At 39.0% G+C, this 128,076-nt stretch overlaps 5 protein-coding genes across 15 annotated transcripts; 4 read left to right on the forward strand and 1 right to left on the reverse strand.

Annotated features, from left to right (window-relative positions):
- The first annotated feature begins 4,920 nt into the window (after positions 1-4,920).
- Positions 4,921-24,268, forward strand: DPH5 (diphthamide biosynthesis 5). Its single transcript, XM_058808282.1, is given in 9 exon segments — positions 4,921-5,209; positions 5,212-5,253; positions 5,256-5,434; positions 8,537-8,661; positions 11,582-11,690; positions 20,952-21,072; positions 21,964-22,003; positions 23,061-23,164; positions 24,033-24,268. Coding segments are annotated over 9 exon segments (1,233 nt in total). The 3' UTR covers positions 24,257-24,268.
- A 740-nt stretch (positions 24,269-25,008) lies between these two features.
- Positions 25,009-49,920, reverse strand: SLC30A7 (solute carrier family 30 member 7). Of its 2 annotated transcripts, XM_058808589.1 has the most exons (11): positions 49,841-49,920; positions 49,568-49,669; positions 45,459-45,572; positions 43,938-44,025; positions 42,993-43,119; positions 41,857-42,006; positions 40,252-40,302; positions 38,300-38,435; positions 31,909-31,999; positions 30,822-30,971; positions 25,009-30,017 (listed from the first exon to the last, which is right to left on the reverse strand). In XM_058808589.1, the coding sequence occupies exons 1-11, from the start codon at positions 49,918-49,920 to the stop codon at positions 29,970-29,972; spliced, it is 1,137 nt and encodes a 378-aa protein (XP_058664572.1). In that variant the 3' UTR covers positions 25,009-29,969. The 2 variants fall into 2 exon arrangements, with proteins under 2 accessions (XP_058664572.1, XP_058664573.1); XM_058808590.1 differs by lacking the exons at positions 49,568-49,669; positions 49,841-49,920 and adding an exon at positions 47,176-47,532.
- Positions 49,921-50,228: 308 nt separating this feature from the next.
- EXTL2 (exostosin like glycosyltransferase 2) lies at positions 50,229-59,031 on the forward strand. Of its 8 annotated transcripts, none has more exons than XR_009274930.1 (6): positions 50,229-50,537; positions 52,110-52,177; positions 54,106-54,533; positions 55,073-55,173; positions 55,845-55,915; positions 56,506-56,664. XR_009274930.1 is itself a non-coding variant. In XM_058808386.1 (6 exons), the coding sequence occupies exons 4-6, from the start codon at positions 54,140-54,142 to the stop codon at positions 56,995-56,997; spliced, it is 957 nt and encodes a 318-aa protein (XP_058664369.1). In that variant the 5' UTR covers positions 50,229-50,537; positions 51,930-52,177; positions 53,712-53,793; positions 54,106-54,139; the 3' UTR covers positions 56,998-59,031. The 8 variants fall into 8 exon arrangements, 7 of the variants coding, with proteins under 7 accessions (XP_058664369.1, XP_058664370.1, XP_058664366.1 ...); XM_058808386.1 differs by lacking the exon at positions 55,073-55,173 and adding an exon at positions 53,712-53,793 and having other exon boundaries at positions 51,930-52,177; positions 56,506-59,031; XM_058808387.1 differs by lacking the exon at positions 55,073-55,173 and adding an exon at positions 53,712-53,793 and having other exon boundaries at positions 56,506-59,031.
- Positions 59,032-61,821: 2,790 nt separating this feature from the next.
- CDC14A (cell division cycle 14A) lies at positions 61,822-110,756 on the forward strand. Of its 3 annotated transcripts, XM_058808398.1 has the most exons (16): positions 61,822-62,102; positions 62,544-62,634; positions 71,532-71,607; positions 78,154-78,246; positions 80,180-80,259; positions 86,373-86,439; positions 88,573-88,635; positions 91,232-91,319; positions 92,923-93,153; positions 95,255-95,393; positions 96,703-96,865; positions 97,444-97,556; positions 98,138-98,185; positions 99,206-99,322; positions 100,264-100,582; positions 108,932-110,752. In XM_058808398.1, the coding sequence occupies exons 1-16, from the start codon at positions 61,997-61,999 to the stop codon at positions 108,959-108,961; spliced, it is 1,824 nt and encodes a 607-aa protein (XP_058664381.1). In that variant the 5' UTR covers positions 61,822-61,996; the 3' UTR covers positions 108,962-110,752. The 3 variants fall into 3 exon arrangements, with proteins under 3 accessions (XP_058664381.1, XP_058664384.1, XP_058664382.1); XM_058808401.1 differs by lacking the exon at positions 100,264-100,582 and having other exon boundaries at positions 108,932-110,756; XM_058808399.1 differs by lacking the exon at positions 99,206-99,322 and having other exon boundaries at positions 108,932-110,755.
- A 3,064-nt stretch (positions 110,757-113,820) lies between these two features.
- On the forward strand, positions 113,821-114,891 carry GPR88 (G protein-coupled receptor 88). The gene has a single exon (XM_058808078.1). The coding sequence runs from the start codon at positions 113,821-113,823 to the stop codon at positions 114,889-114,891; it is 1,071 nt and encodes a 356-aa protein (XP_058664061.1).
- Positions 114,892-128,076: the final 13,185 nt, after the last annotated feature.

Here is a 128,076-nt window from a genome sequence, read left to right on the forward strand (position 1 = left end):
AAGCTGGCCCAGCATTTTGCCCCAGATGCATTTATTAGTACCCCTTAAAAACAAGTATAGTATTCAGTCCTTTTTAAGGAGCAAAATAGCACCAGGCTGGAAGGAGGTGAAGCTGGAAGAAAGCAAGGAGGGCAGGAGCTCACGAGGCTCAGTCAGGCTGGGCAAGGACTCTGCTCTGCTCCACGGCCTACAAGCACCCAGCTGCCTGGGACGTGGCCACAGCCCACACAGGAGAGAACTGAAATATCTGCAGGCCCTCAAAGATCAAGTACAACTTCTCAAGGTCAGATCCACTGAAACAGTGGATGAATTGAGACAGAAAGATTTATAGAGGTGGCATTTTGTTCATCACAAGAGGCTATTAAGGCAACTTGGTAACCATGGGTGAGAAGCAGAGCCTCAGGAGAATAAAAAAAATGGTTGAGACATAAAAAAAAAGGGAAGAAATAAACAGCCAATTTTTATTACAGGATAAGATTAATAGCAGGGAGTGCCATAGGTCTTGGTATCAGGACCACTGTTCCATAAATTTCCTTCAGAACTAAAGCCATGAAGAAACAAAAAAAAGGCAGTAACAGTAGAAAATGAAAAAAGTGAAGGCTTGACTCTACTGACATTGAATTGAAAAGCAAAATCTCATTTTATTCCTGTCCAGCAGGACTGGGTCTTTTTTGACCACAGCTAAGCTCAAGAATGAGAATAAACAACTCTAGGATAACAATTAAGTAGGTAACTGGTTTACTAATACATAATGGAATGTTAAAATACTTCCATTCAGCATTAGGATTTAAATTTATGTAGCATTTTGATGAAAAAATCCCAACACAACCTGATGCAAGGAAAGTGGAGCAATCTCATTCTGTGCTTTTTGCCAGGAGGTCTATTTGTTGTGAAAAGAACTGGGAACAACACAAGAAGTCCTGAGGGTTGCAATGCAAATGATGCAATGTCTTAATGCAATCAGCAAAAATCAGTCAAAACTTACTTTTACAATTTATTTACTTAGACGAGGGTACAGCAGAGTATCAGGAACATTATCTATGAAAGACCATGAAATGAGGACAGAGATATTTTAATGGTTTCCCTTGAGTCTGGAAGGATTGTGTGTGTATTAATTTCCTGCAGGCTTTGGCTGTTTGAGCAGAAGCTGCTCAGAGCAGTACCTGACTGCTTTCCCAGCTACAGCACCTACAACAATGATGCTGGGCAGTCTTCAATGACCTTCTTTAAAGAACATTATTACTACTGATAAAATAGTGCTTCTGTATGACCTCAGGCAAAATGAGTATAAGGACTTGATTATTTTGTTTAGTAATCGTGTGTCCTGATGTCCCTTCCCAAACAAATATGCAATTAATTTTATTATTTAATAAGAGGTATCATTAGAGACTTTTTTATCTCATCAAGTTGTTGTTAATTCTAGCTGCCCCAAGGATTACATAGGAAACAACAAAAAGATTCCATGTACTTTTGGTATCACCAGCCCATTTTTTCAAGAAATCACTGGCTACTTGACCAAGCCACCAGAATTTAATTATTATCATCCCTAAAAAAAACCCAAACAAAACAACAAACACAAATTAACAAAGAAAAACACAGAAACCTCTGTGTATGGGAATGTAACTACCATATAAAGGGGATCAACAGAGTTTCAATAGAAAGTACCAAAACAATCCTGAAGAGATGTCAACCATTTTCACAGGACCTTGACAAAGGTCCTAATATTTCAGATACAGGAAGAAAAGCCCTTGTGCTACTGAACTATAATCAAATGCTACAGAGAGTGGCAGTTCACTCCTCAGACTTAAAAAAAGGGAAGTGACAACTGTCTAAGTGAAAATTTCCTACTGAGCAGAAGTAAGCATGAACAGTTCAAATTATGCATTTTCCTTCCAAAACCTGATAAGGATGATACTGAGTATGCCATTTTGACAAGTAGTAATTTTTTTAGGAAAGCACAAAATATTCTGTAGTTAAGAAACTATAAGAATATAATTTTCTACCATAGTACAAAGTCTCACCAACAGATTCTCAGACACATGTAGCTCCTATGGAAAAGTGTAACTACATCTGTAACTTCTAAACAGGGTCAGGTTTTGTATCAGTTATTTGCCATGCAATTCTAAAACACTAATCTTATGAGCAAGATAGTGCATGTATCCTTTTCCCAATGCAATCCACAGCCACTGTGAGGTAATGTGCTCTCTGGGGCACAGATTTACCCTTGAGACAAGTATTAGGGCCAAAATGCCAATTCATTTTAGACTTAAGCCTACTCCAGTAGAAAGCAGCCTTTGTAATGAAAATTGACCATAAACATGCTAAACCCTCTGCACGTGAATGTTGGCTAACACAGCAGCTAGCCCCAAACCATCTGAAACACAAAGTCACCAGCAGTTTTCATAATCATACAATAAACAAGGTGCAGATTATTTTAATCTGTTAATTAAAACTTTAGCCATACAACATATTTCTAACATAAAGGAGCTGCCTTAGAATATAATTGCTTGGTGTCTCAGGCAAGTCAGCTTGTTTTACCATTGCTAGTACACTGGTCTTCTTGCCAGATACAAGACATTAAGAATTTGCATCTAAGTAGATAGGAAACTTTGGATGGACACAATTTGGCATGCTATTCCAAGTAACCCTTCAGACTGAACACAAATTTTGCACGCTCTATGGCCTTCTCTAGTGTAAAAATTTGTCTTTCTCACTAGAGATTTTAGCGGAAATGGATCCTTCTCACTAAGAACAGTTTATATAAGAGCACAAAGCCCCAGAAAGTGAATGGTAACCTAATCAAAGACTTCATCTCCTTCCCCACGTGTTCTCTTTTGCATCAAACATTGACCAACTTACTGAACCTCTATACAAATGATAAATAAGCTGTGGCACAGAAACCCATTAAAAAATAAAACCATATCAAAAGACCACCATCACAAATACTTTTTGGTAACTGAAGCCTGAAGAGGAAGAAGAGATAATTTTGACAGAATGCTATTCCAGGGTGTGGTGGCACTCTCTTGACTCACATGTTCTGGACAAGAAACACACTACCCATCTCCTAATTCAGCTCTCAGACACTACAAAAGGGGTTTCATCACCTCAAAGTAACTTGCAAAGCTATCTGACCTGCCTCCCAGGTGGCACAACTGGACAGTTGAAACCATCTTTATGCATATTTATCTTTTATTTATCCCTCTAAAGCTTTTAGAAAGATTATCTAACAACAGATGCAACATCTGTATCTATTAAAGTTGTCCTTGAGGCACCAGACAGCAATCAGGTCTGCATGTTTAGAGGGATAAAAAATGGTAAACAAATCTTAAATCCTGCAGAAAATGCATTTAAGAAAGTTTGCCTCTACTTCAGATCTGAGTAAAATTTTTTGCACTACAATATTAGTTAATGCAGTAAGACTGTAACAAAAAAAAGCAATTAATGTGGAAAAGAGAAGTTAAGTGAGAACAGCTACCATAAAGATCCCATTGTGTTGGGCTGCATATTCTGTTATTTATAGCTTGACCACAAATGCAAGCATGGCAAGTCTTCACCTTTTTTCCCCCTCCCTTCTCTTCTTAAATTCTCAGCATTTTGCATTGTATATCAAGGATTTCTTAAAATGACTTGACTGGTTCCTATCTATTACGCAATCCTCAAAGATCCACAGTCTGTATAAAGCAGTATGTAAAGTGTTACTCTAGCAAGACAAGTAAGTGAAATCTAAGAACCAAATCCTGCTCATGACAACACCACCACTCTAAGTCAAGAGAAGTTCCTTGAAAGTCAAGAGAAGCTCCTGGAAAGCCATACATGGCAGAAGTTACTGGGCCAGAAAATTTCAAACTTGATTTTCTTGTATGCCACTGTCCATTTACTGTGGTATGAGTTAAGGCATAACAATAAACTACTCAGAACTTGCCAGTACAGCAAAAGGACAGGGAACAGCTATTGGGTACAGGGTACAAAGGAATCTTTCTGCATATCTGCTTTCTAGTCAGTTTATTCTACCCATAACCCAAGAAATTTATTACAGCCTCTAATAAAAAGGTGGTTCTGTAGACAAGTCTGAAGCACAGTTCAGCATATACTGAAACAATGGCTATAAGACAATCAAGTCCATTCTCTAAAAAAGACTATTTACATTATTTTTTCCTTAATTTTATAAAATCATCTCCAAGAAAAGTAAATTGGCAGTAAGTGTTACAGGTTAAAATAATCAACAAAAAACAGAAAAAAAAAACCCCACCCAGTAATTTTTGATCAACATAAGCCATTTTGCTCACTATGCAGTGACTGTGTAAGAGACAGCTGCATCAAATATTCATCATTATCATCAACCACCATTCCCTTGTGCCTCACAGACGCTGAGATTCCTGCACAGGATCTCAGCTCAACAGGTGCGGTAAGGTTCATTCTATCATGAGAATCTGCTCTAAACAGAAATCTGCTGCCAAGCTTCCGAAGAAGGCACACCCGAGCCACCCGAACACGGCTCATGGCCGCGGGGCAGCTGGAGGGGAGCGGCGCTGCGAGCACAGCGCTGCCCAGCACGCCGAGCTGCTGGCATGTGGCAGGGCACGAAGCTTCACCCCACTGCACAAGGGCTCTCTCTCGGAGGGGCAGCGGGGCTCTCGGAGGGACACCGGGGCTCTCTCTCGGAGGAGCACAGGGATTCTCGGAGGGGCACCGGGACTCTCGGAAGTCCACCAGGCCCGCCCGGCTCAGCGAGGGCAGCTCGGCAGGAGGCTCCGGTCCGGGCTGCCCTGAGGCGAGTCCGGCTGCGGGCCAAGGGCAGCGCCGAACCTGCCGAGCCGGCCAGGCCGGGCCCCGGGGTGACCCCCGCCCTCTCACAACGCCTCTGGCAGGGAGGCGGGCTCTGGGCGGGCGCGCCGCCACTTACCGAGCCCCAGCACCGGGATGCTGTGGCCGCTAGCGACCGGCACTGTGGGGACACCGCCCGCACCGGGCTTGCCCACCGCTGCCATAGCCCAGCTGCGGCCCGGGACTACAACTCCCGGCGGTCTCTGCGCCACAACGGCGCCGCGGGCAGCCGGGAGCCGGGCGAGAGGAGCCCGGGAGCGGAGAGCTAGGAGCCGGGAAACGAGCGGCCGGGAGCCGGGAAACGAGCGGCCGGGAGCCGGGAAACAAGCAGCCGAGAGCCGGGAAACAAGCAGCCGAGAGCCAGGCTGTCCCCAGGCCTGGCCCCGGTCCCGACGAGCGGTGGGGCGTGCGGCGCCCCGGCTGAGGCCGCTTGGTTTCCCTGGTGAGGCGGGTGTTGGCCGGGCGCTCCCCGAGCATGCTGTACCTGGTCGGGCTGGGCCTGGGCGATGCCGAGGACATCACGGTGAAGGGGCTGGAGGCCGTGCGGCGCTGCCGCCGGGTGTACCTGGAGGCCTACACGTCCGTGCTCACCGTGGGCAAGGAGGCGCTGGTAGGTCCGGTCACAGGGCCCGAGGCCTCTGGTGCCAGCGGGCCTGGGCGTGCTGGGGCTGGTGGGTCCGGAGGAGAAATGAGCGGTGCCCGCTCTCGGGAGATTCATGTACGGGACCTTCACATACCGTGTTCTCTAGGATAAATTAGCAAGAAGACTGCAGCAAAAATAAAATGTTCCTACAACTGTTGGCGCTAGTTTTCATCTCAAAGCCTACCAATATGTGCAAACCCTGCGATACTGGAGGACTTGGTTAGAAAGTGTCTAATCTGTTTAAAAACAGCAACAAAAGAACCCCATCCAAAAGTCATACCAGAAAAGCACATATTTTGAAGCCCTGCACCTCTGTATCAGCCTGAGGTGTTATAGCATGCCTGCTGGGAATAGCAATTTCATTATGTCACATTTCCACGTGGGCCAAGCTGCCTCACCGTGCTGGGATTCCCAGAACAGGCACAGCTCAGTCAGAGATGTTGGACAACGTGGAGATTAAGTTTTTGTTAGTAAACTCACCTCGTGGAAGACAAGAGTAGTAAAAATGTGCAAATTGTAACTCTGAGAAGGTCACAGATGGTCATAGAAAGATGAAGTTGAATGCAGAAATAATACCAAAAAATGGCATAGCTGCCCACAGACCAGAGACCTTGCCTCTGAATAAGCTGATGCTGTGTGGGCTTGGTGCTGTATGGCCATAATGTACCTGTATGCAGAGCTGCAGATACACAGAGCATGTGAGACCTATAGCTTGTAGTCAGCATTACATGGTTGCCATGTACAAGGTAGGCTAGAATATTTGGAGCATCTCTGGTTTATGTGCTGTATGAAGATATGCTCTGTAGCTTGTTTCTTTTCAGTACACTGAAGCAGTCTAAATTGAAGTCATTCCGTTCAAAACAAAATGTTCTTTGTGGTTGTTTGATAGTTGGAAAACTGCTAAATGGAAAGGATTACTTGGAGATTTTTACTTTTCAAAATGAGCATTTGCTATCAGTAGAAAAATTAATGGATTCCTATCCATCTGAAAATCAAGCACTGAATAATAGGAAAATGCTGACAGTTTTTGATGTGATTATTTTGGGTTTTCTTGTCATATATTTCTTACTGTTTTAAGTCTTTTGCAGACCTTGAAATGCCAAAGATGAGATAAAAAGATCAATAAAAACAAAGTGAAAATGTTGTCTTACCTAAAACACCTAAGAGGGAATATAGAAGTTAATAACCAAGTGTTTATACAGCCTGGTTTACATACAAATGACAATGCTGAATAGTCGGTTTACTAATCTGGTGGTCATTCTCTCCTAAGCACATGAAAAGTTAGAGGAAAACTCTCAAGAAGTAAAGAGCAGATCTTTTCCTGCAGAGACTTCCCAGAAATCCTTCTCTGTTGATGATATTAAAATCAGGTCATAAAATTCAAATGACAAGACTTGCTTGTTATTGGGATGGCCTAAAATGAATATTAAAAGTTGTTTGATGTTGACCATCCAAATTGGCCCTGAGTTTGGTGAAAGAACTTTTTGGACCCAGTGACCTCCCAGTGAGTGTACATTTTACTGTTTATTTATTCTCTACTTAGCATGCTTTGTTTAGCATTGTGGAGCAGTCTCAAAGCATGCAAATAGATTCCCTTGGATGAAGGCAGACTGAAAGGTGTGTTCCTGGGGCTGCACCCAATCTGTTCTGCAGCGTGCATTTGCTCACAGTGCTGGGCCCAAGCCAGGCTGGTGCAGTGGCAGCCCATGGAAGGGATCTGTGCTGTTATGGGGTGCTCTGCTTTACAGTCAGCTCCCTTGTCCCAGTGTGCATCTGGGCTGATGGAAACCAGTGGGGTGTCAAACTTTGCTGCAGTTGGTTCAGTGCAGATCTCAGCATTACTCCAGGGTGACTGTCAATGGTTCAGAATCACAGATGCAAGATTTGCTTACACATTTATTTGGTCCCCTCTCTGTTGTATCTGTACAGGTTGCAGTCTTTTTGACATGGAAGATAATAACCTGATTTTATACAGTTAGGAATACTCAAAAATGGGCAGGAACTCATATTCAGGGAAGGGCATGTAGCCTGGTAGCAGAGGTCCCATACCTTTTACTGTCACTATGGGATGGATTTTTTTCGAAAGCATCACTCTCCTTCTGTACAGGTATTACAGTTCTGTTGTCAATTCACTGTTCTGTGTGGGCAAAGAAGTCACAGAAGGCGGAGGAAAACCTTTCTGGGTGATAACTGATTCAATGGTTTTATCCATTTATTATTATTCGTAATACCACACAAATTTTCTGACTACTACTTAGAACAAAACCACCTTTCTTGGTCTTTGCCCTGGAAAAAAAAAATAATCATGTAAAGAGCATGTAAAATGCATGGTGATACAACATAGCAGATGTTTTCAGTATGATCAGAAAACATGTTCTAGAACTAACTGAAGTTTCATTTACATGTGTGAAGTTGATTCTTGAAATAAAGGCATTTAGAATGTACAAAGAGACACAATGATTACTGAGCTGCTGAAGAAAACTTAAGGACAGGATCAAATACGTGTTTACCTGTATGCTTGGTAAAGCACTTCTTAAAGAGAACTCAAGATGAAGGACGAATATGAAGTCATTCCTTAGATGTGGTTAGCTAAAACGTACTAAGGAAAAATCTGAGAGAACAGGTTGTGGTGGAGCTAGTGTGGTGTTTGTGCCTGGTTGGGTGCCAGTATTGTAAGTAGCCCAAGAGCTAGGGAGAGGGGGTGCCTCACAGCAGCAACTTAAATTAACTCTGCCTGGAGTGCACCCAGGTACCCTCAGTGCAGGTGGGTCTGAGCTGCTTCAGGTGCAGCTGCTCAACTGACACAGAAAGCACGGAACGCCAAGTCAGTGTCAGGGTAAAGTTCACATTCACTGATTTTTGTCAGCTCAGGAGCTGCTCTGTGCAAAGCTCAGGTGTTCTTGCAAGCAGAGGTGAGGTTTTCCAAGACATGGGGCAGGCTGCTGGGGAGAATAACAAAGTTACTTATTCCAGTGTGCGTTGGCTGTGTTCCTGAGTGAGCACCCAGAGACATACAAAAATGTTCCTAAGTGTCTTATTTTGATGTTTATTATTAATTTCAATTTCTAGGAAGAGTTTTATGGAAAAGAATTGATTTTGGCTGACCGAGAAATGGTGGAACAAGAAGCAGATAGCCTTTTAAAAGAAGCTGATGTTTGTGATGTCGCATTTCTTGTGGTTGGTGATCCTTTTGGGTAAGACAGTGAAACATTTTAATTATAGCTTCATCACTTTTTTTTTTTTTCAGTAGGAAGAATCCAACTCTGTAACTGTTGTTATTTTTGAGGGAACTGATTTTCAGACCAGAAACACTTTTTATGTCTGTATACTCCTTACTGTATTAAAAATATACATACAGTTGTCTACACTTTGTCTTGCTTTGGAGTTTCCTTGCCCAGGTGTTCATTATAGATTGGAATGTGGATCCTCCAGAATGTATGAATCTTTCCTTCAGCAGATACTTATAATGTCATTCATTATAATTTTATTCTCTGTGCTACCTTTTATAACAAATGCTTTGCCTCATGATTTGTCTGCTAACAGAAGAAATTCTGTGTTGTCAAATAAATAAGAAATGTGCTGTTTTGGGGAAATATTCTTTTAGTTGCTGTTTGCACTTATAAACTGCAACTTTTATATTATTTTAGAATCAATACAGATTAATCTGCTTTAATATATGCTAGTTCTTAAAATCATGTATGTCATTATAAATGTATTCTCCTGTTGGTTTATTAGGCCTTTTGTTTCCACTTCTATTCTTGCTGGAAAGTATAGGCTTTTTCTATGACCAGAAGGATCTCCTTCTGTCTCTTTGGTCAGGCATCATCAATCTGTAATGTCAAGCCATGCAGAAGAGCTTTTCATCTCCAGCTGGTGATGCAAGATTTATACCACAATGTTAAGGGGCACAAGAAAAATGAAATCTGAGAACCTTATTTGTGATGGAAAAAATGGAGTTTATGGAAAAAGGAGCAATGCACACATTTGTCAAAAGCTGATAATTTATGTAAATACAGGTTGAAGGCAATTGGCAAGAGAATATTATATTAAACTAATTGTGGGCAGATGACTCTGTATTTCAGAAATATTGATTACACTTGCAGTCCATGTTTACATTCAAACTTGATTTGTGCAGAGTGTAGACCCATGTTACCTGTACCCTTGTGCTCTGAGCCAGTGATTGGTACAAATACACAAGATAAAAAAACAAGCTACATGGATTGAAATGTAACTGCTACTTGTAAGCAGTATTCTGATTGCCTCAGTTATCATAAGTTTCAATGTCAAAATACTTCAGTTCTGGTTACCATACTATGTTATTGTTAAAAACCACCCTTTTTTTGAATGACTTGCTTCTCTCTAAGTGTTTATGTTCTTAGCTCTTAGTAGTACAATGGAAAGTCCACCACTCCAGGCTGGTGCTAACATCCATATTATTACTACCCATAAAACTTAACCTCTCTGTCAGTGACAGAAAATACTGCTGAAGTTTTGCCTGTAGAGAGATGACTCTATGAAACTTTTCCTGGTATTAGCTGAGTGCCCATAAGGGCACTTCTGCCTTCAACTACAGTCATTATAGACAGATCTGTTGGGAGAAAAAAATACTGTCTGGAGCAAATTTCAGTGAATAAAGCCAGCTGATGCCTTGGTCAGTATTAGCATAACCACAAAATCCTCCAGTGCTCCTTGTCCTTTGTATGTGCAGGGAATAACACAAGGCTGTGAAACCAGTCTCCTCTTCTCTTAGAGTAGACATTCTTAAATTACCTTTGCTTCTGGAAGTGAGGAGCAGTGTTTGTATAGTAACTAAAGTATTGGTTCAGATCACTTTGCTGCCTTCTCCTAGGTCTGGGAGCCTGTTTGTATAAGGGTGTCAGATTTCCCAAATTCACATTCCTCATTTTTTTTCTTCTGCTGAAAATGATTTCTTTTTAAAAATATTGATCTTTACAGCTTTGCCAGCTGCTGCCACATTTGTGTTCTAGTCTGAAGCACCTGATCTGCTGACTGGTGCTGGTCAGACACACAGCACTGAAATTATCAGGCTAGAACCAGGGGAATTCTGTTAGGGTAACTGAACAAGGCCAGGGTGAAAGCAATTTTCCTAGTTTATTGTTTTGATGGCCATATGTTATTTCTTTCATTCCTTCTTTGAAATGGCTACACAGAAGTCTGTGGTCTCATCTTGGGAATGAGATGTCTAAGGTCATTGATCAGGTCTGACAAATTTAGGCAAGGGGTAGGTGCATTTTCAGTTTTCACATCCATATAAGCATACGTACAAGCAAAATACATATGTAAACATTGTTGTAGTTCAAAGATTTGCTTAATCTGTATGTACTGACCATTTTAAAAAGGCTCTAATCTCAACTGCTTAACTGCAAACCCAGTGATTCTTGCAGCAGTCAATCACTGCAATGTGTATATTGAGCCTTAGATCTGGAGCTGAATTTAATTCTGTTTGAAACTAAAATATTCTTAACTCTTTCAGAATAAGCTCTATCACTCAGATTTAGGCATTGTTAATTTGAGTAATCTGGATTAACTGTTAGAAAAATTGATTCAGTCTAAGGATGTTTTTTCTAAGTAAACATGCAGTTCACCTCTGTCTGTTCAGAGTTCTTGTGTGAGCATGGGGCTTTCCTGGCACACGCTGGTGCAGATGGGAGAGGGCCTGGCTGTGCAGCCAGTAATGAAATCCTGGAGTTTTGTGGAAGTTTGTGCCAAACAGAGTTGACCTTTACAGTTCAATGCATGTTTAACAGACACCTGCAGAAGACAAAGGATACATGGACCTTCCCTTTTCAAGTACTTGCCAAGGCTACTTTATAAAGTGACATTGTCACAGTGTTACAGTTCTAACGATGCCAGAAAGCTGCAAAGGGCTGTACCATACTGAGGATGCCAGGCATTTCAGCTGGGGAAGATGACATGGAAGCCTTACTGGAGTTTTTATTTTCCTGTAACCACTGGGATATTGTTGCCATTTTCCCATCTCTGTACTGTCCTTGTTGTGAAGGATTTAATTTTATTCCAAAACAAACTATAGTGATAGTAACACTCGGTAACACCATGTTTTCAATGTTTAATTCCTTCCTTTTCTTACCACAGGGCCACAACACACAGTGATTTAGTGCTACGTGCAGTAAAATTGGGGATTCCTTACAAGGTCATTCACAATGCTTCAATAATGAATGCAGTGGGCTGCTGTGGTTTACAGGTAATATTTTTGTGTACGCATACGTGTTGTTTCACAACTGCTAAGCTGAGAATTGGTGAGCTCTTCTACTGCTGTGGCAGTGCATGTTGCAATCCCAACTTTGAAGATCTGTAACAACTGTACACATAATCTTAGAATTTTTTAGCGCGTCCTTTTAGCATGCCACATGTCAGCAAAAGCCCTTTTTGATGAACTCATATGAAAATGAATAGTAACACATTTATTCTTTTCTGCTTTCTAACTTCCTTCTGCCCCAGGAGCCTTTGGTATTTAAAGTAATTTTACAGATGAAGCTTTGTTCATGTTGGCTTCCTTTTACTACTGATGGTAAAATCAGGTAATACCTGATAAGTTTATTCTTAAATAAGGTTGTTATCCTTTAGGCAACTATGCTGATCTTGTCATATCAGAAATACATGCACAAGCCTGCCTATATGTCCAACTCAGATCATAATTCCAAAGTCTTGAATATCATGCACTCTTTCTCTTAAAAAATTTGATCTGTCTCCACTTTCTGCCAATCTGATGAGGGGGGAGGGATTTGCTTAGCCAAGGACTAGTAAAACAGATTACAGTTGTTGTGCATCTTGAATGGCTAAAGTAGAAAAGGTCTAGTGTTCCCCAAGAAAATACTTCCTTTTACACATATATAGGTCCATTATTACTTTTACTTCATGAAAGATATTTTGGTAGTGTATAAATAATAACTAATCACATATAAATTAGATGAAGCTTCCCTCTCTTGTTTTCATTCATCACTTTAACATAGAACCTGCCCTCTCAAGGTTCAGAATGGTTCCCTGTGTATGGGACCCCAAAACCAAGTTCCCACTTTACAAAAGCCAATAGCAAGCACAGGAGTGTAAGTGTACTACAGACAAGTTGGGGGTTTGAACAATAACTTTCCATTACTGAAGGAGGAATTCCTTCCTAGCAGTACAAAAAAGAACACAATTTATTTTAATTTCAACAAACACTTTGGTACATTCAAATTACTCCAATACTCCAAACTCCATTCAAATAGTAATGCTGGCCAACAGCAGAAAATCTGTGTCAATGAGTTTGGGTATTATCTTTGGTTTTGATTAGAAATCTGAGCACCCTGTCTGACCTGGCTCAAAACCAATGCAGTGACACCTGTCCCATTAGCTAATGCTAAAGGGAATGCTGCATAGCATTCACACTCTTTATAATTCTCTTGTGAGCACCTTCTTAGTGATGCCTGCCTATTGCTGCAAGACTTGGGCAAAATGATCTTTTAGAAAGGAAATGGGCTTCTTGGTGTCTAAAATGTACCCAGCAGACAAATAGCAGCTGTCGCATGACTGCACTTACCAGGGTGGGTAAAACAAGAGTTGCAGCTGGGCTCACCCTTCCCCTTTTGGCTTGATGGTGCTGTAAAGTTTGCTGCTGCTGTCAGGTTGTTGACAAGTAGTTTCTGCTATTTGCTGTCTTTTTTACTGTTCTCTTAAATTCATTAGGAAGGAAGATGCAAGGCCCAAAGAGATTTTTAAGTTTTCTGAAAGTTTGCTTCCCCCACAGTTCAGCCATGCATAGGAAGGAGCAGTATGTAGCTTTTAGGTTAATTGAAAAAAAGGGCCAGAAACCTAATGTGAGTAGACTATAAACAGTCCATAAGATTATTCACATATGCAGAGTTTTGGAGATTAGATTGCTATTCCCTTATCCCTTGCTGAAGGGAGCAGACCATAAAGGATGTGATGTTATTCACTCTGGCATTAGTCCCCTTTTCCATTCTGCCTTCGGAGGGGTTGCCTTCTCCTAAGTCCACACTCCTGTTGTCATATAAGGCATTTTAGGCAATAGTGATTGCATTACCAGGCTGAATATAACCTGTTGTACATTTAAGTCTTGATTGCTCCTTACTGGCATAAACAGCAAGTGAGGTGTATCTTACAAAAAAGCAGCCTTTGATTAACTAGAGTTGTATTGGAAGTTTATAATTTCTTTCAAAAGCCTTCACGTTCCATGGCTGTCTCCTGCCATCAATTTAATTTTGGAGTTATTGTGTCTCCAATTGTAAAGTTCCTGTCAATGGGAGGGATTCCTCTTTTGCTTCACCACAGAAAAGGCTTTGCTTTTTTTCTTGTTTTAATCTGATTGTGATACAAGCCCTCTCTCTTTCTTAGTAGAGAAAAACAGGAAACACCTTTATACGCCGTTCAGAGAGCCATGTGCGTAGCGAGCTGTAACTGCTGATTAGGCTGTCAGTGAAATGCAGCCACAGCACAGTCTGGTCACAAAAGAACATTCTGGTACTGTGCAATTTTCCTGTACAGTGATTTAGTGAAGTTGGTACAGTATCAGTGATGGTTTGTTACCTTCATTCCATAGCTGTAGTTCTTGCCAAATAATAAAGAGGGCTGCATATCTATTTTCAAATACTTTTTTTCTATCTCATCATTTAACAGAATTAGTGAAACTGTTTTGGAATACTGAAAAAAAGGAGTGGGGTTTTAATTTTGAAAATTAAACTTCTTGGAAGCTCTCACAGCCTGATAAACTGTGCTGGGATAATATAACTTAGCAAAGTGGTAGTCTTGACTGTGCATAAGGCACTGTGATTTGCTGTGCCTCTCTCTTTTACACTGTTTTTGCTGTGCTTCACTGTGACAGATTTTTTTCTTTCCAAGGCTGAAGAAGCTGTTTTCCCTTAAAAACAAAAGAATACAGTTATGGGAGAGAAGCCAAGAAACGTGCTCCTATGTCAGTGCCTCTTAGCATGTTCTCTGCAGGTTCACCTCCCTTGTCTGGAGTCTGCCATGTGGGTGTGTTTGTCACTCTGACTCCTGTTGTGGTGGGGAGCAAGCACCAGTGAGGACAGCAGGCACTTTGGTATCTGCAGACACTGCCAGGGAAGCACAGGCTGTACCTGTGCCCACTCTCAGTTTTTCAGAATAGGACTGATTGCTAAGGCTTTTAGCCCTAGAATAAAGAGGCAGGAAAATGAGAATCTCTAATTTGCATATTTCTCCTTAATTTCTAATATGCATGACATCTGGGTTGGTTTGGGAACGTCACTGGCCAGACTGGTGCTCTCAGGACAGAATTCTCTCTGACCCAGTGCTGCTAATGTGTCCTTGAGGTAGAACTGCTGTTGGTCAAACACATCTGGAAGATTCTGCATCACGCTGACCTGTGGTGCATGTGAAGGAATGATGCAACTTGAAATGGCTTGAGATCATGGCACTGACATAAAGAAAGAGGACTGAGAACTGAAGGGCAAAGCTGGAGGCAAGTCACACGTTGAGATAAAAGGCTAAAATGAGACGCTCATTTCTGAATGGTGCTGCTCATTTTGAAAGCATTTGGTTGGGTAGCTAGGAAAAAAACATGTAACAGCAAAGAGCTGCCTTTCTTTTGCGATGTACCCACTTTCCAGCTGAATAGCTTTAGAACAAACATCTGCATGTGCCCTTGTTTCTTTCAGTGACGCATCTTGGGTTTTATGTTTGCAGTCCTCTTAATTCTTGTTAGAAAATTACAGTTATAAAATAGAAAATAGCCTTTTTGCTAGCAGCTAGTCACTTAAATACAAAAGCAATGCTTACTGTGTTATTTTTGAGGTTTTGCTGAACAGGTGAGTACATTTCCAGTGTCAAGTTGAAAAATACTACTTAAAGATGAAGAAGCTGTAGGATGCTATTGTTAATTACTGTGCTCATAGTCAAATAGAAACCCTGTAGTAGCTGCAGGAGTGGTGCCTCTGAGTCCCACCCTCTCTGTGTGCCCTAATCTTCAAAAACACTCTGCTCTAATAGGAGGGACTGTACACAAAATTACTGACTGTTAAACTGTTTTCTATTTCTGTTTTTTCAGTTACTAACAGTTTCTGAGCCTTTAAGAAGTTGGCATTTATTTCTCAAGCCAATTAAAGGTTTAAACAGTGCTAGTCACACTATTTCATTACTCACAATTGCTGTCCAACTTAGTGCTATTTGTCAGCAGCAAACATGACCCAGAAACATCTATTTAATCAGGTTTGGGGTTTTTTTTTCTTTTAGGTATCTTCATTTCATATTAGTAACCCAAGTCACCTTCAGGGCAGGAAGGAAACATTGCTTTTGACAGAAAGAATCTTAGAAGGTTTTTAAAGATAAGGTGGCATTACCTTGAAGGGCAAATCCTCTCCTATGCAAGTTTGCTTTCTCAGTATTTTGATAGCTGAATTTTGTTCTTCTTATGGAGTGGCTATTTCCTAAGCAGATCCAAGAGGCAGCCAAAGCAAAATGTGCTTGTCCCTTCAACAGATTTTATGTGATTTGTCTCAGCTGCCTTCTGAAGACTGCAATTATATGGAGTGGGTTTCCCTCAGCCAAATGTGTTTTCTTCCCAGTTCCTTTCTCTCTGGCATGTACTAAGGGAACTGGAAGTTTTTGGGACAGCTAGGGCAATCTCTCAGCTTGCAGTACAAAAAGGAGTCAAAGCCAGATCTAGGTGAATGGTAAAACTTTTCAGTTTCATGTGAAGGTTCTCATGAGAGGCATTTGAAGTTGCTAAAGGTCTGTGATACTAAATAAGGTAGTGTAAAGGGCTAGATTTAGGCTTGTGGTTGTTTCATATGACCAATTCCAAGAAAAAACAAAGATTGAGTGATTCTGCTAGCTCTTTGTTGACAATCACACAACTTCTTAAACTGCTATCAAGCAACAATATATAATACAAAGAGCAGCAGGAGCCCTTTAATTTGATGTATGTGGTCTGGAGAGTTGTAACAGGTTAGGGGGAATAAAGGGAAAAACCTGACTCAGGTTCCTTATCTTTGAGGATGAACATTGCCTAGCATCATGTCAGAACCCCTATGACAAAGAAAAAGAAAATGTATCTTAGCTTTTCTGGGTATGCTCATTGGGATCTATCAGGAAGTAACCTGGGATAATGCAAGGTGCTCTGCAGTCTCTAAATCCACTATTCCAAGAGGAATAGTCTTAGGAGAAAAAGCCTCTTAGTTCCTACCAGTGGGTTGTGATTAGGCTGAGAAGAGTCTGAATTTCCATCATTCACATAATTCCTGTGCTGTGAGAACTATCTGCAGTGGGACCTGGGATGAACATGGCTCTGTAGCATTTCAGACCTAGGAGGTCTCAGGTATTTGGTTGTGTATGGTGGCAGGTCTGAAGAATGTAATAACTCCTTTTTTTGGGAGGAACCAGACCTGTGACTAGTTCTGAAGCTGTTTGAAATGTTAGGAAAGGAGATAGGTTCATAAGTGAAAAATTGCTGTGTCACCATTGAAGCTGATACAGCAATAATTCTGGGAAAGATGCTGTAAAAATAGATGTCTGTGTTTTGAAATGTTTACTTCTTGGTTTCTCTGCAGCTGTTAGCCAACTGACCTTTACTATTATTTTGCATCTTCTATCCTGCTTGCTTTAGTACTTTCTAGAGGGGATGGTGGATCTTCCTTTTTTAATTTCCCTATTTAGTGTCAGCTTGTTCTGTCTTTTATGCCCTAAATTTTTGTGGTGCTTGACCACACCATGATTTCAAGTGAGGACAATTGATCAGGACAGGTTCAGGTATTTGATATCAGACTGGTCTTTAACAAAGTGGCTGAGCAGTTTCATTGAAATTCCATTTGCATGAAGACTTTCCAAGGTGAGATCATGGTACTTTCTCTCACAGTTCATTCTGGCCTCTCAATTTGCAATCAATTCTGCTTGTATAAACAAGAAGTAAAATAAGAAATAGCATTAATAGAAAGAGTAAAATACTAACAGAAAACAAGCACCAAAAGTTGTCAATCATTCTTTCATATCATGTGTGTAAATAAAATAGGAATTTATATCTTGTTCTGAGGTGATGTAACTGTGAGTTGAAGAAGAGCTTTCTGCAGTGTTTTGTGAGAAAACTCTAGCAGCAGGGCATTGCCTCACAGTGGAGTGCTGGCTTCCTTTGCTGACCTGAGCTACTGCATTGCAAAATTTGATGCACAGAGTTTTGCTTAAGCCAGTCACTACTTGGGGGAGGGTGCAGAGAAAGGGGTATTTCCAAAGACTGAGGTCTTTCAAAAGGACCTTTTGAAACTTTTCTGTGATGTTTTTGAGCATTGAGAAGAAGGTAAGAACTTTGGTTTCCAAGCTGAAAACATGAAATATCTGTCCAACCATTTCACTGTGCCCCTTTGAAATTCTGGCACTTTTGTGCCTGAGCAGAATGTAGGCACATTAACAAATCTGCTCACAGTGCAATTGTGATGCCTGAGATGTTGGGGCAAAGCACACATTGCCCACTCCTAAACCCCTCATGCTTCATGTAAAGTGCAGCACACACAAGTTGGCTGTGAAATTTCATTTGCTGCTGCCTCTCTTTAGAGCTGTGCCAGCCACTGTACAGCCAATCCCTGGTCTCTGCAAATACACACAGCTCGTCATCTTACTGAACTCCTGAACAGTCTCAAAAGCATGGCAGTAATCCTTAGTTGTGTTGTAACACTCCTTGGTTAGCAAACATGTCAGACAGCTCTATTTCAGTGAGAAGCATGATTCCTGGAATTTTGGGACCCTCTGCAGCCTTTTTTGGTTGGTGGAAAGAATGCATTTTAATTTCAGTTGGTTTTGTCTTTAGTGGACCTGCTGTCTTCTGTAACTCCTGAATCCTTAGGATAGTAGTGCCATTTTTGGCATTTACAGCTCTCTCTGCTGGAAGGCTTTTCTTGAAAGTCTGATAATTCATTCCCAAGTTCAAAAGGTGGAAATTAGAGCACAGCAGAGGAAATTAAATTAGGAACAAATTGAATTCTGCATGAGGAGGGAGAGCATTTAAAGTGTAAGTTCTGATACAGTTATGTCCTTCTTAATGCAGGCTTGCCCTGGTGAAGAGCAGTTCGTATGTTTTCTTAAATGTCACACGTCTGTAGAGATCAAATACTGGATGAAAAAAAAAATATTGGTTTGTGTCTGTAGAAGTGTTTGGAAGGTAATTGGTTATAAGTATTCAAGCACAATAGAGGTATCCCACTTACTACTTCAGTTCCTCAGCATTCAGATTGATGGTGTACCAGGGACTTTCCAAAGTAGTATTCCTCCCTTTGTAATTTAAAGTAAGAATCTGTGCACATTAATCCTAGGATATCTGTTCTTCGCAAGTTTAGTTAGTAGAGGGGCATAAACTGCAAAAGCATTTCCAGGAGGTCAATAAAATATGTCTCCTACTCTATCTTATTGGTGTAGAAACTACTTCTGTGCTTTCCAGGTGCTGAGAAAACAGGTGTATTTTTTGAGACTAAGTACAGTTGTCTGTAGTATCAATTCTTCATGAAGGTGTTCTGAAGGTATTTCTACAGAATAGACAGGCAGTTTCTGACAAAAATATTTTACTCTTTTTTGACATCCAGGCTTCAGTATTAATTAATGCAAAACCCTGTAAACAAAGGACAGATTAGTGAATGATTGGCAGGGAAAAGGATAACTTGCTTAACTTCTTGTTGGCAAAGAGGATCTTTGTAGTGAGTAATGGAAAAGAGAATGATAACAATCAGAATTAGCAATGTATGGTATAAAGTTGAAAGTCCAGCTCATTCTTAACATGTGGCAGAGTGGTTTAGGAGTTCTGGTTCCCAACAAAATACCTCACAGATATTAACATTTTTCCCATTTCTGCATATCCTTTCATTTCCTAAAGGGCAGAGGTGGAAGATTTTTTCCTTGGTTTATCAAAATGCCAAAGGGCCAAGGTAAGAAAGATTTAAGGTTAATTGAGGCCCCTTTCTGTCCTGAACAAGGACTGCTGCTTTGGGGAAGTGGCTGCAGTGGTTTCAGGTGCTGATGGGGAGCTCTTAGGTTGGTATCAGACATTGCAGCACTTCTGGAAGTTTGCAGGAATGCTACCAAGGAGATTAAAGGTATCTTGCTCCCAGATGCTCTAACAGTGACATGGAGAAGGAGAAACTTCTTTTCTAATAGTTTTTCTACAGATTTGGTACAAAATGGGAATGAGTTCTAGGCAGCCACATGAAAAATAGGCAAAGCATACTTTGATTTTTCTTTTTATTTTCTAGAACACAGCCTTGAAATAGCTAATATCAGGAAGGTTACATCAGGAGCAACTTATTTGGTTAAACCTGTATTTACTGGAAGAACCTTTAGGTTGTGAAATGTACCCAGTATGTTCTTGTGCTCGTGCTAGAATGAAATACTTAAAAGAGGAAATGTTTTCAGTTATCTTCCAGGAATCTTTGAATAAATTTTATCAGCATGAATGGTTAAAATTTGAGCTTTTGAAAATAAACATGTTTCTGCTGTGATTCAAGTTCTGCTCTACCAGCACAAAGGAGTTAAAGCCACAGGCTAATGCCACAGCAACAGAAGTACATATAGGGGAATCCCCACATGGCACAGGGCTGCCAGAGCTGCTTCTATACAGGGTCCTCTGCCAAAGCACACACAGTGCCTTTGTCTCCTTTCATGGGCTTGGAAAAGCAGCTTTTCCTTCCAGGAGTACAGAGAAAGTGAGAAGGGTAGTTCATGTAGCTGTTGTTTCTCTGGTGGGCTTGAGCAGACAGAATAGTGGCAAGCTGTAAAATCCATCTGGAGTGGCCTGAGTCCAGAGCTAAATAGACCAAAACTGATGCTTGGTATTCCCCTATTTCAGGGCAAAACCTACTTCCAAGCCAGATGCTACCTTAAGTTACATATGACTTTCCCTTTTGCATCACCAGAGATAATTGGCAAGACTGTGGCTTCAAATGTCTCAGCAAGATGAGGGACTTACTTCCAGTAATAAATGTGTTAAGGTTGAGAATAGAACCAGTGAGTATACTTGACATAGGATCTGCCAGCAATATTCTTTCCATATGTGCATAAACAATGTTGTACCTCTCTGCTTCATGCACAGTCTGTCTTCAGATCTTCATATCCACTATCTCCTTCGACTGTAACTTCTTTTGCCTGCTAGAGCTTCCATCTGCAGCAAAATGCCATTTAAATCAATAGAATCAAAACATTACATTATAGCATTATTCCAAGCTGTCTAACCTTAACCAAAGTAAGAAATAAAAAACCCTTAGCCAAAGTAACAAATAATGATTTTGGTGCTAATCTTACAAAGCTTTTGCCTTTAAAAGGACTTCAGAGTTGAGTAACAATAGAAAGTAGAAATAGAAAGTTACTAATTATGCATTGGAAAGGTGAATGGAGCAAAATCTTTGCAGGTAGTTCATTACTTGGCCTTTAACATTATTGAATGCTCTTATTTTTTCTTATTGCTCATGTGTGTTACTGCATTTGCTCTGTTTTACAGTTGTACAATTTTGGAGAAACCGTTTCCATAGTGTTCTGGACAGATACATGGAAACCAGAGAGCTTCTTTGACAAGATTGAGAAGAACAGGCGGAATGGAATGCACACCCTGTGCTTACTTGGTGAGCAGCAGCCACTCTCCTGCCTTTTAGTTTGTGTATTGAGTGTTTACCCAACTGACTAGATCACCAGATAAGCAAATGTGGCATTAAAAAGGTTAGTGCTGATGAACTTCTGAACTGAAAGTGACTTCATGGATGTAGAAGCAATGTGGTAAACTGGGCACTTACAATCTTGGGGTTTTGCATTTTAACCCCTTTCATCTGGGTCACTTTGGTTTAGAAGTTGATTATGTAACAAGGAATACTTATTTGAGTTTAAAAGTGTATCCAGCTTTCTGTAGGCCGGGGGAGAAGGGTGTTTGAGTACAGGTAACATTTGGATTCCTCTTGGAAAGATTATGGTCAATCTGTTTCATAAAACTGGCAGCAGTCTTACCTACCCGACCCCTTCTCTATTTCAGTTTTGCCCAAATCCTTTTATTTTCCCATAAGAGAATCTTGTTCTAAATTTTGATTGGGACAGGAAGGAAGTGCTAATGAAAGTCAGGTTCCTGCATGGCAGTGATGAGCAGTCAGACTGCTTTACATTCTGTGACATAAAGTGCTCATAATTTAAGAGTAGTCCCAATGAACTGGTGTGCTCAAATGTGCTAGTATTTAACTATCTTATGGTAAATATGCCTATTTGTATATTTACCAGGATTTTTATTTGGCTGTGTTGCTCTGAAATCTGTGAAATTTGCCCTGTTGGGTAAAATCACATGCATAAAGTCACAGGCTTTGAGCTTAACTAACAGATGAAACAGTACAATGTGATCCATATTCTAATAGCTAAATATAATAATATTACAATATTAATAATAGCTAAAACATTGTTAAAGCTTCACCTACATAGAAGACTAAGTGGGAAGCTTGTAGAAAAGCTGTGTTTTAATGTGTTTTGTTCTACAGATATTAAAGTGAAGGAGCAGTCTCTGGAGAATCTCATGAAGTGAGTCACCATTTTGAAAATCCATAGAAACATACAGTGCCCCTACAAAGGTTTTTTTTTTTTGTACAAGGAACAAAGGTTCTGTGCCCATAATCTAATACTGAACTTACCTGCCTTCTTCTCTTGTGCTTCTTGGTGGCCACTGTCCTTTGTTTCTTACCAGGAGTGAAACTCTTTTGTTCCTTGCAATAGGGCCTGGCTTTATTTACAGTAAGTGAATGGAGTTGCAGCAGAACATGATCTTTTTTGTAACTGTTCCTGTGAGAAGCACTAAGTCAGACACAGATAGGCTTTCCTCTTGGTGCATGAAGTGTTATTTCTCTACTGTTCTGCCATCTCCTGAAACAGATTAATGTCTGAAACAGTGTTCTAATTTTATTCTTTATACACAGTGCAAAGTGCAGAATACATAACACCCTTCTTAAAGAGTTAAATAAGCAATATACAGAAAATGCTCTTAAGCTCATTTAACTGTGTTCAAAAAGTTTTTGCCACATCTTACTCATCTCTGCAATCTGTATGTTTTCACATAAATGGATCCTCTGTACACATGCTGTAACTGGTCTAAATTAACATTTGTGAAGTCTCACAGTATCATTGAGGTTTGTTTATTCTGGAGTTTCAAAATAAAATCTGTTTGACTGAATCCGCAGTTGGCAAAGAAAGCAGCATTTCATTTAAGAATATATTTCTAGTCTGTAATCATCTGTCTACAGGGCATTTAACAGAAAAACAGTTGTATGCCCTTGCATTTAAGTCTAATGCATCCTTCAAGAGTAGCTGCAAAACCAGCATCTTGCTTCTAGCAGTTGAATTTGCTTTTAGGATCTAAATGATCTGGCAGCTGGAGCCCAGCTGTTTCACAGGGGTGGTGAGAGCACAACAGATTTCTGTATTCTTTAAAAATTCCACTCTTGTCTAAAAGACCCAGCCTGAGAGCCTGGGCCTATTTAAATTCAACCTGCTGGTCTAGAGGTCTCTTGAAATAAGCTGTAAGATTGCTGGGGATAACAAAATGGGTTATATGTAAAATTTCTCTGCTTTTCCTTCCCTGCAGAGGAAGAAAGATTTATGAGCCACCACGTTACATGAGTGTGAATCAAGCTGCAGAACAGCTTCTTGCCATTATTCAAAACAGAAGGCTCCAAGGAGAAAAACCAGGTATGATTGGACTGCTTCTGTCTGCTACCACCCCTCTCCAGTCACACGTCTTGATGAGCCTCTGAACTCCACTCCCCTCCCCTGACTCCCAGAATTCTGCTCTGCAGTGGATTTGGGCTGCCCTAAATCCCAGTCACGAGATGGATTTAGCCCAGCACAGTTCAGTGAGCAGCAATGAAGCCGCACTGGTGGCTCCTGAAGCTACAGTCAAAGCCTCAGTCTGGAAACCCTGCACTGTTTCTATCCATGTGGAACTGTGAGCTCTTTGAGCCATTAGAGTTGCAGGAGGCAAAAGGATTCTGAGCATTTTAGATCAGTCAAGCTTTAAAAAAATCTCAGCTCTGTTTTACTTAGACTGGTCACACTCTGCTCTGTGTGAACACCAGCAGGAATCTAGGTTAACCCAAAGATGCAGAACTGTGATTTTCACCTTGAATTCTTAACACTGGTCAGGAGCAAACTGTGAAATGTTTATTGAGACCAAGGGTAAAAGCACAGCAGCTCATAAAGATGATGCAATTGTGTCACAGAATTTTTTCTAACAAGTTCGTCTAGGTCTACTTCTCATTTAAAAAGTTTATTCCTTCAGTACTGTTAAAATGAAAATCCCTTAATTTTATCCTTTACATAGAATGAATCAGAAGCAGCAGGTTCCTCAAAGTGAACACAGTTCCTGAATGAATTCTTCCTTATCAACATCCTTAAGTTTTATTTTCTTTGAATAGCAAGTTTCTTTCTAGGCCACCCCAATATTTTTATAATTGGAGGTTTAAGAATGCAGTGTTAAGGTTTAAGCATTTTGAGTATTTTTTCCCTTATGATAGGACCATTAGTCAATAAATGAAACATTTCATCTTCTTTCTTACAGAAATTACTGAAAACACAATTTGCGTTGGCCTTGCTCGTGTTGGTGCTCTAGATGAGAAGATTGCTTCAGGCACTCTACAGCAGATGTCCACTGTGGAATTGGGTGCTCCACTACATTCCTTAATTGTTACAGGCACTATGCATCCTCTGGAATTGGAAATGCTTAAACTGTTCTCTGTAGATAGTTCCAGTTTTGAAAATAATGCATGTCAAAGGACTGCTTAAATAAAAACGAGGCATTTACATTTTCATTCCATCTTTAATTGCATAACAGCATAAAGATATTGCTGTCACTATTTAAGACTTGTCTAACTGTAGTTAGACTCAGAGGGCAATGCTGCAGGAACATGGACCTGCTTTTACCTGAGGCTGCAAACTGCACCAGCTGGTATCAGCTTCTACCCTGCAGACACCTCCAGAAACCTTTGCTTCAGATCACCGACATCCACTCCAGTCTTGGGCTGCTGACTGCAATAAGAAGAGTACCAGGTATCTGTGTGGCATCACTTGCTGTAGTGCATACCTTGTTTTAAGTGCATTAGATGTTAAATTTTGCCTTTCAACTTTGCAGAAACTTAGGAGTTCTCTTACCAATAGAAAACATTAGTGTGCAAAACCTGTTAGGTCTGTGTTCATCTTTCCCTTGGGAGAGTGAATACAGGCAGGTGAGAATGCTCTAAACCAAAGAAAACCAAGAACTTTCCCTTTGGACAGCTGGTGAAAGAGGGGGAGAAGCTGCACAGAATTTCATGGTTCAGAAGCTGCAACTAAAAATAGAACTGGATTTCTTCATATGTTAATGCTAGTATTTATGAAGGGCTAGACTCAACTGCAGCAACCACAATTAATTAAGCCAAGTCTCAGCAAACAGACTGCAAGAGTTCTCTTTAAAATCAGCTTGTAGATGATGGTGGTTGCTATTTCAACTATTCTTCACAATATAATGAAAACAAAGCAGACCTGTATGCATACTTTTTTTAAACTGAAGATTTATTGGAAAGAAATTTGATCCCATATCTTTTCAGCAATATAGGATATTTAACATTTTATATAGACTGTATTCAAGTAGAAAAGATTACATTAAAAATTTCTTAATATTGCACTTGGGACAAGCCGTGGCTAAGCTACTAACATTAGCATTCCAGAACAAAATCAGACATTGTCTTCAGAATTTTAGTGAGCTGCCTTGTGTTACCTGCCAGATTTCTTCACAGGTACTTTGACACACTTTGCTATTGAACTGAAGCTCACTGCTAAGAGTAATTCCTGTAATTTAAAGGTAAAGGCAAGCAATATGCTGTATGCTACCAGGAATGATTTTGCAATTGCTTCATTCACATTATTTCACACTTCAGCCAAGATACTGTAGTGATTCACTTAACTCTTGTACAAGATCCCAGCATACATGTGAGAGGCTCCAATGCACATGGGAAGTGAAATACCCAGCTCTTTTTACACATCATTTCAGCCAAATTACCACACAGGCAGGAACCTTTTGTGGCTCACTGAAACAGACAAGTAGGTTGAGCAGTATTTGCACACAGCAAGACTCAGTCTTTGCATGCCAGGCCCAGCACGGCTGGCATCGCTTGACATTATAGCAGTGTCTGGCCAAGGTAGTGCCCACAGGGATGGGCATTGAACAAAGCCTGAATGGGGGACAAATCCAAAAGGGAGCCTCAGCAACCTGCAGATAAGAATTTTCACAGAAGTGTAAAGGAGGAATTAGCTACTGAGTCATATTGAGGATCAGAGAGATTATTAAAAAAAAAAATCATGCTTAAAGGAGTGGGATAATCAAGAATGACAGCAACCTAATGGCTGCTGGAGAAAACAGGATAGGGTTTAATTATTAACTAAAATTCTTGCTCTGAATTGGTATTTAAAGACTTTGTGTCATGAAAAAAGATAAAAGTTTGCATTTTATAAAATAATGAAACTAAAAATCTGCACTCTGCAAGTGCGCTGTGAAAGAAAAGCCATGGATTTTACGCACACTACATGCAAAAGATGGAAAGATGGAAAACGGCAATTCAGCAGCAGATTCTCTCCTCTTGTATCTTGTTTACATTCCCAGAACAGGTTCACTTACAACAGTTGAAAAGAGAAACCATTAATTTTCCTTCACCTTTAAACCCACCTTTACATCTTTAAAAAAAAGTAAAATAAGAATGGTAAGTCACTAAGGTCCATTTTATTTGTAGTAGCAGCTTCAATTTTTGTGTAAAAATAGTGTCAGCAGTTTTTACTAATGATGCAACTGAACTTTTGCTCTAGTAGGAATTATTACACAAAAAACAAAGTTGTTTATTTGCTTTCCATCCTAGCTTAGCAAATCACACGAGTAACTCAGCTCTCTGTAGGAGCCCTCCTGATGAAAGGAGCTAGTCTATCCAGAGCTGTATACTTACCAGATTAGCCTGTAAAGGACCAGTCCTTACTGTGCATATTCAATACGAGGAGTTTTCTTTCACTGTTACTTAGTCCAAAAAACATTGAGGCATTTTAATACAGACACTCTGCAACATTCGTTTTATCTTCTTATTTTGCTGTAGATGTGGTAAAAATCATGCAGTTTGCAGGCTTGGTCTTTGGAACAATAAGGTTTTAAGTTACTGGTTTCAGTCACAGAAAAAAAATAACCCAACAAAGACAGACCAGTAACCCCACATTAAATATCAGCTGCATGAAAACATGAGAAAACCACACTTTGAAAACTTGATTCAGAAGTGGATACCAGGAAGCTGAGTTTTAGCATATAATCTGCAGCCATTCACCCATCTCTGGATATCAGTCATTCACACAAGTCTTTGTTTAAATCCTGCCTTGCATCTCCAATAAACTGTCAATAGCAAAGTGTTACATAAGCAACCAGTGTTAAGTAATTAGCAAAGCACAAATAATGGTGCTTTGGCTCTCAGAGTAAGGAAAGCTGCACTTTTGCTTTTAACGGCATGGTTTGGACTCTTCTAAAACCTGAGCAAGTATCCCCTTAGGTGGAAAAAATATCTGATGTCCCTTGTTTACTGACATACTACATGTGACTGCAGTTACTGACTGAATATGTCATACATTGTGTTTGTAGAATTTTGTGATGCTTATCCTTTTTCAGAAACCGTAAAACAGCTAAAGTTTGTTTTGAATCTGACCTCCCTACACTATCCCCAATTACATTTGACAAACAAATGATATATTTCTTACTATAAACGTTTAAACATAATGAAGTGCTATCTTGCTTGGCTAGAAAACTCATAGACTTGAACATATGCTTCCAACAATCAGCTGAATCATAATAAGCAGAAACAGTTATCAAAAGTTATTAAAATTGTTGTGTAATTGTAACAGGCTCATAGGCTTTTTCACTCCATTTCCCATATTAAAAATTTGGTAGATGTACATTTAAGAGGACACCATCACCACCATCAAACAAACAGCCACTCTCCCAGGTTCTCACTTGGAAACAAATAGTAGCAGTTGTCTTTTCATTATGAAGCTACGATGGTGGCCAAGCTCAGCAACTTGGGCAGCACTGCAGCATTTCAACAAGTCCAGGAACAGTCAGTCCTGAAAATGCTGGTGCAAAGGTGACTTAAAGCAAAACCTGCTCTGGGATCATGACACAGTTGCAATGAATCTGTCTGGTACTTGCCCTTAAAGTGGTATCAGTTGATCTTCTCTAGCCTCAAATAGCAGTAATAGTAACTCTTAAAAAATGAGCAAGTCCTGCTGGCAGCCAGCAAGCAGCAGTCTGTATGCACCCCACTACAAAACAGTACCTCCACCCTATAATCACAGCTGGATTTTCATCACCTTCTCTGTGAACATACGTGCACAGAGGATCTTAAACTGCAGTGCTCCAATCTGCTCAACAGATTCCTGCACCCTACCCTGTGCTGTGTAACTTCCATCTTCCACTCAGGAACTCTGGGCCTGGCACTGCCAGGTGGGACAGGGAGAGAGCCTGACAGAGAGTGCCAGGCAGGAGGCCAGGGAAGAGCTGTGGAATGTGCAGCCTGCTGGGAGGGCACTCTGTGCCTGTGTCCCCAGGGAGAGCAAACAGGATCAGAAATGGCAATGGAGAGATCTGAAGACTGAAAGAGACAGCAAAGATTAAAACCAGTATTATAGGTGTTATAGGTGGCTTTGTACTGCCATTTTTTTACACCCAGTTTCCAGTTCTAAGCACAAGAGTACAGCCCCAAGATCTGGACAAAATCAACATTCATGTTTCCATATCTCAACTGGACAATTCAGGAACTACCATCAAATTTGGCAAGCGTGTTTTCACATAAAAAGAAATCAGGTGCTATATAGGAACAACAGAACGAATGCAAGCAACTCTTCATATCTGTGATGGATTCAACAGGATCACTGGCAAACAAACCATTTCTGCAAATCAATTTTTAGTAATTTCATAGTGCCTAGCACTTACTACACAGACATTGCAAACTTCTCAGGGCCTTGATTTTAGTGTTACCTCTGACAGGTACCAAAATAAACATAAAATCCATACCAATCAGTGGCAGCTATGATTTCTCAGAAAAATGCCTGTATTGCTTTTTACTTCACCATGTTCTGTGTGTAAAATGTCCACTTAAAAAGTCTTCCATTACTAAGTGAACTACTACAGCACAGTGGAACTATCATCTGTAATACCAAACATAGCAGATTGCTTTTGGAAGTGACACTCATATCCGAGTAAAATGATTCAAATGCTAGAAAATATATGACAGAAGAAGAAAGAAAAACCCAATCTTGGAAAGAAAAACCCAATCTAATAACCCTTACTGCACTGAGAATTTTCTCCCCTATGAAAACATACAAGGCTGCAGTAAAATAGTCAAAGATGTAAGATGTGTCAGCCTGGGAAAAGCATAAGCTAAAACAGCATGAAAAGTGGTCCTTATTTCCATTTCGGGTATAACTGCCAGAAACAACTATTTTCAATATTTGGAAAGGCAAAATTTGAACTTCATCACTTTAATAAAATTATAACAACCTATCAAAATCAAGGAGACTTAAGCTTCCACAATTTCATGATTTAGATTTTTTCCACCACATTATTTGGAAAATAAAAAACTTCAAGCATTGCTTCCATCACCAGCATCTTCCTTCAACTGCCCATTGTTTAAGTGACTGAACATGAGCAACATCGTGTAATGTCTCATTACTCTCAACAGTATGAAGAGACTAAGAATTGGAGTTAAATCTAATATTTGGCCTAAAATAATTTTCACAAGACGTGCAACAAAATACCCAGCTTGTTCAGAAGCAAGTCTCTTCACAACAGCTTTGTCTTTTACATTTAGAATTTTTCTGTCTGGTAAGATGCAAATATAATGGAAGTCTAACATCTACAGTTATGTAAGTACACAACCCCCCCGCATACATCACTAGTAAATAATCAGACTGCATACAAGACTATTTGTAAAAGTAGTAAAACCCTTTGATGCTCCATATTTATGCTGGCAAATAGCTCTCCTGATATAAAAGGCACTTTGAAAACCCAATATGGTTTGGTTCATTAAGTTTGCAAAGTACAAACAATTGTACAAACATACAATTATATTGAAGCATGTCAGCCATTGTGACATTGTCTACAAAACAAATTTCCAATTGCCGATAACACTGGTTTGATGGGAATGAGCAGTGGTTTCAGCAGCTTTACTGAAGACATGACAGGGTTTCCAGTACCACAATCTTAAGTAAAAAACCCTCAAAAACTTACAAGTTTAGGGGCCCCAAAAAAAACAAGACCCAAAGTCCATAACATTCATTCAATATTTACTCCTTAGAAGTGAACTTCCTCCGTAGCCCAAGGGCAGAAATCTATTCAGTCAATTCCAGACGTGGTGGAGGCAGGCTCTGTCTCAAGAAGTGTTGCTACACCAGTACAGTATGGAAAGCTTTGGTCCAACAGCACCATTCCAGAAACTGACTACATGGCTGCAACATCAATCTGTATGTAAAGCTGCCTCACTCCTGCCTGTGGAAAAGGGAATGAGAGTTAAAAACGTTGTAAAGCCAAAGCAGTTTCTGGTCCTGAACATCAGCCCACATCAGTAAGTGACCTAGCAAAAAACCTAAACAACTTATTTTTCTGTAATTCATCTCCACATTTAGCACATCACTCAGAGAACACCAGATGAGTAAAGAGTTCTTCCCACAGTCAAGTGCACACACATAATGATGTATTAGCATTAGCTTTGCTGCATTACCTCTTCTGATTCATCCTAAATAACTGCCACATATGAAGCTGCACAAAAGCAATTCTTACTTTCTTTTGTGCCAGTTTAACTTCCTGAAAAGCAAACTGCTTTTTTTTAACCTGTCAGTTAAAATGGAGCTAAGCACAAGAGCATAACGTGGTACTGGTTGTTCAAACCAGTTCTACATTTTGAACCTATCCAGAAAGCCATCACATGTGCAAGCTGCCAATGCAGTGAAAAGCCTGTGAGTAGGTCCAGTCTGTGGTGAGAAACTCTATCCTGAGAGAAGCCTCATCTGTTTTCTTAGTTCCTTATAGGTCAATATAGATCAACCCCATTTGATACACCTGAGACAATTATATCTGTTATTTCCATAAAGTGGCATGAAAAACTAATGCAGAGAGGTACACTAATTCCATCTACACAGCTGAATATTTTGAAATTGTTCTATACAGCTGGAGCAGGAAGGCTGTTCAAAAGAGATACCAAACTCAGAAATATTTAGCCTTTCTTAATAAGAATTACAATGTCACATCAAGCTATTCACACTTGGAGATGTGACTTCCACTGATAAGACATACCTGAGTAAAAATATTGTGAGTCTGGCTTAGAATCCACCTCCCATCAGCATCAGGAGCTACTAGTAACTTCAAAGTCCCTATGTAAACATCAGTACAGAGGGTCCAGAAATGTGGATCATGTAAACTGTAGACTCCTTGCAACTGCTGCACCTAAAACAAGAGGCAAATTTTAGAAAGTGTATTTCAGAAAATATTTCCGGTACTATGGTTTTTTACAGGAAGTATTATAAGCCAATGCATTCATTTACTTCAAGTTCACTGTGCATTTTGTCATGTTTTACCAAAATTTTTTATTACTATCTCAGTTATTGTAAGGAAGTTGAAACATGGATTTGTGTCTGTATCGTGATTTTCTGTACGTGTTGTGATACCCTACTGCATTTGCATTCTACAAATATTTTACTGAAACCATTTCTGAAAATGGAGGTGCTCATGAGAGAAAAGTCAGTAACTGGATTTGAGATGGCATCCAGTTAAAACTGCCCTTTTTGCAAATGTGCAAATTTTGCCATGAAACAATTTGTGAGATTCTAACTCTAACAGAAATACATTCATACATCATTTACAATTTTGTGAGGGTTTAGATGGGTCCTGCCAATCCCTTTGTTTTTCCTCTTTGCAAACCCTCCATGTGATGATTACAGCCTGTAATGTCTGAGAAGAGGCAGCACTCCTTCAAGTGCTTTGTATTAACTTTGCAAAGGCACTTCATGGCATACTAATAGAAAAGTTAAGTAGGAGAACAGGTCAGCTCCAGGGTAATCTTTGTATTCTTATAAATACACTTCCAATGTTATGTATAAGCACAAACTACTTTGGGAGGAATAGCTTCAGGATCTGTTTTTCTGAACTAACATAGGAAATTTTTAAAACTCAAACTGAGGTGAAGCTACATGCAATTTAGGACTCTGGGAAACTATTATTTAAACTGGTACCTCCATTTGTGTATTCTAGGGTACCTTTGACTGGCAAAGCATCATAAAATCATTCCTTTTACTGGAAAAACATCATAAAATGTCCTCATACACACAGCTGAGGCTCAGTCAGCAGCTTGATCAGTCAGAGCAAAACCAGCTTAAGAGCTCACCCTCTGGTAGCACTGAGGCAGGGCATTTTCCAGGGAAGGAGGAGTTCGCTGCATCAAAATCCCAATGGACTCTTTTAAAAGTGGAACAATACTAGAAAGAAGAAAGGAAATTAGCTATTATTACATTTTCAAAAGGTGCAAGGAGAAACCTAAGATTCCTTGATGCTGAGAAATTTTTCTCTAGCTCTTCCATCAGAAGCTGAGGAAGCTGCCATGAAAACCCAGTACAGGAAATAAAAGGATTGACAAAATTGCTATGGTGTCCTATCAAAAGCAAGATTATTTCTCCCCCACGGTCTCCAGAGTCAATTGGTTGTCAGTCACAAAAGATTAATGGTTTAAGCACGGGACTTGAGATGAAATCTTCTAAGTTATACAACAAAGCAGCTGTATAGCTTAAAACCAACTTCAATGGCAAATCATTCACAAGCAACCATAAAAATACTCAACTGAAATTGGGTTTGCTTTTGTGTTTGGTTTAAGGCATATTTTTCTTATGAACTAAGATAATAATGGGGTAATCATAAAACAAAATTAGTGTGGAACAGTCCAGCTACAACAGTGTTATTTTGTCAGGAACCAACAACTTGGCATATTCTTGAAGTGAACTAAGTGTAGGGTCTCATCCAAGCTCGAGGGTTAAACATTTGGAAGCAATTAGAGGTTCCCTCCTGGCCAAATGGTCTTTAATCAGCAAACTAAGAAGACATTTAATACCCTTTTTTATTATTATTACTTTTTGTTTTTTAATAAAACCAGGAGAGCAGTAAGCCTATGCCCTGAAGCTACCACTAATAGCTTATACTCTTACTAAGTATTCAGCATGGTGATTTTTTTTTGTTTAGGAGTAGTGCATCATGTCTGGTTCAGTGAGAATTCTAAAATTTTCAAGTGGATGACAAATATCTATAGCCCAACAGTAAAGTTTAAAGAGCAATTTAATTTCAAGAGCATGCAAGTCACCTAACATTCTGAAAGTGATTATATATTGCAGAAACTGTAAGCTTCATTTCAGAGTTCAGCACTGGCATCACAGCTGCAGTACGTGGAGTTATGGGATTAAAAGCACACCTGAAACATTTGTAAGAGATTAACTGGAGCAGTTGTTAAAGGACACTGCAGAACCTTTGTTTAAAATCTCATGAAGTAACATGGAACGCATGGCACAGGCCAGCTGTGTATTTGCAGATGTGAACAGATGACCTAATCATTTTTTAAGTGTTTCCATTTGAACAAGGGGCCATGCCGGCTGATGGACTGCTCAGCTCCCTCCCTGGCTAAACCTTGGCCAGGGTGGGAGGGAGCATGAGGCTGCGTGACTCTTGTCTAATGAACCCCTGCAAAAACTCCACCCTGAAATGAAATCTTGCAGGCACAGAGGCTGTTCCAGCCAAATTCACTGCCTGGTGCCCTCCAGCACATGGCCTCCCACGTTTGCACTACCACCAAGGCATCGCTTCAGAAATAGGAAGAAGCAATTAGGGGCAAGCAGGAGTTGCCTAAACTAGACCTGTCACCAAGACAAACATTTAGCAATGCAATAACTGTCAATCTGTCTAAAGGAAGCTTAATTGGAATGTCACATTCTACAGTGGATTACAGAAGTTCAGGGGAAAAGGGTTCTCTTATTAATGGACCCATCTCGCTAAATAATGTCCATGTCACAAGCATTACTTCAAAGGGAGCTGGAGCTGCCAACACAATCCACTGAAGAATTGATTTCAGTTTAACTCCCTATTTAAAATGCAGGTTTGTTTCTTAATAAAAACCTTGAAAGACCAATACACAAGTTCAGGATGCAAAGTGAATGCAAGTGAACACTATTCCATTCCCATACATTTAACAAGGCCTGTCTAGCATGTGCATCCAAAGGTTTCAAAAACCACACACATACAGGCTGAATATTTTTTCACAGGGAAACAACTAAAGGAATAGAGAATGTAGTAGTCTACCTTTTAATTGAGACATACCACTTAGTGTGAGAATAGCCATGAAAGAAAGCTAACAAATATGTCTAATATGTACAAATTATTTACACTAATAAAACTGATGTACATTATCTGATGGAAGAGAAATTAATTGTAAAGTAGATCTGAAGAGGCTATGAAACAAGAACATCTTAAAAGTCCAAAGAATAGAGTAAATCAGGATGGCTTGATACTGTTGGTGAAAGTTGAGGCATATCCCAGGTCACACCTTCTTCCTAATATCTTAGAGCCAGTGTTCAGATGCAAAGTTTATCTTTTGCGAAGCTGAAAAGCCAAAAACCAGTTGCAGTGATGTGCCAGGCCCTCACAAATGCTGTTCAGAGCACAGGCAGCCTGTGGATGCCCCTCTGCATCCAAAGGGTGCTAGCTGACACAGTATCTTACTGTAAGCCCAACTAACACAACAAACAACAGAATCAAGTTTTATGATGCCTGATGTTTTCCATTGTTTCATGCATAGTACTGAAGTAAAAACCTTTAATTTAAAAACCAAAACTCCACAGAGTATGTTCTTTTCTCAAACATTAACTAAAACCAGTATTAATCACTAGGAGGCCCTAGAAATATCAGTTCCACTTCATGTGACTGGAGAAAACATAAGGGAAGATGACAAAACCAAGCTGGCTGAAAATACAGTTAGAGATTTTGACCAAGCTTTCTCTTTTCTTTGGCTTAGTTATTACTGAAAAAAAAAAAAAAAGTGGCTGCCTCCACAACAACTATTACAGTGCTGCTTCCCCCCATGTTTGTTTTAATCTACAAGACTACTGAGGAAAACAAGCAATACTGAATTCTCACCAAGTGGAAGGAATTCTCACGCATTAGCAGTCATTAAGCTTTGCTATTAAAGCAGGCATAATTCCATGGCTTTCTGATTACCAAGCCTTAAATGTAAAATATCACACTCTTTTACAAGACACTAAAATTTGAAAGAACTAACCCACAGCAAGATTTGGAATAAAAACATATTCTCTACAAAAGCCAGAAAAGCAAAGGTAGCTATTGTTATAGCACATCACATTTGCACATACCCTGCTACAGAAGTGAAAGGTGTTCAAATAAATCAAAATGAACTCACTATTGACATGAATCTGATAAATACAGCCTGCCACCACTACACATGGGTTGATTAGAAATTAAGAGTGAAAGCATCAGACTCTTATTTAACCTGCATCCCATTCAGATGGCACTCATGCCCATTCTGTGCCATCCTGTTTATGGCACTGTTTCTGTAGGCACAGCCAGCAAGACCCCAGCACTGGCATGACCTTGGACTGCAAAGCTGAAAACAACTCCAGGTAAAGAACCCCTTAGACAGACACTGCACTCAGAGCACAGCAGGAAATCCAGTCAGTGCTCTCAGCACTACAGAAAACAGGGGGTTTGTGTATTTGTGACAGGTTTTGTGGAAGGTACACAAACATTGGTAAGGATAGAGACCAGCTAGGTTCTTCAAGTACTACAGCTTGAAATCTACAGCCACTTTTCCAAATTCTGGGGTTTTTTTCCAGCCACCATCCATATCTGCAGTGTGAAGACTGTTGGCCTGTTTCAGAACTTGAATGAATATTTTTTATTAGGCAATGCCAATTCTAATCAGAGTGCAAGCTTTGCTCAAGACAAGGACCACAGGTTTAACATTTGCTTTACAGATTTTGAATTCTTTGTTCTCATAACAATGTAATTCCTTGATTTTCAAGCAAGGCTGGCAGGTACCATTACCCTGTAAATAAAGGTAGTGCTTGACATTTAGCAATAATGGCTTAAAATAACATCAACAACAAACATGCTAGTTTGGAGGAGTTTTGCTGTAGAAAATCCCTTCTGAATCTTAAGGAATGCAGCACTTCATTTAAAAAAAGTAATTTTTTTTATACTGCTATGCCCCAAACATGAAGGGACTTAAATGCCACTGGCACACCCCCCCCCCCCCAAAGCTCTTTCATATTGTATCATGTTCAAACAGCTCAAGATTTTATGCAAAAAATAATGTAACCCATGGAAACAAGTTCACTAAATGACTGAAGTAAATTGCCTCATTTCTTTGACCACTTAATATGCAGTCTGCATGCTCTGTGCAATCTAGTATCAGATTTAGTCTACTGTGCCTTTCTAGAAACATGTGGGTCTAGTAGTGGTTTAGGACAAACTTGATTTATACCAGAGTTGTGGCTTTTGTGTGGCGACTAGTTTCACATAGCTGACTGAAATTGCTTCAACATTTCAGAATAAGGCTTAGAACACTAATGTTAAAACTAAATGAGTATTTAGTTTGAAATATTAAAAGCAGTTCAGAGACTTGGGAAATTGTTTATTGATTCAAGGCACATATAACTACGTGGACAACACTTTGGAAAAAACTTGAAGTGTGTCAGCCTAAACTACAATGAAATAGTCCAGCTTTTGTTAAAAAAAATGAAAATGCTGGTAGAACAGACTTGCCTATTTTAAGCATGTCCCCATTTATGCTTTACTTGCATGAGATAGTACAGAGTAATCGAAGAAAGAATCATCAGATATTAGTGCTTGCATCCAGGAAAATTCAGATCCCACACAGGATTTTCACTGTGCAGTCAGCATGTTCTGAACTAACTCATGAGGAGTTAGGCAGAGAATGTCACCCTAGAGCACCTTATGGGAAAATCTGAAAACCCTTTTGCACTAATTCTTAAAGGACACTTCAAACACAGCATATTGAAGAATAAGGAAAAATTAACAGTGGCTTTATGTACTGTCAATGAAGATTACTAAAATCAAACATCACAAAAAGAGACTCAGGTTCTCAACAGCCATCTGAAACTGCCAGTAATCTTATTTATGATCCTAAAGTGCATTTCAAGCAAAACCATCAATAGTTCAGTCTGTTGGACTGCTTAGAAAACAAATAAAATACCAACATAAAACCACCCAACCCTGCAATTAGCATTTGCTCGACTGATGTGCCAGGATGTGTCAGATGGCAAGAAATGCAGGCTTGCTTCTATCAGCTATGCTACAGCTCACTGCACTGATAGCAGAATTATTCCACTGATCATTTATAACACTGTAGACCAACAAAATAATGTTACAGGCTGAAGTCTGGCCTAAGATCAAAAGACACATCAAATAATGAACTTTTCCAGCATTTTCAGCATAGAACATGGGTCTCAAACGTTCCTTCTATCTGTGCTAGAAAACCTATAAACAGTATTATTATGACACCTCTATTATGGAATTCAGGATAATTTTAACTACTGTATGAATGGAAGAAAAAAATTGAATTGTCATTCATGTGGTATTTTCTGCTGTACACAAAGCTGGACCCTTAAAAAACAAAGTGTATGGAAACCTTTTATTCAGCTATTACCTCTAACTCAGCAGTAGTTTCTTCCCCCTTGGAAACTTGCACATTTTCTTTCCCATTTTTTTGAGATTTCAGTACTAGAAATAGTTTGTAATAATTTGTCATTTATGAAATTACAGAATGTTGAAGTCAAAATCTCTGAAGTTCAAATTAAAGTGGTGATGTAACAGTGAGTTCTAGCAGAAACATTTCTGTGGGCGTTGTGTCTGAAGCCTGCTGCCCTACTTTGACTAGCAGGGAGATTCACATCAATAATCCTGTGAATGCTGCCATGCACAAGCCATAAACATGCCATACATGGTATGAGCAGAAGTAGCTGCACTTCATCAGATGACACTCGCCACTGCTGAACAGACAAAGATGAGTTATTAGGTTGTAACTGGAGTTGTGGCACACTGCCCTATGGCACCATTGAAAGTGCTGCCAAAAAAGCCTCATAACATCACTCAATGAAATATTTGCTTGACCAGTCTAATCCAAATAGCTTCACAGTCACAGTGAACTTGGTAAGAAACAACTGTGAAATCCGAAGTCCATGAAGCATTTCCATCAGATCTTAAAAGAAATAAGGATATCTCAGAGTGCAAATGCAAAGTAAAAGACAGTTCTTGTTGATATAGGAAAAGAAAACTAAAACCTAACAGCCTTTATTTGCGAAGGAGAAGGGCACATCCTGTGCCAGCAGTCTCAACTCTGCTGCCCTGAAACCATTCTGCTCCATTTACTGGAGTACATTGGTTTATATAAGCATGTACTAAATACAGAGATGAAGCTTTCTACAGTTTGAACCTGAAAGACATTTTTGTAGTATTATGCAAAAAAGGACAAAATATGCAGATTTAAGAGGGAAAGTTTTAGCTGTAGAAAAAGGAAAAGAAAGATAGCTCATGTAAGAGCTCACCAGAATGGCTGTACAGAACAGAGGTAACACACCACTCTTGGAAGAAAAGCAAATGTTGTAAGTCATTAGCATAACAAAACCCCTTTTCCTTCTGAGCTGCAATTTCTGCTGTAACTAGCACCAAAAATCCTACCAAACACCAGTGATAGCAACACTTACCTTACACCTATAAGTAGTGCTATCAGCATTGAACAAATAGGATCTGCTATCATTAGCCCATAGTTCTGCATCAGTATAGCAGAGATGATTACACCAATACTTCCCAGCGTGTCTGCCACAATGTGCAGAAATACACCTGTAAGAGACCAAGTGATACCATTACAACTTGCTGCTCTTAAAGCTAATAGAGCATTTCAGAGATGTTTTACAAGAAGAAGTTTCAAGAACTACATAATATGATCTATACTTTTTAAATTTGTGGTCAGTTTTGGGTCAAACACTCAAAGATTTTAAGGTGTTTGTAGAATATGGGCCATTTGAAGAATTTACATTCTGTTATGCACTTAGCAGTATTGGGCATTTCACAGCAAGGCTATTAACTTGAACAGTGATTAACAGCTGCAGCTAGACTTTCTTCATTCACCCTCATTAAAGTACAGAAACTCCTGTTCCCTGATGCCTACAGTAGTGAGGTCTGTGTAAGATGGACAGACTGTTAACAGAAACAGCTCTGCAAAGCTTTGACATGTGCTAACATTTAATTGACAACACCTTCCAGAAGTTATTTGGCAAAGAAATCCAAGACAAATAGTTTTGAAAATTAAACAATATTGCAGACATGAGAAGCCTTGCTCTTATTCTGAAGAGTAAGACTTCCTTCAAGTACAAACACATACTTTGCAGCCAGTCAAAGTTTAGCCTTTGGAGCTCTCTGCTGGCAGTGACTGGAAGTCATTCAGAAACAGCTTTTTGAATACAGTTCTCCAGACAGGTAATCGCCTCTTCTAAGAGCAACACACCACTACAAACAGCTCTTTGGGGATTTCTCCATTTGTACTGGCTCTGGCTGGGACAGAGCTGATTTCTCCACAGCAGCTGCATCAGGGCCTTCTGTTTCTCATGATCCCACATCAGGAAGTCGGGGTGGGCAGGATGCTGGGGGGCACACAGCCAGGCAGCTGATCCAAAAGGACCAGAGGGACATTTCATACCATCCAACACCGTGCTCCCCAATGACACTACTGTTGTCTTTCTGCTGCTCAGACTTCCCTAGGCACTGATCTGCTGGTGGGATGTGATTGCTTGTGAGTGACTGTGTTGATAGTGACAGTCTTTGCATTACTTGGTGGGGTTTTTCCCTCAGTATTGAATAAAATCAGGTCTTTTTAATGTGCTTCAGTTAAAATGAGTGTTTCACGAAAAGACTGACTTTGAAATATCTTCAACTGAAATACTGAGTATACATAATACAGTGTACTGTAAATTCTGGAAGAACTTGTAAATGCTCCTTCTCAAGGACTACAAACAAACCAGAAGATCATCCAATAAGAGAAAACCCTACAGACATTTGGGTATGCCAAATAATTACTACGTCCTACATCTAACAATTGTCTCCCTTTAACTTCTGAACATTAAAAAAAAAGCTAAGTAAAACCAACAAACAGCCAACCAAAGCTCAAAACCAACATCTAAATTGTCCATAACTAATGCTCAAGAGATCAGGAAGTCCAATACTACTTCAAGAAACTGAGATGCATTACCATCTGCTCTAAACCAATTCTAAGAGTTTGATGAAATGCAAGTTTTAAGCTCAGGTACTCTTTAACAACTACATCAATCTGCATCTTCATGTTACAGAACATATATTACAATTAGGCTCCTTGGGTTTCTGCTTTTAACCACTCTTTCCTAGCTTTTCAGCATCAATAACAGAAGCTGAATCCCAGCTTTTGAGATGTCTCTTTTAAAGGGTGTTGACAGTGCATCACATTTACACTTCTGTCAATGTCTCAACACCTAGTCATGCAGAGGATACAGCAGAGCTGTTTACAGGGGAAATGGAACTTCATTAAATGGCATCTATCCAGAACCCTCTAAAACAGAGGTGTGACAGACCCAGGCAGGCAGAATTTGATAAAACCAATAAAACATCATACTTATTCTCATCATACCTTGTAAAATCTGTTTGCTGGATCCAGCCATTACTTCAAGGGAATGGTCATCTGTGGAGGCAATTATTGACACATTAACCAAGACAAAGGCTCTCTCTAGTGGCCCTTCTGTTACACTCTCCCTTTCAGAAATGCCTTGGACAGACAGGCTGCTCCCAATGACAAGCTTTTATTCAAGCTATTATTTTTTAATGCAGCAATTAAGTTAAAAGTCTTAATATGCATTTTTTAAAATACAATATCCCTTTACACAATGGATTTCTACATAAGTATATACAAAAAATAATTATCTACATTTATTCTTAATTAAAACAAATGGAGAGGTAAGACCTTCCTAGTATATAGCAAAATAAGACCCCTCAAGAACACAAGCCATGAACTGAAGTGAGAAGAGTAGGTTCAGATGAATTTGCTAACCAGAAATACTTCACTTAAGCAAGCATTTATACCTAATGTAAAAAAACAAAGATAAGACTTGGAGAAGGAACAAGTAAGTAAAAAATCTTCTCATCCAAGCAGATTAATGCCTCTGTAGCATTATTCTGAAAGACATTTTAAGAAAAACTTGTTAAAAGATAAGAAAAGACTGCTAGTGAAGACATACAAGAATTTACACAACAGCTGATTTGAATATCAAACTGCACAAGACAGCTACATTCACTGCTCTGCAAGGGCAGGGGCCACGTGGCAGGCAAGGAAGAGGCAGAAGCAGGGAGAAGCAGGGAGCTCCTGCTTTCCAACCAAATTCCAGGAGACCTACTGGAAGACAAATGCCAATTTTCTAGGAATAGCAAGGAAGAGACAAGTAAATATTTTTATACTCTTTGTCACCTCCTGTCTGCCAGTTCCCACACTATTCCTTGCTCTGAATGTGCACATTTTGAGTCATGTCAGATCTAATTTTATTGCTTAGGCAGGAAGGACTGGCAACTCTGCATCACAAGGCTTTCATCTGCATTGTTTCAAACAGGTGCTACCCACACAAGTTCTTCTCCCATAGTGAAGGCTACTGATCATATTTAACATGAATGTCTCTTCTCAGATTGTTTGCCTTCATAGAAAAGATTTCAGCACAGCTAACATAACAAGTATCTTTTCTATAACCATCTTAAAACAGATTACAACTATACAAAATGGGGAAAGTCTTATTTGAGATCACAAACCAAGTACAACTAAAAAAACACAAGTTCACTGGTTCAATTTTTCTAATACCTTGTGCTGTAAAACTATACAAATGGAGAACAGTAGCAAACCAGCTCAACTTTGTCAATTGATTTTAATGAAAAAACTGAAACAGGGCACCTGACAACTAATTTCCCTCTATTGCAATAGCATACAGCTGTTCCATCTTTTGCCAACACACAACATTACAGCACACACTCAAAAACCAGAGGTAAAGCAAAATCTGTAAAAACTAATGTTGAAATTACTGCAAGTGAAACACAAAATGAGTCACAAAACATGATGGTGGCAGAGCATTTAATGAAGACATTTAATGAAGCTACTTCCATGTATGATCACAATAGGCTGACAACACACTCCTTTTATTTTTCAGTAAGTTATTAATTGCAGATTTAGCTTGAGTCAGAATGACTCAGTACTTACCATGACAATAATCCTGACCATGAGAGTGTCCATGGCCATGACCATGAGTGTGTCCATGGGAATGTTTATGTTCATGGCTGTGTCCATGATCTCTGTGACTGTGCCCATGGCTGAGACCACCATTAAACAGAGAATGGCTGTGCTCATGTCCTATAAACAAATATCACCAGCAGAGTGCATTTATGAATACATAAATGATGAGTAAAAGTACTCTTATGTTTGTTTCTTAGGTACTCAAAACCTATTCATCTAAAAGATTAATCTTAAGGTATGGCTTTAAATAACAAGGTGCTTGTCATCAATGGCTCTGCTGTGCAGACATATCATATAGATACATTAAAAAAAAATATATATATAGATACATAAAATATACCAGGTTTGAGAAGTCAAGTGCTTTTATTCTGAGACTGGTTGTGCTAGACTTCTAGTGCAATTTGAAAAATGTACACTTCATTAGATATAAGCACTTTAAAAACAGTTGTTTTAAGAAAGCAGAAATTGGTTGTCATTTGCAGATTAAAAATTCAAGTTTAGATTACTGCTTAAGGACCAAAGACTATGGTCTTTGGTCTTTAAGCAGTCTATGTAAGTTCAAATGTTCAATCAGTCTATGTAAGTTTAAATGTTAAACTCAAAGAGAGGCCCACAGGCTTTGCAGAAAAAAACTTCAGTGTATTTATCATGTGTATTTAGGCAAATCAATTCTGCATTTCAATTCAAAAGACACTAAATTGAGAAACATCTGAAGCAGAATCATCTCATGCTTAAAATTTGGTTCAAATACTGTTTCTAAATTTTCTAGCTAGAACCTTGCAGAAGCCCAGCTTAAATTTGTCCAAAAAGATGCTCAACAAATCTCTTTCAATGAAGTGTAGGAGAGTGCATGAACTCCAGAAAGCAGTTTCTGGACTCCTAGGTGTTCCAGTTAATGGATATTAACATGAGAAGTACAACAGTGGCATGCCAGGGCTGGTAATAAAACACCAAAGTCAACACAGCAATAGGTGACACACACACTTGGCTAGGATTGCCATTAAGAAGACATCAAATGTAATACTGGGGCTCTCACTGGGGCATAATAAGGCCCTGGAACAGAGGCTGCCAAGAAAGGAAACAGTACTGAAGTTACATCCTACCAGAGCTGTGTGAATGCCCATGACCTCCATGCTGAAAAACAAATATTCCTATCAGATTTACAATGAATCCTAGTATAGAAACAGGAAGAAGTCTCTCGTGATGCACATCGGGAGGCTCAAGGGCTCTCTAAAAAAAAAACATGAAACAAACCAAAAAGCAAATGTAGAGTTTTACAATCCCTTTACATTATTAAAAGGCACCACAAAATTACTTAGGTACAGGAGCATTCTCATACATAAGATATATATAGACATAATTTAAAATTACTCAGGACTTCCAGTTTTTGGGATGATGTACAGACTAACTCTCAGTGTCTGAAAATAAAGTTCTATAATTAAAGCTGTGAAGTACAGTAGCATATTCTGAGAGTCTAGCTCAGTTTTATCATAAGATGTGGTTATGCTGTCAGATGTGGCTCAACACCATCTGAATACATTCAGGTTTGTTGCAGTATGTAGATTGCTCAAGTCACCTATAAGACTTCTAAGAGTCTAGAATGCCATTTCTTCCTTTCTCCTTAGAGAGGTGAGGCAACAAGGGGAATGAATTGAAGATTCAGAACAAATGGACATTTTTTATAAATTCTCAAATCTAGATTGATTTTTTAAAATTCTTTTTTACCCTACTTCCCCTGGAATATTTTTCTCAATGAGACATTATAGACCTAATATAAAAAAAAGACAGGCTCCACCTCATAGAATCTTTACACAAATAAAATACACCATTTAAGAAGCTAGTACAGAAACTGAAAAAGCTGAGTTTCTCTGTCATTAAACAGCAATTTCAGATGGCCCTATTCTCTGTTCAAATCAGATTTCTAACCAATTAGGAACATAATTTAAATTTTCAATTCATTAATTTCAGTAATTTATTCCTATTAAAACCAGAAATATTCATCCATATTAAATATAGAATGTAATAGAGTATTTGATTTCATCCCATACCTCAACACCTTCAGAAAAAATGAAGAATGCTGTAAAGATGAGGAATAAGCCATTTACAAAACCAGCAAGTACTTCTGCTCGAACATAACTGCAAGAGACAAGAAAAAGTAATAGCAGATATTACCACTTTCATTTAAATGCTGAAAATTAGAACTTAAGAGATTGGAGTGCAATCTTCTAGTTCTCAAACAGTTAGATTACACAAATTTGCTAAATGGAAGATGGCATATAAATTACAGATTAGTATATAAAACTGACCATGCTGTGCTTTGACAGAAACTGCCTGATCCAGATTGGCCATTCTCTGATCTAGGTGAAAGAAATCTTTCAGTATGTCAAAATCTTTCCATTTAAGATTATGTCTACTCAAAGTTATGATATAAAAGTAATTTAGAAGCCACAAACTAAGATAAGCACATGAAACCTAATCACAGTTTTCTGGTGTTAAATTATGTTCAATATCAAACACACATGTATTAATTTGCTTCCCCTCTAGAAGGTGGATTTTCAGTAAAAGTTTTAAGTAGAAATTAATTATTTCAAACATCAAATTTTGACAATAACAAACTGCCAGATTAGAATAAGAAGTAATTTCAATGTAGCAAACATGAGGCTTAATAAAGTGTGGCTGTTCTCTGATAAAGGGAACACCAGCTGTTAAAATGCTCAGCAGTAATTAATACAGAACGTGCTTTCACTGCAATTAGTTCATGGTATGAGTCTCTCTAAATTGATTTCTATCCACACTGGAGCTTCCACCTAAATTAAACTGTGCTTTAAGTTTCAAACTATATGAGTCACACTTAAGCAAGGCAGCTGAAGCTAAATGCTGACAGGCCAATAATGCTATAGGGAATGCCCATGTTAGAAGTAATTTGCTGTTAATCAGTATTACCAATTAATAATATGGTACCACCAGTATTGTTTTATAGGGCACAGCTGCCATGTTCAGTGCCTGCTAAAGGCCAGCTGCAGCAGATAAATCCACCAAGGGCAGTATGGGATGACACACCTCAGCCTTGAGGATCTGTGTAAATGGCAGTCACAGCTCCCAAATCCTGCTGCTTAGAAGAGTCATGGCTTATAATCTGCAATGCAGCATCTGAGACTTGGCTCCTTTCAGTTGTGGCTTTCTGTTCCAAAGGAAGAGTGGGACACCAGCAGTCTGGGAATGCCTGTAATGCTCCTCACTGCACTGTGAGGACAAACCCAGGATGTGGCTGCTTGTTCTTCACTGGTGTCATTAATACATGGCAATGCAGGGCCACTCTCTGGTCTCTAAATTGTTTCCACTAGTATGATCAGAGAGATCTTGGAAGTGCTAAACCTCCTCCCCAAAAGCAATGCCTTCATATTTTTATTATTTCTATTAACTCAGATGTTTACATAGCTCACCTTAAAAAAACCCTCACTTTCAACATAGTTTTTCCATGTTCAGCAAAAAGCTTATGTTTGTAAGTGAAAAATAACTGCCTAATCATTTACTATAATACATTAAGGTAACAGCCTGAAGTTTCTTACCCATATGAGAAAGCATCGTTTGACCTCCATTTTGAAATAACTGAAGCTGCTAGTCCAGCCAAGAGAGCAGTACAGTCAAAAAACATATGAAAAGAATCTGATATCAGACCTAAACTGAAAGAGAACAGGAAAAAATTGTTATGTTCCATATGCTGTATGTTGAGTATGAAAAAACCCTACAGACAATAATCTTTTACACACTAGCAGAATATGCTGTGCTTCTAAGCTTCAGGCATGGTTTTGCTGGCACAGAGGAGAAATCCATGCTTCATCACACAAATATGATGCCAAAACTGCTTCTGTCAGCTTTAGAGAAGGCACTCTGGAAAAGTGCTTGGCAAAAAAAATCCTCCTAGCTATGATTTTGGTGATAGTGAAAGGTGGCTTCCACAGACACAATCCAAAATCCCTGGAGTAGATGTACCCACAGCCACATCTCTCATCAACATAATTCAACTTTAAACCTTTGCCTTAGCAGCGGCAAGGCATTGACTAGGAGGTACACACCTCTCAGATCTAGAGGCTAAAAGAATTAGAGGGTGAAAGACCACATCTTAAATGTCTTACTTCAAAGACCAATGCACAACCTTGATTGAGAAGCACAGTTAAAGTGAACCAGCATGCTAAGAGGTTCAAAGCTACTTAAATTAGTTCATGAGTTAGCCAGTCAGTAGAACTTGTATCAGCTGCTAGGCTATAGGTAAACTGGGGTTAACACCACACACAAGCACTGCCAAAGTTTATCAAATTACTCATGAACAGGTTCTGTAAGTCTGCAGGGAACTGTGTGCATTGAAACCAAAAAACAAGGCTTCATATTTAAAAAGACATTTGATAGGTACTGTTGAGCAATTGTTAATCAACAATCCCCAAAGTTCCACTTTCCCAGTTCTTTGGTTATCTAAGAATAATTACATGTACAACTCAGTTCTTGGAAACTGAAGCACAAGAAACAATTACTGGTTTAACAAGTTCTAAAGGGTAGACACATACATTGAAGTCAAACACAAAGTTTCAAACACTTCACATTACAAATGTGAAACACTCAACAAGAGGGTTTGAAGCAGAGGAAAGACCAAGTGTCTTGCTCTATATATTTATATTTATACTTTATGGACACATATAGTGTTATACATACACACAACTGTAACATTTAAGGCAGAGGGATGATGGCATGGTATATTCTCCTCAGGTGCTGTAGTCACCAAAGCAGGAGAGGTGAAGCTGCTTTGAACAAACTTCAAAACAAGGCCTATAGGCTGGATGCCTATGAAGCAGCAAAATGGAATTTGCCATCGAATTCTTGAACAGTTTTGGTGACATCTTCCTCCTCCCCAAAATCAGGGAACATCTTTATGGAAACAGCTCATTTTAGACTTGGTTCTGAGCAGTTAGGAAGATCCAGTGAGGAAAAAAACCCACCACAAAGTACATCAAATATTCAGGCAGAAGGTAATTAGTGACAGTAACCCTAAGTTGTACTGATTGTGAAATGGAAGGAATAAGCATTGCTAAGCAGCGAGAGCTGTTTTCTGAGGTGATTGGGTTTTGGTGGTTTTTTTTGTTCTTTTTTTTCTATGGAACCTTCTGGGAAAGAGAATTGTATAAGGACTGCTACTGTAACAAAATGCCATGTAAGTTATAGAACCAGAAATAATGCAGCAAGTTACCATGGCACTGTGCTCACACCTGCAAATCTCACTAAGGCAAGACTTACCTTAAGTGCAACACCAATACAGCTGTGCTGCTTTCAAGACCTAAGCTAACAATTCCAGGTGGCCAGAGGCACGTGGATTTATCAGCAGGGGTCAGCAGACTGCATCTGCAATGCCATTCACCTCACAGCATAACCAGCTCTGTATCATAGGTACAGCTACAAGTCATTGAGCTGCACAAATGGCAGGAAGCCTGGTAAGAGACCAATCTCACTTCAGCTGAGGCTTTTTTAAAGTGACCTGCAAAGTAATAAGACCTTAGGAAAAATGGGTGCAAAGTGATTACTAAAGTGATCAAATGATCCAGTCAATGACCACCAATACAGTGAAGCACCAGCAACATGGGAAGCATGCAAGAACTCCTGTAGAACCACACACACCATCCATAATATAAGCTACTAGAAACCCTGTACTCAAACACACCGTGTCTAAAAAAAGTCACTTCCACAGCTGATTTAGTTTAACATCAAATTAAACAAATGTGCACATGTAGCAAATTTCATCCTTAAGCAAGCAAACAAGCTCTCAGCCAGCAAACTCGTGACTGACCAGTGACAGAACTCCAGGGAACAGCATGGAGCTGACTGGGGGGGAGGTTTAGATTAGACACTAGGAAAAAGTGTTTCACCCAGAGGGGGCTGAGCACTGGAACAGGCTCCCCAGGGAAGTAATCACATCACCAAGCCTGACAGAGATCAAGAAGCATTTGGACAACACTCTTTTCTGAGTTCAGAAAACAATCTCTTTGGCAAAAAGAAGCTCAGGAGAATTTCTCATGAGCAGCAATGAGCACTGTGTCTTCAAAATGACAAAATGGTTCTCCCTATAGGGCTCCTTGTTCACTTTTCCAAGGCATGACCTGTCTGCTTTGACTGAAGACATCCCTCATGATATTCCCTGCTACCCCTCTCTACTAAAGAAGTACTTGCTAAGACCCTGTTTTGCTCTATGCCAAAATCTGGACTTAGAGATACCCAGAACTAGTGACTTGAAATAAAAACAATAATTTAATCATTTAGATTCTTAAAAAAAGAATAATTTAATGGCTACGCAGTAAATCCTAATTCTTAATCTAAAGTACAAACAAAAATAAGTGTCTTCTGAATTCCAGTACAGCATATTCTTCAGTGACAAAGTTCTGTGTCATTAAAGTTCCTCAGTTTAGTTACCTCATACAGAGGACTTTTCAAGGTCACACTACCAAAACAAAATGCTATGTTTAAAAGACAGACATCAGAACAAAGTCACATGAACAAAAAGCTCTTTATATCAGTGCACCTAAGAAAAATATTTACATCTGCTGAGCTATTAGAAAAAAAATCCATACTCAAATGGACAGACTATGCACTCAATAATCCTCAAACAACTGCAAAGTGAATCAACATCAAAGCCAAAACCAAACACATTGAAAATGGTCTGGGTGCTGCCAAGGATAGATTGTGCCCATGACAGCGCTGCATGCTCTCTGGTGCCACAGTAGCAATTACTGTAACCAAAGTTGAGGATTTTAGAGTGTCATTTGAGAGATTCAGAACAACTTTGCAAATATTAGGATGCAACCATTTCCAAATCCACACCACTGCATTCAATCAGGACTTTTAAGAGTTCCAGTAATTTACGTTCATATTATAGCTTTTGGTAAGGAGGACACTGCTTGACATTTCCGTGCCAGTTCATTCTGAACTGAACTATTAACAGAAATATCATCATAAAACAACTACTCTATCACCAATGAAGCATGACAGCAATACTACCACCATTGCCTGTTCTCTACCTTTGTACTGCACACCAGTACTGAAGTTATTCTGCATTTCTTGTATTTCGCTACAGATTTTTCAGTAGCAGTTTAATCAAGTCTCTTCCATTTTTTTCACTCTTGTGAATTTTTGTGCTATGTAAAGTACCACTGAGCTATACAAGGATGTGTCAAATCCTGCTTCTCCCTCGAGACAAAGATGTTTGAGGCAGCGATATCCAGGTATCCACCTACAGATGAAGCCACATTCCCCAAAGAGGATCTCTGTGCCAACAGCAGCTACAGCCCCCGAGTCCCGTAAATCGGGCCAAGGCCAAGCTTCCTCCTGAGCGAAGGAAGCACCGAGCATAACAGCAACTCCAAACACCATTCCCCCGCACCGCGCACCCCGCCGGAGCGCCTCCGCCGCGTCGCCGGGACCCGGCAAAGGGGACGGGGCGCCGGTCGCTGCCCACGGGAGCGGTCCCGGTCGGGGGAAGCTCTCCAGCGGCCCCCGAGGCTCTGCCGAGCGGCCCCTCCGGACGGCGGGCCAGGAGGCCGGGCCCCGCCGAGAGCAGACGTGGCACTGGCCGGGCGGGACGCGCCGCTTCCTGCGCGCTGCAGCCGCGCTCGCCCCGCCGCGCCCCCGCCCCGGTTACCTGTTACTCCAGATGCCGTAGAGCAGCTCCACGAAGGCGAAGGAGAGGTTGAGGCAGAGGAAGGAGAAGAGGTTGCGGGAAGTCTTGTCCGCCAGGATAGACCTGCGCACGGAGCACACCGCGGGTCACCGGCCGCCCGCCGCAACAGCGCCAGGAGGCCGGAGCCGCTCGCCGGGCGGCCCGGGCGCCTCGGCACCAGCCAGCAGAGCCCCTCCACGGGGACTCGGCCGCGGCGCCGGCAGCGCTCGGCCTGGCCGGCTCTGGGCTACTCACCTGAACCAGCCCGACACCTTCCTGAGTAGGTTGAGCCTGGGCGGCTTGTACTCATCGTCTTTGATGGAGAGGGGCAGCATCTTTCCGGCGGCGGGGCCGCGGCGCGCCGGGCCGGCTGCACGGGCAGGCGGGGCGGGAGCGTTGCCCGGCCGGCCCACAAGCCGCTTCCGGCCGCCACCGCGCCTGCGCCGCCGGGCACCGGGGCTGAGGGGGCGCGCCGGGGGCCGGGCCGGGGCTGCGGGGGCTGCCCGGGCTCGGGGCTGCGGCGCCCGCTAATGAAACACAGCACGCCCCAAACGTGAACTCTCCTCCGCTTTCGCGTCCCGCTTGCGATGCCGGCTGCTCCCGGTGCAGCTGTTGTGGCAGTGCTCGGCACGGGGCGGGGGCGGCGGAGCAGCGCGCTCGCCGTGTGACAGCCAGAGCCGCCGGGGCGCTCCGCCCGCTCAGGACCCTGCACTACAACCCGGAGCCTGCCGGGAGGAAGCGCAGGGACGCACCGCAGGAAGCGGGCACGGCGCCGCCGCCGTAGCGCTGCCGCGGTCCCGCACGGCCGCCCCTGAGTCACCGGAGCGGCTTGTGCGGGGCTGAGCGGCGGGGCTGGGCCGGTGCCTCCTCCGCCCTGCCCTGCCGTGCTGCCGGTGACCCCTGGGAAGCACAACCCGGCCGGAGGAAGCGGCGATAGCGGCGCCTGCGGAACGTGAGCGAAGCTGTGGGCGAGGGGCGATGAGCGGGGCGTGCGGTGCCGGGCGGTGCTGCTGCCTGGCTGCACCCAACTACTGCGGGGTGCTGTCAGGAGGTGTTGCCCCCCAAGGGAGGGGACCCCGTTCGAGAACTGTTTTTCTTGAAACGAGGATTAAAATAGTGGTCGTTCATGTAGGGATTTTATTTTCGTCAATTTTCTGTTCTCTGCAGGTAGTATTGTATGATTTTTAAAAAGACGTCAATCTGGCATTGAAATTTCATAACTTAATTGGCAAAACTTATCTGCATTGGCTTGTTGGAAAGTGCCGTGATGCTAATTTTAAAACACCTAAATAGACCTTTATTTTGAGAACATATAGTAATATCATTATTGTCTATCACTACACCTATTGTAAGCACTAGAAGGTATGGCAATCAAAGTCTCATAAACAGCAAGCAGTATTTATATTCTCATTTTAAGTACGCTTTTAAAGTTGAATTAATCATTACAATAGCATTGGTAAGTGTTGCAACTAGGTTGCAAACTACTGAAAGAGGATCTGAGGTTCACTTCTTCAAAAGCACATTTGATGGGAATGTAGTGGACGTTGTAAATGCTGTGTTGCCACTGCTGCTAATAACTTTTAGAAGTCAGGCATGATTGTTCCCTATGAAACGAAGCAACCAGAACAAGCAGTAGCTTCTGGAAATAGTTTCAGTGACCTCTTGTCACAAAGTAATAGTAAGATTTGATCTCAGATTTGGGGAGACCTGTATATGTGGACATATTCAGATTGGTGTACACACAAATAACGAATCTATAGTTTTAAGAAGCAAACTTATATAGCCCTAACAAATTACTCTTATGGAATTTCTTAGAGGTTCAGTTATTCAACAAATTATTGTGCTCTAAGCTTTCATAGTACCATTCTCAAATTAAAATTAATGATTCTTTGCTTGTTTGGTGAGTTTTAAAAGAACAAAGATCTCTCCAACAACCTAGGAGCACAGCTTTCCTATATTGCTGTCCTGAGTCCTGTATATGCTTCTTTTATGTGCTTGCACTTATATTTTCCAAGCTGCCAAACCTCATGGGAAGAGCAAAATGCTGTGTCTTAAACCTCTGATACAGCTGGTAATTTTAGTGAGAATGTGAAGGGGATGACTCAGAAAATAAAATATTATTGAGATAAAATTTTATTTGCCTGGCTGTGGTAGCCAAATATTTTTAGTGGTGCCTGCTGAGCACAGGAACACCTGTCAGGTTCTGAAGACCTACTTGTGTCTCCACAGCTGAACTTAGGGATGGAACACACAGACATAGCAGTGGCACAGAGCAGCAATTTTACAAGCAGAGAAACAGATTGTTCTTTTCTTTTTAACCATCTGGTGTTATGACTTCTTTCAGGAATGTTCTTTGAAAGGCAGAGATAATTATTCAACTGAGCATTAGGAAAAGGAATGGGATAATTGCCTTGAATGCATCTATCAGTCAATAATTGGAGGACCTTTTGCTTGTAAAAGAATGCTGGGTAGCATGTGGATAACTGTTGATCTCCAGTTATAGAGTCCCTTTAATTTCCAGCAGATTCGAAGATCACAAACATCTGCCCTGTAAAAACAAGCTGGGAAAACAATCCTACTGACAACAATGAGGTAAGTTGTGAGGTGTTTTATACTAAAATAATTGACATTCATATTTTGAAGCAGGTTATTTCCACTTTGGAAAGAAATTATTCAAAATTCTGTGGAAAAAAGAAAAGATACACACAGATACTCTCTCAAAAATTGCACTTGTTTGGCTGTCCTGATGACTGACTTTGATCAGAATTCCCTGCTGGAAACCTAGAAATTACTCACAGAGTAACATGAATAATATGCATACATGAGTAATGGTATTAAAGTAATATGTATGGATGAGTTAGTAGCAAGCTTAGAATGTTCATCTTCTATTCAGTTTATACCAGTCTTTCAAGTAAAGAAGGAGAAAAGGAAAACTGTAGGAAGTGCAACAAAGACAAGTGCCAAACTCTGCGCCTAGACAGACAGACTGGGGAATGAGAGGCTGGAGAGCAGTGCCATGGAAAGGGACATGGGAGGCCTGGTCAATGGCAAGAGCCAGCAGTGCAGTGGCAGCCAGGAGGGACATCCCTGTCCTGGGGCACCAGGGACAGCACAGCCAGCCAGGAAGGGAGGGATTGTCCTGCTGTGCGCTGATGCAGCCTCACCTTATGGTTGTTCTGTGCAGTTTTATAAGAATACAGTAAAAGAAGGATATAAAGCTGTTAGAGAGTGTCCAAAGAAGAGCTACAAAGATGGTGAAGGGCCTTGAGGAGAAACTGTCTGAGGAGTGGCTGAGGTCCCTTGCTCTGTTCAGCCTGGAGGAGAAGGGTCTGTGAGGCCTCCCAGCTGCTTACAGCTTCTGAACTAGGGGAAGTGGAGGGGCAAAGCATCGATGTCATGGCTCTGGTGACCAGGGACAAGACTCAAGGGAATGGCATGAAGCTGTGGCAGGGGGTTTAGGCTGGGTAGTAGGAAATATCTGGCTATCTTAGCCAGAGGGTGGTTGGGCACTGGAACAGGCTTCCCAGGGAAATCATCACAGCACCAAGCCTGATGGGTTTGGACAGTGCCTTCAGGCACATGGTGGAATTTTGGGGCCTTTCCTGTGCAGGGCGAGGAGCTGGACTTCAGTGATCCTCATGAGTCCCTTCCAACTCAGGATATCCTATCACTGTGTGAAGAACATTTGAGGGGCTGTCTTTCTAGAAGCTGCTTTTTAAGAGCTTCTGTTTAGTTCTAAGATCACAATGATCCAGAAACCTCTGCCTTAAACTACATCTACACTCACAGTTAATTGATAGGTAAGACCTTGCATCTGGCATTGCCTATTTCTCACAAGTTCTAGATGTATCAGTTCAGCTGTTGCTGAGGTTGTTCATTCCTGTATTACTCCATCTGGCATGTTTTTTTGCTCTAGCTGTGTGTTATAACCTTAGTGTGATCAGCATCACATTTTCTGTACTGATTACCATTACCAAGCAGGTGTACAAACTATTGACAAAATGTCCAGCAAATCAGTTATAAAAATTGTTCCTTCTGTGTGGTGCTTGAGAAAAAGTGAGCATTTTATTTCCTCCTTCCTGCCAGAGTTTTTGAGAAGGCATCTTCTCTCCTTTTTGCTTCCCAGTTAAGGTAGAGCTCCTGTAATGCTGAAAATTGAATCTCTGTACCAATTTGCTTTCTACTTTCAGCTGGATAGACTTGGTGAGGTATGTAAATGTTCAATCAAAAATTTACTACTGAGAAAATAAGAAATAATGAACACTCTAAAGAGCTACTCTAGATTTATTTCACAAAACAATGAAATTCAAACTTAACCAAGAAGAGTGAAAAGCAAGTAAACACAGAAACTGGATACCAGAAACACCTGTCTTGACAGCTGTAAGTAATTTGCAAAAGAGCTGAAGTTCTCCTTATTTACTTATTTAAATGAAAATGTACTTAATATTTTGGGAGTTTTGATCAAGAGAGAAAACTGTACATGGGTTTAATGACTTCCTTTCCTGTTGCTTGTTTTCAAGGTGGTTTCACTTGTGTAAGCTTCCAGGAAGAGTTATGGGAATCCGCCTGCTGCGCTTCACCTCTGTGGTGATCATCGTCCTGCTCCTTGTGGCAGGTGCTTTAACAGCTTTGCTTCCCACTATCAAAGATGACAAATTGCCCAACTCTAGAAGGGAACCCAAAACCCAGACTCAGTCTGCCCTGGATTCATTCACTCTTATTATGCAGACATACAATAGAACTGACTTACTGCTAAAGCTTTTAAATCATTATCAAGCAATCCCCCACCTACATAAAGTAATTGTGGTGTGGAACAACATTGGTGAGAAGACACCAGAGGAAATGTGGAATTCCTTGGGGCCTCATCCTGTCCCTGTTGTCTTTAAAGTTCAAACTGTAAATCGTATGAGAAACAGACTGCAGAATTTCCTTGACCTGGAAACAAAAGGTAATCAGCAGTTCATAACACTATTACTAATATTATTTTCATGCTTGAAATCTGAATTAAAAGAGAGATAGTTTTGTTATAATGTGTAATAAATCAATGGATCTTGTGGACCACTTCATAGAATGTGGGTAGTATAGAAGAACCCTGTGTTATGACATCAGGTGCACACCACCACCAGGCTGTCAGTGAAGAGTAAAGGAAAGAAAAGAGGAATATCAAATGCATTTCAAGGTCTTTTGCAACAGTTCTCCATTTCTTTGTGAGGCAGACATAGGTAGTTCAGCTACGCTTCCTTCTGTACCATAAACTGAAATTCAAAATGCATGTTATTTGTTGAGTGTCTGCATAATCTGGACTTAAGTCATCTGGTAAAGATTTGATTTAGTCCATTCCTCTTAAGACTAAATTCTCAAGCATGTTCTGCTCTTCTGAGAAACTTCCTCCCCAGCTGTCTGGCTTTCTATCTCAAATGACACACCCTTTTATTTAAGAGTACCTTCTCCAGTCTCCTGGGTATTCATCTAAATATTCTTCCTAAGCTCTTTCTAGGACGTGTACAACAATAAATCCTGTTTGTTTCAAGTGGAAAAAACCCCAATATGTTGCATTACAGACCTGACCTTACTCATGATTAGTAAAGGTAATTGTATTTATTGCCCCCTTCCTATCATGCCTGCTAGTCCAAACACATGATTTCTAGGAAGACACTGGAAACTTCAACTTCCCAAGTGTTTTACTTATTGTAGTAAGATCTGTGCTAACTGCAAACTTTAAAAGTTTTAATGCATCTGCAGTTCAGATCTAAGAGTATCCTTCCTTTTCCACTTCCTGGTAGTCTTTTGTCTAAAACTTAAGGCAGAGTCTTCCTTCTGTAGTTCTTAATACTGAATGTTGCCTGGGCAATTTAACTTGCTTAAGTAGTGTATATGCTACAGAAAAGTATCTAACTCTATTCTACTTGTATCTTTACACAAGATTAGTAGAATTTTAAGTTGCTTTGCCAAACACTCCCAAGTTTTCTAACATGTATTTCTCCAGCTGTACTACAGATGATCAAAGGTTGCTGAGTTTTGTAACAGCCTGGCAAATAATCTAGAACTTAGGTTTGCTTCCAGTTGCCACAAAGCTGTAACCTTGCTTTAGCTTTGAAATCTAATTATGTTTTACCAATCTACTTTCAAGGAATTGCAATTCAGCTTAATAGTTGTAGAAATTTTATATTTCATTTGTCAAATATTGTGCTGCATATTGTGCTCATGTATTTAATCTTTTGATCAATTGAATGTTTTTCTCTCATTTTCCTCCCTTCAGCTGTTTTAATGATGGATGATGACACACTAGTCAGTGCTCATGACCTTGCTTTTGCCTTTTCCGTTTGGCAGGTAATGTTTTGCATCTTGGCAGGCAGTATTTTTGAGCTGCACTTGAGATTAATGGTTTTAGTTAGAGCAATACTGTATCATATGACTTTTAACATTGTTTTACCATTGTTTTTCTAGCTTTCAAGTTAGATTTTAGGAAGTTTGAAGTGTAAAATAGAAATTGCAAAGTTTCTAAAATTTGGGTTTTAGTAATATCTGTGACTTTAAAATTTTAGCTCTTATTTTACAAAACCATGAAGTTGCTAACTGCTGACTTTATTTAAATGCATAGTACTCTGTGTGTTTTATTTTGTAAAACACGAGAAATTGTCTGTAGAGTTAATTTCTGTGCCAAATACACAGCTGCCAATTGTGGGTAGATGTTTTGTTGGCACTATGTGATGTGGAATGAGGCAGACTATCAGTTTTGTGGAACTGTATTTAATTGCAACATTTATGCAGATCAAAGGGACCATATGCCAACAATTTAATTCTTTCCTGGCAATAATGTTGTCCTCCTTTCATTTAAAAAAATCCATAAATCTCTCTTACGAGTGCACTTAAGTGAACCCCACACTGTGAAATGTGTTGAATTTCTTTTTCTCTTTCAGCAATTTCCAGAGCATATAGTGGGATTTGTTCCTAGAAAGCACATTTCCACTCCTTCAGGCGTCTACAGTTATGGCAGCTTTGAGCTGCAGAACCCTGGCTTTGGCAATGGAGATCAGTACTCCATGGTGCTCATCGGTGCAGCATTTTTTCACAGCGGCTATTTGGAAGACTTTCAACAGCAGCCAGAAGCAGTTCATGCCTTAATAGATGAAACTCAAAACTGTGATGATATTGCCATGAATTTTCTGGTAGCCAAGCATACTGGAAAGCCTTCAGGAGTGTTTGTGAAGCCGGTTGACATAAGAAATTTAGAAAAGGACACTAACAGTGGCTATTCTGGAATGTGGCACCGAGCAGAGCATTTGTTACAGAGATCCTACTGTGTAAATAAACTCGTTAATATTTATGATGGCATGCCCTTAAAATATTCTAATATCATGATTTCTCAGTTTGGTTTTCCTAATTATGCCAATCACAAAAATAAGATGTAAGCCAATGAATTTAAGGTGTTAAATGTTAAACAATACTCAGTGAATTATACTGAGTTCAAGGAGAGAAGAAGGTGTAATTACTGCATCTTGGCCATCCCTCTTTGTAGCCTCTGATTTTGTCTCCAGTAAGCTTTTTATGTATTTTCTTTCCTTTCTAACTAATTCACAAAGATAAGTTTTGAGAAAAATTAAAGAATATATAATCATGCTTAGCTGTGATAAAATCATCCTCTTTCCTTAAAACCTGAAAAGCTACTCTAATGAATTAGGTCAGTTCTTCAGAAATGTGCAGACAGAAATGCACTCCTATTCTTCAGATCTTAACATTTGGATTTTTTTTTCCCTTAAATATACCTATCCAGTGAAATGAGGTCTAGGCATATTTGTGACAGTTATATTTTGAGATGCTTCCTTGCCTTCCCACTCCTCAGCTGCTCCTACCCAGTTTCCAGTGAAGCTGTAGAAGAGCTACAGTGAACTGCTGGCCAGGCTTCTGGCCTCCTGTACAAACCCTCCTGAAGTCTGTATATAAGCTACTTGGTGTTCTGAGATGTTCTTGAAGCTGCTATGAAAGCCAGAAGAGTACCTCACCTTAATCTCAGATAGTCCTTAAACCATTGCCTACAATATCTACTCCTGCTCAGTTAATGGAAAATGATCTCTGATGTGGCTTTTTTTTCTATTATTGATTTGCCTGGAGTTGCTGAAACATTGCAAGCAGCTGAAAGGTAAATCCTAGAGGTTGGAAATATAAGAAACATGAATACATGAAATATGAAACTTATATAAGCAGCCAGAAGAAGAGGATGGAATGTTACTTATTAATATTCCCTTAGTACTTAGTTTTATTTTGATATTTTGCATATACATTGTTACAAACACGCACCCAGGAAAATCCTCAATTAGTTAAAATTTTCTTATTTACAGTTCCTAGTAAGAGCAGGGTGTTCAACATTTATTACAGTGTACATTTTGTAATTTTACAGGTCTACTGTTTTTTTAGCTACTTTTTCAATGAGTATTTACTTTTTAGTTCCCTTTTTCCTCTGTTTTTGGTGGCTATGACAACAGAGTTAAAATGTACAATACAGGGGTAAAGCATTATGAAAAAAAGTACTTTAAGGTACAGTGATATTTGACAGGGATGGACTATTATCAGTCTCTGAATTCCCTGACATTATTTCTAGCAAGAAACAGAGCTGCTGTTAATGGCTTTTGTTGGATTGGGACTCTGTAATTCTGGAAACCTTCTATTGACATAGGGCAAACCTTTTCCAATGAAGTTGCAGGAGGATTGGGATTTTTTATTTTTTTATGTGTATGGCGGAGAGAATAAAAGACTGTGATTTTCCTGGGTCACAGAATCAGATTTGACATCCAAAGCAGATTTAGTTTCATCTGCATCAGCTTTTAATTGATTCTTCGAATCAGTTCAAAGGTAGCTGTGGGCAACCAGTCACGGCTAATACCTGGTACAAAAATAGCATCTGCACAAATGGTATATAATTCTGTCATGTTTTGTAATAAGTTAGCTGAAAAAAACAGTGAAAATATGACAAGTTCTTTACAGCAGGGTGTGAGTCTTTGGGGGAATGAAGGAATCTTTTGCCTTGGTCTATCAGTATTAAAGGATTTGATTTCTGTTCAGTGAAGTCTTCCTAGTAGTTTTGTAAGATTTAAAAGGCAGAATCTTAACATGGCAATGTAGAGTCTGCTTAATTTTGTTGTAATAGTGAAAAGTAGTTTTTAATTATTGTGTTGTAGTGCTAAGTAGTATACAAACAGGTCTATGATCTTTCCAGAAATGCAAATTTCCATTATTTCTGTTCTGTGCAGTATCAGCTAGAGTTGTGAAGACTCACAGTCATTAACCTTATTTTTGAAATGTGAAATGAACTGTCAACTCAGCCAAACCTTAGTATTGGGCTCTTTGTTGGAGCAAGTGAGTTGTTTTGATTTCTTCTGTATCAGTGAAAGAATTAATAGAACAAGCTTTTAATGATAATGTTCCATTTAATTTGCTCCATTGTAAAATAAAATACAGAAAGCAGACTTGTGATGTGTTTATTCTCAGGTTATTGACCAAAATTTTTAGTGTTAAGATGTCTAAAGTAAGCTCACAGTTTGCATACTCATGAGAAGCACCAAGATTTCTTTTTTTTTTTTTTAAATGTGTACTTGTTGGCACATACATTAATTTAATTTAGGTAAGGCCTACTTATGAAGGAAGAAAAGGCATAAAATAACCAACAGCCTTAATCATTTAGTCTTAGCAAAGAAAATACTAAGATAGGACTTAAGCTCCAGCCATAATTCACTGTACTTTGGAACCAAAAGGGGTTATTTGCTTATTTTTTAAAAGTGGATTTTTTTATCCCTTGGCAGTTATAAAAATGTCTTAGGATTCTTTACTGAAAATACATTACCAAAAAGTTATATTTTAAACAAAATAATATGTATGTGATTATTTATTTGAGAGGTTATCTATGTCATTTGATAATATTTTGGAGTCTAAACAGAATCATCACCACCTCTGAATGTTCTGTTGAAATTACAGTTAATGCAACACAGGATTTTAAACACGGTATCTAAAATACATATTTTTAAACATCTGTGATAAAAAAGGATATAGTGCTAAAATGCACAAAAAAATGCTTCTTTACAAAAAAATGCCACAAGATGTCACTGCAGCCTTGTATTTGATCTCAAATGTTAAAACGAGTACATAGTATTAATTAGAATAACTAAGTTGTACTAGTTTAAAATATTCTTAAAGCTAGCATTTTAAAAAGTGAAATTTGTGAAATAATCATACTAATAGCTATGACACACTACTGGAATTGAAAAAGCACAGAGGTTATTTTGCACATATTTTTACAGGGAAGAAAAGAAGTGTTTATTTCTGATGCTTACAAAGGCTGCAGCTAATTGCCACCAATGAGAACTTTTCTACAATGAAAAATGAAATTTTCACTTTGCAGAAGACATACAAGCAGTATACAAGAATGTGACAGCTGGGCTTCAGCATCTAGTAATATTTACCTCCTAGATTCACCAGTTTAGCTGGATGGGTTTACATATCTTAGGCTTTATCACAAACTGTTTCTATAGATTCTGGACACTGGATAGTAGGCTGTAGACTGCTCTATCTCTTCTTCTGTTGCCCAAGAGTGTTGCTAAAGTTATTTCAAGTATGCTCATTCAAACTCCCCTTAAGCAGAGTACAGCACTGACTTAGAAATGTGTTACATTGAACTGTAGTGAAAGTCTGAGTAAAAAAGGGCATTAAAAAATTGCAGTTCTGGACAATATACCTTAATACCTCGTCTCTTACACAGGGTACAGTAGCCCTCAGAAAATTGCTTGTAAATAAAAAAACCACTAGTGAAATACTTGATTTTGTTAAGAGTTACACACAAGTGAAAGTTGTAAAGAACAATCTAAAGTAAAATAAACACTCGTTTCCATGAAAAGGTACAACCCTCCAACAACCTTTATTTAATTTGCTGCTACATAAGACTGCAGTCTCATTCTTGTGAACATCTTGTATGAAATAGTACAACTGAAAATGAGCTTTTCTCAGGTTTCAGAATCAGGCACAAACAGGGTCAAATTTAGCACATTACTTTTGGAGCTTTTCCAAAAAAGTTGAAAAAAAGCAGTGTAAGAACACAGGTACAAAGCATTAGATTCAACACAAAAATTAAGCAAAACCAAAACTGCAGTGTCTTCGGTAGTCCTTCACCTTATTTGTAAAGCTTTAAAGATTATCCAGTGTTTATGACACTAGATTAAAAACTGAGGAGTCAGAAGCGTTTCATACTCATGTTTAGCATCATTAGCAGACACACCAGGATTAACTGTATGCAGTAGGTTATTTATAGTGTTAGGGAAAGCTGGTGATACAAATGTGAACCTCAGGGCTGCATATGGCTTTTATTACAACATCTTTAAAAGGAGTGGATTTTTTTTGCTTGTTCGGGGGAAGAGTGACTTTTTTTAACCCCCTTTTTTATCTCCTCGAGGAACCTCTTCGTTGCAACCTTTGCTTTAGTTGTAAAACGGAGACGGACAGTCTGCCCTGTTTGGCACCTACAATTCCTTCTAAAGGGGAGAGGCGGAAGAACGCGCGCAGAGCTCGAACCTGCGTCTCAGGAGAGCTCCGCGCCTCAGCCGTGCGCGGCTTCTCCCGCGGCCCGCAAGCGGCTCCCGGCACCGCCCGGGCGGGAAGCGGCGACTGCGGGGGGCCTGGGGCGGGGCGCTCCCCGGGGCGCCGCCAGCTCATTGGCTGCAGGAGTAACAGAGCGGCCTCTGATTGGTCAACCGACCTGTCTGTCACGACAAAGGGTGTCCCAGGTAGCGCCATGGGCGCTCCGCCGGCTCCCCTGCGCCTGAGGCGGCCCCGCCGCTCCGCCTGGCCCTGTCCGGAGCCCGCCCGCGCCGCTGAGGCAGCGCTCCGGCTCAGCCCCGCTCCAAGCTGTATGCGACACCCGCCCGGTGCCCGTGGGGCGCTCTGCCACGGGCCGCCCCCGGGCGGGGAAAAGCAGCCCCAGAGCAGCGGGGCGCGGCGGTGCTGCCCGGGCAGGCGGGGCGGAGGGCGGGGCGGTGCCGGGCTCAGGGCCGCTGCCTGCCGGAGCAGGAGCGCTGCCGGGCCGGGGAGCGGGGGGAGCGCGGGGGGCCGGTCACTCGCAGCGTCAGCCCTGGGCCGGGCGACACAAAGGCTCCGTAACGCGGTTGCCAGAGCGCCGCCGGTCGCCTGGTAACCGCCCGCTGCCGCTTTATCCGGGGGCGTCTCCTGGCTGGGGGCGGGGTGGAGCTGGAGTCTCTGCGGGCGCTTGCCCGTCGTGTCCCGGGGCTCTTCTCGGCTCCGCTCCCGCTCCTATGCGGGCTGCGGCCGCTGCGTTCGCAGCACCCTGGGCCCTCGCGGGCGGCCCCTCTGGCCGGTGGGTCGCGTCCCTCCGAGCGCGCCCCGGCCCCGCCGGCGCTGCTCCAGAGCGCCATGAGCTCGGAGCCGCCCCGCGCCTCGCTATTCCGGGCCCTCTTTAAGATGGAGCCGGCGGCAGCCGCCTCCGAAGTGCTGTTGGGAGCCTCGGAGTTCGTGAAAGGTGAGAGCGGGGCGGGAGCCGCCCCATCCCCTGCCCGCGGGGTCCCGGAGCCTCCCCCTGCGAGGAAACTCGCTGGCTTCTATACCGCCTTCCCCCGGCTCTGCAGCCTGCCCGGCTCGGCCCCGGCCCCTTTGCCCGGCGGGTTTCGCGGGCTGCCCGCCCCGGCTGCCGCGGGCGCCCCGGCGCCGCTTTCCCCGCGCTCCGGGCGAGGCGCGGGGCCGGCACCTGTTGCTGCGCGCTGCTCGCGGGGCCGGAGCCGCTGCCGAGGGGCTCCCGGCAGGGCAGGGCCCGCGGGCAGACCGCTCCGGGCGCTCCCGCCGCCGCTCACGCAGCAGAAAAAGGAGCGGCGGAGCCTCTTCCGCCCCGCGGTGACAGGCGTGCCCCGAGGCGGCGGCCGGCTGCCTTCGTTGACCGACGCTGAGCCTCTTATCTGTCTTTCAGATCGGCTGTACTTCGCTACTTTACGCACTAAACCGAAAAGTACCGTAAATACCCACTACTTCTGTACCGATGAGGAGCTAGTCTATGAAAAGTAAGTGTTGTGGTTTGCATATTCAAAGTGATCACCTGAGAGTCTCCCCAACACACTTTGATATATTCTATAGAATATTTTTGCCCCATTGGGTTACTTGCATAGAATATGAGAATGAATTTAGTCCAAATGTATTTATTTATTAGCTCAAACTAGTTTAACAAGGTGATGCTTAAAAAAAGACCCATAAAAATAACTGCAAGGCCAGTTAAATGGCTTAAGTCGTGGCTGAGCTCAAAGAAGGATATGTGAGCCTTGTAAGATTTGTTTAAAACATGCAGGTCTATTTGGACTAATCACACTTTATTGAATGGTGTCTTAAGTAGAAGACTTATTTGGCAGGAATAGATAAACAGTAGTTTGTTTTATATTTCCTGTAGTTTCCTGTATAGAGAGTATGAAGTTTACAGAACCATAAGAATGCAATGTTTAGATGTGCTCTTGAAGAGCATCTGCAACTTCTTTTATAACTCTGGTTTTATTAGAGGATTTTGAGATAGCACTTCTTGATGGCTTTTGTATCTTTAGAACAGCATAAAAAATATTTTCTATGTAGTAAAAGGTTCATGTTTGTAAGACACTGACTTCATCTAGAAGGTAAAAAATAAAACTGATTATAGTTTTGAATACTATTTAAGTACACAAAAAACACCAAACAAATAAAGTAATCACTCTGTGCTGTGGCTAAAAAGTTGGTGCTTTGGACTGCATTTCCAGACCAACTGTTTCCTGTGTGATGGTATATCCCTACCTGCTTGACACGGACTTGGCTGCAGCAGAAGTGAAACAAAAAGTGTGTTCCTATTTTACGCATAACTTGCTTTCCAAATGATTTGAAGCAATTATGAGCATCAACCATTCTTCCCTCCTTTCTCCAGTGACCAGCACTGCTTCTGTGAAGATGTAAACCAATATTCCTTGGTTTTTAGCTTATTTTCTTTGCACAGCTTCTTGTTTCAGGGTATCTTTTCTAGACGTTTTCTTATCTTTAAGCTGTGTGTCTTCTACTGGAGTTCCCAATGGTTTATTCTGAAAACTGACTTTTGTAATGGGCTGCTTGGGCTGGGAGTAAGTTCTTTAATGATCATTAAGGAATTTTGATTGGAAGGGACCTTTGGAGTATCCCAAGGGAAGGTTGACCTAATATTGAAAGCAGAACTCAATTGGGGAAGGTCCTGAGCAATTTGTGTGGTATGAAAGTGTTACATTTGCATTAAGAAGGGAAACTTGTTTCTCTTCCAGACTTCAGTATTATGTTTTATTTCTTAATGTGCTTTTAGGAAGTGTGAAGGACTCTTGGGTGGCATTTGATGTTGTGGGTGAGAAGGGGATTAGTTCTGTACTGTTAGTTACAGATGGCTGTACTAACCAAGGCCTGTAACTGAGGCATTAGTTTAATTAGTTTAAAAGTGTCATATTAAAAAAAAAAAGTACTGAGAAATTTGAGAAGGTGTGGAGGAGAAAGTAATTTTCTTTAATATGTAAAGGAAATTCTGTAGGTATATTCCTTAAGTCAGTGTTAACGACCTATGAAGGTGTAACCTGATACCAGATGTAATTACTGGGTAATGAAAGGAGGCAAAGTTTCCTTTATCTACTAGGGCACAACTAAAGACTTTGAACACATAACTCCTGGTGTATGTTTTGAATTGATGGTTCCTAATCTGTTTGGCCCATTTTAAAGTTGTTGTCCTGTATCTGATACCATAAAGATATTCTCCCTTTTGTGCTCATAAAATGCTGAAATGTGATATGAAAATAAGTGACAGTTACCAGGTGGTATCAAGGAATTGTGTAATAACCTTTTACATATCATTGCCAAACTTTTCCCTGGTATTTGTATTGCAGCACCCATACCTATCAGTGTCTGCAATATTTGGTAATGCCTGATCTTAATTTTTTTCTTTTTTTCGCCCTCTCGTATCTAAGGAGATTTGTGATCTCAGGAAAGTAAAAGCAAGTGTTGGTAGGGTTACCATGTTATGTATATTTTTAATGCCTTTCTGAATCTGGAGGGCTAGAGGTAAGCTGAGGAATAGAATGCAAGGCTCAGTTCTTGGGGAGGTGCTACTTTTACTGTAGCTTCCCTCATGTTATCAACAAGCTTGACATCAGTCCCTTGTGTTTCCCAGGCTGCACACAATGCAGGGGCCTGACAGGGCTTGTCTGCAAGTAGTAGTGGAGTGTAACTTTAATACAACTGATCAGATGGTCTCCTCACTTCCTCAAAAAGGCAGTCTTCTTTGTGAGAAAGTGATTAGAAGTATTTGTTGCATGATAGCAAAGTAAATATTTGGAAGTGAGTTTCGAAATGCTGTAGCTCAGAACAGTGGTTTGCAGAATCTTCGTGGAAATGGCCTCCTTGGGTGGTTCTTGTGGTCAGAATTCCACAGCCACTTATCCTTTTCAATCAAATGACTTGTTCAGAAAGCTCTCAGGAGGGGGACAGGAGATGTCTGCTCAGGCATGAAATCCTCAGCACCTGTGAGGTGTGTAAGTAATTACATTAATACAGTTGTTTATTGATTTAACTTTGCTTAGATGCATCATTGTAATGACAAGATAAAGATACTTCATTGTACTTGGAAGTAAACTGCTTTTCTTTCATCTCTCTCTCTGTTTAAATTGCTTTTCTTTGGGCTCTTATTCTGTTAGCTTGTTAGCGAATTTTATTTGGCTGACTTTACAGAGGTGTCAGTTTGCTTTGCTGAAGCAGTATCTGATCTGAAAACCTCATGAATATGTAGGGTTGGAGGAGCCTGTTACTGGATCACATAGTACTTAAAAACTCACTATCTTGCTTGCCTTTTTTTTCCCTGTTGGAGAGACATAAGGAAGTAATTTTTATGTTAGTACTATACCCCATTTATTAAACAAAGAGCTGTAGTGCTAGATCTGATGGTTTGGGAAGTTTGGGGTTGTCTTGCTCCTGTACCTTGTCACATGATTTATCACCACATTATACACAAAGTGGTGTTATGTAATCGTGAGCACTTTAGACTTCAGTTCTCACTTGAAGTTTTCAACTGTTCTAATGACTTGATAATACTGTCTAACTTAAACATTCACACTAAAAAGATAATAAAGATGTTCTTAAAAGCATTTAAGCCTATCTTAAATGCTAGCAGACTAGGAACTTCCTACTAGAACTGTCACTATTTTAGTTAAATGTGCTGCAATTCAACCTTGAACCTATTATGCCAGAGAAATTATATACAAATGCCTCAATTAAGAAGAAACCTGAATGAAATTATACAATTCTGAAATATCTTCTTTGATGATTCTGTTTCTGTAAGATTTTCTCAGTCTTTCTGAAACTTTCTGAGCTTTTTCCTGATAAGAAGTAGTGCAGACTTTATAAGGGAACACAGTCTTTCAGGATAGTGTAATACAGGCAACTATTGCTTCAGAAAAATAGAGTTAATGAGAAACAATCCATCTTGATGAAGATTGTCATTTGGCAAATAGACAAACCTTGCCTTGGCAAGTTAATGAGTTAGGCACTGGTAAGAAGCTTTTTATTCTCTAAGAATAGCATCTTTCACGTTTCACCTTCCAGTAAACAGATCTGGGTTGAGAATACTACACTTGACTGGTTAACTTGGCTTTCACATAGTTTTATCAAAGCAACTTTTAATGTCCTTTTTATTTCTGAATAGTTTTCTCAAACAAAGTCAGAATTTAAATACTGTGAAACAGGAATCTCATACTGATGATTTATAATGGTTTTATTCAGTCATTTGTTCTGCCTTTGGCTCTCTTGTATAAACAGCTTTTGCAGCTCTAGTCTCTGACATGGTGTAAGCAGCAATAGAAGTAGTAAATATGATAGTCCCTGTAAATCATGCTTTACACTGAAACATTCTTTCAGGGTATGGGATGTTACTTGCCCATTTCATAGCAGTCCTCATGAGAGCTACTTCACTTATGTAGCAATAGAGCAAGACTCTCAAGTGCTTAGCTACAGCAACATTAACTGAGTACTGTTTCTTCTACGGCTTGTGTATGTGCAAAGAAACAGCTTGTGTTTCCTGTGACAAGAGTAAGGGTTAGCCTATCTGCTTTGGCTTTGCTTAAATGCTGCATTTTTGTGGCTCTCCAGTAACAGTACTTGCATAGGAAAACTGAACTTCTCCATGTTTCTGTGGCTTAAATCATTGGAAAGGAGAAAGAAAAACTTAGCCTTGTTACAATAATCAGAGCTGTCACTTCACACAGAAAGCCATTCACATCAGTAATTTTGAAAACTTGACCTTGACTATTGGATGACCAAGAAAACTTAGCAAGATTAAGTCCAAAATTAAAACAAGGAAATTTCCCAGCTTAATTTTATAATTACCATATCTGTCTTTGCTTTTTCGTAAGTATAAGATAAAAGCATTTGCTGGTAGTACTGAGGAGGTTTTTCTTTTGTTTGCAGTAAAAGGGTACCAGAATAAAACAGCAGCTTTCTAAGCTCCAGTTTTATGTTGGATGGGAATGTAGCTTCTCTAGGAAATCCATTATGTACATCCTGGCCTCTGCCAAGAGGACTTTTTTTCCAAAGGGACTAGGCTTCTGATATGACCCTGAAGTTCTACAGGGCAGCTTTTTTATGGGTGAACCTCTTCATTGTTAATTTGTTTTTGATATCAAGGAGCACTGGATTAAAAAATCTGGAATAATTATTTTAATTATCTATTACTTAGATCTGTGAGTTGTTGGATTTTGAAGAATCAGGATCTTGAGGAAGATTTGGAACTTCCAAGATGAAAAGCACTTAATATCTGGGGGTTTTGCATAATCCAGGGCCTCTGCACTGTTCCTGCCTTCAGCTATTTCCAGGGTTATTTTTGCTGTATCACCCCTGGTCTGTTCAGAAGCACACAATCCCTAAGCAGCATTAAGCATTAGGAATTTTGTCTTGGCCCAATTAAGGAAGCTCCTAACAATCCACGTGTTACTGGAACCAGTGGATGAGAGGACAAAAACAGTGCTCACCTTTTTTCATGTGCTTGAGAAGTGGGGAGGAGAAACACATTTCAGGAAACTGGAGTTGGAGAAAAAAGCCTGAATAGGTGAGATTTCCCAGGCAGCAGTTAGGTTGTAATGAATGTGCAGGCTGATCCTCTCATGCAGAGCATTTTTGGCATGTGAGAAGTGTTCAGTTTATGATTTGAAGGGAGTAGCTGAACAGTCAGGTGGCCACTTCTGCAGCACCTGGGCCTGTGCTGTTAAATGGCCAAGCTCACAACAGATGCAGTAGGGCCCTTGGAGGGTCATAAGCTGAATGTTCCTGTGTAGGAAAGAGGGAGGGAGGAGCAAGAGAAGACTGAATCACAATAAGAGAAATAGTCTCTTAATTTTAATAAAAGCTGGACATTTGTAAAATGCTGAAAAATTAGCCAAGTTTTGCAGTTAAGAAGCTGTATTTTTATTTCATCAGGTTCTTGGGTTTTATCTTTTTACTTAAGTAATTGCAAGCTTGGGAGCCTCTTGTTTTGGCAGGAAAGTGGCTTTGTGATTGTAAGCCTTCAAGAAGGCAAAATTCATACTTTAACGAGTATACTTTTACTTTGTGCTCCAGTTCTGGGATATGTACTCTAGGAAATGATTGCAATTATTAAATGGTGCCTCTGTTTTCAAGTTACTAAACCAATGACTGAATAAAGTGGCAAACAAGAGACATCATGCCATGATTGGAAGTGAGTGGCAGTATAAAAGAGTACTGCTCTGTAGGGGAAAGGTATCAGGCATCTGGAGTCAAGTATAAGTAATACATTTTATTTTTGAAAGATGATATCCTGGCCTGATAGATTGATGGAGGTTAATATGGACCTCAGCAAATTAGGGAGATGGACAATCACCAACTGTATGAAATCCAGCACGAGCAGGTGCCAGATTGTGCACCTGGAATGGGACAGCCCTGGATGTAGGGGCAGACTGGGGAATGGGAGGCCAGAGAGCAACACCACAGCAAGGGACCTCAGCATACTCTGTGAGTCTGTGGAGGTTATCAATTCAGTTAAAAATCTGCTGGGCTGTAATATTCCTTCAGTGAATGGCACCATCTAATCACTGAGGATGGGAAATCTGTTTAGCATTTTTCTCCAGCACAAGGGTCAGAGATATTCAAATGCTTAGCAAAAAGTGGTGTTTGCTTTCAGAAGTGCTGATTCAGGCTTGAACTGACTCCTGGCACCTTCCTGTGGCATCCCATGGAACTGCAGTTGGAAACGACTTGTGGGCTGCATTTCCTGCACCATTAAATTCCCTGGAAGAATTTACAGTAGCTGTTTGTGTGACAGAGTAGAGCAATGGGCTGGCCTTTCTTGGGGGATGACCATTTCTATGATACAGTACAACAAATACCTCAGATGTAATACTGCAACGAATTGCAGGTAGGAAGAAATGGTTCAAGGAGTTTAGGGAGAAAACAGATACCAGAAACTTCTGCTACTGCTTCCAGGTGACATCATGATAGTATTTTTGAAGTAGAGTATTTAAATGTTCAGCTAGGATATTCTGGGGTTTCACTATTTAGTTTGAGAAGCATTAGGATAACAAGTCCCATTGGGATGGGGGGGAATAACTTAAGATATCATCTAGGTACTTGATTAAAACAAAATATAATTAAATGTAATTAATACCATACCTGCCTTCTGCTCCTCTGGTTTCCACCTCTGTTGTAAGTAACTGTTTCTCTTAACTACCTTAAGCTTCAGAGACATTCCAATTTCTTTTACTGTTTTTCAATGCTTTGTTATAACATCTAGATGTAAAAGAGATGGAAGTAAAATAATATTGGATGAATTGTTATCGGTGACTATTTGCCTTTTCTTATGTTGATCTTCAGTTTTTGCCAAATGAAATTCTTTATTTAGCTGGTGACTGGTGTGTCATTTCATCCCCATTCTCTATACCCTGCCCATTTCCCATGTTACATTTACTTAAAATTCTGGTCTTGAGATGAAAATCCTTTGGGTGAAGCAGGATCAAGTGTCACTAATTCAAGTATAGAAATGGCCTTTTGTAGAAAAAGTAATGAGGGTGCATAGGATTAAATCCTTCTGCTTAAACATGTCAGGAACTGTATTTAGGCCTAGAGATGTAAATTGAAGAAAGATTCTGTAGATCAGAGTTCATTGACTTCAGTACAGAGCCTTGTATTATCTTCCAAAGAACTCTTTTGATTTGAAGATTTGTAAAGCACTTGTTTTGCTTAGCCCCATCAAAGAAAGGATAATTAACTTCAATTTAGAGGTATAAAATGGAGATAGGTTATGTTACATGCATTATTTTAGCTATCTGCCTCACATTTCATCCACAATGTTTTATCAGCAAAGGCAAGAGCTGGTTTATACTGCTTCTATGGTAGTAGAGAAATAACTTGGGAATTGACAGTGGTTTTGTGTATGGGTGGTAATGCTGATGCAGGAGGGACTGAAAGTGCCTTTCCTTTCATTGTGTTTGTATTCTGAGAAATATTTTGTTTCTGCAGCATAGACAAACAGGGATAGTACCAGTGTCTTAAACAAAGATGCTTCTACGCCCTTCTCCCCTGTGTTTAGAGAAGCACAGGATTCTTAATGGTAATCAGTGATGGAGAAATAGTCAAAGATTGTAACATCTTTAATTTCGGGGCTGAGAGAACCTCAATAGCTTCATTTTGTAGAGAGACAATTACTTCCTGGACAGACTCAAATGTATTTTGTCTTTATACCCACCAAAATAGTAATTTGTCTTGTGGATAAATTTCTAAATTGATTTTCATGTACTTTTTCTACACTGCTGTTCAAATTTAATCATGTGGAAAAGTAGAAGTGGATATATTACTTCATATTGATGTACTTCTAGCAAATGAATTGTGATAAATCTTATAAAGCATGACTGTACTTCTCCAGTTCTTTAGATGAACTGTGTATTCAGTTGTAGCTTTCAGATACTTTGCTCTCAATTTTTTGAAGTATTATGTGTTATAGTAACTATCCAATTCCATATTTTTCCACAATACCTTAAAACAATTTTTTGAAAATAATTTAATATCATAAGTTTTACTCTTCCATCTTATATTTAAGTGAAAGAATGCTCTAAAGTTGATGGAGTAAGATAGAATGGTGGGGGTGTTTGATTCATGTGTTAGTGCAGCTGTATGGGAGGAGACATTAGGAAGCCTTCTATATGACTTTCCTGGTAGCTACATTCACTCTAGTGTTGGAGCTCCAGTTTTAACTTCTTGTTTGTCTTAACTCATACTTGTCCTTAGAACATTTTTATTTCATCTCTATGAAAAACTGTACAGAGGGTTTTGTTTTAAAAATAACTGTTGACCTTATTTGGCAGATTTATCTTAGAGAAGATGATGAGTTACGAAGTTAAACACTGCTTTCCTGAGGCTTCAGTTTTCTCTTGGTTTAGTTAACTTCTGTCCTACCTAAAAGTTAAGTTCTAGTAGTTGGACAGCTTGGTCTTTTTCCCAGCTAATTAGCTTCTGTAATTACATCATAATGTTTTGTGCTGAACTGAACCTTAACCAACACTTGTGTTGTTACTTGATATTGTGAAGTAGATGATACTGCAATAGCACTGGTGTGGCAGGAAGGCTCCTTGTCCTAGAGAGTGACCAAACTAATATGATTGTCTCTTTTTGCACTGGTCTTGGCTTTGTTGTTTGAGAGAATGTGGGGAGGAGGAGATCAGTGATGTCATAAGGACTAAAAACATGAAGCACTCCTAATTTGTATAAATTAATTGTTACTATTGTCCTTTTAAATTAATCAATAAAAGACTCATCTGTTGTTCCATGTGTATTGGCTACTCAGTATCCTTGATTTTCAGCTTTATTTATCAACAACATGCATGTTGAAATTTGCTTAGCTCTTTTGTATAAATAATACTGTTTTGTGTTTTTTTTCCAGTTTCTATGGAGATTTTGGACCATTAAATTTGGCAATGTTATACAGATACTGCTGTAAACTAAATAAGAAATTAAAGGTAAGCTTAGTTTAAAACAATGTTCCTATATTTTTGTATTTTCAAACTGGGTAATTTTATTTCAATTTGAAAGTGGTTGTTAGGTGCTCACTAGCTAGGTGGTTATTGCTAAGCTTTAAGGATATTTTGTTTTTAGTTTTTTTTCCCTCTGAAGAGTGAAAGAAAATAATATGCCCTCATTTTGGCTTAGGAGGTGGGGCAGGTGGCTGAAGGCTGTGTTCATCTTTTTGCATAACCTCAACACTTTTAGGACAATAATAACAAAAACTCCTAATTGTGTCACCACAAATTAGGGTTTGCAGCTAATGAAGTGTGTGTGCTGGCCTGAATAACTGAAAAAACAGGTACTCAAGGAACAAAACATGGGTCCTGAAATCCCACTGTTTAAAGTAAGTCTCAGTGGAAAAGGGGCCAGGGCAGAGTGAGAAAAAGAAGGCCTTGGGACTGTGAGAGCAGCAGATAAAACATGGGTGTGCTATCAACACAGTTTTGGTGACAAATCTGTATCACAGCATCACACTGGCTTCTGTGCCTAAATCCCAGCTCCATCCCAGCCAGACCCTCTGAGCTGTATAGCTGCAGACTTCACTTTCTCCAAACACTTGTGATGATCTGATTTGCAGCATGTATAGAAAATCTGTCAACTGCAAGAAATGAAACAGATGTTTTAATTGCAAAATGCTGATTAATGTAACTTGTGGGCAAGTAAGGAGGAGACCCTTCACTAAATGTTACAGATTTAAAATCTTTATCATATAAAGTATTAGGCCTGTTACTGACAGAAGGAAATGGGACAGCAGATGTGATTGCTTTGGCCACTGTTAGGAGGGTCCTTTATTGAAAATTTCATTATTTCTAGAGTCACAAAAGAAACCTTTAGTGAAGTTGATTCATGTTACCTGCTGCTTTCAGGGGTATGCTGAATTCCATGAATTTCTTAAGTGGAGGTTCTGCAAATTGAAATGCTTGCAGAGCTGCTGCAAATTTCTTGAAAAAAAAAAGTGCTTCTAGTGAAAATTTACATTGCTTCTTACTTTAAAAAGATACTTATAAGAAGTTAATCTCTACTGTTTGTAATTTTGAGCGCCTGTGCTCATATTGGGGAAATACTTGATTTGCCATTTGATGACATCAGCACCTTAAAAATACCTTATTATCCCATTTTGCAGTGCCACTGCCCCATTCAAACACATGACCAATGGTTCTTACTCAGTAGGAATCTGTTTTTTCACCTTAATTCTGCTGTTTGTAACCTTATATTTGTGTTATTAAAAACTGGAGTGTGCTTGCTCTGTGAAGCAGTTATTCCAGAGAAGAACCAGTAATCAAATTACTATTCTAACTCCACGGTGCTCTTGGGAACCAGAGAGATCAGTTCTGTCTCTTCCAGATTCTGACTGGGGCTGTGATCAGTTTGGGACTGTTATACAGTCACATATATTACTGTATGCCTTCAATCTTGAATCTAGGTACAGGAGTTTCACCCAGAAAATAAGTAAGAAACTAATAAATATCGCAGGACCAGAAAAGAGAGGTCTCCACTGGGAGGAAGTGCAGTTTGTTGCTTCTGGCTTGCCAGAGGCTGATTCCAAATAGGTTAAATTAAACTCCTAGTGCCTAAGAGAGAAGGGTAACCTGATAGTGCAGCCACTTGAAAGTAATACCTGGAATCAAACAGCTAAAGCTTGGAGTACTGCCAGAGTGGTATAAAAACTTACATATGAATGGACTCCAGTCTGGCTGATTGGCACCACCCCTGGGGCACACCAGTACTGCTAATGTTAGCCTTGCTGCTCTAGCAGTTTAAATTTGTGCCACACTCCTAATTGAGATACCATCTGCAGTGGGTGAGTAGGCTGTGTGTTTACGTGCCTCAGAGGAGTGCATCTCCTGGGGACTGTAGGCCTAGCTGCAGTGGCTTCTGCTCAGCTTCCCCAGGCAAGAATTAGTCACTGTCTGTACACCTCATCTTCTTGTGTTTGTCCTTCACACATGTCCTCAAGAGGAGTTCTGGGGCCTGAACTAGGCGGTTCACAAGTTTGTGACCTGTGACTTACCTGCCCTACAGCAGCAAAAGTATGGTAGTTCTCATGTGGCTCCAGGTGATGTGTGAGCAGCCTGGGATGAGTGTTTCAGTGATGGGAAGTGCAGATTGGACTAAGGACAGAGAGAGAGCCCTGTTGGGAAGCTGCTGCTTGCACACCATTGCCTTAAGGGTGCCCTATGATCTAGGATCATAGGAAGTGAGAGTCTGCAGATTATCATGGGATGGTTGTTATTACCATACTGCAGCACTTTTGGGATCCTGAAACAATCCTAGTGCTTAACCCAGATGATTTGGTGTGCTTGGTTGGGTAAGCACTTAGTGTACTTTACTTAAGAAAAGAGTCTTCCAAGTATGACACAAAAAGAAATTATTTGCAAACATGCAGGGTTTGATATGGATGTGGTGTCTCAAATTTAACACTTAGGCTTCTTTAATTTTAAAACTTCTATGGATAGGAACAGGAGAAATAAAAGTATAAGATCTCATTAAAGCTGGAAAGCTCCACAAGCTTCCCTTTCAAATCTTTCAGCTATATCTCTTTCTCTTCTGCAAGAGAAGTTCAACATGAGGCAGTATTCTGCTTTCCCCTCTCCTTTTGTGGGGGACTAGTGAGGAAGGATATCGGTTTGAAATGTGCTGATGGCAGATTGACATTTTAAAGTAAACTGTTGCAACTTCGTGCTGACTGATTTTTTTTTTGTTTTTTTAAACAGTAAATACCTCTGTCCTGAAGAGGTAAAGAATTTATTCAGATATCCATTTGCTGAGAAAATTTGAGGCAAAGTCTTGTCTGTGTCTTACAGGAAAACTTTTTTGACCTTGTTGTGTTTGTAATTTTTCAACTGTCGATTGCTGTGAATATGATTTTCACTATTCAAGTCAGCAGCAAGGAAGAACTTGCCTGTGCTGTCTTCCTACTTGGTATTTGAATTCTGTTCAGGGCAGAAAGCATTTAACTAAGGAACTGGGCTTCATTTATGAATGATTTTTTTTTCTTGTTTTAAGTAAGTCTGATTTCATGAAGACTGCTTTTAAAAAACTGTTGTGTTTTATCTGTGCATAGTCTTGCACATTCTCAATAAACTAAGGAGCAGAAATAATCAGGGAATGTTGCTGATATAAATGATACAAGTATTGAAGATCAAAGGCAGGAGAGGAAAGGTACTGGCAGGCTTATAAACTATGGGGTTACTTTTTGTATGGTAGCTGTATTGCTACTGGATCATAGAGGGATTTAGCTTTTTTTTTTGTTTTACTATAAATAAACTGCTGGGCATACACAGGGAACTATAATAATTGCAAAGCATCTCATGTAGGACAGCCTAGATTTTGCGGCAGGGTTGTGTGCACATGTTTAAATTAATTGTTTTGTATTAAATTTGCCAATCTTATATTCATGTCTATTTACAAGTACATATGTACACCTGTGTATATATATAAAAGTAGAATTTGCATAGATCTAGGCTTATTAAACACATTGAAGTAATTTCTTGCTTGAGCAGTGCAAATGTGTTAACCTTATCCATTATATAAAATACTGTCAAATAGTATGTTGCTTTTACACAGCTATCTGGTGATTGTCCACCACAACACTTTCTAATCCTGTTATCAATTCTCTGCGAGTAAATCTCTCTTGAGATGTACAGGGAACTTTTAAAAAAGAAAAAATGTAATCTTACGGTGAAAGTAAATAATCTGTAACACTTATGAATTAGTTTTGTTACCTAAAGCAAAAACTGCTACGCTTTCTGTGTAACGTCTGCCTTTAATTCACAAGATTGTCTTTCAGTTTGTTCCTCTGGGATGTATCTTGATAGACACTGTTATGTTATACTGTTAAAATTTATCTTTGAATGATGTGTGAAACTGATAAAGTTTTCTCACTGGTAAAGAATATTTTTAGTGCTTCATAGTGTGTGCACCTTAGTTTTGCTGTGGAAACAAGAAAATGTTATAGGCAACTATGTTATCTGCAACTGTAGTTGTTCCCTAGCTGACCTGAATTGAAGAAGTCCTTGTTGAAACATTGCTGGTTCTACAGAGCTGTGCAGTGCCTAAGGGAACTGGAGCCCCAATCCATTCAGGTGGAGCTCTGGAGCTGTAAAAACAGGAACCTCCTCCCAGAGCTGTTGTGAAAGCTCATCATTGAACCTGGCCAGAGGGGTAGATGTGGCTTATTAAATACGATCAGAAAATCAGTTGGTTTATTTTTTGGTTTTTTTAATAGATCATACAGCTTAGATTTGTTGATGAAAGTGCACTGATTTGACAAATTGCACATTAATGTTAACAGATGCATTGCATCGATGCTTCAGCAAACACCTACTGTAAAACTTACTTTTCTGTAACTAGTGTGCAAATATAAAGTTATTTGTTTTATAGGCTTCTGAAGACTTAAATTGTGCTGCTGTGCTGCTTGCTATGCTATAAGGCATTAACAACAGTTTTCAATTTTGTGTTAAAGCTTTAGTTAGGATTCAAAACACATTGAAATATTTCCTATGACAAGGATTAAACTCTTACATATTGAAAATGATGCAATAAAACTGATCCATTGTTTTCATCTAAATATTCTGGAAACTTCAGATTATGGCTACTTTGGGTAGAAAAGTGCCTCAAAATTGGAATGACTTGATATACCCATATGATTAAAAAATCCATTCTATAAAATAAAACAAGAAATATGGTCTTACTACATGGAACTTACTTCTCACTAGCTAGCTTTGCAGTTTAAATAGTGTTTTAGGTGTACTGTAAACTGCTGCAAAGAACTTTGCTTTAAAATAAGTAGTAGTCAATAAGTTATAATTGAAGTTCTGTCACTGTTGCATAACTACTGTAATCTTATCCCACCTACACATCATGGGTGGAATTGCAGTTAGAGAACACTAAAATTAAAAAATTGAGGAGGGGGAAGAAAGGAGGAATCTTAAAGTACTGGGATTCATTTTGTCAAGTTTTAATAAAAATTGAATGCTTCACTAATTAAGTAACGACTTGTGCTTCGTATGTTTGCATATACACTGAGAGATGTTGCTGTTGGCCTTAAGATACAACCTCTTCCAATCAACAGCAAGCAGCTATTTCAGGAGTTAGTCCTATTTACACTCACTTGCATTAGCTCTCACTCCTTCCACCTCTGGCAGTTGTGCCTTGTAAGAGCAGACTGGAAGGTGCAGTTAGATCTGTGAGTTTCAGTGGGGTTGGGAGCAACAAACTCACTGTGGTGCCTCTGCATCAGCTTTCTCCTGTGATGAAATATTTGGGGTTTTTGGAAAATTTGATTCTGCGGTTAAAACTAAATATTCTAAAATTTGCAATAAGTTTTTGAGATGAGATTTTTGCGCTAAGTCTTGAAGACTCAACATTGTCAGGTTTCTGGAGGTGAAGTACAGTTGGCACTAAAAATGAAACCCTGTTCTGCAGCAGTTACCTTAGCTCCCCTTCCCAAGTGTCAGCAGTGTCAAGAGTTAAAAACCTGAAGTTGGGTAGCAACAGCACCGGTATTAGGGTATTTTATAACATTCAAATTTTAAAAATACAAAAATGCTTCAAATAATTAGAAACAGAATGTAGTATATCTGTTGATGACTTCCTCAAAACTGTAGGAGTGCTGTAAAAATTGATCTGCAAAATCATAAGGGGTGTAGCAGAGTATAATGGAAGTTTGGCAATTCATGAAATTTTACAAATTACTAATGCAGTAAATTGTTCAACTTGCCAATTTTAAGTGACAATATTGTCTCTCTCTGGCTTTAAACAGTTTTGCTGCAGCTTGCCATTATTGTGCTTTTCTGGTGTTTGTTGATTTTGTTTTCAATGGGAGGTTTGTCCGCAGGGTTCTGACACAGGCTTCTTTTCTTCATAAAGAAACAGAATTGTGAGTGTTACTAGTTTTGCCTTTGCCTAGCCTTTTCTCCAGGCTTTTCTCTTATACAGTCTTTTTCTTTTGTTTTACCTTTTTAAGTGAATTCTTGCTGTTGGAGGTTTCTAAATATGTCCGTCACCCATTATAAAGTATAGATGGAAGTGTTTGACTTATAAAATGACTGTAAGGTTGATTGCTTGACTTTTTCTTCTGTCTTCTCCACAGTTTGTGTGCTAAAGAGGTTTAACATACAGGATGATGTTTTAGTTTGAAAATTTCAATGTCTTTAATCAGTGTTCATAAGTGAGTGTTTCAAATATTTAAACTTGGGGGGAAAAAATCCAGACTTTTATATTGCAGATTTTGGTTCAGCTCCACTTTATAGCATATTTTTGTACAGCTAACCTAGCGATCTGCCCAGAAACAGTGGCTGTTTCCCTGTGCTCTTATTTATCTGTGATATAAGAAGATTCTTCAGTGTATCAGTAATTTTTGCTCCTTCAATTTTAGGAACCTCTTGATAAGAATTTTCTCTAACATGTTTTGCAGTTTTGGAAAAGTGATTTTGCTAAAGTATTCTTAAAGCACATTCTTAGTAAATATGCTGTTTTGTTTATTTTCTTTTAACCAGTATTTCAGCCTCTCAAGGAAGAAGATTGTGTACTACACCAGCTTTGACCAGCGGAAGCGAGCAAATGCAGCGTTTTTAATAGGTTCATATGCTGTAAGTATTTTTGATCACATGGATACTTTAACCTTCCTGAAGAGACTTCTATGTGTAAAGTGGCTTGTCAAGGGGTGCTCTTTTAGGGAGGTGGACAGGTGGTCATTTCATTTGTCTCTAAACTGTCTTTGAAAACTCTGGATGAGTTTTAGAGAAACCTGGTCATCACCCCTTAACTCCATTTATTTTATTACATAGGGAATGGCTTTTGCAGATCCCCTCCATGTTTCTCCATGACCATTTTCTTGAATGTTGAAAATCCAAATTGCTTACCTCTAATTGACCATGTTAGGATGAATTGCTTCTCATGTCAGTAGTGAGATTCAGACTGGGAAGGAGAAAAGATTTTCCCACAGCCTTCCTAAAGTTACTAAACCAGAGACAGGCAATAGTAAACTACTATGGCATGTCCAGTTATTTCCTTGCAGGAGTGTTTTATCCTAATTAAAAAATTTAATTTAGACATCTCAGCCCTAGCTGAAACATGAAAGGTTTGTTTGCTGGTAATCTAAGCAGCTCTAGAGGGGATCTGTTCTATATACTTCTAATTTTGTAAATGGCAGGTGCAGGTGGGAAAAACACAAATCCAAATTGCATTTGAAGTACTGTGGATAAGTGTTAAGGTGGACTTGGAAAATACTGATTTCCTTTTTGTTCTGTAAGCTTTTTAGGAAATATGACATGAGTTTTCCTGACAGCAGGTACATGTGGCCAGTATTGCTACATGTCCTGTGCCTATGTAATGGCATAACTGTGAGGAATTTCAGCCACATCATCACTCAGAAGGCTGAGAACATAAAAAGGAAAGTCTCAGAGAAAAATAAGTTCAGTACTTATTGAATCTGGATTTTACAAGTAGCAGTGCCACATAGTGAGTTACAGTAGTGACAGTGGGGAAAGGGAAGAAAACCTTGTCCCTTGTAAAAAAAAACTGCTCCAAGAGAATGGTTAATATCTATTAAGTAATTTTTTAAACTTTTACATTGCTTTTTGCATATCAAAAAAAGCTTCAGCTTGTCCAAACTATTCACACTGGGATTTTTGTGTTGTTAGGGGTCTTTTTTATTTGTGCATGTTGCAGAAGGAAAGCACTCTGAAGATTCATCATATTAAATTAAAAATGAAGCTAAGTTTTGGTTGCCGACTTTTCATTGATACAGATGAGTCAGAAAATGTCTCCTTGATTTTTCTTAATGGAATTCTTTACTTTTTAGGTACTGAAGACATACTGTAGTATTTTCCTCTTCATTTAATTATCCTTCCTCCTTCAATTATTGCATTGCTCTTGATATCCAAGATACTTTTGATTTTTTTTCAGGAGCTTGTTCAGTGGTTCTTTTCCTCTCCTCTTTCCTTTTGTGTTCTTAATATCTTTTTGCTGCTTCCTCCTGGTTTCTTTATTATGAGTCTTTATGAGCTGTGTAGACAGACATGACCAGTATTATGTTCAAAGTGTCATGTGGGAATGTCTTTGAGCAGACACAGCTTTGGAGGGCCAGAACTTCTGTCAAATAAAACCTGTGGTATCGGGAGAACATGTGGTACAAATTTGCCCCTAATTCCATGATAAAATGAAACTCACTTTTTTCCTGAAGTCTACAAGCAAGACTTTAGGCTTTAAATGTAAGCTATTTTACAGTAACTCATGCCACACTAAAGTCTCTCAGTCGCAGCAGTATGTGATTTTATTTCCAATTTTTTTTTTAAAGTATGGAATTGACACAAAACAAAGGTTTTGTTGATTTCTGTTGATAGCTGAATCTTTTCTTTGTGTAGGCATGTCTTTTCTGATCTGTATATGTCACAGGAATTGGTCATGAAGGAGGATAACAGGCATTCTAATGAGTTTAGTGTGCTTGAGGAAGTTCCTGTCAGCCTTTTTAGGCTCAGAGCTGATTTATTTTTTCCCCCTCTCTTCCTCCATCCCTTTTAGGTTATATACTTGAAGAAAACACCAGAAGAAGCTTACAGGACGCTTGTATCAGGATCTAATCCACCATATCTTCCATATAGGTATGTGAACACAAGAAATGGGGCTACTTCTATGTTTTAAAATTTGCTAAAAATTATGGGGTTTAGATTGCCTCCCAAAAAGGTGTTTCATGTCTGATACAGGTATTGAATGAAAATGACTCATCTCCAGAAAAAAAATTTTTTACATTTCGTGTAATTATTTGCTGTTTGTGGGAATAATAAATAATTTAGATTGATCCAAGTCTTAAGTAAGACTCAGTCTAGCAAACTGTCAGGTTTTGAAAATACTTCTTAGCATGTTTGTGATTTAGCACTTAAACATTTTCTTCATAATGCATTGTTTTACTGTTTGGGATTAATTCAAATATTTGAAATTACCTAGTCCCTAGCTAGTGAGACTTACAGGATTGAAGGGGGTTTTATGCTGTTATATTTTCTCTATTTTACAGCACAGGTTCTGATATTAGGGTTACAGAATGTTTTCAGTGAATCATAGATAGTTTCTGTCAATCTGTCTTTAAACTCTGTGCTAAGGTCACACTGAGGCTTGAATCTAAGTTTTTTTAGCTGTCATGCCTATCTAATAGAGAGACTTCCAAATATATTTCATGGTGTGGACTATGAAATACCCTTATGCTCTTTGAATAAAAATACCTCATGATTCTTATGCAAACACTGGCAATAGAATAGAACTGCAAGAAGGTCAATATCCTCTCTTTTAGGGGAATCAGCATTTTGCAAGTAGTGTTCACTGTCAGCCAATGCATTTGTAAATGTAGACCTACCTTGTCTATATCAAATTCCTCTGATTCTTCAGCCACTCAGCAAAGGAAGATCAGGTTGTCTCTTCTCAGACTTTGCACAGAAGCCAGATGCAGTATGAACTGCTGGGGTGGTAGATTTTCTTTTTTATGTCAAGACCAGTTTGACTATGAAATCTTAAACCATCAGCTACATTTAAAGAAAAGGTATTAAATCAGTGATAGCTTTTATTGACAGAGAATTTATGCACTGATCTGAACAATGATAGCTCTCCAGAACCCAAGAAGTTTACTGAGCTACTGGTATCCATATTTTTTTTCAGCTAATCATAAAAGATACTTGGTACAATGCATAAAAAATCAGTTCTTTTAAACATGTCAGTGTTTTTTAACGTCTCCAAGTTCTGTATAAGATACAGGGGTCATGATCTACATTAAACAATGTCTTGGATGTGCCTTAGCATTGCTTCCATGAGGATCTGCTTCATGATCTTCCCAGGCACAGAGGTGGTGCTCACCAGCCTGCAGTTCTCTGGCTCTCCCTTTCTACCCTGTTTAAAAATAGGAGTGATGTTTCCCTTGTTCCACTCACTGGGGACTGGGCCTGTCTGCCATGACTTTTCAAATATCATGGAGAGTGGCTTTACAACACCAGCCAGTTCCCTCAGGACCCTGAGGATGGATACTTCTCATCAGGCCCCATGGCTGAATAGCTGCATCTTGTTGACCAACTAAAGAAATTTACAGTTTGGAATTGTAGTAAATTGATTTGTCTTCAGGTTTTTCTCACCCCTGCCAAGGTGAAAATTCAGGTGTGTAGAAGAGAGGTTTTGACAGAGTGAAGAAACTTACTTGTTAGGTACCAAAATGATAAGACAGAAAACTTGGGAGGAGTAGTGTGTTTGCAGAACAGTCTCCAGGACCCTGTTTGCTCCAATCAAAGGCTCTAGATTCTTGCCTTGCAACTAGTTCCTTATAATAGTGATACTGATAGTAGCAGCAATGATAAGAAAATGCTGTTTCTGCTTGACTGGTAAGGACTAATGAAATTAATTGTCTCTGGTTTCTTGTGAGGCTGATTGGAACCACAGTAACAAATTTAATGACACAAAACAATTTCCTGTTAAGTGTAAATTGATTATTCATAGCAATCCTTGTGAATTTAAATTAATGAAATTTTATTTCAGAATAGTTAGCTACTCTATAATCATCAAAGGAGGGATCAAAAAAACAGAAGACAGAGCAAGATTTTCTGGAGATAATTTTATATTATATTCAAAAGAGCTTTTTGTGTTTCCCTGAGAAGAGTATTATACCCAAAAACATTGAAGAAGGCAAAGTCCAGCAAAGGGACTACTCAGGTTTTGCTGTCTGGGTTGGCAAAATGATTACAAAAGATTAATTGTTTAATTCCATTTGTCAGCTTCAGGAGAAAACAGAAATAAATTTATGGAGTAGAATATTCTGCAACATAACTTCTTTGCAGTCTTTTTCCAAGTGTTTCAAGCCCTAGGTTGCTGTGAGAGAAATTATTGTCTAAAGCTAAAGCTTTTGACAGTTATAGGGTTTTTGTGGTGGGTTTTGTCTGGTGTGGGTGGGATCTGGTATGTGTTTGGGCTTTTCTTGCTCTGTTTGGGTTTTTTAAGGCAAAGCTTTGGTAATGTTAGAGGGATGCATTCTTCTTGAGCTTTGCTGTCTCTAGAAGGAATATAGTGTTGGGAGCTTTTGCTAGAATGATTAAACATCCTGATTTCTTGAGCATTCTTTCTTGCATGGTGTGGGGCTGGCAAGCACTTATGTTTCTTTTGGATCTGCTTTGCCCTATGTCAGCTCTTGTCTCTGGATTAGAGCCTAAACAGATTCTGTTACCTGCAGTCTACTTTGTCCTGCTGGAGAAGATGGGTGTGTAATCTGTACTGGAGGGGAGACAAAGAGGAGGGAGGAAATAAAATGAAGGATTCTGATAAGATAAGAAGCTAGATGAGAAATGGGAAGTCTGACAGGGAGGGGCTATTTGGGTATGGAGTTCACAGGTGGAGGTTGGTATATACAAGGATCTCAAGATTTGCTGGTGCTGGGAGAAGGGCAGGTAGATCTGATGAGGGTCTTCAATGGGACAATCTAGATTAGTTGGGGATGGGAAAGAAATCATTTAATCATCCTCTCTGGTGTTTCAAAGCCTTTGGGACATTTCCCCCTGCCCCCCGTTCCAAGACATTTGGAGCATCTCTGTTGCAAGATAGGGCACAGTACAGAGGCTCAAGCCATCGAACCTGTGCTGGAAGCAGTAGCCTTAGGCAGTGTCTGCTTGGCAGAAACAAGGTGGTGCTGTGAGCAAGTTTGCACTCTTTGCACACCTTTAGTGTCCTGAAAAGAACTAAAATAACTCTTGCTCAAAACATAACCCAAATGTCTTACCTCTTTGCTCATGTTCTAAGGTCTATAAAGGAAGTAATTTGGAGATACTAATCATTGCTGTTCAGTATTTACTGACTTGAATTTATTCTTGCAGCCTGGAACTCGGATGTTATATAACTTCTGTGGTATAGGTCATGTCTGTTTGAATAGTTTAAGAGTTTGTCAGTGAGCAATGATCAGTTAAGTGTTACAACTGGACTGTTTAACAAGTTTGTTAATTTGATACCTGAAGTGTCCTTTATTTGGAAAAAAAAAAAAGACAACTTTGAGTAGGGAGAAGCTGCAGCATTGTCAGATTCTTTGTGGAGTACTGAGGTAGGTTTACATGAAGGGAGTACTGAGAAACTGATCTACTTTCATGTAGCTGAGTGACCTCAAAAAGCCCTAATCGGCTTAGGTCTTCAGCTGCTATTTCATTTAAAGACTGCCTCAGCAAGTACAGTTCAGGGCAGGGGTGGAAAAAATCAGATTGCTCTTCTTACAAAATTCATGGAAATTTGTTTTGTTTTTATAATAGAAAAACTAAAGATAACTTGGCAGGGTAAGGCACTACTGTCTTTGAGACACTTATGTCTTATTTTTGGCTGATTCACTGTCACTTGGTGACGCTCTAGTCTCTGGAAGATCTTCTCACTTCCATTTAAAAAACAGTGCTAACACCACTTAAAATTGTCATGAATACCAGTTGCCTACTAAGGAGCAGAGTTTCAGATTTTTACCTCAAAATACTTTGTATTGATGAAAAAACAAATATATTTAATACTATTATGTTCAGTCTCTAAATAATGACATTAATTTCTGAGGTAGATTTTATTTCATAGCTTCTGGGGTTTGTTTCTTTATTGGCAAGTGCTGGGGAAGCAAATTGTTTTGTTATTGACAGTGTTTAGAGGTTTGGTGAAAGGGAAAGCATTATGCAGTATTGAGGTCAGCTACAACTGTGAAATCGGATGTGGGATACACAGCTCTGTAATGCCAGCTCAGATTCATACTGAATCTGCATCTCCTAGAAATACTCACATTGTTTCTCATTTTGAAAGTGAATAGAGTTCTGTCACTGTCTGAAAAGTAAGGTGGCTATTCAATTGGCCCTAAAAGACTCCAAGGATACTGTAATGAAACGTGATCAGCACCTACTGTAATGGTGCCCATCAGGAGCAGTGAGGCATTTGAGACACGGGTGCTGGAGGCAGTCCATGGCAGCTGCCAGCATCTGTGTGCAGCCTGCTAACAGCTGCTGTGGGCACTGCAGCTGAGGATACTGTGCACCTGGAATTGTACATCTAGGTCAGCTTCACCATCCTCCCTCCCTCCTTTGTCGTGCTTCTTATTAGTGGATTAGGGATTATGTGGGTTTTTTTCCCCCAGCATAGTTTTCATGTACTGCACTATCAGATGCCTTATCAGTCAGAGAAGTAATTATATACATACAGATAAAATAAAAGTTATATTCTTTTTACAACAAAGCAACATACAAAATAGAACTTGTCTCCTACAACCATATCTTCTATTCATGTTTCTCTAAATGTTTAATTTTGTGGTTTGCATTTGTTGATTTCATTTCTGTCAGCCCCTCCAGAAAACTGGTGCAGCTTTTAATCCCTTTCTGCTATGTATGTGTTCCCATCAGAGCCCTTAATTTTTTGCTTGCAAGACTTTTTTGTTTGCTAAAAGAATTTTTTGCTAAAATGATCTGCTATCATGTGATATTCAAAATAATAATGTTAATCCGTTATCTGTCAAAAATGTATTGTCTGTAAAATTCATTTATTAAGTTTTGGTATGTTCTGTTTATTCAATAGAGTGAAAATACTTTATGGCCTCTCATTTTTAAAATTTCTCTGTTGGAATTGGGTATGGAAGATTCATACACACTTCAAAGTTCCCATTCCAAAACATTATAGTTAAGTGTGTTTTAATAATCTAATAATTGGAAAGCATTTTTAGATTGGCCTGCCTGCAATATGACACTAGCAAAATAATAGCTTTTAATTTTCTTAAAACCATTTTCTATGAACACTGCTTGCTCAAAACTGCTAAACTTACTCTGCTGTTAAAGAATGGGAGAGAATTTTCTACTCTTAAAGTACTTGAGATTGAAGGAGCATATCAAAAACTTCATACTACTTATAGCAAGTTTTATAAAAAAAACTAAGTTTTCAATGAAAGATTGAAATTTTGAATCAATTATAGATTAAGTATGTGTCTGAACCTAAAATTTTACTATTCTCATAAATTGCAGTTCTTAGGACTCTGTATAAGATAGCAAACAGAAAAGCTGTAAAATATTTTTTTTTCCTTAATGATAAGGAAATTATCTGCTCAGGCAGAGTTTTGTTAAAATCAAAGTGGTTTGAAGCAAACTTCAAAAAGTACATTTTCATTTTTCCACAATACTTTTGTTTGGTGGTGCATGTTTGATGGTGAGTCTTACTTCATCTTTTACAGACAATTTTCATGTGGTATACTGAGGTCAAGTAATTTTAATTATATCAGGATAACTTTTAATCACATCTGTAATTGGGCATCAAAATGGAAGCCTGTAAATTAGTTCCAAACTATTAATCTTATTTGCCTGCCCCTGTTAGTGTAGCTTAATTAAGACTTGAATGTTGGTTTAAGCAAACTGTGCTTTATTTGCTACTATCTTTACACAATCCAGAGGGGATGCAAACCTTCCTGTTCCAGGGTAGCATAAATAATTTTGTAAAGAGCATGTGGTTACCTGATGTAAAATATGCACCCAAAGTAGCTTGTAATATTTAACTGCATTTAGTCTGAGCTACATCTTGGGTAGGGGAGTACTTCAGTCTGAACAAGTTTCTCAAAAGATGTCTTTGGACTTTAATTTAGAGTTCTCCAAGGGTATTGCATATCTTGAATGTATTCTGTTGTATTCTGTTGTGTTCTGCCTTTGCCCTAGTTCTTAAAATAATTCTGTGTATATTAAATTCATTTGTATTAAATCTATAGGGATGCTTCATTTGGGAGCAGCACATACAATCTTACCATCTTGGACTGTTTACAGGGAGTAAATAAGGTAATAACATTTTTTCTTAGCAAAACAGGTTTAAATTGATTTTTAAAACATGAAGAAAATTACTGTTTAAATAGACAATAAAACCTGGTTTCAGAGCACATTTGTGAATGAGTAGTGATGAAACCTAAGTTACTGAGGAGTGTGTTTGAGTACTGATGGTGGAGCAAGGCTGCACTTTGACTGCCTGGCCTGGCCTTTGACAGTTTTTTGAACTTCACCTGGTGAAGTGGAACATGAAAATGCACCAGGCCTGGCTGGAGACAGCTCTTCATGCAAGACACTGTGCTGGCTCTGCTGATCATTTATAGATCATTTATAACCTCTGATGAGAGGGAGTGACAGGTTAATGAGGTCAGTGAAACAGATACCTAGGTATCTTAAATCTGTGATTTAATCAGAACAGGTTTTGCATGTACTTGGCCCCTGCTTTCCCCAAAACACACGGTTCAGTGTTTGGCACTGATCTTTTGAAAGTTTTTTAAACCAGTGAAAACTAATGTGTTCTTACTAGTGGTGTGATGTGTCACTTTAAGTAGTCCTGAGCTATTAAGCTCCAGTACTGTTCTCGTAAAAAAAATTTACATCAGTTCTTAGCTTGGGGCCTTTAAATTTTGTTTATCATTTCTCATTGTCCTTGATGAAGGGAGCAAGGCTATAGGAACAGGGCTGTACAGATACTTTACAGACCACTTGTAATTCTTAAAAGTGGCAAAACAAGTGGTTTTTAAAAATTGGAAAAAGAGAGATCAAGCTTAATATTTTTAGTTCTGTGGGGGTGGGAAAGGAGCTGTCAGTTACCAGCAAGACTGTAATTTGTGAGGCATTCTACAGATCTGAAGATCTGAAGTAGTCAGTGCAATCACTGTAATTTATCTGCAGCTAATACATCAAAAGGACGGTGAGAATCAGTTTTTCCTCCTTTGTTCTCATAAAATTTATTATTTAATTTTTGTCTAGTTCACCTACAGAGGTAAAAACACTTTGGGCAGAAAACATATGCCTTAATTGAAGGTAGTCTTAGTTTACCTGGAAAAATTTGGTGTTTGTATGTATGTCATATACCTGTAATTCAGGGGGCCTGCAAGTTGTGGAGTGCAGCCAGCCAGCCATGCTTCGATGAAATACATTTTTCAAAATCAGCTTTTCCAGTTCAGACAACCTCTCAGTATCTGAGGTTTCATGACAGATCCAGTCACTGAGCCTATCTTGTCTATAACAAAGCTATTTTTCATTTGTCCTAAAAAGATGGTTTGTATGTAGCAAACAATGGCAGTCTGATTATTGGTTTTAAATGACAGATCTGTGATGTGTTCTTATCACACCTTAATTCCAGAAGCTTGTGCGATATCTGTTTTTCAAAATGCAATTGGTTCGGTATAAATATATGCTGCAGAAATGTCTTTTACAAATTTGGAATAAATATTGGCTATGCATTTCATAGTCAAATAATTGTTTTCAATATGCAAATCTTTAGCACAAAAGTGGCATAATTAGTAATAATAATAAAAATAACTGAATACAAAACTTCTTTCAGTCCTGTAATAAATACTTTCTAATGTAGGCTAGTGGACTTCATTGTTCCTGTGAAATGTGTATTAAAACAAATAATAAAATACATATTATACATGGCACTGCATTCTGTATATGCCATTTTGCCTAGATATTATAGTGGTAAAACTAGAGTATCATACTAAGTGCAGAAAATCAATAAACTCTCAGTGTTCAATGTTTTGTTATGTCCAACTGCATGAAAATACATTTGGCATAGGAATCATTAAATGAGTGTATGACAAAAAGGGAATTGCTTTTTAACTTGTCATCTGCCTTACAGAAAGATCCCCACAAGGTGGGGTGTGTAGAATCAATGTTACAATTTAAGTGATATGCAACAGCCTCGTGTCCCATCCTCATGTCTTTGGAGGGGAATAATGAGTCTGACATGTTTCAGTGACATTGTTGGAGTTTTTGTTGTCTGTGTTGTTAATCTGTGCAAAATGTCATGTTGTCTTAATGTAAAAGCTTCAATAAGCCACAACCACAAACATTTAGGGATTTAGTTTTGCTCAAAAAAGTACTGTAAAGTGAAATTATATATTGTATTTCAGTGTAAACTGACACCTTGTTGCCTTTTAGGCCTTGCAGCATGGATTTTTTGACTTTAAGACATTTGATGTGGATGAATATGAACACTATGAGGTTTGTACATTTAATATGCATTGAATGTGTTTGAGTTACCTAAAAGAAGAGTATTCAGTATCCCCAACTTAAAACATACTGAAAGCATACTTGAATTTGAGTAAAACCCAGTGTTCATATGAAGGTATGTACATGGAAACCTGTATGCTCTTTTTGAAGAACACACAGGATTACTGCCCTTGCAATTTCAGTGCATCATATCATAAATCGACTGTTTTCTTGTAGCCTTTCTGACCTCTGGGACCTCTCTCATGCTTTCCCAGCCTTCTCCCAGGACACAATCCAAGGTTTCTCAGCTGACCCACAGAATGTTTTCTTTCAACACTTGTTAGCTCCTTCTTCCATTCCTGTTAGTCCCAAATATATGACAGATTTTTTTATAGCCATATAGATGAAGCAGATTTTGAGGGGTTTTTTGGTAAGGATGCATTTTGTGAAATTCTAGTAAAGGAAATAGATCCAAAATATTTCCCATATGAAGTCCCAGAAAGCTAACAGGTGTATTTCACTGTTCTGCCAACTTTGCTAAAACCTAGATATAGGTACTCTGGTTGGCTCTAGCTGCTTCTAGGACTTTGTAACATGCACACCTTTATCTGCTGGTAGTAAAAAGTTATCTCAAGCTACATTGCTTTAGAGAAGCTTTAAAATATGCCATGCTGTAGATGTCTGCAGTAGGCAGTCTGTAACACAGATCTGCCTATTTCACTAAACTTGAAAGCATTTGTAGAAGGATTTCTGTGTCCTGCAATGTTTCATAATGATTAGGTTCAAAAATTGGTATAGCCCTTGCAGAATTACCAAAATTAAAGAACATAATCTAAAATTTAAAATATAAAATTGCTTCTTTTTGCTTACTCCATGTACAAAAAGAAAAACTTGTTCTAAAAACAAAAGGTAGTTTGGAATTCTCTATGTATAGTAGGTATTAGTCTGCTTGAAAAAGAGTCATAAAATAATTGACCAAAGCTATCTCATTATCTTGTTTAAGGCTTAACATTACTTTAGCATGTGCAAAGTACATACATGTGAATGATGTTTATCGTTGCTGTTTGCTGGGTTTAAGAAGCAAGAATTTGGAATCATCTTTAATTTTTTGTCCATTTTTTGCTATGTCTTCTTTTTTTTTCACACATCATGGTCAGCTTTGTTTACTTATGTCCTGTGCTATATTTCAAAAACTTTAAATGTTCCAGATTTTTGCTATGTTAGGTCTTCACATATGTGGTTTTGTAGACAAAAGTTGCATACAACTTAAATGGAGCAGGCTAAAAGGAAATTGTTTCTTGTTTATAGTTCTTCCATCTTACTATCTTATCAAGGCAGCTAATTCCCCTTTTGTTGGACTGGAAGTAAATGCTGATTGGGGTTTTTAGTAATAATGGTGTTTGCATGTACTGTCAAGCATATACATACACACATTTACAGAGATACCTGTAGTTCATATCAATAACAATTGAAATTATTTGCCATGACTCCTGTAACTATAAGGAACTTAATCCACAAATAAAACTGGTGATACAAGTACAAAAATATTTTTAGCTTACTGAACAGGACTTCTTCCCTAAAGGCAGTAGGGGTGCTGCAGTGCTGAGGTGTCAGTCTCTGATACCAGGGGGGGGCAGGGGTCCTGCCTTGGCACTGAGGTTGGTTCCCTAGTCCTTATGCAACCTGGGTAATTTCCAGGAGTTTCCATTGTTAGGGACATTGGGAGCAAGCCTAATGGGCTCAGCTAAGCAAACAGTTGCTGAATTGATTACAGTGATGTCCATTATCAGAACCTTTCACTCATTAGGATGTTCTGATGAGCTGAGAGCTAAAAACACAAGCTTAATAATGCAGCTGAACCGAGTGCCATGTCCTTAAAAGTCATGCTGAGAATAACTGCATTGCCAAGCAAGGAGTGAGCAGTCTTCAATTAAAGAAAGAAAAGAAGGCAGTTTGGAGCTGCAGTTGATGTTACGTATTTCCAAAGAAGCTTTCATTTTCAGCAGTGACAGAATTTGAAGAGCCGTTTTAGGTTTTCATTTAAAAGTGAGCAAGAAATTCAAAATGTCATAGTTTGAAAGTTTATTAACATCTACTGTCTTTATTTAATTTACACTTTTCTTCTGTGATTACTGGCTCATCAGAGCTTATGCCAATATGTAAATTTCAGTTTCTACAGGGAAAGGGTAATTGTTTTGAAGGCTAATTGGCTTTTAATTTGTTTTCTGTGAAGTGGTTTTTTAGCTAGTGCCTCACAAGGAAACATGTTTCCATAGTTTTTGATTAAAACATAGAAGAATGGTGGTGTTTGTCAGTATTATTAATGGGTGTCCAGAAACACCGAACCCTCTCAAGGGGAAATATCTTACATAAAGGGTCTTTCTGCTTTTATTGGAAAACTTAAGCAAGTTTTGTTTACATTCCATTTTATTAAGATCTGAGGAGCAGTTTAATTTGTCCCATATAGTTAAGCTAGCTAATTACATTTGAAGTGTTTCATTTTAATGCCACAAGAACACAGAAAAGAGTAAAATAAAATCTTGAGTAATTTTTTTTTACCTTGAATATACAGATATTAAAATGTTTTTCTCTTCTGAAATTTTTGTAGCGAGTGGAAAATGGTGACTTCAACTGGATTATTCCAGGAAAATTTTTGGCTTTTAGTGGACCACACCCGAAAAGCAAACTTGAAAATGGTATGGTGTATGTTTAATGCTGTGCTCTGATCTTATTTTTCCAGCATGTAAATCCATCATAGCAAAAGAGCAGAAGGTAATATAGGATTATGGATCAGTTTTAATCTTCAGAAATAATCATCCAGTGAGCATTGTATATATGCTTCTAGAATTTAATTCAAAAAGTTTTGGAATTCTTCTTTGCCAGAAGAATTTCAATTGCTCTAACAGTCAGTAACTTTGCATCCTGTGACAAAGTGCCTGAGAGACTCAGGTCACTTACTGTCCTCCTGGAACCTGACACCTGATACAGTAAGTGTGCAGGCCAAAGGTGAGTTGCATTAAACACAGAAGGCTGAGTTAAGGGTTTTATGACACAGACCAGGAAAGACTGTTAAAAGAAGCTTGCCTTTCCTACTGAAGATACGTGGGGTAATGTGAAGAACCTGGGGAATGTGATTCTAGTGGAATAAAAACAAAAGAAAAACTTGACTGACAGGAAAAGTAGAGATTTGGTCCAGCTAAAAGGAAAATCAGTCACTTGGATAATCATCAGGTTTTTTCTGAATTTGACTATATTATTTGTGCCATGTCCTGTTGTTTGTGTGAGAATATTTTCTGAATACCTACCTGCCCTCCCCATCCCCTTCTTCTGCTCCCTCATGTTTCTTTTATGACTGAAATCCTTCCAGTTAAAAAGCAACCACTGAAAATTTAAACAAAATCCAGAAAGAAAAATATTTTGGTTGGTTTGGGTTTCTTCCCTAATCATTGTTGCAGCCCTTTCTTGCAGAATTCTTCTCTAAATTTACCTAAATTGTTCCATGGAATTTGGAAAACCTGTGTTTTATTTTTAACATATATAACTGAAAATTCTTAAATTAACACACTTAAAATCCAATTATGAAACTAGAAATAATCCTTTCCCAGGTGATTGCAAGTACACATTACAAAGCTATATTTTTCTAATTATCTTGTGATTTGAATTGCACTTACTAATGCTTTTATGACCTGTCCTGAGCAGCTGTTTTGTGGTTGGTCATAGACCTCCCTCCCTGTCCCCCCATCTTCATCCAGAGGATCCTTTTGTCTCTTAACTGAGAATCAAGGCAATAAAGCTTTCTTACTTCCCAGTAGGACAGGAATATTTTTGGTACTGCAGTTTATCCTTTGACTGTTTCTCTTGTCCATAATATAAATGAGCAATCTATTTTCCATAAAAGCAGTGTTTCCTCTTCAAGCATGCTTTTATTCTTTGATCTGCAGCTTGACTCTAGATAAACAGCTGTTCTGAAATGCTGAATTCATACATGTCCCCAGATTTATGTATAAATCCCCTTGCAGAGAAGAATGAGGGCTTAATGTGAGACAATACAGTGTTTCACATAGATTTTGTTTTGACTTTTTACCTCTTAACACTTTTTTATAATAAAAGTGGTCTTAATGAGCATTTTTGGACAATTTTTTATCACCTGTCTATTCTGAATAAAATATTAAAGCATTTTTAGTATTAGTGTGTTTATTATTCAAGAAGTTTTCAGGGGCTGTTTTGTTTAGTGGAATTTTGAACTTCATGAACCCTGGACATTAAATTACTGTGGCTTGATTTTTTTTTTTTTAATAGGTTATCCTCTTCATGCACCTGAAGCCTACTTTCCTTATTTCAAGAAGCATAACATCACAACAGTCATAAGACTAAACAAAAAGATCTATGAGGCAAAACGCTTTACTGATGCTGGTTTTGAGCATTATGACCTGTTCTTCATTGATGGCAGCACACCAAGTGACAGTATCGTCCAGAGGTTCCTGAACATCTGTGAAAATGCTGATGGTGCCATTGCTGTTCATTGTAAAGGTATGTGCACCTGTTCATTTCTGACTGAAGTTAAAATAAGTATAAATCCATAGAGTGTATCCCAGAAATACAGCATTTAAGAACACTTTCAGATTGTGAGAGTAATAATGCTTTATGGTGCCAAATATTTTTCCTGTGTATATGTAGTCCTTACATCCTACACTGTTATTTGCAGGAACTGACAATCTGTTGTTCATTGTTCTGTGGGTTTTTTTTTAATATGACTTGAAAACTTGAGATTTAGTTGATGCAGGTTTCTTTTTTTGCATTATGCTTTCACAGCGTTATGATAATTGGCTAGGAAATGCAAGACACTAAAAGGTTTTCTTTGTGTTTTTGACTGTTCTACATTTTTCTGTGGTGTATGAATTCCACATTTCAAGTTGATGTGAGTTATTGTGATGCCAGCATTTCAAACGAGCCTAATTCAGCAAACCAGCCAGAAAATGCACAAAACATGCTTAGTCAAGAGAGATTAACAAAGGCTTTTAAGAGTTGAGCTTGATTTGTGTTTAGAGTTGTGTAAGGACATTGTGGAGACAAATGTCTTGCCTGATCAGAAGCAAGAATAGTACTATTCATAATTTTCCCATGAACAATAAATATACATATCAAAAATAAACAGGTTTATTTTCCAACAAGTTGTTACTGTTGCTAGAACCCAGAAGTTGTAGCATTGATAAGCTGGGAATCCCCTAATTGGCTAAATAAGGGTATAAACCATTGATCAGCAGGAGGTTCTTAGTAAGTTATTCTCCAGTCTTAGCTGCTAAAGGAATATAACATACTTGGCAGTGAGTTAGAGATGTGCTTTCTGCACTGAAGTATTTTTGGTCTTTTGTCTGACCATTTAGTAAGCAAATCAACAATCTTGTTCTTTTTGTTTTTATACCACCCTAAATAATCCACTGGTGTTGAATCAACAGTTAACTCAGGCCTAACTCAGGCAGAGTTATATTGCAGAGATGTTCTGAGCACAGCTATTACTCTAGAAACTGCTTGTCTCAGATGAGAGAGAACAGCTAATTGAAAAGGGAAGTTTGTACATTAGCAGAATGTTGGAGGAAAGAAATTAAACCAATACTTTGCCTTTTAAATGAGTCTTCAGAGCTTCACTTCCAAGCTACAATTATGGACTCTCACTAGGTGTTAACATCTACCCTTCATCCTACCTAAATCATGTTCACTTTCAAAAACATCAGAGTTAGTGGTTAAATGTAAAGAGCTTGTAGTTGTGTATGGAGTTAGCAGCAGAGATGTTTGGCTGCTTGGAGAGTTTTCATTTGGACTGTTGTTGGTGCATAAACAATAGCAGGCTATTGTGTGACTGTAAATTGCAAATCCTGTATTTGTGGGAAATAAGGTTTAGATGGGGAAACACTTTACTAGTGCTTGAAACACAGAGCTAGAAAAAGATTAATTCTCACTCTCTAGTTTGAGATTTTACTGATAGTAAAAGCTAATTTATCTGTCTCTCTGTTGTCCCCTTAAAAACAGGATTAGTTTGGGATTTTTGGGCAATGGGTAAAATTTTTTTAAGGTGTTGATATCTGAAATTATACACTGGTCAACAGTCATTGCTGTTTATACAGATAGCAGTGAACAGTTTTATGTGCTGGTTTCACAACAAAACTGATGCAATAAGAAAAACCCACTGAGTTGCTCTCTGTTGAGATGTGATGTATCTGCACCGTGGGTTTTAGGTACTTGTGCTGGCCTCTCAGAGGTGCTTTGATTATGGTTTCTTACTGGTATCATAAATATGAAGTTGGTATCCAGCTTGATCACAGCTTTTTAAAAAATATTGGCCTTTTTTAAACAAAGCTTGGAGTAGAATTTTTCAAGTGCCACGAGTGATTGCTGTTATAAGTGTTCTTTTAAACCTTAACTTTTCCAAAGTATGAAAGATTTGTCTCCGTATCCACAGAGAATTGAAGTTGAATTATGTGATAAATGGGACACTGACTCAGAAATTATTTCTTCAGATACTGATGCAGTGAATAACATTGCATGGAAGTTTTCTTACATCTCATACTTTTATTTGATCATTCTGGAATGCTCATCCCTTCATATGTGGCTGTTGATTCTTGTGTTTCTGCAGCTGGCCTGGGGAGAACAGGAACACTGATTGCCTGTTACATCATGAAGCACTACAAGTTCAGACATGGTGAAGCCATTGCTTGGATAAGAATATGTCGTCCAGGCTCTATTATAGGACCCCAGCAAAACTTTTTGGAAGAGTATGTATCAATATAAACATAAATATATATGTATATATATATATATATATATATATATATATATATATATATATATATATATATATATATATATATATATACATATGTACCTTTTTTGCTCCTCTCCATCCCTGTCCATCTTGCACTGTTCATAGAATCTAATTTGTCTACTGACACTTGTAAGTTATTGCCTGTTCAAAAGATGTAAGGTTAATTAATAGGGGATTGAAATCTGAGTTACTCAGAAGCAGTCAGCTTCTGTGGAGTTCTGTGCATTTTGTCCCCTTAGAGGGACACAGGGCCTCAAGACTGAATGTTTCTGTTCTGGGGAATTTAGGAGTTAGTCAAATGTGTTGGAAGTGGACAGATGTGGACAAAAGAGGAAATCAACAAATAGAATTTATTAAATATTGTCATTGAAAGAATAGTCTTTAAATACATTATATACCATCTGAAGTGCTTACCTTTTGCATTTATTATTGAGCAAGTTTAGGCAGTTGGCTCAGAACCATTAGCTCTGAAGGTTTGCCATAATATTTTGTTTCCAAACAAAGATTTCCCATGGAAGTATATTCTGATGTACTTCCTCGTGTATTTTCTCCTTTGTTCAGTGTAGGAATTTAATGTTGTTTCAATAGTATGTGATAGGGTCTCAGTTCTTGGATGGAACTAGCAGGACTGGTACCTACCCAGCAAACTTCCTTATTGAGGAATAATGCAGCCTCATCAAAAATCTGCTCTGCCCATGCACATTGTAGCAAAGAAATTGTTATTATTTTTATCACCTGTGTGAAGTATATTTTCTTTCCGTTCCTAAAAATTTGCATAGAGTTCTGGTGAACTTTACATGACTACTTGCAGTGCTCAGGTCAGCTGTAGTTTCACTGCACAATATCTGTATCCAGAAAACTCCCACTAGTAAGTTGCAAAGTTCTGTATCATCAGTTATGCCACACATGATGTATATAAAAACACTGGTTTATATTATTTTTTAAGTTGTGTTTTAAGAGCTTTAGAATATGATTGCAAATTCCTGTTTAGTTAACCCCTTTCCCCAGAAGGATTTGAGAAAATGAAGTTTTAGTACTGTTATGACTACATACTAATATGGTGATTCTGGAAGGGGTTTTTTTGCTTTTAAGTTTTGATGTTTTAAAACTTTTTGTGCTAGACATGTAAATTTGTTTCCAGATGATGATGTGTGGAAGATTCAAATGTTGGCAGTCTGTAAGCATGGCGTGTATTCATATGGTTTTTTCTATGTCTGCAAATGTGCTGATGTGAATGGCTTTGGTTTTGTGTCCTGAAGGAAGCAAGAAATGTTATGGAGGGAGGGAGAGCTCATCCGATCAAAGCAGAAACAGCAAGGAGGAGTTGTCGATGGAAACATTAACAGAGTTCTTTCTGTCTTAAATGACATTTCCATCACTGACAACCTGAACAAAGCACCAGACTTAGATCAATTCAAGGAGGTAAGTGTCCTTAGGAAAAATTTCAAACAGACTTGAAGCTGAGCTTTTAACAACTAGCTATAGATTATTTCTAAATATTTTTAGGACATAATTAGAGCAAATCTCCACTTAATAAAAAAGATCAAGTAATATTTAAAACTGTTACAGGTAATTTTTCAAGCTTCCAAAAGTTTCCATTATTTCAAGTCATTGTCTCAGGATTTTCAGTTGTTTTCTTGAGCATGAAAGAAAACAAAAAGTCAGCTTTCCTCCTGGAAACCAAAAATCTGCTTATTCCAAGTTTTACCTAATAATAATGCAGGTGTGTATAAATGTCCAACAGACTTCTTGAAGTAAATAAGCGCTGGCATTAGGCTTGAGCATCGTGAACTTTGAAGTCAGGTTGTGCAGAAATGTGTGTTTGTACATAGGCACATTTCATGTACCAGCACCATGCAAAGAGTGGTGCCATGTGTGCAGGAGACACTAGAGCAGCCTTCTGGGTTCTGATCTTTGTGAAGGGAGACACTCAGTGCTTTCAAACTATGCTGCTCCTAGGATTTGATAGATTCCCTTGCTTGCATGCTTTTGTTTCCCAGAATGATTCTGAAGACAAGGATGTGGAAGCTCAGAATGGGATGACACAGGGAGATAAGCTGAATGCCTTAAAAAGTCGTAGACACCCTTCTTCTGCTACAACTGGAGCTCTCAGGTAATTATACCAGTCTGAGGTCATTTGCAGTTTTAAATTCTGTCCATGCTATCAGATCCCTGTGGCAAGTACATGATCTTGTTTAAGGCAGTGGTACTACCTGTACCACCTTCTGTGGTGGAAACTTCTCCAGGTATGAATCTATTAGTTGCAGATTTTGTTTGTTAATCTTTTTCTTCTCTCCTTTTTTGCCCTCTGCCTTCCTGTTTAGGGATGCCTTCTTACTGTGTAGCAGTAAAAGATAATGTAAAAAATACTTGAAAACTTTAAAATTTATATCTAGTATTTTAGAACTTATGACTTGAACAAAATATTCTTAATCAAACGTGTTCATCTTTCTTTAATTACTTTTCTGTACTCCTTATAGAAATTCAGAATTTTTCAGAATCAATAAAAATGTGAACTTTGAAATTATACCTGGAGTAACTTTTTGTTCTTTTACTGTAAATTAAAACACTGATTGTTAATAAGTCTAAGTCTTATTTTTATATTTTAAGCCAACCTGAGACACACAGATATGATTTGGCAGAGGGGAAAGGTTTTTTATCCTCAGATAAATATTGCTGCTTTTGTTTCTTTAGGCTGCAAGACTTGAAACTGAACACCTGGTCAATATCACAACCCTTCAGGTACTGACTTTAAAATTCTAGTTCTAAACTTATATCACTTGACTAGGTCTTAATTTTCAGTGTTTTGGATCATTGCTAATCAATTGATGTGATCACTATTTCAAACTTCTGAGCACAGGCAGGTAACAAACCTTTTTAAACACCTGCAAACTGCATGCTTTACCCCAGTGAATCTAAAATACAATACGTAAGATAAAATTTCTGTCATTATCAAGCATTACTACTGAAAAGAGCACGTTATTTTCAGTTTTGTGACCTGAATTTTTGAGTTGGATTTTTCCAGATGGCTAGCACTGGAAATTTTCCAGATGGCTAGCATTTCTTGGTGTGTAATTAAAGCTGCTCAATGTCATTTTCCTTCTGTGCTTGTAGTTGGAGATCTGTACCCAAGTTTTTTCATCCTTTAAGGTCTGATTGTTGTATCCCCTGATCTAGGGCTACAGAAAATTAATTTTTTTAATTAATTCATTAACATGGACAGCTGTAATAGTAACAATTTGAGTAGTCCAGTGTAACATACATACCAGTCATTATCAACACATGAAGGATTTTGTCATTAAGAATCCCACCCTAGAAAGAGCTGCATGTTCTATGCAACTTTGTGGAAATTTTCATTTGGAAATGATGCTACAGTTTTGGGTTTTTCTACTCATACTTGCTCTATAAGCTCCAAAAGTACTCTTAATGAAGTTTACATTTAGAGTTCTAAAATTTATTATAAAACTTACAGTAAATTTCTAAAAAATGGACACTTGGCCTTCATAAATTATCAAAGTGAAAAGTAGCTTGTAACTTTTTAATAAGGTGCAGCAGGGGAAATACTTGGAGTGGATATCTGAAAAGTTTTTTTTTTAAAAATATGTTTAAGCAGGCAAACTTGAGTTTTTGCTGTTGAGTTCTGAGACTTGAGAAATCACACTTTTTAAAATACCAATCTGTGTACTGATAGATTACATGTGTTGGAGATGTATATTTTAATTATAAAATCTAGCTTCTCATGGAACTCTGCACTCCTTTTAGACTGAGTACTTCAGGTGGCACAGAAAGATCCAAGGCCTCCAGAGTGATGGCACTCAGTTCACCATCTGCAGAAAGAATAAGCAGAATTGCCGCGTCCTCAGGCGCTACCCTTAAAAGGTTTTTTTTTCCTTCTTCTCATTTTGGTACAAATGCTTGCAGTATCCTACAGTGGTTGTCAGCACATCTGCAGCCCATGAAGTGTTTGCTCTTCTTGGCTATAAGACTTAAATTTACTTACAGTAATTTGCTGTTCCACTAGCCAAACTTCAGTTGCCTACAGATTTAAAAAAACAAGGAAAAACCAAAATCGGTCCTACTGACCTGAGTTTTATACAGATTGTGCCATCAGAAACAGTACTGTCTTGTTCAAATGGGTTGTCAAAGTTTCTTTCACTTATCTCAGTTTACAGATGCTTTGTAGATATTCCCACCAGTCTATATACTATTACTCTCAGCATATGGAGTGGTAATTAATTTTGTTATGAACCCTTGATTTATTACTATTTAGCTCCATTATAACTGTTGTCCTAAGTTATTATATATATATTAAATGATACTCAGAATAATTGATGCATTTTTAATAAGTATGTGCACAAATATTTGCCTGAACAGAGTAACCAGCTTGAGATATTTCAGGACACCCTATTTCTAGGCTCAAATTTTGTCATATTACTCCTTGGTTACTTGAAGGCTTGCATCACAAAACTGATAGCAAGAAACAGAGCAGGAGTTCTTAAACTGTTCCATGTACACAAACTACTTCAGTGTAAATCAGACACTGCCTAAACCTTTTAACACCATCTCCTGCATGCATGTGTGGTTTGACAGAGGGGAAAGCTGGCCATGGTGTAGTGCTTGAATAAGCAAAACTTGGAAAGTCCTTACAAAGAATTCTGCTTTTTGTTACTTAGGAGCTAGAAATGAACCTGTGTGCAAACACAGATTATTTCAGAATGGTGTGTGTTATTCACCTAATGTCTTCTGAATTGTCTGTTACATTTTTGTATTTATCTCTACATACCTTGTGAATATTTTTCCCTCATGTGTTTTCCATTCAGCGTTTCCATAAACTCCAGACTAGCCAGTTCTCTAGGGAACCTGTATGCTGCTTCAGATGGTGATGAAAGCAATGAGACATCATCGTCCTCTAGGACAGGTTTTACTGTAAGCCATATCTCCAGTCACCTGAATGGCAGCTTGCAGCTGCCACACAGAAAAAACCATGAACTGAACAACAACTTATACAACAGCAGCAGCAGTAGTGGCAACAATCTGAGCAGCACAAGCAGTTTGCACAGCACCGTGACAGATGAGTATGCACCAGCCTACCTTTATGGGCCTTACAGCCCCTCCAGCACCATGCCAGAGGCCATTCCTGTAAGTCACTGTCACAACAGCACTTTCAGGCAGCTCACTGATGCTTTTCTTCCTTGCTTCTGTGAGCAAAACTGTTGCAAAAAAAAATCTTAACTCGGCATAATTCTCCAGCTTCTTCTAATATCTCTGAACAGCACCTTTGTCTGTTACCTGTCATTTCAGCTGCTTTTTTCCCATCTCTTCTAAGCATCTGTTACATGGAAGCTTCATGAACATAAATTGTGCCTGAACTTTACATCTTTTCTGATAACTTTTTTTATGGACCTTCTTACCCTTTAGATTTTATGTCAAATTATCCATAGCAAAGTCTATAAGTTAATTATGTGTCTTCATCTTTGTGCAGTAACAGATTTTAAGAAGCCTTTGTATGTACCTTGGTAAACAGAAAGTAGAATATCATTACAGATAGGGCTTATTTGAGCAATTAGTGCTCTTGACTTGAAACCTACTCCTTTTCTAACACCAAATGTGGAAAGTATTTTAAGGAAGATATTTCTGATGGTCTCACATTGAAGCTTTCATTCCTCAACAACTTTGCTGCCTTGGGCTTATTTTGTGCTCTTTTTCTGTGTAAAAGAGTCTGTATAAAGAGGATGTTCAGATAAACTAATGCAACTTGAAAGTGTTTCTATACAAAATGTAGAGAAGAGAGACTAGAGAATCTTCAGTTATGAAATCAGAAACAGCTTCATCTATTCTAGGGAAAAATAATCATATCTACTACTATAAATTTAAAACCAATTTAAAATACTGGATTTCCAAGGATTTGATAGCCTACTAATTATCAAAAATAGTATACTGCTTTTAATAGATTTTGCCTATGATTAAGGGAGCCTGTCAGCCTCTCTCAACTAGTTCTGACACTTAGGATTTTTATATTTTTTTACTATGTGGAAATAAAATTGGCTTTGTGTAAAATTAACTTCAAAGTATTGCACATTGCTCTTCTGTTTCCTTAGCACTGATAAATTGTTTCATATAAAGAAAGTTCTGGTGTTAGACCTGCTAGTGGTTTTGGGTGTGGTGAGTCTGTCTGAAAAGAGCTAATAACATTCATTGCATGTACCTAGGATGTCCTGCCAAAGATCATTCATGGGCTGTGTTCTTTTCTTCCTGCAGAAGTGGAGGACCTACCCTCTTGTTAGCAGCTCGGTTGTGGCACCACTCACAGTTCAGAAGCCACATCTCTGTAGCTTGGGAGTATGAATTGCTATTTCTGAGGATAGATGACAGTAGGAAATAAAATCTCATTATTCCATTGTGGAATTAAATTGCATGTGTGACTGAAATGTAATCTCTATAAACAGAACATTGAAGTTAGTTGAGGGAACGTGATTCTGTATTCTCTGTCTCAGTGACTTCTTCCTACTGTGGTAGAATCTGCTTGACTAAAGCAGCTTTTCAGAATACTTGATGCTTTCAGACTCCTTGTTTAAAAAAAACTTTAGCTTCTTATCCACTACAGTTTATCTGGAAATAAATGCTGATGTTCCCTGATCTTAGAATCATTGTTCTGAGTTTAAAATTGAGTTTAAACTTTACTTTAAACAGCAGCAGTAACTTTTTGCAGGGGAGTTCTTGAATATTGCCATATCTTCACCTCTTTAATTTGATTCTCTTTTTCCTTGCTACATGGGACTGTAATAAACTATATATAATTGAGATTATTCAAGTGAGATATAGAAACTGTAACAGTTTTTCTATGGTGAAACAAGTTCTAGAACAAGAGGACTGTTCTTGTTTAACTAATTTGGTTTAATTTCTTCAGGCACAGAGGTGAAGAGAGAGGTGAAAAGCTATATATCAAGCCAGGAAGGAATTTTTGTTTGAGATACATTGATGAGTCTTTCATTTGTTCATGCATTCTGTTTGCTCTGCAAACTCAGTCCTTTTTAGGTGTTCCCAGTCTTCAATCCAATATGCTTACAAAAATTCAGTCCTCAGGAGTTCAGTCCTCCGTTCCTATTGAGTATGCTGGAACTAAAAGTCAGTATACCACCAGTGGGTGAGAGCAATCACTCATCTGCATAATAAGTGGTAAATTGGCTGATTATTTTTTTTTTAATGTCTCACTTTCAATACTGTCTCATATTTAATGTATTGAACAATAATTCTTTGGAGAGTCAGCCCATTCCCATTATTTTCAGTTGTTCATTTTGTGAATTTTATGCTGCCAGCAGCATTTTTAGAGGGCTTTTTTTCATATTTTACTTACAACTACATATTATGCATAAGGCATATGCATGTAAACTTACATGCAGCATCCTAAGGGGAAGAAACTCCTTGTAACTCTAATATGACTTAGTCATGAAAATAAGCTGACATCATTCACAACAGGCCAGAATTTACAAGGGAACCAAATGACGTTGTGTAAAGCATTACAAAAACAGCAAGCCTGTTTTCCTCAGGCAGCTTGAAAGGTTGAAGGTAAATATAACATCTTAAAAGCTGGGAACTGTCATGTCCTTTGGAGAGGTAGTTGCTGTAACTTAATGCTACAAATGATTTTTTACAGTGAAAGCCATGCTAGTGGGTTTGTTCCATAAGCATAGAAAAGGAAATTAAGTTTTGGTGACACTTCAGGTTTCTTTTGTGTCTAGATAGTTACAAAATTGTAGGATAGTGCTGTGGTTCTCCTTCATCTCTCAAACCCTCGAGGTGCAATGTAGTTGGCTTTGACACAAAAATTCCCCAAATCTGTGTGGGGAGAGGGGTTGGTTTACAATGTAACTTCCAGAATTGTAGCATGCCTTCTTTATTAGACAAGGATGACTTAGGAAAAGAGAGGAAAACAAGGAATGTTGGTTACTGTGTAGTTTAAGGAAGGAGAAAGGAGCAATTCATGAACAGGTGAAATAGCCCTGTTTACAGCAGAGAGGTGCTTACAGCTCTGTGCATTGCAGTGAAGAAGGAAATTAATTGTTGTCTCTTTGCAGTAGAACTGTTAATTGACTTAAACCATTAATTTAAATGAAATATCTTAGGCATAGTGTAAAGTTTTAGATTGAGTGGAAAGCATTTTTAAAGAAAAAAACCTTTCTAAAATGCACTACTCCCCTGTTTATAAGAACTTCTTTAATTTTCTTCCTACCTATCTTAATGACTTAATAATGCATGGAAGGCTATAAGGGATATAAAGAATATAACCTGTGAATAATTCTTGGCTTGATATTGCTCTTGAGAAGTAGAGATTATACACAGTCAAATGCAGCAAGATCTTTAAACAAGATTCTCTCTCCAGTCTTCTCTGAAGAGTGATGTCAGCTAAAAATACTCTATTTTTTATATTATATGCTGTGATGTGAAAAACAGCATTTCCTAGAAAGTCATGCCATGCAGAGTCTACATAGCAAAGTGCAAGTTTCTGATTTACCTGTGAAGTAATGTTCTTTTAATATAATGGCTAAAAAATGTTACTGTTTGGAATATGTTTCAGATATGAAAACACATTTTCTGATTATTGCATTTGCTTCTAAATGTACCCTGTAGCCCTGTGCATCTCTGTCACAGAGGAGTGCACTAAATTGTTCCCATTTTCTGCACAATTGACTGAGTGCAGTCACTGTGATGTCCTGAGGTTTAAGACAGGAGTAGGTTTTCAATCATTTAATCTCTGAATGCTTTCTGTCTGGTAGTGAGCAGCTTACTGGAAAATATACAGATGGTTTAGTTTGAGGGCAACATAATATTTCTGAAAGCTTAGTCCTACTGATTGAACAGAGTCATGCTTAAAACTATTTCACTTTTAACCTGGAACTTTCTGTATCTCTTTGTTATGTCAGTGTTTGTTGTCTTATTTTCTTGTTGTGGGGTTATCTCATGCTACTCATCTCAAATTGGTTTTCTTTTGATAAGCCAAGTCAGCTCAAAAATCCTTTTGGAAAGTGTTCAAATTCTTTAGTTTTTTTTAAATCATTCTGGTCCAGACAGCTGCTATGCAGTGCTATCCTGCTTATAACTACCTAACTTTTTATTTTCTTTGGCTGTAATGCATTGGGAGCTGAGGGGGAGGGGGGAAAGAAAAAGAGTTGTTACTACTGATGATAGTGACTTCTGTTTGAGTCTCATGTCCTGCATTCCTGGAGGGATTTTTGGTTTGATTTGGGAGTTTTTTTTTTTCATGTGGAACTCTGGAAAAGCATCATCTTTTTTTCTTTTTAGTTGGTTGGTTGGGGTTTTTTTTCTCCTTCCCCTCCCCTCCTCTTCTGGGACCAATTAACCCGTCAAGGAAGATTGGTTTTTCCTTACCACTTCAGCCCCTGACATGCAGCTGTTTTGCTTTTGGTGGCACTTACCAGTGGTCTGAAGCTCATCAGCAAAATATGGAGCAGTATCAAGCTACCAGTTCTGGCAGAATTCTTTTAAAACCAGAATTCTTTTTCATCATTTCCACTTCACTGCTTTAGATGCTGAAATTACTTGAAGTTGTGACAGCCCAGCCTGGGCTTGTTGCAGTGTTTGTGTTCTTTCTAATTGGAGCACATCAGGTGATGTACCTGACAGAAGTCTATTACATGTCCTGGTACTTTGTTTATTCATTTAGCTCATCAAAAGAGTCTTGAATGATTAATTCCCTTTCTCTTAATTGCCAAAATCTCCCTTCCCTGAGTTAGATATCTAAGCTAACCAGCTGCAATCATGCAGTGCTTTTATTTTAGAAAATCACCTTATCACTCTTACTTATCTGTCTTTGTTAACATGAGTGGTTCAGGAGCATTTTGGGATGGCTAGCACAGCAATTTTCCAGTTCTAGTTTATGTTCACTAAACTCCTTAGTGAGTTTTTCCTGCAGTATGGAGAGAAGGTTATTCACTGATCTTTTTTTTGCAATGAAACAGCATTAATGCTGCTGTTCCACATTCTGCTTAACAAAAAGAAAGAATAAAAAATAAGCATGACTGTAACTATTGTTGTCTGACATGTATTTTTCTCTAATGGTGTTGTCCTTCATCAGTGCAAGCTTATAATCCACTTCATTGTGTTTATGCTGATGAACTAGAAGAAAAGCTTGATTAAAAAAGAGAAAACTTGATGTTCCAGTAAATAGAATAAATATTTTATTTTACAAAGTGTGTGTTTTGATTAAACACTGTCTCACAATAACATTTGCAGAATTACTCTCTTCAACTATAATCACACTTAAGGTACTGCTATAAGATTTTTGCTTTGTTCTTAAAATAATTCTAAATTCAAATATCACTCTTTAAAATGTATTTTTATTGGAGAATCTGTAACTGGGTAGTCTTAAGATGAGTCACCTTTCTATAGCTGTCATGGAAACTGGCAAGATGGAAACATTGCCAAAAAATTGAGACGTGTTGGCAGTGTTTTAAAATTCATATACATCATTTTTACCTGTAACATGTTTTTTCTTAATAAGAACTTACCATTAATGTAGATAGGACAGGCTTTGCAAAAACCAAGCACTAGTGCACCTTGCAGATGTGTAAATTGAGCAGACCCACAGATTTCACATGCATGTGTACATTTTCCCTAATGCATCCTGAGTTGGTTTAGTGGCTTTTGTGTATTCACAAGTGGTTCTTGCCTGCAGCAGCACTCCTATTGCAGCAGTGTCTTGGGAGAGTTGATGCACAATTCCAAAAACTTAAGTTACATTTTTGCATTATCTGAGGAGAAGGCATGTTCCAGTGCTAGCAATAGGCCTAAATGCTGTGGGGTTATTGTGTCCTGAAACAGAGTTCAAATTCAGGCTGCCTTGGTCCTACAATGCTGTATCAGCAAATACAGTTCTAGTGCCTCAGTGGATTTGGTGCTGATTTTCTCTCCCAGGAAGCTTTCTGTGCCTCCTTTTGAAGAAAAATGAAAGTAATCTAACCAGTTATTTCAGCATAAACTTCATTAGATATGCTTAACTGTAGTGAAACCATCTAATTCTTAGTTCTTTGTTTAAATGTCTGTTACTTGGGTATAAAATGGCAAGCTTGACATGGCTTGGGACCACTGTAGGAATATACATGGAGATTTCTTCTCCATCAACTGATTTTATACTCTTGTCTTGGCAATTCAGCAGTCAATTTGCTTTGGGGTTTTTTCCCTTCTATTTTTAACTCAATTTCAGATAAGATTTTATTAAATCCAGAAAATTACTTGTAAAAATGGACTGGGTTTTTTTTTGTTTGTAATGAAACTTTCAGAAGCATAGGCCGTACTTTGAGTCATGGCAAATGTAAATTTTAAAATAGAAAACTCCTCAAAAGATTTAAAAGAAAAACGAGAAAAAAAACCACAATTACAGGCTTTGAAGCTTTACAGTCAATCTCTTTAGACATGTGAAGAGATTTGAACACAAATGACTTTTCTAAAAATGCAAAAATAAATCAAAACAACAAGCCTCTCCTGCTATATTTAAATTTTTCAAACTCAAATGTGAGTATGTATACTTTACAATAGCTCAGTTGTTACAGGTTTTTAGTGATAGAAATTTATGTGAAGTCACATAGATTAATCTGAAGAAAAATGCTGTTTAGTTATTTCCCTGTATTCAGAAAAGATTTTGAGACATTAGGAAGAAATCATATGGATGTGAAGTAGTGTTATGATGGGAGTGGGAACACTCTGAAAAACATATATCTCCATTTTGAAAGTAAATAAACTGTGCCTACCCCTCTGTAATGAAAATTACCAAAACATGCTATCCTCTTTCCACACAACATGTGCTGCTGGATATTTGGGGGGTTTTAATGTGTTTTCTTGATGGTTTTTCCCCCTTTTTTTTTGTAACTAGGATGGCTAACAATTTTAAGAATTGCAGTTTAAACTTCAGAATCTTTAATTTATGGTTTGCTTCTTTCATTGAAATCATGATGTGGAATTGCTGGTTACTGCTGTCTGCTGAGTGAAGGGCTGGTGTTCTCAGTTCTTTGTAACTAACACTTGCTGGTTTGAAGAGTGTAAAGTGCTTTCTGGTCATCTTTCATCTGTCCAAGCTTAAAGTAATTATTACTGTACAACATATGAGAGTATATAACCACACTTCATGCCTTTTAAAAATGTTTGTTAATCAGCTTTACTTGGGATTCTGTTTTGATGGATCCATTTAAAATAATGCACTAATTAAGTGTAACAATCTTTCCAGTTGTTAAAATGCACTTCTGAAAATGAGAAGCCTTTGAGGATCATTAAGAGAGGAGAAGTTTCAAGTGCTCATTAATGAAGGCCTATTCCTTCTGCCTTGCTCTTACTAAAACCAGACCTTAAGTCAGTGATATTCAAATCTATGTGCTGACAGCACTTTTCTGCCTAGAAAAGAATATCCAGATCTCAAAGGTCTCAAATCTTCAAGATGTGAAAATGCATTTAAAAGACAACTTTGAAAATATACACTGCGACTTAAAATATAGGGGGAAAGTAGTTGTATGATATTAGTTAGAGCTATAAAGCTATATAGAAATGTATTATGCACTTGTACTAATGGGTTTCATTGTGGGTGCCAAAGAGCATTTTCTGTAATGGCTAGTTAGGAATAGTAGGAAAATGGAAGGGAAGACTGTGAGGGTCTAGTCTGTCTTAGGAGTCATGTTGGTCTCCAGTAATTCTCTCTAATGCTGAAGAACTGATGCTGTTTTAAAATACATTTGGGAGTTTTATTTGCTCTTTATTTATAACCATACCAATCTGGGACAGCTCATCACTGTACAAGGCTTATATTCATCAGAATGACTTCTTGAACACATCTGTATAGGAGCTAATAAAACAACTGGATACTGTCTAAGCTGATTAGATTTTTAATAAAACTTTAGACTTCAGTAGAAACAGAAATGTAAATAAATACAGTAGAGCAGGTTATGATTTTGTCTTAATTATACTGACTTCTTACTAATCCAGATGAACCATTTGCAGTGCTTCATTTTCACCTGGTTTTGGTAGTGATACATAAACTTATGCATCTGTGTAATTACTGATGTAGCTTTTTTCTCACTAATGAGCTACATCATGTGTTTCCTGTGTCATTATCTGAATCAACATCTAAAGTAAGCTGACTTTTACAGTAGCAGTTGGGTTCTCATTCAGGATAAATGGAAACAATGCAACTACAGTAGCAGTGATATTTTAAAGGACTTGTAACACTTTTGTTAAGATTCTCAAGAAACTGGTTTGGAAAAGTAAGTGTAGATACAGCAAAGTTGATGGACTTTACTCAGCTTTTAATTTCTTTTATTTTATTCATGTTTACCTATGTAGAGATTCAGGTCTTCCCCCCCAACTCTGTTCATTTATTTTCCTCCTTTCTGTCCTTCCTCCACTCCTTAAGCGATTAATATATGTTTTATATATATAAATAAAACCTCTCCAGTAAGTTTTAATCAGTTTTTCTTCTCTGCACAGTCCCTTCAGTCTGGGTATGTTCAGTACTAAGGCCTTGCTGCTTTGGTGAAACCTGCTGAGCTCTTCAAATCAATGTCCTTCATGATGGAAAAGAACTGAAGAAGCTGCTCATTAAAAGGAGGAACCTTCAATACAAGATGTATTAATTCCTTAACACCAAGAGGAGACTTCTTAACGGGCAGAAATTTATTGTTAATGACTACTGCAGATGCACTGAAGTTGAATTTATGGAAATTACTACCCATGTTATATACAAATTTAAATTTTTTATGTTGAGACAGCTTGAATATATTTCTAATGAGTTTCATTAAGGCATTTATTAACTTGTGTACAGTGTTAAAATATGTATTAAGAGAATATTTTGGTAAACTATATATAAAAATTATGTAAAAACTAGAATATATTTTAATTTAGGGTCTACTTTGCTACAAAATTGTGTATTTTAAAGAATTTGTACATGTTTATCAAAGATATAATTTTTTCTATGAACAAGAGATTTTCTTGTTTTATGGGTCCATCATTATTTCTTAGAGCCTAATGTAATTTACTTTTTTACTAATTGGTCTTCGGGTAATTGGATGGAAGTCTAACTAGTGAGAGATTTGTTATTACAATATCAAGTAATTGATACATAGTGTGCTTTCCACTTCTGGCTGCTAATGTTTCTTAAGGAAACACAATGAAAGAAAAATAAAGGGAAAATATTTGTTGATATGTGATGTAATTACATCTTCTGCTGCAACACAGAAGTAATTTATGTGATGACTGAATTGTACAATTAATGCTCTTTCAATTTCTTAAAGGATTTATGTTTTGTTTTCAATGTGGAGTGTTAACTTTTGCTATGCAATATATGCTGCAAAAATGAAGGCAGACCAAACTGGAGTTGGTAAAAATGTACAGTGAATTAGGTAGCACTGCATACTTGCATGATTTTAACCTGTATTTGGCAGTATGTGTACCATTTCCTTAGCAGCACACAGTATATGTTGGTCATATATTCAATTTTTATCTAGCAACTGAATGCTTTGTAAACCTGTACATTTGTTGTTAAGCTGAGATAGCCTCCTTTCATGGAAGGTTTTTGTCATAGTAAAGATGCTCTTTATTCTGTAGAACATACAGGTCAGTCAGCTGTCATTAGGAATGAGGCTCAGGATGAAATGGTGTTACAGGGAGGTACTAAAGATCATGTGTAAAATTTTCAGAACTCACAAGTGCATTGTAAGGAAAAGAATTTAAGCAACTGTGAGGATTTTATCTTCCCCTCATGTACAAGACAAAACCAAAACAGATTTGTTACCTGTTTGTTTTTCCAATAGCAGCAGAAACTTAAAACTTAGTTGAGTTGTCAGTCTTTGTTCCTGAAGACATGTGAATACCCTGCATTTGCTTTACAAATGAAGTTAAGTGCTACATCAGTTTTTAAAAGATGAGGTCACAAATTGCTATGGAAAGTTGTACTGAAAGTGTTCAAAAGCAATACCAAGAGCAGCTATAAAAATCAAAATCACTGAGTAAATTTATCATGCAATACTGTACATTTTTGCAACTGTGTATATGTAACATATACACACAAAGTAGCATGTGTGTGTATATATACAATATATTGTATATGAATTCTAGATTAATAAGGTAATTCTACCTCTCATAAAGAATTTTCTCATTTACTTTGTTATAAATAGTTTTCCTTAATAAAATACTGATTAATTTTGAAATGTAGATATATATATATATATATATATATATATATATATATATATACAGCTAATTGATAATAAAATGCCTTTATAAGCCAGCTTCCTTGTTTCTTGGTTTTTTCCTAGATCTTTTGATGATTTGATCTCTAATTGAAGATAACTTTTCAAAGTCACCTTCTTCCCTGTAAACCATGTAATGTACTTAAAAGTAGGATAACACTGCAAAAGGCCATTAGCAAGACAGATACCTCTTTTAACAGTCTCTCTAAATTTTCTTGGTTATGTTTATGCTTTGTATAATGCCAGGTATTTGATCAACATGTTGATATTATGATGATGGCATTATATTTCAAAATACAGTGATTTCAAAGCTGTGTCTGAACTGAGGAGTCCTTTCTGGCTGAGGTCCCTTGTTACAGGTGTAATATACCTTGACTTTTTTGCATATGCAACAAGTCTCTTAGTCCCACCAACAGGAGGTTCTTTGTCCATAAGAATATAAACAATTTAGCTTTCTTTGGCTTTTTGGCCTTCCTTCAATTTAAAACTAATCACAAATGGTTCTAACATTTGTTTAACTCCGTTGCTGATTTTCAGCAAATTGTTGCATTGCATGATTATTTATTAGCCTGTCAGCCTCTCTTGCAGTAGCTGTGGACAGTGTGTAACTGTTACACAGCCACTCTAAAGGAATGGGAAAGCTGGGAATAAAGTGGATGCTTTCAAAGTTGCCCAAATTCTGGTGACAGTCTGATCTAAAAAAACAAAAAAAGGCTTCTGCAACTGCATATGGATGAATAATGGATGGTGATTTGGATGTGCAAAGTAAATAATATACAGGAAGAACAGCTAATTAAGAGGTTTCTAGTACATAGGAATCAACCTCTCTTTTGGTCTTTTTCTAGACTTTTATTGATTTATTAGATGAAATACATAAGCCCCAGCTTATGTACAACTTTTTTTTATTCATAAATAAATCAGTATTCTGCAACAATCAACTTCTTAACAACAACAAAAACATCTGAAACAGTAAAAGGTCAGGAAGGCCTTTTAGAACCTTGTAGCTTTTAAGAAATAGCCTGAAATTTATTTTATATCCTATGTTCACTTGTCCTTGAACTTTACCATTTCTGTTCCTTCAAATATGAATATATCTGGTTCTGGGAGAACAAGTTGTAGTGCACAAGATCTCTCAAAACCTGAATGAATGGATCAAATAAATCTAAAGGTCTCTACAGGGCATAATATTCTGTGGCTAACATCTTATGAAACAGTTAATCATCATAATCTCTTTTTAAAGTATGCTTTATGAAGCTTTTCAGTTAGGGAGGTATTTCTTGTTACAAATTCAGAGACTATTTTTCAATTACAGTACTGCAGAAAGAGGAGGATTTTAGTTTCTATAATAACTGTTCTTTACTGACAACTAAACAATGAAAGGCCTCAAAAGGTTTGACACTTGATTAGATCTACACTGTAAAGTGCAGCAGGCAAAAAATATAGTAATTAAGGGCCTGATCAAGTAAATCACTGAGGCATGTCTTTAACCTTAAGCACATGAGCCATCTAATTAATTAAAAGTGAACATAGATATTCATGTTTGTAACGAATCCACCTTTGGATCAATATTTCTGTCAATTGTTAACATGAGCCTTTTTTATCAAATAAAAGATATGCTGTATTGCAACATCCATTAACCCACACAATGTAACTTTTTTAACTTGAAAAAATGTACATTGCAACTATAACTACCTCCTAATACATTCTTTTGGTATTGCTATTAGCTTCAGGAGTTAAACAATGTCTAAAAATGCCTTATGAAGGTCTCTGGTACAGATAATACCTTACCAGCTGTGATTGCTTCTTCTGTAGCCTATACCTAACCTACCTGCAAAAGCAGTTTTTTTCTTAAGCTCATCACAAAATTAACCAGCATTCTGTATCTGGAAAGCTTTTCAAAGCAAATCTAAGTTCTCTTACTGAGTTTCTTACTAAGTTTTGTCCAGGTTAAGGACAGTTACTATTCTGTCCCTGTTTGAGTAAAGCAGGGTAGAGTTCCTGGGAGAATCCCATGCACTATTCTCCATCTGGGAATGGACTGTTAATGCCTACTCTTCAATCAGTTTTTAGTCCACCTCAGGAGCTGTTATTCACCTCTCCAGGAACTAATTCTGGAGCAAGCCCGTTTCAAATACTACACAGATCCTGTGTTATCTGTGTGCTCACCAACACCAGTGTTCACCTCTGGCAGGGTGGCAATGCAGGCTTTCCTGTGGGTTGAGAGGCTGAGGTTTATGAAGAGATGTGGAATGTTCAGATAGATTGAGAACCAGCTTCCTCAAATAAGTACTGTCTTACAAGGATTGGTCTATTTATTGTGTTAGAAAGATTTCATTTGGAAAGCATATTGTTATTATAGACCAGTTCTAAAATTAACTAAAATTGCAGAAACATACTGAGCTTACTCTTAACCAAAAAAAGATCAGAAAAAAATCTGTTAAAAAGTGAGTATGAAGCAGAAAAAATTCTACAGTTTATGGACTGTATTTCAGACAGGAGTGACTGATACTGGTTTAAAACCTTGCTTCAAATGAAAGTTGTGTAAATGGGTTAGACCCAGAAGACTGGTAAGGCAGAGAGAAAAGAGTCAGACTGTGTAGTTGGAGTATTTCTGGAGCATGATAGGGTTTGGCTTTTTTTTTTTTTTCCTTCTTGATTTAACAAGTTGAAAATCTGCTGAATAATTCATGAAGAGTGGAAGGGCTGAATCTTCCTGGAATGATATACAGTGTACGTACTGTGGCACAGGAGAAACTGCAAAGCTTTGTATCAGTTGCTGCCGTTTCTGCTGCCGATTGCAAGGTGCTGCTGCTTTGCTGTTTTCACAGCTACAGAAACCTCAGTCGTGCTCTGGTCTGCCAACAGCCATTTGCCTCCCTATGGACCCACCTTCACCAGCTACAATCTGTGGACACTCTTGCTGCCTACCTGCCTTGGACACTGCTGGTTTTTGGATCCTTATTGCAAACAGCATTTTCTGGACCTTACAGCTTGTATGACTGAAACCTGCCTTAGAGTCCTTCAGCTGCACAGTCTCCCGTGTGCTCGGTGACTCCTGCAGCAGAACTTCTGACCCAGACAAGGATGGGATTTACAGGGCGAAGTCAAAACTGAGCTGCATTCAGCGAGATGCCCAACGCCTCTTCCTGGAGTGCTAGCTCGCCTCTGCTGCTGCTCTGGGAGGACTCCTCCGGGACCCGCATCTTTCTGTCGCTGCTCTACGCAGTCTTAGCTATCTCAGGGACTTTATCCAATGTGATGGTCATCTATTTAGTCTTCTCCTTCAAGAAGCTGCAGACAACCAGCAATGCCTTCATCGTGAACGGCTGTGCGGCAGACCTGAGCGTGTGCGCCCTGTGGATGCCCCAGGAGGCTGTGCTGGGGCTGCTGCCCCCCAATTCCTCCTCCCTTCGCTCGGCGGAGTACCGGCTACTCCGAGGGGGGCTCCTGGGCCTCGGCCTCACCGTCTCCCTGGCCTCGCACCTGCTGGTGGCTTTCAACAGGTACGTGCTCATCACCAAGCTGCCTAGCGTGTACCAGGCCCTCTACCAGCGGAGACACACGGGCTGCATGATCGGGCTCTCCTGGGCCCTCGCCCTGCTCCCGGTCCCGCTGCTGCCCGGGCTCTGGACCCTGGGCTCAGCCCAGTCGGACGGCAGCTCTCGCTACACCGCCCTGCTCCTCGCCCTTGCCGTGCTGGGCCAGACCGCGCTGCTGCTCCACTGCTACCTCGGCATCGTGCGGCGGGTGCGGGGCAGCGCCAAGCGGGTCAGCGTCCTCAACTTCCACCTGCTGCACCAGCTGCCCTTCCCCGCCGCGCCGCCGCCGCCTCGCCGCGCCCAGCGCCGCCTCAGCAGCGTCTCCGTCCTGCTGCTCTGCTGCGTGTTCCTGCTGGGCACCCAGCCCCTGGTCTGGGTGAGCCTCCTGGGCTTCTTCCTGCGCCCGGCGCCGCCGGCGCTGCAGGCCGCCAGCTGGCTGCTGCTCTGCTCGCTCTCGGCCCTCAACCCGCTGCTCTACACGTGGCGCAGCGAGGAGTTCCGCCGGGCGGCCCGCTCCGTCCTGCCCCGCGGCGAGGGCCCGGCCGCCGCCCCGCGCCCCTCGGCCGCCGCCGCGGGCCCCGCCGGTGCCCCGCCCTGCCCGCAGCTGCCGCGGCGCCGGGGCACGGGGAGCAGCGCCAGCGCCGCGGCCGCGCCGCGCTGAGGGCCCGGGGCAGCGCCGGGAGGCCGGGGCCGCGCGCGCGGGAACGGGCGCGGCCCCTCAGGCCGCTCCGCCACCCCCGCCGGCGGCACCGCCCGTCGGGCAGCCGAGCCGCCCGGCCCCCGGTAGCGCTTCTTCCCCTCCTGTTGCTCCTTTGTGACCCCACACACTTCTTGCCCGCTCCCCCTTCCACCGCACGGCCCGGCAGCGGCGGGTGCCTCCCCGAGGCACCGGGACGGACACTGGGGCGGGAGCTCCCGGCCGCCCCCTCAGCCCCGCTCCCGGCACGGAACTGTCCGCCCCCAGGAGCCGGCCAGGACTCCAGTCAAAGCTCTGGATTTAGGAATCTGGGATAACCGGTAAATATGGCAACGCACGTAACTCTTGTTATGCTCTAAAGATTTCAGTATGAGACAGGCACCTAGACACCTCTTTCTGAGACATATGCAAGTTTGTTTTTATAAAATCGATGTAATTCTTTCAGCATTTAAAGTAGTTCTTTGAAGTGAGCTCCCTGAACACAAGGTTCGTTTGTGAAGGACTGGCAGGTGTCTCATTACACACGCACGCACACAGACACCGGGAGCTGCTTCCTTTCCCCAGCATACCTGATCTCTGTGCTCCGTGCAAGACCCTCCTTCAGCTTTCTCTGGCAAACTCCAGGATGATGCTGTCTGTGGAAACTGTTAAAAAGAAAAACATACACACCTTTGTGATGATCTGGTTTGGATATTTTGTTTTGAAATCTTTTTAAGGCCTGTTTTAACAAAGGTCTCTGCCCATGGGCACTCGATAAAATACAATGCAATATGAAAGCTGGTGTTGTCCATCTAACCTTGTCACCTGTTCAGTTACCAGTTCGTTGTATTTCTCTTAAATATATTATTGCAGAAGTATGATTTCACAGCCTCTGCCAGATACAAAATAACAGATTCTGTGTGGCATTTGGAAAGGAGACAGCTCCTCACACCGAAGCTGTGGTGGTGAGTGCTGCAGGCCCATTCCTCCCAGGAATGCTCTTAAAATCCTTCTATTTCCTTCTCTGTTGCTTGACTTCCTCCTTCCTCTTTTCCAACGCAGTTGCTGCTGTTCTCATGGTGATGATACTTAGTGCTGTGTTTGCCTTCTGGCACAAGCGTCTCCAAGAAGGTAGTTGTGTTCTGAATCCGTGGGCATCCACAAGCAGTATCACCTAAGCTGTGCTGTCTCGAGAAGAATGGACCCATGGGAACATAGGAAACTTTGTCACAAGAGTTTGTTGCATTGGGTGACACAAACTTAGAGCTCTCATGAGGGTAGTTTAATGATGGGATAATAAAAAGGAAAAGGCACATGATAGGTAATAATATAAAAGGCCTTTTGGCCATATTTTATAATGGCCCACACACTTTGCTTGCTTTACCTGATGAGTTTGAGTTTTCACAGAAAATGCTTTAAGAGAAGGGAATAATTTAATTTTTTCCCCAAGACTAAGACCTGTTAGGTATCTGTGATACAATGATGTATCTAAAAGTCCCATACCAATATTTTGTTTCCTGGCATAAAAAATCTCCATAATCACAGAAGAGATACTTGTTAAGATCAGGATTTGAAAATCACAAAGAATGAAGACCTCAAAAGGGTTCTTTTTTTCTTTAATTGACATCCAGAAAATGTATGAACATCTCGAAAACAGCTTTAGCCACTTTCAAGTACCTGTGGGAAAGTAAAACAAGTTTCCTTGAGTCTGAGTTTTACAGAAAGCTTCTTCTTTCATATTGGAGACAGTGTTCCTTTGAGTGATGGCATCAGAAGGATGCAGAGGGCCAGCAAGGAAATATTGAACATATAAAATATGCAAGATTGATTTTATTAACACTGTGCACATATCTTGGAGAGTGAAGGAGCCCCTATATCCTTGTTGTAATATCTCATCCTAATCTCAGTGGCTCTGCTTTAGCTGTCTTTGTGGAGCAAATGGAGAAGGAAAACTGCTTCGACTTCATCTATCCCAATCCTGGAAAATATGCTGGTGCACTTCCAAAATAAAGTTCAACCAAGGGCCACCCGAGGGTAAGACCCTGTTCAACTACAAAATAATCCTTAGGCTGGAACCCACAGAAGAATGCATATTGCATCTCCCACCATGGCTAAAGGAACTCGAGACACTTGGTAAAGCTCATTACTGGGCCCATAAGCAAAAAAAAAAAAAAAAAAAAAAAATCAAACTCTAAGATAAAAAAATTAGACAATGCCTCTCCCCTGTTTTTGGCTATGGAACACATTAGTCTGGAATGAAAGCAATAACATTTTTCCAAATTCAATGTCCAAACCATCAGATAACTGGAACTTCTGGGCTTCTTCCCTTGTGAGATAGCATGCAAGTTAAATCTGAAATGCCTGTATTTTATATAGACCACCTTTAAAATGCAAACATGTATAAAATGCTATGATGTACAAAACTCTAGACAGCTATCCTTATGCTATGCATCAATTCCAGAAACACCTGGAAATCCCTTGGAAAGTTTGATGTAATTACATCTGACTGTAAATATTTGACTGTTTTAATATACTCAGGTGACCTAAATAACATTACACAGTAAAAAATGAATTTAAAGTAATTAAGAAAGAGTATTTGTCTCAAGATCAGTTTCTCTGCTCTGAAAAGTCCTGTATGCCTTGTTCTACAGCCATAATCTTTGTATTTCCACCTTGTAAATACTCCGTGGTAAATTGCAATGGAAGCTCGGCTTGGCTCAAGTTCTCCTGGTTCTGTGGCACTGCTTCTGGGTTAAGGAAATGGATTTCATTCTCACTTTCTGTAATTCTATGCTTTAATTTAGAGATTTATATGTCCTCTGCTAGTTTAATGGTGACTTTTCTTCAATGTGAATTTCTGTCATGCTCAAACAACTGATTTACAGACCCAAGGGATGTGTTGCCAATTTACAGACACAAGGGATATGTCCTTTAAAATGTCTCAACCAACACTCTTTCAAGAGGTGTAAATGAAGATGATGGAAAATCCTGTCAGCAATTCAAATGAGGTTTGCTTGAACTGAGTTGCTCCTTTCCTCTGGTGTTGTGCCAAACAAGTTGTGTGAGCATGGCCTGAAGCTGCCCTTCCTAGACTGGCTGGCATTGACATGTATTAGCTGCCTTCATGTGCTTTAGATGGGAGGTGAGAGCTCATTAAAGCATTGAGTTTTTGATGCAGTAGTGTTACAATAGTGCAGATCAGCCATGATGTACACGTGCAATAGTTGCCTGTTCCTTTGCTCTTTTCTCAGGGCTTCTGGAAACAAGAGCAGGTAGGAGTAGTAAAAGCCTGGATGAATTGTGGGCAGTTGCACTGATGTGCTTGAAAAGTGCCATTTGGTGTATTTTGGCCCAAATAAATCTGCCACTCAGTTTGTGAATTGCCCGTGCAGAAATTCATGTGGGACCTGCTTTTTGAAAGTAAAATTGTGATGCTTCAAAACAACACCCTGAGGCATGGGTTATTTGTGAAAATAGCTTGCAGTGGGTGTTCCTGAAGTTAGAGTTTGGATTCAATCTTTTGAAGTCACCCTTAATTCAAAATAGTTATAAAACGTCCTAGAGCTGCTTTGTGGCATTAGGTACTCACAGCAATATGAGTCTCCACCAAAACTGGGCAATCATTGCCTCCAAAATAGGTGTGTAAAAAGTACAGGCAGCAATGTGAAGCTGGGGAATTATGAAGGGGAGATGAAGAAGGCAGGACAGCGGCACTAACAGTTTGATCCTGAGAAACAACACAGAAAAAATCTGAAAGCCAGAAGAGCCTGGGATTATGATAAAAGTAACAATCTCAGATTCTTTGATTCTTTGTATGTGAGGAAATACAATTCTATGCTTTTCTTAATAAATAAAAACATGCACTTGTATTATCAATTTCTTCCTTTAACAAAGCATTCCATACACCAGCAAATTTTCTTTAAACTCTTAAATCAAAAAAGGTATGAGTTGCATCAGCAGTCTTGTGGAGACTGCATTCAACAGCAGTGCTGGACTGACAGGCACTGACAGGAGATAACATCTTAGCTAACCTCCAGATTCACTCAGCCATAAGCACATTGTGAACCTTTTTTTCCTAACTACCAAGTAGATGCTATTTTTAAAAAAACCCACATACAGATTATTTTCAAATGAAGACATTTAAGTGTAGCATTTCATTAAAGAAAAAAGTGACAACATATACTTTAGCTTTCTATTTAATCTTAAATCACATAACTAGATTATTGCAATATTCTTTAAATTCAGAAGTCCCTTTCTCAAATGGCAGCGAAAATAGCTTTTCTCGTGACTGTTTAACTTCTAAGAAAGCTACTTTTTTTTGCTCTTTTATGTCAATCCTTCCCATGCACTGTCATCATTTTACCAGGGTAATAGTCTATTTTCTTTCCTTCTCTTCCCCTTTCTTCAGTATCTTCTGTAATTTTCTTCACTAAGTGAAAAGTTCTTGATTCTGCTGATCAGGGCACAACTCCTTGATCTGGGTAAGTTTTGGGGAGACAGTTGTAAACTGAAACTAAAGAAGTGATGAACAAATCCCACATACTTAAATTTCTATTTAGAGTGAGTAGGTATTGAAGTTGGGCTTTTACTGTGCAGAGCAGTGGACAAATTTTTTTGTCTATATTTACAGATATTTGCATTTGAATAAGGTTGTGTAAAAAAAGGATAATGTGAAAGAAAAATTTAAAAATAGTTCGAAGGCTGGAGAAGAAATCTTTTTGGCTGAAGAGTTCAATCATAGTAACTTAAAAGTGCCATTACAGAATAAGCACGTTTATGCAGATATTCAAACCAATCTGTTACCATACATGGTGATCTATTGATCTCTTCTGGTGTGGAAAACACGACCTTACAGGAAAATAGCTCTGCTTGAAGAGCGTGGGCCACCTTGCCTGTTTGTTGTCAAGGAGTTCAGTGTGGTAAAGGTCCCTGTGCAGTCTGCCCTACACCCAGTCTGCATAGATATTCCTGAAAATAAAGCACTGGAAACAATCCCGAGAAAAAACATTTGTGGCTGCTTTCTTGCCTGAAGCTGTGGGTCTCTGAAGAGGCAAAATAACCACTGCAGGAAGGTTAGCTGTTTGGAGTTCAGGGAAAACTGCAGGATGTCTAACCTGGAATCCCATGCATCAGGCTTGTCATCAGTGTAGAGCCAAGCTTTTGAGGTGTTCAGAGGGAAAGCAAACTGCCAGTTGGAAGGAGAGCTGAAGCCAATCAAGGGAGCTGTGTAGCACCTTAGACTTCACCATGCTGAACTTTTCCTCTTGTAAGACAATGGGTTGAAATAATGAATAATAAAAATGTGCCTCTGCCAAAATTTTTCAGCATCCTTTAAATGTCTCTTTTTTCTGTACTGTGAGATTCACTCCTGCTTCCAAGGTTTTCCTGCTGCTCTAGAATTGAAAGCCGATGAAAAGCATAATTAGTATTAATTACCAGAGAAACACAAAGGAAGGAAAAATAAATCTCATCCTTACTGGACAGAATCAGCTCTGGTGGCTCAAGAGCCAGGGCACACAGAACAAGAACAGAGCTGCTGTTATTGAAAAGCTTCACTTAAGACCAAAGATGCCTTGGGTTCAGGCTGTCTTCACCTGCTGTGGGGCAGTCTGAGGGCAGAATTAAAAACCCAGCTATGCTTCAGGCAAGAGCTGCATCCCTCCTGATCTGTTCTGAAGCTGATGATGTGATGGAGGTGTAATGTTAGTCACAAAGCAACGAAGTGAGCATTAGCAACAGAGGAAAACTGTGAAAGGGAGAGTTTGAGAGACAAAGATGATGAATTGAAAAATAGTCAGTTTTATAAAACATTGCAAACTTTGCTTCATGTGTATTCCATATCCTCTATGATTGCTTCTGACCCCTTTGTCTCCCTTACCTCTGTGCACCACAGTGCTGACATATCCAGTTTCTTCTCAGCCTGGAGCCTCTGACACTGAGTTTGATATAATTTCATTAAACACTGTTCTTGTGATTCTCTATAAACTTTGCATCTTCCATTCTAAGGTTCAGTGAGATGGCTGTAGCAGTGTTGTCGCTGTGGAGACAGGAGCACCAAGGTTTGCACAGAGTTAGTAACCAGAAATATTGTGAAGATATGTGAGTAGTGCTGCTTCATATCTATGTTTGAGTATTCCTCCTTTGTCTGCTGTTGCATTTCATACATGGCCATCTACACAAATGAAAAACTTCATTTCAGGAGTGTCCTTTTCCACAAAAATATCTCTTTCAATTAATCCTGTTTTATAAAGGTAGTGATAAAATCTTGCAGGATTTGAAATGTTCAGTCATATTCACTCCTCCAGTGAGCATAATTGTCCCTCTTTCATTCAACAGAGCATCTCCCCTTACTCTAGATTAGTTTCTCTCAGTTTGTAGCATTATTTCTCTAGGACAGATTAAATGAAAGAGTTGGTAGGTTGCAACAGGGGGAAAAAATAGTCAGCCTCACTACTGCTTCCATCTGATTCCAATAAAGACATTTTTATACCTTTCACTGGTAGCTAGTGGCTACTAGCTTTTTTTTTTGTATGCTAATTAAATCAAGGCAGTAGAACTGTATTGTGTTAAAAATAGAGATAAATAGAAACGTAAAAAAGATATTCATTGTATAGAAAGAGTAAATATAAGCTGTCTGAATTTCACAGCAGATATCTTGCTTGGCTCTTTGTTGTTTAATGTAACTGGTATGTACATATGAATAGGATTAGGACAGTCACATGCAGATTTAACAAATGATGGCTCTGAACCGAATTAAAGGCATGAATTAATTTTCTTTTATCTCATGCATCATTAAATATTGCTGTCTACTGATTATCTATATAATACCTGTCACCTGATAGCAACCACGGTCGTTATGGTAATGTCAAGATTATAATTATAGTCCCTTCTGCAATGTAGTCATACTATGCTAAAAAAATCCTTGAGATGATAGTGTCCCATGCTTGGTATCAGCCCAAACACAAATACATTTTGAGACTGTTGAGAGGAAGATATTTTTTTACTAAGTTATCAACATGCAAGAATTATGTACATACATGTACATACATGTGTATTTAATCATAAAATATGCAGCCTTTTGAACTATAGCTTTATTTCATTTGAGATAGACAAAACTTGTCAGAGCTTCATATCCCTTGACGAGCATTTCTTTGGCTGAGTTTGGGAATTTAGGAATATTTTTAAAATGTAGTTATTGCTCAGAGAAATAATCTTTGTTTGCCAGCATGTGTCAGAGTGGTAGATGGGCCCATACCCTTTTGCAGCAGAGCACATGGTGTCCCAGGTGTCCTGGCTGCTCCTCCCAAGGTCCCTGTCATGTCAGGAGCTGGTGAGCCCTAATGCCCAGAAGCTGATCTGGAGATCAGGACTCTGGGAGACACATGTTTACAAGACTTCACAAGGTTGTGGGTGGCAGAGAGAGTGTGGCTTCCGAGAGGATAAAATAGGTCTGATTTCTGTAGAATGTAGGGCACAACTCTGAGAAAAAAAAATTAAGTCATTATCTGATAGCTTATGCAAATTTTATTAATTTAGTTTGCCTATTTTCTTTTAGATTTCAGAGACAATTTTCATTTAATTATAAAGAAAAAGTAATGTTTCATAAGTATACAAATGTATAAACAATCTCTTCCCAAATGTAAAAAAGGTTCTAGGAAAAATATATTGAGGAATCTGTGTGAATGCAACCTGTGCAATAAATAACTCAGAATAAAAACCCACTACATGTAAAACTAAGGGTATTGTAGCCATTATCTCATTTAGTGCCATCTAACACTATAAATATTATGTTAACCTAATGAATAAAATAGTTGATTATATGTTTTTCTTATCTGTAACCTGAAATCAATTATGATCAGCTTAATCAGGGTTGAATGGCCCATACAAGTTTATATCTGTAAACGAGATACCTATAGAAATACTGAAGTGTTCTTTTATTTCTTATTTTCATCACTTACACAGTACTATATTGAAATACTGTTTTCTATTAATTGATTTTGGGAACTAAGTTGGTGAACTGCTGTCATATAAATATTTGGTAATATTTTTACATCAATATTTGGTTTCAAACAGAAGTGTATAAAGCTGGTTTTGTACCAGCCATTCTTAGGCTGGCATAGGTACCTATTGTAGAAATAGTTTTATTCAGATAGTCTATGGACAGGCTTTCGGTAAGAATGTCCATAAAAACATTCAGGGGTGCCAAGGTTGTCTGTAGCTGTTAACCAAGGGTGTGTGATGCTGGTGGAAGCTGTCCCAGTGCAGGCAGCTGTGTCTGTCAGCTCTTTGGGAACAAGGAGGCAGCTGAGCTCCAGCTGCTCTTTTACAGGGGCCAGCCAACGATCTGAGCTGTTCTCCTTCATACAAGGCCATTGCAAAAGGCCCCAACTCCTGCATCTCTCTAAGAACTGCACATTTGTGCCACCTTTACACTCAGTAACTCATTTATCCTCATCTCTTCACAGACTTAGGGTGGTTTATGCAGAAAGGAATAAGACCAATGGAATCTCAATTAATCTGTTAATTATTTAGGGATTAAGGCCTTAATATACCCTGATCATTTAAGAACTTTGGTTGATTACTAGGATTTAATGGAAAATTTTTATCTTGATGTTCATTCTGAAATTAATGTTTGAAGATTCAGCTGTTTTCCCCTTAGGCATTAACAGCATTCAACACTTGGCTTTCCAATAGTAAGAAGTTCATGTAATGGTGCCACTGGAGGAGCAAACCATGCTCATGGGACACAGCAGGAAATATCTATCCCTCCTCATAGTAACGAGCACAGCAGTGAATTAGAAAGAAAGATTCAGCAAACTAGATTGGATCTTGTGTAGCCCAGCAGAAACTGCCAAGGATATGAGTCAGACCCAGACATGGAAGAGACTTTTTCTGTTCCACCATTGCAGCTCTTGTTCTGAAATTATACCCTCATTAAAGGAACTGGATTTGTTTGATGCTTGCATAGAGTTAGGTCCTGCATATATTGTAAAGGCAAATGGAACCCAGGCATCTTTAAGTGGATCTCAGATTCCATGTGTATGCAAGAAAGTCCATTACCCTCCCACCACGTCATGTGAAGGCAAAGATGCTTTTTACAGCCTTTTTCCTTTCTAGGCATCTCAAGGAATGTTCCAAGTCTGTTCAAATTTTGCTCCTTTGAAAGCAGAGATTTTTCTGTAGGAAACAAATGCCTTCAGCAATGTGCAAGGATTTAGCCACATTGCCTTTGCTGTCCTGTGAGGTGTGTATTAGTATTGGTATGGTGCCAGAGCTTTTCCAAATGCATTGGTAGCTTGCCTAGACCATCAGTAAGGATCTTGATTTTCCCATTTTGAAGGGTAGCAATAAGACCTATTCCAAAGGAAAATACATGCTTTTGTCTCATTTTTGGATTATCAAAGAGGGGATTATTGTCAGGCTCCCATAATTCAGCTGTATGTCTAGATAAACAACCAACTAACTTGACAATTCTATTAATGATTTCTCCCTAGCCCTTCTTTTGCTTCATCACTCAGCTGTGTTCCACACATGGAATTACTGAGGTCAGGAAAAGAGAAGCTAGATGGCACTATGGTCCAAAGGGATCATGGGCTGCTGGTGAGCAGGGTGAAGCTGTGTGAGTTAAGAAAGCCTCTGGTCTAGAAAGCCTCTGGAATTCAATAAATATCAGCAAAATCAGGGTCAGAATTTTTAGAGTGGAATTAGAGAGAGAACAGGCTTATACAATTACTTACCTTTTGTGTTTTATAACACAAACAGACTTAAGCATATAAACATGAAAAAGAAAGCAGATGTAAAATGGCTTTAAGATTGCCTACACAGATAAAACTGTGAGAAATAGTTTATACATCATTGCCTTAACATAACTTAAACATATTTGTGATTTTTAAACATATGCTCAGATATTTCTGTTTATATACATTATTGTTTATGGAAGTAGATAAGCTATGTACCATGTGTGTGCAATTAGAGAAAATCAACACACTCATCTGATTTGGTCCAGCAACCTAGAGGGGAAAAATAATCCACCCTGAAGCACTCATTAAACTTTCCTTTAATGACTTTAAGAGTAGAGTTAAAGGGCTTACACTGCCAAAGTATACATTTCATTCAAGCAAATATCTGGGGTAGTTATTGTAAGACACTCATTAAGTTGTCTTTATATGCATTTATTTTCATTATGATATGTCAGTTTCTATAATCTCTATTTTTTACTATTTTTTAGTTAACAAATATATGTAATTCATCCATTTGAAATGGAAGTCAGACAAGAATATATTAATGTGGTTTTTATTAAAACTGCAAGGCAAACTAAAGCCTTTACCTAACCAGTAATTACTATTTAAGAGCACAAATATGCAGTTTAAGCTTAAGAACTCCTTAGAAAAATGTCAAAGTTATTAAAACACAAAACAAATAAACAAAAACATCTGGAAGCTCTGGAAGTCTGCGCAAGCAGACAGTTTAAGCTAAAGAATTGCTTAAGAGAATGTCAAAGTTGTTAAAACACAAAACAAATGAACAAAAACATTTGGGAGCTTTGGAAGTCTGGGGAGGTCTTAATTTGTAATTACTTTAAAATCTCAACATTTAAAGTAAATAGAACCCTGTCAGAGAAGCAACTTTGCATTTGTAGTAAAGCCAGCCTCTAGGCCTTTTCAGTTGTATCTTTTGCTTATGCAGGGAAGGGGTCTGCGCTGCAGCATGCTATATTTGAACCAAAATCTTTTGCTAAAGAAATAGTCCTTTTTTTTAGAGGAGTTCAATAGTTGAGGTGAGGTAGTGTTGTACAGATTACACAAATGTGCATCTGTCACGAAGAGATGCAAAAAATAACTGATTTAGTAGGATTTTATCATGGCAGAAGGTAGCAAAAAAATACCATATTGTTCCTACAGAGTTCAATATATTATTAATGTGACAGGAAGAGGTATGGGTGAGCATGAAAATAATTTGGAAATGCTAGGAAAGCTTCAAGGTTAGTAGTTGCTAGGAAAACTCTTGCAGAACTTCTGCAAATCCAGCAAAAAAAGCATGAGCAAGATGACTTTAAAAGCTTAATATAATTCCAAAATTGTAATGCTCACAAATTTGCAAGACAGCATGTGAAAGCAAATCATAGAACTGCAAGCCTACAAGGACAGTGTTAAGGAACAAGCAGAAAAAGAAACAGAGCAAAGTTGGAACAAAGAGGAGAAAATGGGATCGGAAGGAATGGGAGAACAAGACACCTCCTTGGAAGTGAAAATGTGATAATGGACATAGTCAACACTGTCAGGAAAACAGGAAGTTTATTGAAGAAGCTTCAGGAGAGACTAGAAGAGAAGGAATCATCTGTGGGCAGAAGGCACAGTGGAGGAAGTTCAAAAGTTTGTAGAAAGTGTGCAGAGAGGTAGGTGCATATTCATTTGGGAAGTGGGATTGCAAATTTGAAGAACCTAGTAGAAGGCTATTAGAACAACACCTAGTGGCAAAAAAATGTCCTTTAGCTTAGCAAATAGCAAAAAACCAGTTACTTCTAACATGGCAATCTATTTAAAAATAAGGAAAAAAATTCATTTCGCAGCAATTTTTTTTACATCTTCTTCCCATTTCAAGCTACACTGAAGTTGCCAACTCCTCTTTATTGTGTATTTGGTGGTTCCAGAGTCCTTTTTAACTCCTGTAGTTAGTACCAGTATACTGGAAGGATGTATTTGAAGTTTAAATGGGAAAATTATGCTTCCCAGGAGATGGGAAACATTAAGGGCCTCCATCAACAAAGTGGTAAAGAGGTGGGATTTAGGAATAGAATTCAGAGGAAATTATAACCAAGTCTTTCCCTTCTATCAGCAACATGTGAAAAATTCTTATTTCTGTTAACACCTTTTAGAGACAACACTTTCTTGCTGCTCTGCCCACTTGCATTGAAAACAGAGGTGCTGTAAATTACCCAGGAAGGGGAACACCATCCAGTGAGTGCTGCCATTCCACCAACTTGTATTCAGACGTGGCAGATCATGAGCCTTGTCCTTAGTTAACCATACATTTCTGCTGCTGCATTAAAAACTGGCCTTAATTTATAATGTCTTTAGGAATCACACATTTTTTCCTTAGTGGGGACTGTACCATGCAGTTTGCCATTTGGTCCTGGAGTTTGGAGAACTCACTGCAGGTTTCAACATTCAAAAAACCTGAGAAATACAGGAGGGCTGATGTAGTACTTGAACAGCTGGAGTTCTGCTTCGTGCTGCTTCAGCAACAAGGAGCAGGACTGTCTGACCTGGCAATGTTTCTGTCCTTTTCTTTTTTTTGTGCTTTTTGCCATTCAAGTGCTTTCCTCCTAGAATTCAAGGAAACTCCTATTTTGTTTTTTCTGATGATGTGTCAAATCCTTTTAAAGTAGTGTGGATGTTGGCTGAACCTTCTGCAGGTTCAGTCTATAGTGGCTAAACTGAATGGAAGCCAAGGAGTTCTCTGATGTCTATTATAAGTCAAGGGTCATGTTGTATATGGAGCAAAATACATCTATAGTGACAGGAAGCAGAGTTTTCCCTGTGTTTTAAATAAACAATAGCAGGTCCAAATTCTAGTTATTGGTGATAGGAAGATCTTTTTGTTCTGTAAGATTTCTGTTTCCTGTGACTTTCTATAAGGTACATCTCCTTCATGTTTGCTGGCATTATTTGTGTTTTCTAAATGTGTGATACAGCACATTCTTAAAAATAACTTTCAACTTTGTATTTGTTTTCAAGAAAGTGCTGATACTAAATAAAGTACTAATTTTGGATTGCAGCAACAGCCACTAAATAGGCACACTCAGCAAGAAATCCAGCATGACTGGTTTTGGATTTAGTGTCATAGGTTAACTGAAGATAGCATGGGTTGATAAGTTTAATGTACTTTGAATCTGTGAATTTCTTTAAAAAGATGTTCTAAACATTAATATTGTTAAGCCTCTTATCACAAACTGCTTATTTTCACTATCCTTGTATTAATTTATTCACAAGATAGTTCATCAAAGCAGTGTATTTTAAGGGCCATATGTTTATAAAATACTAAAAGTACCATGAGAGTTAAATTTTGGCTGGTGACTGTTGACAGGGAGTCCAAGCAGGGTTTTTGAAATAGGCCTAAAGCCTTGTGAGTCTTCTAGCAGAAGACAGACAGTACATGAAAGCATTAACA

Source organism: Ammospiza caudacuta, chromosome 7, assembly GCF_027887145.1.
Source record: "Ammospiza caudacuta isolate bAmmCau1 chromosome 7, bAmmCau1.pri, whole genome shotgun sequence".
Taxonomy (NCBI): Eukaryota; Metazoa; Chordata; class Aves; order Passeriformes; family Passerellidae; genus Ammospiza; species Ammospiza caudacuta.

Bases quoted from the DNA above. Each gene is read 5' to 3' on its own strand.
- EXTL2 (XM_058808383.1), top strand. The intron at 54,534-55,844 runs GTAATCAGCAGT...TCCTCCCTTCAG, and splicing joins CCTTGACCTGGAAACAAAAG to CTGTTTTAATGATGGATGAT. The intron at 55,916-56,505 runs GTAATGTTTTGC...TTTCTCTTTCAG, and splicing joins TTGCCTTTTCCGTTTGGCAG to CAATTTCCAGAGCATATAGT.
- SLC30A7 (XM_058808589.1), bottom strand. From the start codon at position 49,920: ATGCTGCCCCTCTCCATCAAAGACGATGAGTACAAGCCGCCCAGGCTC. The intron at 40,303-41,856 runs GTAAGTACTGAG...TTGCCTCCACAG, and splicing joins TGGTCAGGATTATTGTCATG to ATGACCATTCCCTTGAAGTA. The intron at 30,972-31,908 runs GTGAGCTCTTAA...CTCTTGTTTTAG, and splicing joins TGCCTCAGTGCTACCAGAGG to GTGCAGCAGTTGCAAGGAGT.
- GPR88 (XM_058808078.1), top strand. From the start codon at position 113,821: ATGCCCAACGCCTCTTCCTGGAGTGCTAGCTCGCCTCTGCTGCTGCTC.
- CDC14A (XM_058808398.1), top strand. From the start codon at position 61,997: ATGAGCTCGGAGCCGCCCCGCGCCTCGCTATTCCGGGCCCTCTTTAAG. The intron at 88,636-91,231 runs GTTTGTACATTT...AAATTTTTGTAG, and splicing joins ATGAATATGAACACTATGAG to CGAGTGGAAAATGGTGACTT. The intron at 93,154-95,254 runs GTATGTGCACCT...GTGTTTCTGCAG, and splicing joins CATTGCTGTTCATTGTAAAG to CTGGCCTGGGGAGAACAGGA.